The sequence below is a fragment of the Salmo salar genome, chromosome ssa27 (genome assembly GCF_905237065.1).
Source record: "Salmo salar chromosome ssa27, Ssal_v3.1, whole genome shotgun sequence".
NCBI lineage: Eukaryota > Metazoa > Chordata > Actinopteri > Salmoniformes > Salmonidae > Salmo > Salmo salar.
Genome location: NC_059468.1, coordinates 43,522,729 through 43,666,907, shown reverse-complemented (window position 1 = coordinate 43,666,907; position 144,179 = coordinate 43,522,729). Strand labels below are relative to the sequence as shown.

Here is a 144,179-nt window from a genome sequence, read left to right as displayed (position 1 = left end):
TCCAGCAGCCATCTTTAAACACCACTCCAGATATTACAACATTTCTCTAGTCCCTTGTTTGGAGAAATTCTGTAGCTGGAATCCCAATTTGCTCCAATAGAGAATTTAGAAGCAAAGCATCAGCTCAGCAGGTAGATGAACTCTACTATCTCAATCTCTGATGTGTCTAAGGCCCATTCTCTATTCTGTCTGATGTCTCTAGCCAGGTTCACTGTGGAGCTGTGTGTGTGTGTGTGTGTGGGTGCGTGTGTGTGTGTGTGTGTTTACGTATGTGAGTGCGCACGTGCATACGTGTGAACTTGGGTGTGTGTGTGCGTGTGCGTGTGTGTATGCATGCATGCATTTGTGTGTGTTTGGCTGCAGGATGAAAGGATGCAGACCACTCAGGTGACCACATTGGGGGGGGGACGACCTCTATGGAGCTCTACCATTCAGACTGAAAACCTCTGGTTATATATACTCTGGTAGTATGGGGAAGAGAGACAGGGCCGTCGTTCTTATTTCTCTGTTGAAATGACTAAATCCCTCAGAGACAGGACCAATGCCTTTCCTATGAGACCTAAAATGTTTTTCCTTTGAAGACTACCTCATCAGCAGTCAGTTTACAAGCATATATTCTCACATATATGTGACTCGTTTCAGGGAACTAGGCATATTTTATTGATTTATTTATTTTACCTTTATTTAACCAGGTAGGCCAGTTGAGAACAAGTCCTTTATTTAACCAGGTAGGCCAGTTGAGAACAAGTCCTTTATTTAACCAGGTGGGCCAGTTGAGAACAAGTCCTTTATTTAACCAGGTAGGCTAGTTGAGAACAAGTTCTCATTTACAATTGCGACCTGGCCAAGATAAAGCAAACCAGTTCGACACAAACAACAACACAGAGTTACACATGGAGTAAAACAAACATACAGTCAATAATACAATAGGAAAATCTATATACATTGAGTGCAAATGAGGTAGGATAAGAGAGGTAAGGCAATAAATAGGCCATGGTGGCTAAATAATTACAATATAGCAATTAAACACTGGACTGGTAGATGTGCAGAAGATGAATGTGCAAGTAGAGATACTGGGGTGCAAAGGAGCAAGATAAATAAATAAATACAGTATGAGGTAGGTAGGTAGATAGATGGGCTGTTTACAGATGGGCTGTGTACAGGTGCAGTGATCTGTGAGCTGCTCTGACAGCTGGTGCTTAAAGCTAGTGAGGGAGACATGAGTCTCCAGCTTCAGAGACTTTTTGCAGTTCATTCCAGTCATTGGCAGCAGAGAACTGGAAGGAAAGACAACCAAAGGAGGAATTGGCTTTGGGTGTGACCAGAAAGATATACTTGCTGGAGCGCGTGCTACAGGTGGGTGTTGTTATGGTGACCAGTGAGCTGAGATAAGGCGGGACTTTACCTAGCAGGGACTTGTAGATGACCTGGAGCCAGTGGGTTTGGCGACAAGTATGAAGCGAAGGCCAGCCAACGAGAGCGTACAGGTCGCAGTGGTGGGTAGTATATGGGGTTTTGGTGACAAAACGAATGGCACTGTGATAGACTGCATCCAATTTGTTGAGTAGAGTGTTGGAGGCTATTTTGTAAATGACATTGCCGAAGTCGAGGATCGGTAGGATAGTTCGTTTTACGAGGGTATGTTTGGCAGCATGAGTGAAGGATGCTTTGTTGCAAAATAGGAAGCCGATTCTAGATTTAATTTTGGATTGGAGATGTTTAATGTGAGTCTGGAAGGAGAGTTTACAGTCTAACCAGACACCTAGGTATTTGTAGTTGTCCACATATTCTAGGTCAGAACCGTCCAGGGTAGTGATGCTGGACGGGTGGGCAGGTGCGGGCAGCGATCGGTTTAAGAGCATGCATTTAGTTTTACTTGCATTTAAGAGCAGTTGGAGGCCACGGAAGGAGAGTTGTATGGCATTGAAGCTCGTCTGGAGGTTAGTTAACACAGTGTCCAAAGAAGGGCCAGAAGTATACAGAATGGTGTCGTCTGCGTAGAGGTGGATCCAGGAATCACCAGCAGCAAGAGCAACATCATTGATGTATACAGAGAAGAGAGTCGGCCCGAGAATTGTACCCAGTCGCTCCCCCATAGAGACTGCCAGAGGTCCAGACAACAGGCCCTCCAATTTGACACACTGAACTCTATCTGAGAAGTAGTTGGTGAACCAGGCGAGGCAGTCATTTGAGAAACCAAGGCTGTTGAGTCTGCCAATAAGAATGTTGTGATTGACAGAGTCGAAAGCCTTGGCCAGGTCGATGAATACGGCTGCACAGTAATGTCTTTTATCGATGGCGGTTATGATATCGTTTAGGACCTTGAGCGTGGCTGAGGTGCACCCATGACCAGCTCTGAAACCAGATTGCATAGCGGAGAAGGTATGGTGGGATTCGAAATGGTAGATAATCTGTTTGTTAACTTGGCTTTCGAAGACCTTAGAAAGACAGGGTAGGATAGATATAGGTCTGTAGCGGTTTGGGTCAAGAGTGTCCCCTCCTTTGAAGAGGGCGATGACAGCAGCTGCTTTCCAATCTTTAGGAATCTCAGACGATATGAAAGAGAGGTTGAACAGGCTAGTAATAGGGTTTGCAACAATTTCGGCAGATAATTTTAGAAAGAAAGGGTCCAGATTGTCTAGCCCGGCTGATTTGTAGCGGTCCAGATTTTGCAGCTCTTTCAGAACATCAGCTATCTGGATTTGGGTGAAGGAGAAGTGGGGAAGGTTTGGGCGAGTAGCTGTGGGCAAGGCTGTTGACCGGGGTAGGGGTAGCCAGGTGGAAAGCATGGCCAGCCGTAGAAAAATGCTTATTGAAATTCTCAATTATAGTGGATTTATCGGTGGTAACAGTGTTTCCTAGCCTCAGAGCAGTGGGCAGCTGGGAGGAGGTGCTCTTATTGTCCATGGACTTTACAATGTCCCAGAACTTTTTTTAATTTGTGTTGCAGGAAGCAAATTTATGCTTGAAAAAGCTAGCTTTAGCTTTCCTAACTGCCTGCGTATATTTGTTCCTAACTTCCCTGAAAAGTTGCATATCACAGGGGCTATTCGATGTGAATGCAGAACGCCACAGGATGTTTTTGTGTTGGTTAAGGGCAGTCAGGTCTGGAGAGAACCAAGTGCTATATCTGTTCCTGGTAAAAAAAAAATTTAATGGGACATGCTTATTTAAGATGGTGAGGAAGGCATTTTTAAAGAATAACCAGGCATCCTCTACTGATGGGATGAGGTCAATATCCTTCCAGGATACCAGGGCCAGGTCGATTAGAAAGGCCTGCTCGCTGAAGTGTTTTAGGGAGCGTTTGACAGTGATGAGTGGAGGTCGTTTGGTCGCAGATCCATTACGGATGCAGGCAATGAGGCAGTGATCGCTGAGATCCTGGGTGAAGACAGCAGAGGTGTATTTGGAGGGCAAGTTAGTTAGGTTGATATCTATGAGGGTGCCCGTGTTTACGGATTTAGGGTTGTACCTGGTGGGTTCATTGATAATTTGAGGGCATCAAGTTTAGATTGTAGGATGGCCGGGGTGTTAAGCATGTCCCAGTTTAGGTCACCTAGCAGCACAAGCTCTGAGGATAGATGGGGGTCACTACTTCACAGGCGAGCCATTTGACCGTAAATTTAAAAAAAAATATGTAACTGCGTCTTTTTGGCAGAAATGCTTTCTGGAACATGTGAACTTTCATGTGGCTTATTAACAAACTTGTATTCCATCTGGGCTCCCGAGTGGCGCAGCGGTCTAAGGCCCTGCATCTCAGTGCTAGAGGCGTCACTACAGACCCTGGTTCAGCGGTCTAAGGCACTGCATCTCAGTGCTAGAGGCGTCACTACAGACCCTGGTTCAGCGGTCTAAGGCCCTGCATCTCAGTGCTAGAGGCGTCACTACAGACCCTGGTTCAGCGGTCTAAGGCACTGCATCTCAGTGCTAGAGGCGTCACTACAGACCCTGGTTCAGTGGTCTAAGGCCCTGCATCTCAGTGCTAGAGGCGTCACTACAGACCCTGGTTCCATTCCAGGCTGTATCACAGCGGTCTAAGGCACTGCATCTCAGTGCTAGAGGCGTCACTACAGACCCTGGTTCGGTTCCAGGCTGTATCACAGCGGTCTAAGGCACTGCATCTCAGTGCTAGAGGCGTCACTACAGACCCTGGTTCGTTTCCAGGCTGTATGACAGCGGTCTAAGGCACGGCATCTCAGTGCTAGAGGCGATGGAGAAAACACCAGTCTGGATTACATCATCAAACTAGGGCATGGCATGAGACAGGAGATGCTTCCATCGATGAATGATGTATATGGGTAAGATAGTCCAGCTAGCTATTTTCAAATATTACACATTTCTAATTTTGACCGAAAGTGGTTTAATTTCAAGTTAAAGTGTTCTCTTAGCTAGCTAGATAACGTTAGCTGGCTGGCTCGCTAGCTAACGTTACGTGTATGATCTTATTATTCGTATCTCAGAGCCATTTGTTTGGTTAGCTATAACCTAATGTTAGCTAGCTAACATTGAACCTGGTTGGTTAGCTACCTGCAGATTCATGCAGGGTAGTAATGTCATGAGTTGGGATTAAGGTTCATTGTTTAGTTAGCTAGATAGCTACATGTCTTAACAAAAGACTCTACTATGCAAGTAAACATTTCGGGTGTGTTTGTAAATTCTGTCTGGCCATTTACTCCGATTTCAGAGTTTAGTTTTCTCGTCTAATTACATTTTAGGGTATCTGAAGAGTAAATAGAAACGTATTTTGACTTGTTGAAACAAAGTTTAGGGGTAGATTTTCGGATTCCTTTCTCTGCATGTTGAACGAGTGGATTACTCAAATAGACGGCACTAAGTAAACAGACATTTTGGGGAGAAAAAAAAAAAGATAAAGAAGGATTTTATCTAACAAAACAACACTACCTGTGAGAGCTGGGACCCTTTGGATGACAAATCAAAGAAAGATTTTCAAAAAGTAAGTGAATATTTAATCGTTATTTGTGAATGTATGAAAGCTGTGCCTTGTGGAAAAATATTTTGATGTGGGGCGCCGTCCTCAAACAATCTCATGGCACGTTTTCGCTGTAATACCTACTGTAAATCGGACAGCGCAGTCAGATTAACAAGAATGTAAGCTTTCAACCGATATTAAACACTTATATGTACATAAATGTTTAAAATCCATAATATTTATGATTATTTATTTTAATTGCGCGCCCTCCAGTTTCACCGGAAGTTGTTCCCGCTAGTGGGACCTCTAGCCCTAAGAAGTTTTGAAGAGATGGGTGGGGCTAAAGCTTAACAGGGTTTGAACAATGCTAAATGGGGGTAGACAAAGAAGAGCTCTCCAGTAGTAGTATCAAAACAATCAAAGGCCATTTTCCCAAAAGTGAGTTTACAAAAAAAAAAAACATTTCAAATGTTGCTATATAAGACCGATTTGAGCCGATCGGTCACATATTTAAATGCTGTTTAGAATACATACTGTATATCACATGATGATGGCCATAGTTTATGCAGCAGCGTCACACAAACAACCAGAGGGTCAAATCAGTGCATCGTATCGTGCCGAACCTATGACCTATTGTCATCTGAGGATAATTTTAAGTGACGCCAGCCCACGGCTACCTAGACCCTGTGTCACTGGCACTGAGAGATGCAGCTGGCCACCACGGACCTGGATGGGTTCAAATACACTGAACAAGTAACAGAAACGCTACATCTAAAGAGCCCAGAAATGTTCCATACGCACACAAAAAAAGATTATTTCTGTCAAATGTTTGTTTCCATCCCTGTTAGTGAGCATTTCTCCTTTGCCAAGATAATCCATCCACCTGACAGCTGTGGCATATCAAGAAGCTAATTAAACAGCATGATCATTACACAGGTGCACCTTGTGCTGGGGACAATCAAAGGCCACTCTAAAATGAAAAGCTTTGTCAAACAACAGAATACCACAGATGTCTGAAGTTTTGAGGGAGCGTGCAATTGGCATGCTGACTGCAGGAATGTCCACCAGAGCTGTCGCCAGAGAATTGAATCTTCAATTCTCTGCCAGAAGCTGCCTCCAACGTCAGCGGTTTGCTAATGTCAACGTTGTGAACAGAGTGCTCCATGGTGGAGGTGGGGTTATGGTATGGGCCCCATGGTGGAGGTGGGGTTATGGTATGGGCCCCATGGTGGAGGTGGGGTTATGGTATGGGGCCCATGGTGGAGGTGGGGTTATGGTATGGGCCCCATGGTGGAGGTGGGGTTATGGTATGGGCCCCATGGTGGCGCTGGGGTTATGGTATGGGGCCCATGGTGGAGGTGGGGTTATGGTATGGGCCCCATGGTGGAGGTGGGGTTATGGTATGGGCCCCATGGTGGAGGTGGGGTTATGGTATGGGCCCCATGGTGGAGGTGGGGTTATGGTATGGGCCCCATGGTGGAGGTGGGGTTATGGTATGGGCCCCATGGTGGAGGTGGGGTTATGGTATGGGCCCCATGGTGGCGGTGGGGTTATGGTATGGGCCCCATGGTGGAGGTGGGGTTATGGTATGGGCCCCATGGTGGTGGTGGGGTTATGGTATGGGCCCCATGGTGGAGGTGGGGTTATGGTATGGGCCCCATGGTGGAGGTGGGGTTATGGTATGGGCCCCATGGTGGAGGTGGGGTTATGGTATGGGCCCCATGGTGGTGGTGGGGTTATGGTATGGGCCCCATGGTGGAGGTGGGGTTATGGTATGGGCCCCATGGTGGAGGTGGGGTTATGGTATGGGCCCCATGGTGGCGGTGGGGTTATGGTATGGGCCCCATGGTGGAGGTGGGGTTATGGTATGGGCCCCATGGTGGTGGTGGGGTTATGGTTTGGGCAGGCATAAGCTACGGACAACGAAAACAGTTGCTTTTTATCAATGGTAATTGAGAAACCGTGACGAGATCCTGAGGCCCATGACGAGATCGTGCCATTCATCCTCCTCCATCACCTCATGTTTCAGCATGATAATGCACGGCCCCATGTCGCAAGGATCTGTACATAAATCCTGGAAGTTGAAAATGTCCCAGTTCTTCCATGATCTGCATACTTACCAGAAATGTCACCCAACTGAGCCACAGGCCTTCCCTGTGGCTCAGTTGGTAGAGCATGGTATTTGCAACGCCAGCATGGTGTGTGCAACGCCAGGGTTGTGGGTTCAATTCCTACGGGGGGCCAGTACAAAAAAAAAAATTAAAAAAAAAAAAATGCATGAAATGTAATGAAATGTATGCATTCACTACTGTAAGTCGCTCTGGATAAGAGCGTCTGCTAAATGACTAAAATGTAAATGTAAATTACTTAGCGGTGGTAGGCAGCATCATGCTCGTGAGCATTCATTCAAACAGCACTTTCGTGCATTTGCCAGCAGCTCTTCGCTGTGCTTCAAGCGTTACGCTGTTTATGACTTCAAGCCTATCAACTCCCGAGATTAGGCTGGCAATACTAAAGTACCTATTAGAACATCCAATAGTCAAAGGTATGTGAAATACAAATGGTATAGAGCAGGGGTGTCAAACTCATTTTAGCTCAGGGGCCACATGGAGGAAAATCTATTCCCAAGTGGGCCGGACCGGTAAAATCATGGTATATATATATATCACTTAAAAACAACAACTTCAGATTGTTTTCTTTTGTTTTAATACGATCAACATAAAACATAAAGCTGGAGCCTGAGGACAGTGTGTCCACAATAGTACAAGCACAACATCACTATTAATCATAAAACACCTCAAGTTTATTTGAAAATTCTAAAGAACACACAAACACACAATGCCTCAGTGATTCACAGAAGCATATCACAGATCACAGAACTATATCAGGGTGTCTCATGCAGCACTTTAAGTGGGGTCGCATAGTTTATTTGACTCCTGATACCTGGCATCTTTTAGCTTTCACCAGCGCATCAATATCAGGCTCTCACATCCTGAGTGGCAGCCAACTTCAGGATGTGATTCAAGTGCTTGTGCGTGAGCCTTGAGCGCAGCTTTGTTTTATTTATGCTCATTACAGAGAAAACTTGCTCACAAAGATATGTGGTTCCAAACATGCACAACAGTTTTGCAGCGAGGGCTGTCAAGTTGGGGTAACCTGGCAAGAGATTCTGATAAAAATGTGTCCAAGCCAGCTGCGGCAAATTTGCCCTTCATATCCGAGTCACACTGCAAGTCTATTATTTCAAGTTGGATGCTGACGGGTAGATCAGAGGGATTCACGGTGAATGGCGAGCAAAAAAAACGTTGAAGTCTTTCTCCAGTTCACCAAAAATCTGAAAGCGTTGCTCAAACTCCCGTAACAGTCCCGTTAGTTTATCTTTGAACCGCTTCATGTCTGCCACATGTTGGGTCGCGCACACATTTTTCAGACAGGGGAAGTGAGCTGCATCACCACCGACGAGTTGCGTCTCCCACAATGACAGCTTCAACTTGAAAGAACGTATGCTGTCATAATACTGCGTGACGACTTTGTTGCGCCCTTGCAGCTGTTTGTTCAAGTTATTCAGGTGCTCTGTAACATCCACCATAAATGCAAGGTCCTGCATCCATTCTGCGGAATGAAATTCTAACACTGGTTTGCCCTTTTCTTCCATGAACTGTTCGGCTTAACCATCTTACCTCAGTGTGGTATGGCGGGCCATAGATGTGGTCTTTCTCTCTGAGAAGGCTGTCAAACTGACGGTGATTCAGGCTTCTGGATCGGATGAAATTAACAGTTTGGATGACCACCTTCATGACGTTATCCATCTTTAATGACTTGCAACACAAAGCCTCCTGGTGCAAAATACAGTGAAAAGTCCAAAAAATCACGTCCTCCATTTGCAGATTGCACTTTCTCTCTTAACTTTGTCACAACGCCTGCTTTTTTCCCGATCATTGAGGGCGAACCATCTGTAGCCAGGCTGACAGCGCACCATCTGTAGCCAGGCTGACAGCGCACCATCTGTAGCCAGGCTGACAGCGCACCATCTGTAGCCAGGCTGACAGCGCACCATCTGTAGCCAGGCTGACAGCGCACCATCTGTAGCCAGGCTGACAGCGCACCATCTGTAGCCAGGCTGACAGCGCACCATCTGTAGCCAGGCTGACAGCGCGGGACCAGTCCACTCCGACCCTGTCCAGCGCGCCGACGAGTGCGGTGAAAATATCAGCTGCTGTCGTTGTATCTGTCATCGGCACCAACTCCACGAACTCCTCGGTGACGGTCAATGTGTCATCAACTCCGCGGATGAAAATGGCCAGTTGTGTGTAACATCTGTAATGTCCGTGCTTTCATCAATTGCAACTGAAAAAACAATAAATGACTTTACTTTTTGCTTCAACTGGCTGTCCAAATCCACTGAAAGATCGGAAATCCTGTCTGCAACTGTGTTTCTTGTCAGGCTGATATTTGCAAAAGCCTGGCGCTTTTCAGGGCACACAATCTCCGCTGCCTTCATCATGCATGTTTTTACAAATTCACCCTCACTAAATGGTTTTGAAGCCACTGCGATTTCATTAGCAATGAGGTAGCTAGCTTTCACTGCAGCGTCACTGATGTCTCGGCTGTGAGTAAACACAGACTGCTGTTTCTTCAGACCCGCCAACAGTTCATTCACCTTCTCTCTTCTCCGCTGTCCTTGAAAGTTGTCATATTTGTCGGCATGAAGACTCACGTAGTGGCGAAGAAGGTTATACTCTTTCAGCACTGCAACATGCTGTGAACACACCAAACATACAGCTTTCCCATTCAATTCCGTGAATAAATAGGAGGATGACCATTTTTCTTGGAACACTCTGCACTCTGCGTCCACTTTTCTCTTTTTTGACAGAGACATATTGGGGCAATCAGGGTGCCAACGCACATAATGTTAAAAGTAGAAGCCGTAATAAATATCGCGGGCAAAACAAAGTAGCTCATCCGGACTGGCTGCACTTGCTTGACCTACTTGCTCTGCTCCGGTATAAACAGTTTGCTTGCTTAACACAATTGCTATTGCGCCATCCAGTGGACGCAATTGGAACAGCAGTTTCTTTTATTGAAAAATTGCAGCTCATTTCTATACTTTACAAAATCATCTCGCGGGCCGGATTAAACCCCTTTGTCCGATTTCAAAAAGGTTTTACGGCGAAAGCATAAAGTTAGATTATGTTAGGAGAGTACATTGACAATAGCTGTGTGTAATGTTTTGTCAATTCAAAGACAGGCGTCACCAAAACCATAAAACCAGCTAAAATGATGCACTAACCTTTTACAATCTCCATCAGATGACACTCCTAGGACATTATGTTAGACAATGCATGCATTTTTAGTTCTATCAAGTTCATATTTATATCCAAAAACAGCGTTTTACTATGGCATTGATGTTGAGGAAATCGTTTCCCTCCAATAACCGGCAGTCAAGTCAGCACCACAAATTAAATAATTAAAATTAGAAAACATTGGTAAAATATTATATTGTCATTTAAAGAATTATAGATTTACATCTCTTGAACGCAATCAACTTGCCAGATTTAAAAATAACCTTACTGGGAAATCACACTTTGCAATAATCTGAGCACTGCGCCCAGAAAAATATGCTTTGCGATACAGACAAACGGCCATGTTGGAGAGATCTAAAATCGAAAATACTATGTAAATAATCCATTACCTTTGATTCTCTTCATCAGATGTCACTTCCAGGAATCCCAGGTCCATAACGAATGTAGTTTTGTTCAAAAAAGCTCATCATTTATATCCAAAAAGCTCCGTGTTGTTAGAACATGATCTAAGCCAGCCGGACTTCTCGTCATGAACGAGGGGAAAAAATATATTTACGTTCGTTCAAACATGTCAAACGTTGTATAGCATAAATCATTAGTGCCTTTTTAACCAGAACATGAATAATATTCAAGGTGGACGAATGCATTCTCTTTTATAACGTATTGGAACGAGGGTACCCAACATGAACTCGCGCGCCAGAGTCTAATCGGCCATCACCGTTCCATGGCTCTTGTTCGGTCAGATCTCACAGTAAAAGACTCAAAACACTTTGTAAAGGCTGGTGACATCTAGTGGAAGCAATAGGAAGTGCCAAAACATTAATCAACCCCTGTGTGTTTCAATGGCATAGGCTTAAAGGTAATTCAACACATCAGGTATCCACTTCCTGTCAGAAAATGTCTCAGGGTTTTGCCTGCCAAATGAGTTCTGTTATACTCACAGACACCATTCAAACAGTTTTAGAAACTTTAGGGTGTTTTCTATCCATATATAATAAGTATATGCATATTCTAGTTACTGGGTAGGATTAGTAACCAGATTAAATCGGGTACGTTTTTTTATCCAGCCGTGAAAATACTGCCCCCTAGCCCCAACAGGTTAAACGTTTAGCTTTTGACACATATTGCACTTTTACTTTCTTCTCCAACACTTGGTTTTTGCATTATTTAAACCAAATTGAACATTTCATTATTTATTTGAGACTAAGTTGATTTTGATGTATTATATTAAGTAGCTCAGTTGGTAGAGCATGGTGTTGGTAGAGCATGGTGTTTGCAACGCCAGGGTTGTGGGTTCAATTCCCACGGGGGGCCAGCACAGAAAAAAATGTATGAAATGTTATGAAATGTATGCATTCACTACTGTAAGTCGCTCTGGATAAGAGCGTCTGCTAAATGACTACAATGTAAAAATAAGTGTTCATTCAGTATTGTTGTAATTGTCATTATTACAAATATATATATAAAAAAATAGGCCGATTAATCGGTATCATATTTTCTCATGTTCTGAGCAAGGAACTTAAACGTTAGCTTTTTGATTGCTTTGTGGAGTGAATAACTACACTGTTTGTATTCTTCCATATTCTCAGTCTTCTTGCCCTGGTTAAATGTGGTGGTTCGTGCTTTAGGTTTTTCCCGAATGCTCCCATCTATCCACTGTTTCTGGTTAGGGTAGGTTTTAATAGTCACAGTGGGTACAACATCTCCTATACACTTCCTGATTTGACTCATTCACCGTATCGGTATATGTGTCGATATTATTTTCTGAAGCTACCCGGAACATATCCCAGTCCGCGTGATCCAAACATTCTTGAAGCGTGGATTGAGTTTAGTCAGACCAGCATTGAATAGACCTCACCACGGGTGTGTCGTGTCTTTGGCATCATTAAAACTGAAGACATGTTTATCAAATAACTCTCTGTAATAATTAATACATGATTAAACTGATTAATCTGTAATTAACTAGGAGGATCGCGGCACCAAGGAAAATATTCAGATTACAACGTTATAATTTTCCTAATATAACTTTCAGATATTATAATATATGATCTCTGAGTCCTCTGATTAATGATGTGTTAGTTTACCTAACGCCGGTCTCATTCCAAACGTCGTAAATTGTTGGTTATCTGCACGAACCCAGTCTTCACTATGAGTCATCCATGCATCAATTGTCTTTTAAAATCATTTATTTAGTCGCAGTGTATTCCCAGTCATATGAAATCCATAGATTAGTGTCACACCTGCTCCCGCTTCCCCTCTCTGGCGCTCGAGGGCATCAGGCTGCCCTTCATTGCACACACCTGTCACCATCATTACATACATCAGCACTCATTGGACTCCTTCACATTGTTGATTGCCCCTCTATATCTGTCTGCTCCTCAGTTTGTTCCCCATGTCAGCATTGATGTTGGTATGTTTTCCCCTATCCAGACACTGTCCTTGTTTGTTTCTTGTCCGTTTTTCATAAATTTTTATTGAACTCGGGAAGTCAATTAAGAACACATTTTTATTTACAATGACGGCCTACCAGCGAACAGTGGGTTAACTGCGTTGTTCAGGGGCAGAACAACATATTTTTAACTTGTCAGCTCAGGGATTCAATCCAGCAACCTTTCAGTTACTGGCCCAACGCTCTAACCACTAGGCTACCTGCTGCCTAAATGTTCACTACCTGTATTTGCTTCTCATCTCCTTACAGATTAGGGCCTTATTAATTTATTTCAATTGACTGATTTTCTTATATGAACTGTAACTCAGTAAAATCTTTGAAATTGTTGCATGTTGCATTTATATTTTTGTTCAGTATAGTATTAATTTAGTTTTTTTTAAATACATTAAGCTTTTGATTAAGTCTACATTAAGAGTCAGATGGGCAATAATTTTCTAGTGGTTTCATTGTGCCAGGCAAGCTCAACCAAGCGCAGGGGAAAAAAAGTATTGCAAAGAAAACAAATCCAATTTAAACCTGGGTCTGAGAGTGGCCACAGTGGCAGCACTTCTCTCAGAGCATCCATCATGGGATTCTCCACATTCTGCCATGGAGGGAGCCTGGTTCCATCTCATTCTGGCCTCCGCCATGTCTCCAACAAAACAGATGTTCCCGATTTTCAGGGGCAATGAAAAGAGAGCTGTAAGAGAGCATGTGACTCGACTTCCTCTTTTGGACCTTTATGATTGGTTGACCTCCCCCTCAGTTTCTTCTTCTAGTCATGTATGTAGGGGGATCTAGTTTTAAGGTGTTTCTGTTACGTACGTCTACGTTGGTTTATCTCATTCAGACTAATAATTAGATTAGACACACGAATAATGTTTAGAGGTTAGATCGTCATATCTGTTATTTTGACACGCTTCAGAGGCTGCCTGCCAGATGACGATCAATTCATGTTTAACGTCAACATTTAATGGGTGATTTGAAGTGAAGTTGGAAGTTGTTGAGCTTTTACTTTTGGTTTTTGGATCATACATTATACTTGTGGTGTATCGCACCTCACATTCAGACTCTGGAATACGGTATACATTATATACCTCTATGGAAAAGCTAATGCTATTGTTTCTGTAATGCTTTGCTGCTTAAAATTCAACTCCAGAAAATTCAGGCGGATAATTCATGTTCCTCCCGAGCTCTTAGCTTCAAGCCAAATCTGTTCATTAATAACAACTAGTGAGCTTTTTTTCCCTATGGACCCATATAGCCACAGAAATACCAGCTAAGTCATTCACTATTTCCCTCAGGGCTTGGATTTACATTTAATATTACGGTACGCCTAGAGAAAACAGACATGTTCCCTGTTTGGCTAAACACTGATGTATGAAGATTTCATTCGGTGTAGCATGGGTTCCCAGGTTTGGTTTACACTGTGAAAGCCTGTGACAGCAGAGGTATTCAGTAGCTGGTAGAGAATACAGTGCGTTCAGAAAGTATTCAGACCCCTTTGACTTTTTCCCCATTTTGTTACGTTACAGCCTTATTCTAAAATGGATTAAATGGTTTGTTTCCCCTCATCAATAACTCATAATCAAAAAGAAAAAAAAAAAACGTTTTGTTTTGCAAATCTATGTATAAAGAAAAACATGGAAATATCGCATTCACATAAATATTCAAACCATTTACTCAGTACTTTGTTGAAGCACCTTTGGCAGCGATTACAGCCTCAAGTCTTCTTGGGTATGACGCTACAAGTTTGGCACACCTGCATTTGTGGAGATTCTTCCATTCTTCTCTGCAGATCCTCTCAAGGTCTGTCAGGTTGGATGGGGAGTGTCGCTGCACAGCTATTTTCAGGTCTCTCCAGAGATGTTCGAATGGGTTCAAGTCTCGGGCTCTGGCTGGGCCACTCAGAGACTTGTCCCAAAGCCACTCCTTCGTTGTCTGTCTGTACTTTGCTCTGTTCATCTTTCCCTCGATCCTGACTAGTCTCCCAGTCCCTGCCACTGAAAAACATCCCCACAGCATGATGCCGCCACCACCATGCTTCACCGGCAGAGACTAGTTAGAGGATGTTTTTACTGCTGACTGGGTTTAAGGCTAGTTAGAGGATGTTTTTACTGCTGGGCAGAGACTAGTTAGAGGATGTTTTTACAGCTGGGTTTGAGACTAGTTAGAGGATGTTTTTACTGCTGGGCAGAGACTAGTTAGAGGATGTTTTTACTGCTGGGCAGAGACTAGTTAGAGGATGTTTTTACAGCTGGGTTTGAGACTAGTTAGAGGATGTTTTTACTGCTGGGCAGAGACTAGTTAGAGGATGTTTTTACTGCTGGCTGGGTTTGAGGCTAGTTAGATGATGTTTTTACTGCTGGCTGGGCTGAGACTAGTTAGAGGATGTTTTTACTGCTGGGCAGAGACTAGTTAGAGGATGTTTTTACTGCTGGCTGGGTTTGAGGCTAGTTAGAGGATGTTTTTACTGCTGGCTGAGTTTGAGACTAGTTAGAGGATGTTTTTACTGCTGGTTGGGCTGAGACTAGTTAGAGGATGTTTTTACTGCTGGTTGGGCTGAGACTAGTTAGAGGATGTTTTTACTGCTGGTTGGGCTGAGACTAGTTAGAGGATGTTTTTACTGCTGGTTGGGTTTGAGGCTAGTTAGAGGATGTTTTTACTGCTGGCTGGGCTGAGACTAGTTAGAGGATGTTTTTACCGCTGGCTGGGTTTGAGGCTAGTTAGAGGATGTTTTTTCTGCTGGCTGGGCTAAGACTAGTTAGAGGATGTTTTTACTGCTGGTTGGGCTGAGATTAGTAAGAGGATGTTTTTACTGCTGGTTGGGCTGAGACTAGTTAGAGGATGTTTTACTGCTGGTTGGGTTTGAGGCTAGTTAGAGGATGTTTTACTGCTGGTTGGGCTGAGACTAGTTAGAGGATGTTTTACTGCTGGTTGGGCTGAGACTAGTTAGAGGATGTTTTACTGCTGGTTGGGCTGAGACTAGTTAGAGAATGTTTTACTGCTGGTTGGGCTGAGACTAGTTAGAGGATGTTTTACTGCTGGTTGGGCTGAGACTAGTTAGAGGATGTTTTACTGCTGGTTGGGCTGAGACTAGTTAGAGGATGTTTTACTGCTGGTTGGGCTGAGACTAGTTAGAGGATGTTTTACTGCTGGTTGGGCTGAGACTAGTTAGAGGATGTTTTACTGCTGGTTGGGCTGAGACTAGTTAGAGGATGTTTTACTGCTGGTTGGGCTGAGACTAGTTAGAGGATGTTTTACTGCTGGTTGGGCTGAGACTAGTTAGAGGATGTTTTACTGCTGGTTGGGCTGAGACTAGTTAGAGGATGTTTTACTGCTGGTTGGGCTGAGACTAGTTAGAGGATGTTTTACTGCTGGTTGGGCTGAGACTAGTTAGAGGATGTTTTACTGCTGGTTGGGCTGAGACTAGTTAGAGGATGTTTTACTGCTGGTTGGGCTGAGACTAGTTAGAGGATGTTTTACTGCTGGTTGGGCTGAGACTAGTTAGAGGATGTTTTACTGCTGGTTGGGCTGAGACTAGTTAGAGGATGTTTTACTGCTGGTTGGGCTGAGACTAGTTAGAGGATGTTTTTACTGCTGGCTGGGTTTGAGGCTAGTTAGAGGATGTTTTTACAGCTGGGTTTGAGGCTAGTTAGAGGATGTTTTACTGCTGGTTGGGCTGAGACTAGTTAGAGGATGTTTTTACTGCTGGTTGGGCTGAGACTAGTTAGAGGATGTTTTACAGCTGGCTGGGTTTGAGGCTAGTTAGAGGATGTTTTACTGCTGGTTGGGCTGAGACTAGTTAGAGGATGTTTTTACTGCTGGTTGGGTTTGAGGCTAGTTAGTTAGCCAGGTGGCTGAGACCCTATCTGTGTCCCAAATGGCACCCTATTTCCTATAGAGCCCTATGGGAACTGGTCAGAACTATATAGGGAATAGGGTGCCATTTGGGACACAGACCCTGTGCTTTTAGAGACTCACCTCAGAAAATGTAATTGGCCAGGGACGATGCTGTGTGCGGAGAGAGCGTCTGATCACAGTCTTCCGTCGGAGTGACCCTTCCAATCACGGTCTTCCGTCGGAGTGACCCTTCCAATCACGGTCTTCCGTCGGAGTGACCCTGCCAATCACAGTCTGTCTGACGTCAGAGGCGGGTCTCTTATACAGCCAAAGAGCATCATGATGTAACGTTGTGTATTTATGACACTCTATCTCCCTATCCCATCCCTCCCCTCCAAAATGCTATTGTTCCATTTGGCAGTGTTAATCCAGGACTGTTATGCCTTCACCTCCCAGGATGTCGTAGACAGGAGAGGTGTGTGTGTGTGTGTGTGTGTGTGTGTGTGTGTGTGTGTGTGTGTGTGTGTGTGTGTGTGTGTGTGTGTGTGTGTGTGTGTGTGTGTGTGTGTGTGTGTGTGTGTGTGTGCCTGCGTGTGTGCCTGCGTGTGTGTGTGCATATACTGTATATCTGTGGGTGGTACCAGGGAAAGGTTCCTGACCTGCCTCTCCCTGTGTGTGTGTGTGCGTGCGTGCGTGTGTGTGTGTGTGTGTGTGTTCCCCAGACGAGGCCCAGTGAAGCCTGATGTTCTGTCCATCCAGTGGTCAGGGAGAAGATCCAACCGAAGGCTTCAAAGAAATAACAGTCTGTCTCCCAACAACCCGCTACTGAGCCTGGTCAACTCAGGTACACACACACACACACGCACGCACGCACGCACACACACACACACACACACACACACACACACACACACACACACACACACGCACGCACGCACGCACGCACGCGCACGCACGCACGCACGCACGCACACACACACACAGACACGCACAGACACGCACGCACGCACGCACGCACGCACGCACGCACGCACACACACAAGCGTGCACAGACACACGCGCACACGCACACACACAAGCGTGCACAGACACACGCGCACACGCACAGTCTGTGACTCAGTATGACTGGTATACTGTAGGACCAGCTGGTGACTCAGTCTGACTGGTATACTGTAGGACCAGCTGGTGACTCAGTATGACTGGTATACTGTAGGACCAGCTGGTGACTCAGTATGACTGGTATACTGTAGGACCAGCTGGTGACTCAGTATGACTGGTATACTGTAGGTCCAACTGGTTACTCAGTATGACTGGTATACTGTAGGACCAGCTGGTGACTCAGTATGACTGGTATACTGTAGGACCAGCTGGTGACTCAGTCTGACTGGTATACTGTAGTACCAGCTGGTGACTCAGTCGGACTGGTATACTGTAGGACCAGCTGGTGACTCAGTAGGACTGGTATACTGTAGGACCAGCTGGTGACTCAGTAGGACTGGTATACTGTAGGACCAACTGGTGACTCAGTATGACTGGTATACTGTAGGACCAGCTGGTGACTCAGTATGACTGGTATACTGTAGGACCAGCTGGTGACTCAGTATGACTGGTATACTGTAGTACCAGCTGGTGACTCAGTATGACTGGTATACTGTAGGACCAGCTGGTGACTCAGTATGACTGGTATACTGTAGGACCAGCTGGTGACTCAGTAGGACTGGTATACTGTAGGACCAGCTGGTGACTAAGGATGACTGGTATACTGTAGGACCAGCTGGTGACTCAGTATGACTGGTATACTGTAGTACCAGCTGGTGACTCAGTATGGCTGGTATACTGTAGGACCAGCTGGTGACTCAGTATGACTGGTATACTGTAGGACCAGCTGGTGACTCAGTATGACTGGTATACTGTAGGACCAACTGGTGACTCAGTATGACTGGTATACTGTAGGACCAGCTGGTGACTAAGGATGACTGGTATACTGTAGGACAAGCTGGTGACTCAGTATGACTGGTATACTGTAGGACCAGCTGAGACTCAGTATCATTGGTATGCTGTAGGAATAGCTGGTGACTCAGTCTGACAGGTATACTGTAGGACCAGCTGGTGACTCAGTCTGACTGGTATACTGCTGGACCAGCTAGTGACTTAGTATGAGTGGTATACTGTAGGACCAGCTGGTAACTCAGTCTGACTTGTATACTGTAGGACCAACTGGTGACTCAGTATGACTGGTATACTGTAGGACCAACTGGTGACTCAGTATGACTGGTATACTGTAGGACCAGCTGGTGACTAAGGATGACTGGTATACTGTAGGACCAGCTGGTTACTCAGTCTGACTGGTATACTGTAGGACCAGCTGGTGACTCAGTATGACTGGTATACTGTAGGACCAGCTGGTGACTCAGTATGACTGGTATACTGTAGGACCAGCTGAGACTCAGTATCACTGGTATGCTGTAGGAATAGCTGGTGACTCAGTCTGACTGGTATACTGTAGGACCAGCTGGTGACTCAGTCTGACTGGTATACCGCTGGACCAGCTGGTGACTCAATATGACTGGTATACTGTAGGAATAGCTGGTGACTCAGTCTGACTGGTATACTGTAGGACCAGCTGGTGACTCAGTATGACTGGTATACTGTAGGACCGGCTGGTGACTCAGTATGACTGGTATACTGTAGGACCGGCTGGTGACTCAGTATGACTGGTATACTGTAGGACCAGCTGGTGACTCAGTATGACTGGTATACTGTAGGACCAGCTGGTGACTCAGTATGACTGGTATACTGTAGGACCAGCTGGTGACTCAGTATGACTGGTATACTGTAGGACCGGCTGGTGACTCAGTATGACTGGTATACTGTAGGACCGGCTGGTGACTCAGTATGACTCGTATACTATAGGACCGGCTGGTGACTCAGTATGACTGGTATACTGTAGGACCGGCTGGTGACTCAGTATGACTGGTATACTGTAGGACCGGCTGGTGACTCAGTATGACTGGTATACTGTGGGACCAGCTGGTGACTCAGTCTGACTGGTATACTGTAGGACCAGCTGGTGACTCAATATGACTGGTATACTGCAGGACCAGCTGGTGACTCAGTATGACTGGTATACTGCAGGACCGGCTGGTGACTCAGTATGACTGGTATACTGCAGGACCGGCTGGTGACTCAGTATGACTGGTATACTGTAGGACCGGCTGGTGACTCAGTATGACTGGTATACTGCAGGACCGGCTGGTGACTCAGTATGACTGGTATACTGCAGGACCGGCTGGTGACTCAGTATGACTGGTATACTGTAGGACCAGCTGGTGACTCAGTATGACTGGTATACTGTAGGACCAGCTGGTGACTCAGTATGACTGGTATACTGTAGGACCAGCTGGTGACTCAGTATGACTGGTATACTGTAGGACCAGCTGGTGACTCAGTATGACTGGTATACTGTAGGACCAGCTGGTGACTCAGTATGACTGGTATACTGTAGGACCAGCTGGTGACTCAGTATGACTGGTATACTGTAGGACCAGCTGGTGACTCAGTATGACTGGTATACTGTAGGACCAGCTGGTGACTCAGTATGACTGGTATACTGTAGGACCAGCTGGTGACTCAGTATGACTGGTTGTCTTTTTTTTCTTCTGCTTTAATCATGGCCCTATTTTAATCAGATTATATTCTCTATTTAACATGTTTTTCATGTTTTAGAACTAGTTTTTCAAACTGAATTAGAAGCTGTATCTATCTACATCAAGTCATTGGATGTCAACCGCCCAGAGAATTAGAGTACACACACACACACACACACACACACACACACACACACACACACACACACACACACACACACACACACACACACACACACACACACACGCACACACACACACACGCACACGGAAATGTGGACACACACACACGCACACGGACATGTGGACACGTACACACACACACGCGCACACGGACATGTGGACACACACACACACACACGGACATGTGGACACGCACACACACACACACGGACATGTGGACACGCACACACACACACACGGACATGTGGACACGCACACACACACACACACACGGACATGTGGACACACACACACGCGGACACGGACATGTGGACACACACACAGCCTAAACAGCATTATTCTATTCCAACTGAGTCGAGTTACATCCGAATTACCCCAGGTCAGAGGAAATGTGCCAATGCATTGTGGGTGTGTTCTGCTCCCACTCTGCCAGGTCTGTATGAGGAGGACAACCAATGGATGACTCAGGTCAACAGACTCCAGAAGCTTATTGACCGGCTAGAGAAAAAGGTACATGGAAAATATATAGCGCCCTATTCCATCCACTCTCTCTGGTTTTATTCCCTAAATCTCCGTTTCTTTAAAACTCTCTCCGTCTCTTTAAAACTCTCTCCATCTCTTTAAAACTCTCTCCATCTCTTTAAAACTCTCTCCATCTCTTTAAAACTCTCAATCTCTTTAAAACTCTCAATCTCTTTAAAACTACTCCGTCTCTTTAAAACTCTCTCCATCTCTTTAAAACTCTCTCCATCTCTTTAAAACTCTCTCCATCTCTTTAAAACTCTCTCCGTCTCTTTAAAACTCTCTCCGTCTCTTTAAAACTCTCTCCGTCTCTTTAAAACTCTCTCCATCTCTTTAAAACTCTCTCCATCTCTTTAAAACTCTCTCCATCTCTTTAAAACTCTCAATCTCTTTAAAACTCTCTCCATCTCTTTAAAACTCTCTCCATCTCTTTAAAACTCTCTCCGTCTCTTTAAAACTCTCTCCGTCTCTTTAAAACTCTCTCCGTCTCTTTAAAACTCTCTCCATCTCTTTAAAACTCTCTCCATCTCTTTAAAACTCTCTCCGTCTCTTTAAAACTCTCTCCGTCTCTTTAAAACTCTCTCCGTCTCTTTAAAACTCTCTCCGTCTCTTTAAAACTCTCTCCATCTCTTTAAAACTCTCTCCATCTCTTTAGTACTCTCTCCGTCGCCATCTCTTTATAACTGTCACGCCTGCTCTCGCTCTTTCCCCCTGGCGCTCGAGGGCGCTAGTCTGCCCTGCATCAGGCACTCCTGCCATCATCAATTACGCACACCTGCCTTCCCTCGTCACGCGCATCAGCGATATTGGACTCACCTGGACTCACTCATCACCTGTTTATTACCTCCCCTATATCTGTCAGTTCCCCTGCTCCGTTCCCCGCTGCTGTATTGATTGTTCTTTGTCTGTGTTAGCCGTGTGCTGACGCTGTCCCTGTCTCGTTCCATGTCCGCTCCATATTAAATGTTTGACTCCCCCGTACCTGCTTCGCCTCTCCAGCGTCATCACTTAACAATAACTACCTCCATCTCTTTATAACCGTCGCCATCTCTTTATAGCCCTCTCCATCTCTCTATCACTCTCTCCATCTCTTTATCACTCTCTCCATCTCTTTATCACTCTCTCCATCTCTTTATCACTCTCTCCATCTCTTTATAACTCTCTCCATCTCTTTATAACTCTCTCCATCTCTTTATAACCCTCTCCATCTCTTTATAACCCTCTCTCCATCTCTCTATCACTCTCTCACTGGTCACTGACTTGTATGAGTCACACAGTGCAGTAAACATGTAAATTACTGAAGTATTTCTTAGCAAGGCATACTACGCACGCACACACGCACGCACGCACGCACGCACGCACGCACACACACACACACACACACACACACACACACACACACACACACACACACACACACACACACACACACACACACACACTGACTGAATCTCTGGTTTCTTCCAGGAGGTTCGTATGGAGCCAGTTGAAGAGGAGGTGTTGGAAGGAATCACCAAATCAGTAACTTATCTACTATTAGCATTAGCTCTCCCTTCTATCTGTCTGTCGCCCTGTTCGTTCTGTCACTGTGTTCGTTCTGGCACCCTGTTCGTTCTGTCACCCTGTTCGTTCAGTCACCGTGTTCTGTCTGTCGCCCTGTTCGTTCTGGGACCCTGTTCGTTCTGGCACCCTGTTCGTTCTGTCACCCTGTTCGTTCTGTCACCCTGTTCGTTCTGTCACCCTGTTCGTTCTGTCACCCTGTTCGTTCTGTCACCGTGTTCGTTCAGTCACCGTGTTCGGTCTGTCGCCCTGTTCGTTCTGGGACCCTGTTCGTTCTGGCACCCTGTTCGTTCTGTCACCCTGTTCGTTCTGTCACCCTGTTCTGTCTGTCACCCTGTTCTGTCTGTCGCCCTGTTCGTTCAGTCACCGTGTTCTGTCTGTCGCCCTGTTCAGTCTGGTCTGTCCGGTCTGTCTGGTCCGGTCTGGTCTGGTCTGGTCTGGTCTGGTCCGGTCTGGTCCGGTCTGGTCTGGTCTGGTCCGGTCTGGTCTGGTCTGGTCTGGTCTGGTCTGGTCTGGTCTGGTCTGGTCCGGTCTGGTCCGGTCTGGTCTGGTCCGGTCTGGTCTGGTCCGGTCTGGTCTGTCTGGTCTGGTCTGTCTGGTCTGGTCCGGTCTGTCTGGTCCGGTCTGGTCTGTCTGGTCTGGTCTGGTCCGGTCTGTCTGGTCCGGTCTGGTCTGTCTGGTCCGGTCTGGTCCGGTCTGTCTGGTCTGGTCTGTCTGGTCCGGTCTGGTCCGGTCTGGTCCGGTCTGGTCTGGTCTGTCTGGTCTGTCTGGTCTGTCTGGTCTGGTCCGGTCTGGTCCGGTCTGGTCTGGTCTGTCTGGTCTGGTCTGGTCTGTCTGGTCTGGTCCGGTCTGTCTGGTCTGTCTGGTCTGGTCTGTCTGGTCTGTCTGGTCTGGTCTGTCTGGTCCGGTCTGGTCCGGTCCGGTCTGGTCTGGTCCGTCTGGTCTGTTTGTTGTCATGGCAGAAGAGAAGACCTGGAACATTCAGAATCAGCTGCAGATGGTTGTCAAGGAAACAGTGGGGCTGAAACTTGTCTTGTCTTCCAGTAGTTTTTTTCCTCCTCCTCCTCCTCCTCCTCCTCCTCCTCGCGTCTTTCTGAGTCGTTATCTCTCTTTTTGGACTTTTTTGGTGTAGAAAGCAAAGCATGTTTGGGCAACATTGAGCTACTACTGTGTGTGTGTGTGTGTGTGTGTGTGTGTGTGTGTGTGTGTTCCCTGCTTGACTCGGATTTAAAAAAAAAATGTAGTGCACTATAAAGGCAATAGGTCGCCATTTTGGATGGATCCGTGTTATCTCCTCACAACGTCACACATTGATGTGTCATCAGCCTCACCGTCCCCAGATCATACGAGGGAACCAATCACTATAGACACAGCAGATCATATGAGGGAACCAATCACTATAGACACAGCAGCAGATCATACGAGGGAACCAATCACTATAGACACAGCAGATCATATGAGGGAACCAATCACTATAAACACAGCAGATCATATGAGGGAACCAATCACTATAGACACAGCAGCAGATCATACGAGGGAACCAATCACTATAAACACAGCAGATCATACGAGGGAACCAATCACTATAAACACAGCAGATCATATGAGGGAACCAATCACTATAGACACAGCAGATCATATGAGGGAACCAATCACTATAAACACAGCAGATCATATGAGGGAACCAATCACTATAGACACAGCAGATCATATGAGGGAACCAATCACTATAAACACAGCAGATCATATGAGGGAACCAATCACTATAGACACAGCAGATCATATGAGGGAACCAATCACTATAGACACAGCAGCAGATCATACGAGGGAACCAATCACTATAAACACAGCAGATCATATGAGGGAACCAATCACTATAGACACAGCAGATCATATGTGAGAACCAATCATATTGATAGTTGTTAGAGAATAGATGTGTCCACAGGGCTCAGGAGGCGTCCATTTTGGATAGTACTTAACTAGTGCAACAGTTTCACATATAACCTGTGGTAAAATACTGAAATTGTGAATGTATGGTAACCAATTGATCATATTTTACAGTGAAACAGTGAATTTTCGTCACGTATGTAGTTTGTCATTACATAATGCATTGGACTCTGAACCCTTGTGCGAGTCTGTTTGTGAGCTATACGGGCTCCAATTAGCGCAGAGAGAGAGAGAGAGAGAGAGAGAGAGAGAGAGAGAGAGAGAGAGAGAGAGAGAGAGAGAGAGAGAGAGAGAGAGAGAGAGAGAGAGAGAGAGAGAGAGAGAGAGAGAGAGAGAGAGAGAGAGAGAGAGAGAGAGAGAGAGAGAGAGAGAGAGAGAGAGAGAGAGAGAGAGAGAGAGAGAGAGAGAGAGAGAGAGAGAGAGAGAGAGAGAGAGAGAGAGAGAGAGAGAGAGAGAGAGAGAGAGAGAGAGAGAGAGAGAGAGAGAGAGATTTATTAGTACAGAACCAGCTCAGAGTTCACTGGTGACCCAGGGGAGAAAGCTTTCACTTGCTGTACCCATCAGCCCCTTCTGCTACTGTCAACAAACCCTGACTCTCTCAACAACAGACTGGGTATGCACCAAATGGAACGCTATTCCCTATATAGTGCACTACTACCAGGGACCCTGGTAGTACACTACTTTAGACCATGGACCCTGGTAGTACACTACTTTAGACCATGGACCCTGGTTAGTGCACTACTTTAGACCATGGACCCTGGTTAGTACACTACTTTAGACCAGGGACCCTGGTAGTGCACTACTTTAGACCAGGGACCCTGGTAGTGCACTACTTTAGACCAGGGACCCTGGTAGTGCACTAAATAGGAAATAGGATGCCATTTGGGATGAAGCTTTAATTTCCTTCAAATTCAATTGTATTGGTCACATGCTCCGAATACAACAGGTGTAGTAGACCTTACAGTGAAATGCTGAATACAACAGGTGTAGTAGACCTTACAGTGAAATGCTGAATACAACAGGTGTAGTAGACCTTACAGTGAAATGCTGAATACAACAGGTGTAGTAGACCTCAGTGAAATGCTGAATACAACAGGTGTAGTAGAACGTACAGTGAAATGCTGAATACAACAGGTGTAGACCTCACAGTGAAATGCTGAATACAACAGGTGTAGTAGACCTTACAGTAAAATGCTGAATACAACAGGTGTAGACCTCACAGTGAAATGCTGAATACAACAGGTGTAGTAGACCTCACAGTGAAATGCTGAATACAACAGGTGTAGTAGACCTCACAGTGAAATGCTGAATACAACAGGTGTAGTAGACCTCACAGTGAAATGCTGAATACAACAGGTGTAGTAGACCTCACAGTGAAATGCTGAATACAACAGGTGTAGTAGACCTCACAGTGAAATGCTGAATACAACAGGTGTAGTAGACCTCACAGTGAAATGCTGAATACAACAGGTGTAGTAGACCTCACAGTGAAATGCTGAATACAACAGGTGTAGTAGACCTCACAGTGAAATGCTGAATACAACAGGTGTAGTAGACCTTACAGTGAAATGCTGAATACAACAGGTGTAGTAGACCTCACAGTGAAATGCTGAATATAACAGGTGTAGTAGACCTCACAGTGAAATGCTGAATACAACAGGTGTAGTAGACCTCACAGTGAAATGCTGAATACAACAGGTGTAGACCTCACAGTGAAATGCTGAATACAACAGGTGTAGTAGACCTCACAGTGAAATGCTGAATACAACAGGTGTAGTAGACCTCACAGTGAAATGCTGAATACAACAGGTGTAGTAGACCTCACAGTGAAATGCTGAATATAACAGGTGTAGTAGACCTCACAGTGAAATGCTGAATACAACAGGTGTAGTAGACCTCACAGTGAAATGCTGAATATAACAGGTGTAGTAGACCTCACAGTGAAATGCTGAATACAACAGGTGTAGACCTCACAGTTAAATGCTGAATACAACAGGTGTAGTAGACCTCACAGTGAAATGCTGAATATAACAGGTGTAGTAGACCTCACAGTGAAATGCTGAATACAACAGGTGTAGTAGACCTCACAGTGAAATGCTGAATACAACAGGTGTAGTAGACCTCACAGTGAAATGCTGAATACAACAGGTGTAGTAGACCTCACAGTGAAATGCTGAATACAACAGGTGTAGTAGACCTTACAGTGAAATGCTGAATACAACAGGTGTAGTAGACCTCACAGTGAAATGCTGAATACAACAGGTGTAGTAGACCTTACAGTGAAATGCTGAATACAACAGGTGTAGTAGACCTCACAGTGAAATGCTGAATACAACAGGTGTAGTAGACCTCACAGTGAAATGCTGAATACAACAGGTGTAGTAGACCTCACAGTGAAATGCTGAATACAACAGGTGTAGTAGACCTCACAGTGAAATGCTGAATACAACAGGTGTAGTAGACCTCACAGTGAAATGCTGAATACAACAGGTGTAGTAGACCTCACAGTGAAATGCTGAATACAACAGGTGTAGTAGACCTTACAGTGAAATGCTGAATACAACAGGTGTAGACCTCACAGTGAAATGCTGAATACAACAGGTGTAGTAGACCTCACAGTGAAATGCTGAATACAACAGGTGTAGTAGACCTCACAGTGAAATGCTGAATACAACAGGTGTAGTAGACCTCACAGTGAAATGCTGAATACAACAGGTGTAGTAGACCTCACAGTGAAATGCTGAATACAACAGGTGTAGTAGACCTCACAGTGAAATGCTGAATACAACAGGTGTAGTAGACCTCACAGTGAAATGCTGAATACAACAGGTGTAGTAGACCTAACAGTGAAATGCTGAATACAACAGGTGTAGTAGACCTTACAGTGAAATGCTGAATACAACAGGTGTAGTAGACCTTACAGTGAAATGCTGAATACAACAGGTGTAGTAGACCTCACAGTGAAATGCTGAATACAACAGGTGTAGTAGACCTTACAGTGAAATGCTGAATACAACAGGTGTAGTAGACCTCACAGTGAAATGCTGAATACAACAGGTGTAGTAGACCTCACAGTGAAATGCTGAATACAACAGGTGTAGTAGACCTCACAGTGAAATGCTGAATATAACAGGTGTAGTAGACCTCACAGTGAAATGCTGAATACAACAGGTGTAGACCTCACAGTTAAATGCTGAATACAACAGGTGTAGTAGACCTCACAGTGAAATGCTGAATATAACAGGTGTAGTAGACCTCACAGTGAAATGCTGAATACAACAGGTGTAGTAGACCTCACAGTGAAATGCTGAATACAACAGGTGTAGTAGACCTCACAGTGAAATGCTGAATACAACAGGTGTAGTAGACCTCACAGTGAAATGCTGAATACAACAGGTGTAGTAGACCTCACAGTGAAATGCTGAATACAACAGGTGTAGTAGACCTCACAGTGAAATGCTGAATACAACAGGTGTAGTAGACCTTACAGTGAAATGCTGAATACAACAGGTGTAGTAGACCTCACAGTGAAATGCTGAATACAACAGGTGTAGTAGACCTCACAGTGAAATGCTGAATACAACAGGTGTAGTAGACCTCACAGTGAAATGCTGAATACAACAGTAGACCTCACAGTGAAATGCTGAATACAACAGGTGTAGTAGACCTCACAGTGAAATGCTGAATACAACAGGTGTAGTAGACCTCACAGTGAAATGCTGAATACAACAGGTGTAGTAGACCTAACAGTGAAATGCTGAATACAACAGGTGTAGTAGACCTTACAGTGAAATGCTGAATACAACAGGTGTAGTAGACCTTACAGTGAAATGCTGAATACAACAGGTGTAGTAGACCTCACAGTGAAATGCTGAATACAACAGGTGTAGTAGACCTTACAGTGAAATGCTGAATACAACAGGTGTAGTAGACCTCACAGTGAAATGCTGAATACAACAGGTGTAGTAGACCTCACAGTGAAATACTGAATACAACAGGTGTAGTAGACCTCACAGTGAAATACTGAATACAACAGGTGTAGTAGACCTCACAGTGAAATGCTGAATACAACAGGTGTAGTAGACCTCACAGTGAAATGCTGAATACAACAGGTGTAGTAGACCTCACAGTGAAATGCTGAATACAACAGGTGTAGTAGACCTCACAGTGAAATGCTGAATACAACAGGTGTAGTAGACCTCACAGTGAAATGCTGAATACAACAGGTGTAGTAGACCTTACAGTGAAATGCTGAATACAACAGGTGTAGTAGACCTCACAGTGAAATGCTGAATACAACAGGTGTAGTAGACCTCACAGTGAAATGCTGAATACAACAGGTGTAGTAGACCTCACAGTGAAATGCTGAATACAACAGTAGACCTCACAGTGAAATGCTGAATACAACAGGTGTAGTAGACCTCACAGTGAAATGCTGAATACAACAGGTGTAGTAGACCTCACAGTGAAATGCTGAATACAACAGGTGTAGTAGACCTAACAGTGAAATGCTGAATACAACAGGTGTAGTAGACCTTACAGTGAAATGCTGAATACAACAGGTGTAGTAGACCTTACAGTGAAATGCTGAATACAACAGGTGTAGTAGACCTCACAGTGAAATGCTGAATACAACAGGTGTAGTAGACCTTACAGTGAAATGCTGAATACAACAGGTGTAGTAGACCTCACAGTGAAATGCTGAATACAACAGGTGTAGTAGACCTCACAGTGAAATACTGAATACAACAGGTGTAGTAGACCTCACAGTGAAATACTGAATACAACAGGTGTAGTAGACCTCACAGTGAAATGCTGAATACAACAGGTGTAGTAGACCTCACAGTGAAATGCTGAATACAACAGGTGTAGTAGACCTCACAGTGAAATGCTGAATATAACAGGTGTAGTAGACCTCACAGTGAAATGCTGAATACAACAGGTGTAGACCTCACAGTTAAATGCTGAATACAACAGGTGTAGTAGACCTCACAGTGAAATGCTGAATATAACAGGTGTAGTAGACCTCACAGTGAAATGCTGAATACAACAGGTGTAGTAGACCTCACAGTGAAATGCTGAATACAACAGGTGTAGAAGACCTCACAGTGAAACGCTGAATACAACAGGTGTAGTAGACCTCACAGTGAAATGCTGAATACAACAGGTGTAGTAGACCTTACAGTGAAATGCTGAATACAACAGGTGTAGTAGACCTCACAGTGAAATGCTGAATACAACAGGTGTAGTAGAGCTCACAGTGAAATGCTGAATACAACAGGTGTAGTAGACCTCACAGTGAAATGCTGAATACAACAGGTGTAGTAGACCTCACAGTGAAATGCTGAATACAACCGGTGTAGTAGACCTCACAGTGAAATGCTGAATACAACCGGTGTAGTAGACCTCACAGTGAAATGCTGAATACAACAGGTGTAGTAGACCTCACAGTGAAATGCTGAATACAACAGGTGTAGTAGACCTCACAGTGAAATGCTGAATACAACAGGTGTAGTAGACCTCACAGTGAAATGCTGAATACAACAGGTGTAGTAGACCTCACAGTGAAATGCTGAATACAACAGGTGTAGTAGACCTCACAGTGAAATGCTGAATACAACAGGTGTAGTAGACCTCACAGTGAAATGCTGAATACAACAGGTGTAGTAGACCTCACAGTGAAATGCTGAATACAACAGGTGTAGTAGACCTCACAGTGAAATGCTGAATACAACAGGTGTAGTAGACCTCACAGTGGAAATGCTGAATACAACAGGTGTAGTAGACCTCACAGTGAAATGCTGAATACAACAGGTGTAGTAGACCTCACAGTGAAATGCTGAATACAACAGGTGTAGTAGACCTCACAGTGAAATGCTGAATACAACAGGTGTAGTAGACCTTACAGTGAAATGCTGAATACAACAGGTGTAGTAGACCTCACAGTGAAATGCTTACTTACAAGCCCTTAACCAACAATGCAATTTTAAGAAACTCCCCCCCCAAAAAGTAAGAGATAAGAAAAACAAATAATTGAAGAGCAGCAGTAAATAACATTAGAGGGGCTATATACAGGGTATTACGGTACAGAGTCAATGTGGAGGCTATATACAGGGTATTACGGTACAGAGTCAATGTGGAGACTAACGTAAGAGTAATGTGGAGGCTATATACAGGGTATTACGGTACAGAGTCAATTTGGAGGCTATATACAGGGTATTACGGTACAGAGTAAATTTGGAGGCTATATACAGGGTGTTACGGTACAGAGTCAATTTGGAGGCTATATACAGGGGGTACCGGTACAGAGTCAATGTGGAGGCTATATACAGGGTGTTACGGTACAGGGTCAATGTGTGGAGGCACCAGTGTCGAGGTAATTGAGGTAATTGTGTACATGTAGGTAGAGTTATTAAAGTGGCTATGAATAATAACAGAGAGTAGCAGCAGCGTAATAGAGGGGTCTGAGTTGCCATTTGATTAGATGTTCAGGAGTCTTATGGCTTGGGGGTAGAAGCTGTTTAGAAGCCTCTTGGACCTAGACTTGGTGCTCTGGTACCACTTGCCGTGCAGTAGCAGAGAGAACAGTCCATGACTAGGGTGGCTGGAGTCTTTGACAATTTTTAGAGCCTTCCTCTGACACCACCTGGTGTAGAGGTCCTGGACGGCAGGAAGCTTGGCCCCAGTGATGTATTGGGCCGTACGCACTACCCTCTGTAGTGCCTTTGCAGTCGGAGGCCCGAGGAGTTGCCATAACAGGCAGTGATGTGACCCGTCAGGATGCTCTCGATGGTGCAGCTGTAGAACCTTTTGACGATCTCAGGACCCATACCAAATCTTTTCAGTCTCCTGAGGGGGAATAGGTTTTGTCGTGCCCTCTTCACGACTGTCTTGGTGTGTTTGGACCATGTTAGTTTGTTGGTGATGTGGACACCAAGGAACTTGAAGCTCTCAACCCGCTCCACTACAGCCCCGTCGATGAGAATGGGGGCGTGCTCGGTCCTCCTTTTCCTGTAGTCCACAATCATCTCCTTTGTCTTGATCACGTTGAAGGAGAGGATGTTGTCCTGGTCTCTGACCTCCTCCCTATAGACTGTCTCATCGTTGTCGGTGATCAGGCCTAGCACTGTTGTGTCGTCAGCAAACTTAATGATGGTGTTGGAGTCGTGCTTGGCCATGCAGTCGTGGGTGAACAGGGAGTACAGGAGGGGACTGAGCACGCACCCCTGAGGGATAATAATATGAGCTGTTATTATCCCAAGTCTGTTTATGTGTTGTTATGTTGTTGTTTATGTGTTATGTTGTTGTTTATGTGTTGTTATGTTGTTGTTTATGTGTTGTTATGTTGTTGTTTATGTGTTGTTATGTTGCTGTTTATGTGTTGTTATGTTGTTGTTTATGTGTTGTTATGTTGTTGTTTATGTGTTATGTTGTTGTTTATGTGTTGTTATGTTGTTGTTTATGTGTTGTTATGTTGTTGTTTATGTGTTGTTGTTTATATGTAGGCAGCTACTTTCACAACGCCTGATCCTACCAATCTCCAATTACTGTGCTGCAATTTAACTAGTGCATAGAGGGTAAACCACTGAAATAGAATCGCTAGAATGGGTCTCTCCTTTCAAGTCAATAGGTCTGTAATGGGTCTGTAAGGGCTATGGCCATTCTGGTGGTTGTATTTCTATGGGGTAAACCTTTCACAGAGGACATGTCAGGATTACAAGTCCCATGGTCCCACCACCCTCAGCTGAAGGTCTGTGTCCTTAGTGACAGCCGAAGAAGAAGCCTTCTCCCTCCCAGATAGCTTCCCTCACACCCCTGTCTAATATACTCTGTCCTCTGTCCCCTGTCCTGTCTGTCCCCTGTCCTGTCTGTCCCCTGTCCTGTCTGTCCCCTGTCCTGTCTGTCCCCTGTCTGTCCCCTGTCCTGTCTGTCCTGTCTGTCCTCTCCTCTGTCCCCTGTCCTGTCTGTCCCTGTCCCCTGTCCTGTCTGTCCCCTGCCCTGTCTGTCCCCTGCCCTGTCTGTCCTCTGTCCCCTGTCCTGTCCATCCTCTGTCCTGTCTGTCCTCTGCCCTGTCTGTCCTCTGTCCCCTGCCCTGTCTGTCCTCTGTCCCCTGTCCTGTCCATCCTCTGTCCTGTCTGTCCTCTGTCCTGTATGTCCTCTGTCCTCTGTCCTGTCTGTCCTCTGTCCTGTCTGTCCGCTGTCCCCTGCCTTGTCTGTCCTCTGTCCCCTCCCAGCACATCCTGATAGTCCAGAGGCAGCTGAATGTGTTGGAGGAGTACCTGGATGAGTTCCGGCTGGCTCTCAGACAGTACATGGAGTGTGCCTGCGCCCAGACCGGGTGCCTGCAGTAAGAGCTCATACACTACAACTCTGTCTTTCAACAACAACTTCCTGTCGTAAATAGAAACATTTTAGTTTTTCAGGCACATTAAGTCTACTACTGGGGGTTTTAAAAAAAGCCAGTTTAATATCTTGGTGGGTTTTTATATGTGTGCTATTTCACACATGTACATTATAAATGTTTTTATTTTTTTATTTTTTCATATCCCAGCTTCCCCTGAAACACAAATCAACAGATTTATTTAACCTTGTTGACTCTGGGTTTTCAAACTAGCGACCTTTGGGTTACTGGCCCAACACTCTAACCCCTTCATCGGTCTAGTCAGAGAAATACGTGGTGTTTACACAGTAAAAGTGAGCAGAGTACAGCATGCTTACTGCATCTCACTGATTTTGCTGATCAGTCAAATTAGTGGGAGAGTTATGCACAGTACGGATAATCTGGAGGAGGCAGGAGAGGAGAGGAAATACAGATTGTACGTGTAGTTGTGTTGTAGTTGTGTTGTATAGCCACAGAGCCTTTAGAAATACCATGTGGCACAGCAGGGGTATGTGACTCAGTCTCACTGGAAGTCGTCTTTCTCTGTCTTTCTCTCTCTTTCTCCTTACCGAACCTGCCGTCTCAAACTCTGAATACTATGGCTATGAAAAGCCAACTGACATTTACTCCTGAGGTGCTGATCTGTTGCACCTTCTACTACCGCTGTGATTATTATTATTTGATCCTGCTGGTCATCTATGAACATTTGAACATCTTGAAGAATGAGGACTGGCCATCCCTCATAGCCTGGTTCCTCTGGTCTACCCAGTACAGCTAGTAGAGGACTGGTCACCCCTCATAGCCTGGTTCCTCTGGTCTACCCAGTACAGCCAGTAGAGGACTGGTCACCCCTCATAGCCTGGTTCCTCTGGTCTACCCAGTACAGCCAGTAGAGGACTGGCCATCCCTCATAGCCTGGTTCCTCTGGTCTACCCAGCACAGCCAGTAGAGGACTGGTCATTCCTCATAGCCTGGTTCCTCTGGTCTACCCAGTACAGCCAGTAGAGGACTGGCCATCCCTCATAGCCTGGTTCCTCTGGTCTACCCAGTACAGCCAGTAGAGGACTGGTCATCCCTCATAGCCTGGTTCCTCTGGTCTACCCAGTACAGCCAGTAGAGGACTGGTCACCCCTCATAGCCTGGTTCCTCTGGTCTACCCAGCACAGCCAGTAGAGGACTGGTCATCCCTCAGAGCCTGGTTCCTCTGGTCTACCCAGTACAGCCAGTAGAGGACTGGTCATCCCTCATAGCCTGGTTCCTCTGGTCTACCCAGTACAGCCAGTAGAGGACTGGCCATCCCTCATAGCCTGGTTCCTCTGGTCTACCCAGTACAGCCAGTAGAGGACTGGTCACCCCTCATAGCCTGGTTCCTCTGGTCTACCCAGTACAGCCAGTAGAGGACTGGTCATCCCTCATAGCCTGGTTCCTCTGGTCTACCCAGTACAGCCAGTAGAGGACTGGCCATCCCTCATAGCCTGGTTCCTCTGGTCTACCCAGTACAGCCAGTAGAGGACTGGCCATCCCTCATAGCCTGGTTCCTCTGGTCTACCCAGTACAGCCAGTAGAGGACTGGCCATCCCTCATAGCCTGGTTCCTCTGGTCTACCCAGTACAGCCAGTAGAGGACTGGTCACCCCTCAGAGCCTGGTTCCTCTGGTCTACCCAGTACAGCCAGTAGAGGACTGGTCATCCCTCATAGCCTGGTTCCTCTGGTCTACCCAGTACAGCCAGTAGAGGACTGGCCATCCCTCATAGCCTGGTTCCTCTGGTCTACCCAGTACAGCCAGTAGAGGACTGGCCACCCCTCAGAGCCTGGTTCCTCTGGTCTACCCAGTACAGCCAGAAGAGGACTGGCCACCCCTCATAGACTGGTTCCTCTCTACCCAGTACAGCCAGTAGAGTACTGGTCACCCCTCATAGCCTGGTTCCTCTGGTCTACCCAGTACAGCCAGTAGAGGACTGGCCATCCCTCATAGCCTGGTTCCTCTGGTCTACCCAGTACAGCCAGTAGAGGACTGGTCATCCCTCAGAGCCTGGTTCCTCTGGTCTACCCAGTACAGCCAGTAGAGGACTGGTCATCCCTCATAGCCTGGTTCCTCTGGTCTACCCAGTACAGCCAGTAGAGGACTGGCCATCCCTCATAGCCTGGTTCCTCTGGTCTACCCAGTACAGCCAGTAGAGGACTGGTCACCCCTCATAGCCTGGTTCCTCTGGTCTACCCAGTACAGCCAGTAGAGGACTGGTCACCCCTCATAGCCTGGTTCCTCTGGTCTACCCAGTACAGCCAGTAGAGGACTGGTCACCCCTCATAGCCTGGTTCCTCTGGTCTACCCAGTACAGCCAGTAGAGGACTGGCCATCCCTCATAGCCTGGTTCCTCTGGTCTACCCAGTACAGCCAGTAGAGGACTGGCCATCCCTCATAGCCTGGTTCCTCTGGTCTACCCAGTACAGCCAGTAGAGGACTGGCCATCCCTCATAGCCTGGTTCCTCTGGTCTACCCAGTACAGCCAGTAGAGGACTGGCCATCCCTCATAGCCTGGTTCCTCTGGTCTACCCAGTACAGCCAGTAGAGGACTGGTCATCCCTCATAGCCTGGTTCCTCTGGTCTACCCAGTACAGCCAGTAGAGGACTGGCCATCCCTCATAGCCTGGTTCCTCTGGTCTACCCAGTACAGCCAGTAGAGGACTGGCCATCCCTCATAGCCTGGTTCCTCTGGTCTACCCAGTACAGCCAGTAGAGGACTGGTCATCCCTCATAGCCTGGTTCCTCTGGTCTACCCAGTACAGCCAGTAGAGGACTGGCCATTCCTCATAGCCTGGTTCCTCTGGTCTACCCAGTACAGCCAGTAGAGGACTGGCCATCCCTCATAGCCTGGTTCCTCTGGTCTACCCAGTACAGCCAGTAGAGGACTGGTCATCCCTCAGAGCCTGGTTCCTCTGGTCTACCCAGTACAGCCAGTAGAGGACTGGCCATTCCTCATAGCCTGGTTCCTCTGGTCTACCCAGTACAGCCAGTAGAGGACTGGTCACCCCTCATAGCCTGGTTCCTCTGGTCTACCCAGTACAGCCAGTAGAGGACTGGCCATCCCTCATAGCCTGGTTCCTCTGGTCTACCCAGTACAGCCAGTAGAGGACTGGCCATCCCTCATAGCCTGGTTCCTCTGGTCTACCCAGTACAGCCAGTAGAGGACTGGTCATCCCTCATAGCCTGGTTCCTCTGGTCTACCCAGTACAGCCAGTAGAGGACTGGCCATCCCTCATAGCCTGGTTCCTCTGGTCTACCCAGTACAGCCAGTAGAGGACTGGCCATCCCTCATAGCCTGGTTCCTCTGGTCTACCCAGTACAGCCAGTAGAGGACTGGTCATCCCTCAGAGCCTGGTTCCTCTGGTCTACCCAGTACAGCCAGTAGAGGACTGGCCATTCCTCATAGCCTGGTTCCTCTGGTCTACCCAGTACAGCCAGTAGAGGACTGGTCACCCCTCATAGCCTGGTTCCTCTGGTCTACCCAGTACAGCCAGTAGAGGACTGGTCACCCCTCATAGCCTGGTTCCTCTGGTCTACCCAGTACAGCCAGTAGAGGACTGGCCATCCCTCATAGCCTGGTTCCTCTGGTCTACCCAGTACAGCCAGTAGAGGACTGGCCATCCCTCATAGCCTGGTTCCTCTGGTCTACCCAGTACAGCCAGTAGAGGACTGGTCGCCCCTCATAGACTGGTTCCTCTCTACCCAGCACAGCCAGTAGAGGACTGGCCACCCCTCAGAGCCTGGTTCCTCTCTACCCAGTACAGCCAGAAGAGGACTGGTCACCCCTCAGAGCCTGGTTCCTCTCTACCCAGTACAGCCAGTAGAGGACTGGCCACCCCTCAGAGCCTGGTTCCTCTGGTCTACCCAGTACAGTCAGTAGAGGACTGGTCACCCCTCAGAGCCTGGTTCCTCTGGTCTACCCAGTACAGCCAGAAGAGGACTGGTCACCCCTCAGAGCCTGGTTCCTCTGGTCTACCCAGTACAGCCAGTAGAGGACTGGCCACCCCTCAGAGCCTGGTTCCTCTCTACCCAGTACAGCCAGTAGAGGACTGGCCACCCCTCAGAGCCTGGTTCCTCTCTACCCAGTACAGCCAGTAGAGGACTGGTCACCCCTCAGAGCCTGGTTCCTCTGGTCTACCCAGTACAGCCAGAAGAGGACTGGTCACCCCTCAGAGCCTGGTTCCTCTCTACCCAGTACAGTCAGTAGAGGACTGGTCACCCCTCAGAGCCTGGTTCCTCTGGTCTACCCAGTACAGCCAGAAGAGGACTGGCCACCCCTCAGAGCCTGGTTCCTCTGGTCTACCCAGTACAGCCAGTAGAGGACTGGCCACCACTCAGAGCCTGGTTCCTCTGGTCTACCCAGTACAGCCAGTAGAGGACTGGCCACCCCTCAGAGCCTGGTTCCTCTGGTCTACCCAGTACAGCCAGTAGAGGACTGGCCACCCCTCAGAGCCTGGTTCCTCTGGTCTACCCTGTACAGCCAGTAGAGGACTGGTCACCCCTCAGAGCTTGGTTCCTCTCTAGGTTTCTTCCTAGGTTCTGGCCTTTCTAGGGAGTTTTTCCTAGCCACCGTGCTTCTACATCTGCATTGCTTGCTGTTTGGGGTTTTAGGCTGGGTTTCTGTATAAGCACTTTGAGATAGCTGATGTGAAATGGGCTTTATAAATACATGTTATTGATTTTGAGAGAGAGAGAGAGAGAGGGAGAGAAGGAGGGGAGAGAGAGAGAGAGAGGGAAAGAAATGTATGTTTCCCATGCCAATACAGCCCTTGAATTGAATTGAAAGAGAGAGAAAGAGAGAGAGAGAGAGTAGCCTACAGGATGGAATGACATTAAAGAAGTCTTGTCATTAACAATTCCCAAAACAACAAGAATCCTGCCAGTGTTTCAATCGGTAGTTTGAATAAATCCTAATGAATTTCTCTGGGAATAAAACACAAAGCTGTAAGGAGAACATAGTTGACGAACATGTTCGACAAATCTACTTTTAGTGACTGGAAAATAAATCTGAACAAAAATCAGTCTAAGCTGTATAATCGTACATGTTTATGTCACTTACATGCTAATTAGACACTTCCTCTTCCTCTTCTTCTTCTTCTGTGGTTAGTGTGGCAGTTCAGCGACTGGCTAAAGAGTCCCGTTTCATTCTGTACGAGTTCTGGGAACACAACCACGTGTGGAAGAAGTAAGTAGTCTTTCTCTCTAGCTGACAATCATTATCAGTGGAAACTAAATTACAGCACTTGACATGTTTTGACTCTCCAGTTTGTCCCCCACTGTGAGACTTCCTCTGAGGAAGACATCATGTGAAGTCGAAAAACATCCGTTCAACTACTCATGAAATAAAACCTGAGATAAGAAGATATGTCTCTCTGCCTGCTGTTTCGAATTCATCCATTTTTTGGGGGGGGGGGATTCTTCTTGGGGTCCCGTGTGGCGCAGTTAGTAGAGCATGGTGTTTGCAACGCCAGGGTTGTGGGTTCGATTCCCACAGGGGGACCAGTACGGGGGGGAAAAAAATAAATAATAATGTATGAAATGTATGTATTCACTACTGTAAGTCGCTCTGGATAAGAGTGTCTGCTAAATGACTAAAATGTAAAAATGTAAACCTTATGACTTAAAAAGCACTTTGAGCACTTGGAAAACTGAAGTGTTTTTCTGTCCTTTCAGCCATCTCCAGACGAACTACAGTAAGACGTTCCAGAGAGGCAACGTGGACTTCCTGGAGACACCGGAGCTCATGACCACCATGCTGGTGCCTGGTACGTCAATCAATAACACACCTGTCAATCAATAACACACCTGTCAATCAATAACACACCTGGCAATCAATAACACACCTGGCAATCAATAACACACCTGGCAATCAATAACACACCTGGCAATCAATAACACACCTGTCAATCAATAACACACCCGGCAATCAATAACACACCCGGCAATCAATAACACACCCGGCAATCAATAACACACCTGGCAATCAATAACACACCTGTCAATCAATAACACACCTGGCAATCAATAACACACCTGGCAATCAATAACACACCTGGCAATCAATAACACACCTGGGATTCACACTGAATTCTTTCACATGTTCTGAACATTGTCTTAAAGGTCCAATGCAGCAGTTTTTACATCAATATCAAATCAATTTTTTTGGGGGGGGGTGTGACAATTTAGTTCCTTATTAACCAGATATGTATCCAACTATTTCATGCGGATGGTTACCTGACGCGTGAAAAAAAACGTTACGACCGGGGCTGATGGAAACATGAAATACCGGTCCAATTTTATAAAAGCCAAACAATTCTGTTTATTTGACATGGTGGGATCTTTTTGTGTCAGTATAATTAATTAGTTGAGAAATAGCAATGGAAACACCTTTTAACGAGCTAATATTGAAATAATAACCATCAAATCAAAGTAAACTTGGAGTCACTAAGATTTGGGAAAGATTTGGGATGCAGATTGTTAGGTTACAGATGAAATAACTGATGAACTTCACAGGGTGGGTGGTGAAAGTGCACGGTGATGAGCTTGATTCTCCTTTCCAATAAATATTGAGAGTCTTATTCTGGTGACATGATGATGATGATGGATTGTTTGGCTGCCATTTTGACAAATACAAATAATATCGCTCTTATCCATAATAATCTCATACTGTGGAATCCTGAGTGGGAACATTTGTTATATAACTCAAAATGTTTGTGACAAAACCATCTAGTAGAGTTGAAAATGAGATGGAAACACATTTAAATTCTATTTTTAATTTGGTACATGGGAGTTTAACTACTAAAGTTTATTTTATGTCACGGACTCACAGCCTTTTATCTGCAAAAAAAAGTCAGTTTGATGGAAACACATCTCTGGTGGGAAGATTAGCATATTTTTGAATATTCGCATGAGAATCTGTCACATATTGAATGGAAACCTAGCTACTGTAATATTTTTCCCATTTAAACTGGACAAAATATATTTTTTTTAGCAAAATACTATTTCTCAAGTATGAATTTTGCTGGGACTGTGGGGAGTGAAACAAAAAAAAAACTTAAAGTTATCTGTTATTGGCAGAGAGGTTTGGAACTCTCTTTGTTATTGGTCTGTTAACCAATTTAGCGCAGGGTGACGTCACCAGGCAAGCTGGAACTCCCGCCCATAGAAACCTGTTGATTTAGAAGATCCTGTGTAGATTGTGTTTTCAACCAGCATCTATCAGGAAATAAAACACTGATCAAATATTTTCACACTTTTACCAGTGTTAGTTTCATCAGCTGTTGTACAATATGAGCTATTGTCTGATTGGCTGAAGCCATGTCCTGGAGGAAATATCAGCTATTGTCTGATTGGCTGAAGCCATGTCCTGGAGGAAATATCAGCTATTGTCTGATTGGCTGAAGCCATGTCCTGGAGGAAATATCAGCTATTGTCTGATTGGCTGAAGCCATGTTCTGGAGGAAATATCAGCTATTGTCTGATTGGCTGAAGCCATGTTCTGGAGGAAATATCAGCTATTGTCTGATTGGCTGAAGCCATGTCCTGGAGGAAATATCAGCTATTGTCTGATTGGCTGAAGCCATGTCCTGGAGGAAATATCAGCTATTGTCTGATTGGCTGAAGCCATGTCCTGGAGGAAATATCAGCTATTGTCTGATTGGCTGAAGCCATGTCCTGGAGGAAATATCAGCTATTGTCTGATTGGCTGAAGCCATGTCCTGGAGGAAATATCAGCTATTGTCTGATTGGCTGAAGCCATGTCCTGGAGGAAATATCAGCTATTGTCTGATTGGCTGAAGCCATGTCCTGGAGGAAATATCAGCTATTGTCTGATTGGCTGAAGCCATGTTCTCGAAGGAGATATGATCTCTGACGTGAGAAGGATGAGTGAGAGCCAGACAGAGTAGCTCCAGAAAGTAAACGTGCACACAACACAGTGATATAGCGTCCTGTAACGCCCTCGGCAGGGGGATTCTTTAACAATTATAAACCGGGGGGGGTTAGCGCATGCTGAATGCTGATTGGCTGACAGCTGTAGTATATCAGACCGTATACCATGGGTATGACAAAACATGTAATTGTACTGCTCTAATGACTTTGGTAACCAGTTTATAATAGCAATAAGGCACCTCGGGGGTTTGTGGTATATGGCCAATATACCACGGCTAAGAGTTGTATCCAGCTACTCCGCGTTGCGTCGTCCATAATAACAGCCCTTAGCCGTGGTATATTGGCCATGTACCACAACCCATCGGGCCTTATTGCTTAACTATATGCCATTGAGCAGCCGCTTTTCTACAAAGCAAGTTACAGTCCCGGGAATTGAACCCGCTATCCTGGTATTTCAAGCGTCATGTTCTACCAGCTGATCTACAGAGAAGCAGTCTTCCGTTGGTTCCATCTTGCCAGCTCAATCAATATAGTCCTCTGTTCCCTTGAACGCGATCCCCTTCGCACTCCGGCCTCCCGGGGAGTTACATTGATTCTGAGGAGGACAGTTTAGACATGTTGATTTGGAAGCGGTTTATTATGTAATGGATCAGTGTTTGTGAGTAAGTGTGTCTTCTCTCTTCTCTCCCTCACTTCTCTCCTTCTCTTCTCTCCTTCTCTTCTCTCTTCTCTCCCTCTCTCCCTTCCTTCTCTTCTCTCCCTCTCTTCTCTCCTTCTCTCCTTCTCTTCTCTCTTCTCTCCCTCTCTTCTCTTCTCTCCCTCTCTTCTCTCCCTCCTTCTCTTCTCTCCTGCTCTTCTCTCCCTCTCTCCTTCTCTTCTCTCCCGCTCTTCTCTCTCCTCTCTTCTCAGCCTCCTGGTGGGTCCTAAACAACAACTGAATGACATCACGCCAGGACGACTGAGGACCGCTATCGATCAGAAACGTAGTTTGTAGTCTATCGGCTATCATTAGCATTGTCATTGGGAAGAAGCGCGCACACACACACACACACACACACACACACACACACACACACACACACACACACACACACACACACACACACACACACACACACACACACACACACACACACACACACACACACACACACACACACACACACACACACACTACTGTCAACTTGTACTGTGAAGTAATTCTGAATTATTATGTATCAGACCTTCCTATTAGCTGTGTATTGATGTTCTCTAGATGTTTACCTTGTATTGATGGTACAGTTCCATGTTCTCTAGATGTTTACCTTGTATTGATGGTACAGTTCCATGTTCTCTAGATGTTTACCTTGTATTGATGGTACAGTTCCATGTTCTCTAGATGTTTACCTTGTATTGATGGTACAGTTCCATGTTCTCTAGATGTTTACCTTGTATTGATGGTACAGTTCCATGTTCTCTAGATGTTTACCTTGTATTGATGGTACAGTTCCATGTTCTCTAGATGTTTACCTTGTTAGGATGGTACAGTTCCATGTTCTCTAGATGTTTACCTTGTTAGGATGGTACAGTTCCATGTTCTCTAGATGTTTACCTTGTATTGATGGTACAGTTCCATGTTCTCTAGATGTTTACCTTGTATTGATGGTACAGTTCCATGTTCTCTAGATGTTTACCTTGTATTGATGGTACAGTTCCATGTTCTCTAGATGTTTACCTTGTATTGATGGTACAGTTCCATGTTCTCTAGATGTTTACCTTGTATTGATGGTACAGTTCCATGTTCTCTAGATGTTTACCTTGTATTGATGGTACAGTTCCATGTTCTCTAGATGTTTACCTTGTTAGGATGGTACAGTTCCATGTTCTCTAGATGTTTACATCAGCACAGTTTCCAGTTCTGTGTCTCAAATGGCACCCTATTCCCTATATAGTGCACTACTTTAGACCAGAGCCCTGCACTCTACAGGGAATATTGTGTCATTTGGAATGCATCCACCTGCCAGTAGCAGTATGGTTCTCTACACTACAGGTCACAAGTTTTAGAACACAAGGGTTTTTTCTTTATTTTTACTATTTTCTACATTGTAGAATAATAGTGAAGACATCAAAACTATGAAATAACACATATGGAATCATGTAGTAACCAAAAAAGTGTTAAACAAATCAAAATATATTGTATATTTAAGATTCTTTAAAGTAGCCACCCTTTGTCTTGGTGACAGCTTTGCACACTCTTGGCATTCTGTCAACCAGCTTCATGAGGTAGTCACCTGGAAGGTGTGCCTTCTTAAAAGTTAATTTGTGGAATTTCTTTCCTTCTTAATGCATTTGAGCCAATCAGTTGTGTTGTGACAAGGTAGGGGGGGTATACAGAAGATAGCCCTATTTGGTAAAATACCTAGTCCAAATTATGGCAAGAACAGCTCAAATAAGCAAAGAGAAACGACAGTCCATCATTACTTTAACTTCTTTGGGATAGGGGGCAGTATTTTCACGGCCGGATAAAAAACGTACCCGATTTAATCTGGTTACTACTCCTGCCCAGAAACTAGAATATGCATATAATTAGTAGATTTGGATAGAAAACACTCTAAAGTTTCTAAAACTGTTTGAATGGTGTCTGTGAGTATAACAGAACTCATATGGCAGGCCAAAACCTGAGAAGATTCCATACAGGAAGAGCCCTGTCTGACAATTTGTTGTCCTTCTGTTGCATCTCTATCGAAAATACAGCATCTGTGCTGTAACGTGACATTTTCTAAGGCTTCCATGGGCTCTCTAAAGCCGCCAGAAAGTGGAATGGGGTGTCTGCTGGAGAGTTTGTGAGTGGTCAGCCTGGGGACAGTGAGACTGAGATGCGCGTTCACGAGACTACTCAATTTCTTTCTTTCAGCCTTTGAATGAATACAACATTGCCCGGTTGGAATATTATCGCTATTTTATGAGAAAAATAGCATAACAATTGATTTTAAACAGAGTTTGACATGCTTCTAAGTACGGTAATGGAATATTTTGAAATATTTTGTCACGAAATGCGCTCGCGCATCACCCTTCGGATTGTGACCTGAACGCACGAACAAAACAGAGCTATTTGAATATAACTATGGATTATTTGGAACCAAAACAACATTTGTTGTTGAAGTAGAAGTCCTGGGAGTGCATTCTGACGAAGAACAGCAAAGGTAATCCAATTTTTCTAATAGTAAATCAGAGTTTGGTGAGTGCCAAACTTGGTGGGTGTCAAAATAGCTAGCCGTGATGGCCGAGCTATGTACTCAGAATATTGCAAAATGTGCTTTCGCCGAAAAGCTATTTCAAAATCTGACACCGCGATTGCATAAAGGAGTTCTGTATTTATAATTCTTAAAATAATTGTTGTGTATTTTGTGAACGTTTATCATGAGTAATTTAGTAAATTCACCGGAAGTTTTCGGTGGGTATGCTAGTTCTGAACATCACATGCTAATGTAAAAAGCTGGTTTTTGATATAAATATGAACTTGATTGAACAAAACATGCATGTATTGTATAACATAATGTCCTAGGAGTGTCATCTGATGAAGATCATCAAAGGTTAGTGCTGCATTTAGCTGTGGTTTGGGTTTATGTGACATATATGCTTGCTTGGAAAATGGCTGCGTGATTATTTGTGTCTATGTACTCTCCTAACATAATCTAATGTTTTGCTTTCGCTGTAAAGCCTTTTTGAAATCGGACAATGTGGTTAGATTAACGAGAGTCTTATCTTTAAAATTGTGTAAAATAGTTGATTGTTTGAGAAAATTGAATTGTGGTATTTTAGTTGGTTTTGTATTTCGCGCCGTGCGATGCCATTGGCTGTTGAGTAGGGGTTCCGCTAGCGGAATGTCTGTCCTCAACAGGTTAAGACATGAAGGTCAGTCAATACGGAACATTTCAAGAACTTCAAAAGTTTCTTCCGAGTGCAGTCGCAAAAATCATCAAGCACTGATGATGAAACTGGCTCTCATGAGGACCGCCACAGGAAAGGAAGACCCAGAGTTACCTCTGCTACAGAGGATAAGTTTATTAAAGTTACCAGCCTCAGAAATTGCAGCACAAATAAATGATTCACAGTTCAAGTAACAGACCCATCTCAACATCAACTGTTCAGAGGAGACTGTGTGAATCAGGCCTTCATGGTCAAATTGCTGCAAAGAAACCACTACTAAAGGACACCAATAGGAAGAAGAGACTTGCTTGGGCCAAGAAACACAAGCAATGGACATTAGACCGGTGGAAATCTGTCCTTTGGTCTCAAGTCCAAATTTGAGATTTTTGGTTCCAACAGCCGTGTCTTTGTGAGACGCGGTGTGGGTGAACGGATGATCTCCGCATCTGTATTTCCCACCGTGAAGCATGGAGGAGGAGGTGTTATAGTGTGGGGGTGCTTTGCTGGTGACACTGTCTGTGATTTATTTAGAATTGAAGGCACACTTAACCAGCATGGCTACCACAGCATTCAGCAGTGATACGCCATCCCATCTGGTTTGGGCTTAGTGGGACTATCATTTGTTTTTCAACAGGACAATGACCCAACACACCTCCAGGCTGTGTAAGGGCTATTTGACCAAGAAGGAGAGTGATGGAGTGCTGCATCAGATGACCTGGCCTCCACAATCACCAGACCTCAACCCAATTGAGATGGTTTGGGATGAGTCAAAAAAGCAGCCAACAAGTGATCAGAATATGTGGGAACTCCTTCAAGACTGTTGGAAAAGTGTTCCAGCTGAAGCTGGTTGAGAGAATGCCAAGAGTGTGCAAAGCTGTTATCAAGGCTATTTGAATAATAAAAAATAAAAAATGAATTTCAACTTTATTTAAACAGGTAAGCCAGTTGAGAACAAGTTCTCATTTACAACTGCGACCTGGCCCAGATAAACCAAAGCAGTGCGACACAAACAACAACACAGAGTTACACATGGAGTAAAACAAACGTACAGTCAATAACACAATAGAAAAAAAAGAAAGTCTATATACAGTGTGTAGAACATATATTTTGATTTGTTTAACACTTTTTTTTTGGTTACTACATGATTCCATATGTGTTATTTCATAGTGTTGATGTCGTCACTATTATTCTACAATGTAGAAAATAGTAAAAATAAATAAAAGTCCTGGAATGAGCAGGTGTTGTATACCTTTGGACCGGTACTGTACATGGCTGTGCTGTACAGGGAGTGTAGTGTGTGTGTGTGTGTGTGTGTGTGTGTGTGTGTGTGTGTGTGTGTGTGTGTGTGTGTGTGTGTGTGTGTGTGTGTGTGTGTGTGTGTGTGTGTGTGTGTGTGTGTGTGTGTGTGTGTGTGTGTGTGTGTGTGTGTGTGTGTGTGTGTTAGAGGAACAACCCAAGCTAACCAACAGGTACATTTCTGAACAAAATAGATTGTATAGTTATTGGATGTATTTTAATGTGTAAATCATTCAGTGGTAAGAAATAAAGATAATATATTGTTGTCTGTCTCTTATTTCAATCAGGTTGTTCAATACTCATACTGTCACTGAGAGTTACATTATCCCAAAATGACCTGTCACTGAGGGTTACGTTATCCCAAAATGACCTGTCACTGAGGGTTACGTTATCCCAAAATGACATGTCACTGAGAGTTACATTATCCCAAAATGACCTGTCACTGAGGGTTACGTTATCCCAAAATGACCTGTCACTGAGAGCTATGTTATCCCAAAATGACCTGTCACTGAGGGTTACGTTATCCCAAAATGACCTGTCACTGAGGGTTACGTTATCCCAAAATGACCTGTCCCTGAGAGCTACGTTATCCCAAAATGACCTGTCACTGAGAGTTACATTACCCAAAAATGACCTGTCACTGAGAGCTACGTTATCCCAAAATGACCTGTCACTGAGAGTTACATTACCCCAAATCCTATCATTGGTGAATTAGGATACAGAGACGTTGGATTCTGTTGACTGATTCAACACTTATATCCTCAACATGTTAATTCATATGATGTCAAAGTTACGCTCTCTGCGCTTCTAATGATAGGTAAAGTGTTACGTTCCGTTTTGATGATGTCTGGTAATATGTATTTTAGGAAGTATTGTTATGTAAACATCGTCTGTGTGTCGACCCACTGTCGGGCTCACCACTCAGATGTCATTTTGACTCACCAAGCCAAAATGTTTGGCCACCCCCTTCTGTATGCTATAATGTGAGGCTTTAGTAAAAAAGGCTTGGGAATTGTTCTTCCTCCATTTTCTAGGTCTAGCTAGCTACCCCTTTGTCACACCGTAACGTTATGGCCAGCTCGTCTCAAATGTTACATAAGGCCTGTTCAAACATGAGTCATTCAGTCACTGACAGGCAGGTGTCGTTTAAAAAGAGACCACTCACTGCCACCTGGTGGGCACTGGAAATACAACACCCACTAATGGCAAGGACAGACTGCCCAATGTTTATATTCAGTAACAAGTAGTCAGGGGAGCAGTGATATTTAGTGACAGCAAAATACTGCACATTACCGAAAGGTAAATCTATATCGAGATCAACGTTGTTGACTGACTTGACGAGAGACCGTTTTGGCTGGTCATAATGTGACGTTCAGTGAATTCTCTGTCTGATATTTAAATGTATCAAAATGAAAATAATGTTGAAATTAAGAGAATATTTCAGAAGCTAAAATAATGACTTCCAGGAGCATTTCTTTACTCTGTCCTCTCTTCCTCTTTTCCATTAGAATAAACCTTCATGGCTAATGCACTGCCCTTCACTGGTGTCTATTATAGAGAGATAGAGCTGGTATTATAAACCCTTCACTGGTGTCTATTATAGAGAGATAGAGCTGGTATTATAAACCCTATCCCTTCACTGGTGTCTATTATAGAGAGGTAGAGCTGGTATTATAAACCCTATCCCTTCACTGGTGTCTATTATAGAGAGATAGAGCTGGTATTATAAACCCTTCACTGGTGTCTATTATAGAGAGGTAGAGCTGGTATTATAAACCCTATACCTTCACTGGTGTCTATTATAGAGAGGTAGAGCTGGTATTATAAACCCTTCACTGGTGTCTATTATAGAGAGGTAGAGCTGGTATTATAAACCCTTCACTGGTGTCTATTATAGAGAGGTAGAGCTGGTATTATAAACCCTAACCCTTCACTGGTGTCTATTATAGAGAGATAGAGCTGGTATTATAAACCCTTCACTGGTGTCTATTATAGAGAGATAGAGCTGGTATTATAAACCCTAACCCTTCACTGGTGTCTATTATAGAGAGGTAGAGCTGGTATTATAAACCCTTCACTGCTGTCTATTATAGAGAGATAGAGCTGGTATTATAAACCCTTCACTGGTGTCTATTATAGAGAGATAGAGCTGGTATAATAAACCCTTCACTGGTGTCTATTATAGAGAGATAGAGCTGGTATTATAAACCCTTCACTGGTGTCTTATAGAGAGTTAGAGCTGGTATTATAAACCCTAACCCTTCACTGGTGTCTATTATAGAGAGGTAGAGCTGGTATTATAAACCCTTCACTGGTGTCTATTATAGAGAGGTAGAGCTGGTATTATAAACCCTAACCCTTCACTGGTGTCTATTATAGAGAGATAGAGCTGGTATTATAAACCCTTCACTGGTGTCTATTATAGAGAGATAGAGCTGGTATTATAAACCCTAACCCTTCACTGGTGTCTATTATAGAGAGGTAGAGCTGGTATTATAAACCCTTCACTGCTGTCTATTATAGAGAGATAGAGCTGGTATTATAAACCCTTCACTGGTGTCTATTATAGAGAGATAGAGCTGGTATAATAAACCCTTCACTGGTGTCTATTATAGAGAGATAGAGCTGGTATTATAAACCCTTCACTGGTGTCTATTATAGAGAGTTAGAGCTGGTATTATAAACCCTAACCCTTCACTGGTGTCTATTATAGAGGTAGAGCTGGTATTATAAACCCTTCACTGGTGTCTATTATAGAGAGGTAGAGCTGGTATTATAAACCCTTCACTGGTGTCTATTATAGAGAGATAGAGCTGGTATTATAAACCCTTCACTGGTGTCTATTATAGAGAGATAGAGCTGGTATTATAAACCCTTCACTGGTGTCTATTATAGAGAGGTAGAGCTGGTATTATTAACCCTTCACTGGTGTCTATTATAGAGAGGTAGAGCTGGAATTATAAACCCTATCCCTTCACTGGTGTCTATTATAGAGAGGTAGAGCTGGTATTATAAACCCTTTACTGGTGTCTATTATAGAGAGATAGAGCTGGTATTATAAACCCTTCACTGGTGTCTATTATAGAGGTAGAGCTGGTATTATAAACCCTAACCCTTCACTGGTGTCTATTATAGAGAGGTAGAGCTGGTATTATAAACCCTTCACTGGTGTCTATTATAGAGAGGTAGAGATGGTATTATAAACCCTTTACTGGTGTCTATTAGAGAGATAGAGCTGGTATTATAAACCCTTCACTGGTGTCTATTATAGAGAGGTAGAGCTGGTATTATAAACCCTTCACTGGTGTCTATTATAGAGAGGTAGAGCTGGTATTATAAACCCTTCACTGGTGTCTGTTATAGAGAGGTAGAGCTGGTATTATAAACCCTTCACTGGTGTCTATTATAGAGAGATAGAGCTGGTATTATAAACCCTTCACTGGTGTCTATTATAGAGAGATAGAGCTGGTATTATAAACCCTTCACTGGTGTCTATTATAGAGAGATAGAGCTGGTATTATAAACCCTTCACTGGTGTCTATTATAGAGAGGTAGAGCTGGTATTATAAACCCTAACCCTTCACTGGTGTCTATTATAGAGAGGTAGAGCTGGTATTATAAACCCTTCACTGGTGTCTATTATAGAGAGATAGAGCTGGTATTATAAACCCTTCACTGGTGTCTATTATAGAGAGAGAGAGCAGGTATTATAAACCCTTCACTGGTGTCTATTATAGAGAGATAGAGCTGGTATTATAAACCCTAACCCTTCACTGGTGTCTATTATAGAGAGGTAGAGCTGGTATTATAAACCCTAACCCTTCACTGGTGTCTATTATAGAGAGATAGAGCTGGTATAATATACCCTTCACTGGTGTCTATTATAGAGAGGTAGAGCTGGTATTATAAACCCTAACCCTTCACTGGTGTCTATTATAGAGAGGTAGAGCTGGTATTATAAACCCTTCACTGGTGTCTATTATAGAGAGGTAGAGCTGGTATTATAAACCCTTCACTGGTGTCTATTATAGAGAGATAGAGCTGGTATTATAAACCCTTCACTGGTGTCTATTATAGAGAGATAGAGCTGGTATTATAAACCCTAACCCTTCACTGGTGTCTATTATAGAGAGATAGAGCTGGTATTATAAACCCTTCACTGGTGTCTATTATAGAGATAGAGCTGGTATTATAAACCCTTCACTGGTGTCTATTATAGAGAGATAGAGCTGGTATTATAAACCCTTCACTGGTGTCTATTATAGAGAGATAGAGCTGGTATTATAAACCCTAACCCTTCACTGGTGTCTATTATAGAGAGGTAGAGCTGGTATTATAAACCCTAACCATTCACTGGTGTCTATTATAGAGAGGTAGAGCTGGTATTATATACCCTTCACTAGTGTCTATTATAGAGAGATAGAGCTGGTATTATAAACCCTAACCCTTCACTGGTGTCTATTATAGAGAGGTAGAGCTGGTATTATAAACCCTTCACTGGTGTCTATTATAGAGAGGTAGAGCTGGTATTATAAACCCTTCACTGGTGTCTATTATAGAGAGATAGAGCTGGTATTATAAACCCTTCACTGGTGTCTATTATAGAGAGATAGAGCTGGTATTATAAACCCTAACCCTTCACTGGTGTCTATTATAGAGAGATAGAGCTGGTATTATAAACCCTTCACTGGTGTCTATTATAGAGATAGAGCTGGTATTATAAACCCTTCACTGGTGTCTATTATAGAGAGATAGAGCTGGTATTATAAACCCTTCACTGGTGTCTATTATAGAGAGATAGAGCTGGTATTATAAACCCTAACCCTTCACTGGTGTCTATTATAGAGAGGTAGAGCTGGTATTATAAACCCTAACCATTCACTGGTGTCTATTATAGAGAGGTAGAGCTGGTATTATAAACCCTTCACTGGTGTCTATTATAGAGAGGTAGAGCTGGTATTATAAACCCTTCACTGGTGTCTATTATAGAGAGGTAGAGCTGGTATTATTAACCCTTCACTGGTGTCTATTATAGAGAGGTAGAGCTGGTATTATAAACCCTATCCCTTCACTGGTGTCTATTATAGAGAGGTAGAGCTGGTATTATAAACCCTTTACTGGTGTCTATTATAGAGAGATAGAGCTGGTATTATAAACCCTTCACTGGTGTCTATTATAGAGGTAGAGCTGGTATTATAAACCCTAACCCTTCACTGGTGTCTATTATAGAGAGGTAGAGCTGGTATTATAAACCCTTCACTGGTGTCTATTATAGAGAGGTAGAGCTGGTATTATAAACCCTTTACTGGTGTCTATTAGAGAGATAGAGCTGGTATTATAAACCCTTAACTGGTGTCTATTATAGAGAGGTAGAGCTGGTATTATAAACCCTTCACTGGTGTCTATTATAGAGAGGTAGAGCTGGTATTATAAACCCTTCACTGGTGTCTATTATAGAGAGGTAGAGCTGGTATTATGAACCCTAACCCTTCACTGGTGTCTATTATAGAGAGGTAGAGCTGGTATTATAAACCCTTCACTGGTGTCTATTATAGAGAGATAGAGCTGGTATTATAAACCCTTCACTGGTGTCTATTATAGAGAGAGAGAGCAGGTATTATAAACCCTTCACTGGTGTCTATTATAGAGAGATAGAGCTGGTATTATAAACCCTAACCCTTCACTGGTGTCTATTATAGAGAGGTAGAGCTGGTATTATAAACCCTAAACCTTCACTGGTGTCTATTATAGAGAGATAGAGCTGGTATAATAAACCCTTCACTGGTGTCTATTATAGAGAGGTAGAGCTGGTATTATATACCCTTCACTAGTGTCTATTATAGAGAGATAGAGCTGGTATTATAAACCCTAACCCTTCACTGGTGTCTATTATAGAGAGGTAGAGCTGGTATTATAAACCCTTCACTGGTGTCTATTATAGAGAGATAGAGCTGGTATTATAAACCCTTCACTGGTGTCTATTATAGAGAGATAGAGCTGGTATTATAAACCCTTCACTGGTGTCTATTGTAGAGAGGTAGAGCTGGTATTATAAACCCTTCACTGGTGTCTATTATAGAGAGGTAGAGCTGGTATTATAAACCCTTCACTGGTGTCTATTATATAGAGATAGAGCTGGTATTATAAACCCTTCACTGGTGTCTATTATAGAGAGATAGAGCTGGTATTATAAACCCTTCACTGGTGTCTATTATAGAGATAGAGCTGGTATTATAAACCCTTCACTGGTGTCTATTATAGAGAGGTAGAGCTGGTATTATAAACCCTTCACTGGTGTCTATTATAGAGAGGTAGAGCTGGTATTATAAACCCTAACCCTTCACTGGTGTCTATTATAGAGAGATAGAGCTGGTATTATAAACCCTTCACTGGTGTCTATTATAGAGAGGTAGAGCTGGTATTATAAACCCTAACCATTCACTGGTGTCTATTATAGAGAGGTAGAGCTGGTATTATAAACCCTTCACTGGTGTCTATTATAGAGAGGTAGAGCTGGTATTATAAACCCTTCACTGGTGTCTATTATAGAGAGATAGAGCTGGTATTATAAACCCTTCACTGGTGTCTATTATAGAGAGATAGAGCTGGTATTATAAACCCTAACCCTTCACTGGTGTCTATTATAGAGAGATAGAGCTGGTATTATAAACCCTTCACTGGTGTCTATTATAGAGATAGAGCTGGTATTATAAACCCTTCACTGGTGTCTATTATAGAGAGGTAGAGCTGGTATTATAAACCCTTCACTGGTGTCTATTATAGAGAGGTAGAGCTGGTATTATAAACCCTAACCCTTCACTGGTGTCTATTATAGAGAGGTAGAGCTGGTATTATAAACCCTAACCCTTCACTGGTGTCTATTATAGAGAGGTAGAGCTGGTATTATAAACCCTAACCATTCACTGGTGTCTATTATAGAGAGGTAGAGCTGGTATTATAAACCCTTCACTGGTGTCTATTATAGAGAGGTAGAGCTGGTATTATAAACCCTTCACTGGTGTCTATTATAGAGAGGTAGAGCTGGTATTATTAACCCTTCACTGGTGTCTATTATAGAGAGGTAGAGCTGGTATTATAAACCCTAACCCTTCACTGGTGTCTATTATAGAGAGGTAGAGCTGGTATTATAAACCCTTCACTGGTGTCTATTATAGAGAGATAGAGCTGGTATTATAAACCCTAACCCTTCACTGGTGTCTATTATAGAGAGGTAGAGCTGGTATTATAAACCCTTCACTGGTGTCTATTATAGAGAGGTAGAGCTGGTATTATAAACCCTTCACTGGTGTCTATTATAGAGAGATAGAGCTGGTATAATAAACCCTTCACTGGTGTCTATTATAGAGAGATAGAGCTGGTATTATAAACCCTTCACTGGTGTCTATTATAGAGAGGTAGAGCTGGTATTATAAACCCTTCACTGGTGTCTATTATAGAGAGATAGAGCTGGTATTATAAACCCTTCACTGGTGTCTATTATAGAGAGGTAGAGCTGGTATTATAAACCCTTCACTGGTGTCTATTATAGAGAGGTAGAGCTGGTATTATAAACCCTAACCATTCACTGGTGTCTATTATAGAGAGGTAGAGCTGGTATTATAAACCCTTCACTGGTGTCTATTATAGAGAGGTAGAGCTGGTATTATAAACCCTTCACTGGTGTCTATTATAGAGAGGTAGAGCTGGTATTATTAACCCTTCACTGGTGTCTATTATAGAGAGGTAGAGCTGGTATTATAAACCCTAACCCTTCACTGGTGTCTATTATAGAGAGGTAGAGCTGGTATTATAAACCCTTCACTGGTGTCTATTATAGAGAGGTAGAGCTGGTATTATAAACCCTAACCCTTCACTGGTGTCTATTATAGAGAGGTAGAGCTGGTATTATAAACCCTTCACTGCTGTCTATTATAGAGAGGTAGAGCTGGTATTATAAACCCTTCACTGGTGTCTATTATAGAGAGATAGAGCTGGTATAATAAACCCTTCACTGGTGTCTATTATAGAGAGATAGAGCTGGTATTATAAACCCTTCACTGGTGTCTATTATAGAGAGGTAGAGCTGGTATTATAAACCCTTCACTGGTGTCTATTATAGAGAGATAGAGCTGGTATTATAAACCCTTCACTGGTGTCTATTATAGAGAGGTAGAGCTGGTATTATAAACCCTTCACTGGTGTCTATTATAGAGAGGTAGAGCTGGTATTATAAACCCTAACCATTCACTGGTGTCTATTATAGAGAGGTAGAGCTGGTATTATAAACCCTTCACTGGTGTCTATTATAGAGAGGTAGAGCTGGTATTATAAACCCTAACCCTTCACTGGTGTCTATTATAGAGAGATAGAGCTGGTATTATAAACCCTTCACTGGTGTCTATTATAGAGAGATAGAGCTGGTATTATAAACCCTAACCCTTCACTGGTGTCTATTATAGAGAGATAGAGCTGGTATTATAAACCCTTCACTGGTGTCTATTATAGAGAGATAGAGCAGGTATTATAAACCCTTCACTGGTGTCTATTATAGAGATAGAGCTGGTATTATAAACCCTTCACTGGTGTCTATTATAGAGATAGAGCTGGTATTATAAACCCTTCACTGGTGTCTATTATAGAGAGATAGAGCTGGTATTATAAACCCTTCACTGGTGTCTATTATAGAGAGGTAGAGCTGGTATTATAAACCCTTCACTGGTGTCTATTATAGAGAGGTAGAGCTGGTATTATAAACCCTAACCCTTCACTGGTGTCTATTATAGAGAGGTAGAGCTGGTATTATAAACCCTTCACTGGTGTCTATTATAGAGAGGTAGAGCTGGTATTATAAACCCTTCACTGGTGTCTATTATAGAGAGATAGAGCTGGTATAATAAACCCTTCACTGGTGTCTATTATAGAGAGATAGAGCTGGTATTATAAACCCTTCACTGGTGTCTATTATAGAGAGGTAGAGCTGGTATTATAAACCCTTCACTGGTGTCTATTATAGAGAGATAGAGCTGGTATTATAAACCCTTCACTGGTGTCTATTATAGAGAGGTAGAGCTGGTATTATAAACCCTTCACTGGTGTCTATTATAGAGAGGTAGAGCTGGTATTATAAACCCTAACCATTCACTGGTGTCTATTATAGAGAGGTAGAGCTGGTATTATAAACCCTTCACTGGTGTCTATTATAGAGAGGTAGAGCTGGTATTATAAACCCTAACCATTCACTGGTGTCTATTATAGAGAGGTAGAGCTGGTATTATAAACCCTTCACTGGTGTCTATTATAGAGAGGTAGAGCTGGTATTATAAACCCTTCACTGGTGTCTATTATAGAGAGGTAGAGCTGGTATTATTAACCCTTCACTGGTGTCTATTATAGAGAGGTAGAGCTGGTATTATAAACCCTAACCCTTCACTGGTGTCTATTATAGAGAGGTAGAGCTGGTATTATAAACCCTTCACTGGTGTCTATTATAGAGAGATAGAGCTGGTATTATAAACCCTAACCCTTCACTGGTGTCTATTATAGAGAGGTAGAGCTGGTATTATAAACCCTTCACTGCTGTCTATTATAGAGAGGTAGAGCTGGTATTATAAACCCTTCACTGGTGTCTATTATAGAGAGATAGAGCTGGTATAATAAACCCTTCACTGGTGTCTATTATAGAGAGATAGAGCTGGTATTATAAACCCTTCACTGGTGTCTATTATAGAGAGGTAGAGCTGGTATTATAAACCCTTCACTGGTGTCTATTATAGAGAGATAGAGCTGGTATTATAAACCCTTCACTGGTGTCTATTATAGAGAGGTAGAGCTGGTATTATAAACCCTTCACTGGTGTCTATTATAGAGAGGTAGAGCTGGTATTATAAACCCTAACCATTCACTGGTGTCTATTATAGAGAGGTAGAGCTGGTATTATAAACCCTTCACTGGTGTCTATTATAGAGAGGTAGAGCTGGTATTATAAACCCTAACCCTTCACTGGTGTCTATTATAGAGAGATAGAGCTGGTATTATAAACCCTTCACTGGTGTCTATTATAGAGAGATAGAGCTGGTATTATAAACCCTAACCCTTCACTGGTGTCTATTATAGAGAGATAGAGCTGGTATTATAAACCCTTCACTGGTGTCTATTATAGAGAGATAGAGCAGGTATTATAAACCCTTCACTGGTGTCTATTATAGAGATAGAGCTGGTATTATAAACCCTTCACTGGTGTCTATTATAGAGATAGAGCTGGTATTATAAACCCTTCACTGGTGTCTATTATAGAGAGATAGAGCTGGTATTATAAACCCTTCACTGGTGTCTATTATAGAGAGGTAGAGCTGGTATTATAAACCCTTCACTGGTGTCTATTATAGAGAGGTAGAGCTGGTATTATAAACCCTAACCCTTCACTGGTGTCTATTATAGAGAGGTAGAGCTGGTATTATAAACCCTTCACTGGTGTCTATTATAGAGAGGTAGAGCTGGTATTATAAACCCTTCACTGGTGTCTATTATAGAGAGATAGAGCTGGTATAATAAACCCTTCACTGGTGTCTATTATAGAGAGATAGAGCTGGTATTATAAACCCTTCACTGGTGTCTATTATAGAGAGGTAGAGCTGGTATTATAAACCCTTCACTGGTGTCTATTATAGAGAGATAGAGCTGGTATTATAAACCCTTCACTGGTGTCTATTATAGAGAGGTAGAGCTGGTATTATAAACCCTTCGCTGGTGTCTATTATAGAGAGGTAGAGCTGGTATTATAAACCCTAACCATTCACTGGTGTCTATTATAGAGAGGTAGAGCTGGTATTATAAACCCTTCACTGGTGTCTATTATAGAGAGGTACAGCTGGTATTATAAACCCTTCACTGGTGTCTATTATAGAGAGGTAGAGCTGGTATTATTAACCCTTCACTGGTGTCTATTATAGAGAGGTAGAGCTGGTATTATAAACCCTAACCCTTCACTGGTGTCTATTATAGAGAGGTAGAGCTGGTATTATAAACCCTTCACTGGTGTCTATTATAGAGAGATAGAGCTGGTATTATAAACCCTAACCCTTCACTGGTGTCTATTATAGAGAGGTAGAGCTAGTATTATAAACCCTTCACTGCTGTCTATTATAGAGAGGTAGAGCTGGTATTATAAACCCTTCACTGGTGTCTATTATAGAGAGATAGAGCTGGTATAATAAACCCTTCACTGGTGTCTATTATAGAGAGATAGAGCTGGTATTATAAACCCTTCACTGGTGTCTATTATAGAGAGGTAGAGCTGGTATTATAAACCCTTCACTGGTGTCTATTATAGAGAGATAGAGCTGGTATTATAAACCCTTCACTGGTGTCTATTATAGAGAGGTAGAGCTGGTATTATAAACCCTTCACTGGTGTCTATTATAGAGAGGTAGAGCTGGTATTATAAACCCTAACCATTCACTGGTGTCTATTATAGAGAGGTAGAGCTGGTATTATAAACCCTTCACTGGTGTCTATTATAGAGAGGTAGAGCTGGTATTATAAACCCTAACCCTTCACTGGTGTCTATTATAGAGAGATAGAGCTGGTATTATAAACCCTTCACTGGTGTCTATTATAGAGAGATAGAGCTGGTATTATAAACCCTAACCCTTCACTGGTGTCTATTATAGAGAGATAGAGCTGGTATTATAAACCCTTCACTGGTGTCTATTATAGAGAGATAGAGCTGGTATTATAAACCCTTCACTGGTGTCTATTATAGAGATAGAGCTGGTATTATAAACCCTTCACTGGTGTCTATTATAGAGATAGAGCTGGTATTATACAACCCTTCACTGGTGTCTATTATAGAGAGGTAGAGCTGGTATTATAAACCCTTCACTGGTGTCTATTATAGAGAGGTAGAGCTGGTATTATAAACCCTTCACTGGTGTCTATTATAGAGAGGTAGAGCTGGTATTATAAACCCTAACCCTTCACTGGTGTCTATTATAGAGAGGTAGAGCTGGTATTATAAACCCATTCACTGGTGTCTATTATAGAGAGGTAGAGCTGGTATTATAAACCCTAACCCTTCACTGGTGTCTATTATAGAGAGATAGAGCTGGTATAATAAACCCTTCACTGGTGTCTATTATAGAGAGATAGAGCTGGTATTATAAACCCTTCACTGGTGTCTATTATAGAGAGATAGAGCTGGTATAATAAACCCTTCACTGGTGTCTATTATAGAGAGGTAGAGCTGGTATTATAAACCCTTCACTGGTGTCTATTATAGAGAGGTAGAGCTGGTATTATAAACCCTAACCCTTCACTGGTGTCTATTATAGAGAGGTAGAGCTGGTATTATAAACCCTTCACTGGTGTCTATTATAGAGAGATAGAGCTGGTATAATAAACCCTTCACTGGTGTCTATTATAGAGAGGTAGAGCTGGTATTATAAACCCTTCACTGGTGTCTATTATAGAGAGATAGAGCTGGTATAATAAACCCTTCACTGGTGTCTATTATAGAGAGGTAGAGCTGGTATAATAAACCCTTCACTGGTGTCTATTATAGAGAGATAGAGCTGGTATAATAAACCATTCACTGGTGTCGATTATAGAGAGGTAGAGCTGGTATTATAAACCCTTCACTGGTGTCTATTATAGAGAGGTAGAGCTGGTATTTTAGTTTGTGCCAAAAACAAATGAGCCATCATAAACAGAAACAGAGAGCGAGTCACATTTGTTCATTTTATTGATAAATTCTTTTTTTTATTTTTTATTATTCCAAGCTACAGTTTCAATGCGCTGAATTAAACTATGTACAAGAAAAGAGAGAGAGAGAGAGTTTCTGTATTCATCATCACATTCAGAACAAGATTAGTTAAGAGATTGTGCCTATTGTGTCTAGACAGGATTGCATATCGACCACAATGCTAGCTAGGTTTCACTGGCTTCAGGAAACAATCAGGCAATAAGCAGGAAGTCAGCTACATTCTAGTAGCGGCGGTGGGAGAGCTGGAGAGTTAAGGATCGGATAATGGGGCCCGGTTTACCTGGTTCTAACCCGTGAACTAAGCCTTAGGGGGGGGGTTTGGGCCCCAGAACATTACCTTTCCTTTTTGAATCAGAAACCTAATATAACAGTTGGTGTAAAACAAGAACATGTATAGTGTGTTTCCCACCAATGATGAGAAGGCTATTGACATGTGTTGAAGAAGTAGTTAGGTATGATAACAGGCATGATAACAGTATGGTGGAGGTAAACACTAGGACATGATAACAGTATGGTGGAGGTAAACACTAGGACATGATAACAGCATGGTGGAGGTAAACACTAGGGCATGATAACAGTATAGTGGAGGTAAACACTAGGACATGATAACAGCATGGTGGAGGTAAACACTAGGACATGATAACAGCATGGTGGAGGTAAACACTAGGGCATGATAACAGTATGGTGGAGGTAAACACTAGGACATGATAACAGCATGGTGGAGGTAAACACTAGGACATGATAACAGTATGGTGGAGGTAAACACTAGGACATGATAACAGTATGGTGGAGGTAAACACTAGGACATGATAACAGTATGGTGGAGGTAAACACTAGGACATGATAACAGTATAGTGGAGGTAAACACTAGGACATGATAACAGTATGGTGGAGGTAAACACTAGGACATGATAACAGTATAGTGGAGGTAAACACTAGGACATGATAACAGTATAGTGGAGGTAAACACTAGGACATGATAACAGTATGGTGGAGGTAAACACTAGGACATGATAACAGTATGGTGGAGGTAAACACTAGGGCATGATAACAGCATGGTGGAGGTAAACACTAGGACATGATAACAGCATGGTGGAGGTAAACACTAGGACATGATAACAGTATAGTGGAGGTAAACACTAGGACATGATAACAGTATAGTGGAGGTAAAGCAACGTTGGCACAGGGGTTTAAGGAGGAAGGTGTTAAAGGGGGATAATTTCAGAGTATTAAAAATCAGGAACAGTACTATGTATTAAACCGGCAGGGTGTTGCTAGGGTTACATACAGTATAGATAGATAGATAGAGAGAGAGAGAGAGACAGCTTTTGGAGCTGGGGTAACTAGCAGCAACTGAACAGAATAATTGAATATAATTGTAGTGCAATTGGCAAAATTGTTGTTAATTTAATTTGGTCTGGTTAAAAACACCACGTCTGTCAGTCAGTCAGTTAATACCTTTACCTGGTCCAGGTGTCCGGCTTCCTATTAAAATCATCATATTTATCAATGTCGAGATTCAACATTAATTACATCAATCACACTACTTGATTTACCGAACCAATTAAACAATTATAAAGATCTCAATTACTGATCCGCATTACAAAATAAATACAAATAAAGGATTTCAGAGGTAATTGCAAAACCAGGGCTGGATTTTTGTTTTCTCTTGGATCAGGAGTGACCGGACTGGACTTCATCTGAATAATAACAACATAAACGACTAAAAGGGAGAAACACAGTACAACGGTCTGTCTGTCTGTCTGTCTGTCTGTCTGTCTGTCTGTCTGTCTGTCTGTCTGTCACTCTGTCTAGGAAAAGCTGTTCTCTGGATAGCTGACTATGATGGTCTGTCTGTCTGTCTGTCTGTCTGTCTGTCTGTCTGTCTGTCTGTCTGTCTGTCTGTCTGTCTGTCTGTCTAGGAAAAGCTGTTCTCTGGATAGCTGACTATGATGGTCTGTCTGTCTGTCTGTCTGTCTGTCTGTCTGTCTGTCTGTCTGTCTGTCTGTCTAGGAAAAGCTGTTCTCTGGATAGCTGACTATGATGGTCTGTCTGTCTGTCTGTCTGTCTAGGAAAAGCTGTTCTCTGGATAGCTGACTATGATGGTCTGTCTGTCTGTCTGTCTGTCTGTCTAGGAAAAGCTGTTCTCTGGATAGCTGACTATGATGGTCTGTCTGTCTGTCTGTCTGTCTGTCTGTCTGTCTGTCTGTCTGTCTGTCTGTCTGTCTGTCTGTCTGTCTGTCTGTCTGTCTGTCTGTCTAGGAAAAGCTGTTCTCTGGATAGCTGACTTTGATGGTCTGTCTGTCTGTCTGTCTGTCTGTCTGTCTGTCTGTCTGTCTGTCTGTCTGTCTGTCTGTCTAGGAAAAGCTGTTCTCTGGATAGCTGACTATGATGGTCTGTCTGTCTGTCTGTCTGTCTGTCTGTCTGTCTAGGAAAAGCTGTTCTCTGGATAGCTGACTTTGATGGTCTGTCTGTCTGTCTGTCTGTCTGTCTGTCTGTCTGTCTAGGAAAAGCTGTTCTCTGGATAGCTGACTATGATGGTCTGTCTGTCTGTCTGTCTGTCTGTCTGTCTGTCTGTCTGTCTGTCTGTCTGTCTGTCTGTCTGTCTGTCTGTCTGTCTAGGAAAAGCTGTTCTCTGGATAGCTGACTTTGATGGTCTGTCTGTCTGTCTGTCTGTCTGTCTGTCTGTCTGTCTGTCTGTCTGTCTGTCTGTCTGTCTGTCTGTCTAGGAAAAGCTGTTCTCTGGATAGCTGACTATGATGGTCTGTCTGTCTGTCTGTCTGTCTGTCTGTCTGTCTGTCTGTCTGTCTGTCTGTGTCTGGCTGTCTGTCTAGGAAAAGCTGTTCTCTGGATAGCTGACTATGATGGTCTGTCTGTCTGTCTGTCTGTCTGTCTGTCTGTCTGTCTGTCTGTCTGTCTGTCTGTCTAGGAAAAGCTGTTCTCTGGATAGCTGACTATGATGGTCTGTCTGTCTGTCTGTCTGTCTGTCTGTCTGTCTGTCTAGGAAAAGCTGTTCTCTGGATAGCTGACTATGATGGTCTGTCTGTCTGTCTGTCTGTCTGTCTGTCTAGGAAAAGCTGTTCTCTGGATAGCTGACTATGATGGTCTGTCTGTCTGTCTGTCTGTCTGTCTGTCTGTCTGTCTAGGAAAAGCTGTTCTCTGGATAGCTGACTATGATGGTCTGTCTGTCTGTCTGTCTGTCTGTCTGTCTGTCTGTCTGTCTGTCTAGGAAAAGCTGTTCTCTGGATAGCTGACTATGATGGTCTGTCTGTCTGTCTGTCTGTCTGTCTGTCTGTCTGTCTGTCTGTCTGTCTGTCTGTCTGTCTGTCTGTCTGTCTGTCTAGGAAAAGCTGTTCTCTGGATAGCTGACTATGATGGTCTGTCTGTCTGTCTGTCTGTCTGTCTGTCTAGGAAAAGCTGTTCTCTGGATAGCTGACTATGATGGTCTGTCTGTCTGTCTGTCTGTCTGTCTGTCTAGGAAAAGCTGTTCTCTGGATAGCTGACTATGATGGTCTGTCTGTCTGTCTGTCTGTCTGTCTGTCTGTCTGTCTGTCTGTCTAGGAAAAGCTGTTCTCTGGATAGCTGACTATGATGGTCTGTCTGTCTGTCTGTCTGTCTGTCTGTCTGTCTGTCTGTCTGTCTGTCTGTCTGTCTGTCTGTCTAGGAAAAGCTGTTCTCTGGATAGCTGACTTTGATGGTCTGTCTGTCTGTCTGTCTGTCTGTCTGTCTGTCTGTCTGTCTGTCTGTCTGTCTGTCTGTCTGTCTGTCTAGGAAAAGCTGTTCTCTGGATAGCTGACTATGATGGTCTGTCTGTCTGTCTGTCTGTCTGTCTGTCTGTCTGTCTGTCTGTCTGTCTGTCTGTCTGTCTGTCTGTCTGTCTGTGTCTGGCTGTCTGTCTAGGAAAAGCTGTTCTCTGGATAGCTGACTATGATGGTCTGTCTGTCTGTCTGTCTGTCTGTCTGTCTGTCTGTCTGTCTGTCTGTCTGTCTGTCTGTCTGTCTAGGAAAAGCTGTTCTCTGGATAGCTGACTATGATGGTCTGTCTGTCTGTCTGTCTGTCTGTCTGTCTGTCTGTCTGTCTGTCTAGGAAAAGCTGTTCTCTGGATAGCTGACTTTGATGGCGCCCCAGTAACAGGCTCGTATCAGACAGATCAGCCCCAGGAGGTAGGAGAATGCCCAGGACACATAGGTGGCATGGTAACGACTGGCAAAGTCCTGAGTCCCCACCTGGAGAGGCAGAGAGAGGCAGAGAGAGGCAGAGAGAGGCAGAGAGAGAGAGAGAGAGAGAGAGAGAGAGAGAGAGAGAGAGAGAGAGAGAGAGAGAGAGAGAGAGAGAGAGAGAGAGAGAGAGAGAGAGAGAGAGAGAGGGACAGAGTAAGGGATTGACAGCGAAAGGGAGGGAGAAATAGAGAGGGAGGAAGAGAGAGAGAGGATGTTCATCACAGCTCTGACAGAACAGAATGATCTATTCCTGTATTAACACTGTTCCTGGTGATATTCCTATTCCTGTATTAACTGGTGATATTCCTATTCCTGTATTAAATGGTGATATTCCTATTCCTGTATTAACTGGTGATATTCCTATTCCTGTATTAAATTGTGATATTCCTATTCCTGTATTAACACTGTTCCTGGTGATATTCCTATTCCTGTATTAAATGGTGATATTCCTATTCCTGTATTAAATGGTGATATTCCTATTCCTGTATTAAATGGTGATATTCCTATTCCTGTATTAAATGGTGATATTCCAATTCCTGTATTAAATGGTGATATTCCTATTCCTGTATTAACTGGTGATATTCCTATTCCTGTATTAAATGGTGATATTCCTATTCCTGTATTAACTGGTGATATTCCTATTCCTGTATTAAATGGTGATATTCCTATTCCTGTATTAACTGGTGATATTCCTATTCCTGTATTAACTGGTGATATTCCTATTCCTGTATTAACTTGTGATATTCCTATTCCTGTATTGACACTGTTCCTGGTGATATTCCTATTCCTGTATTAAAAATAGTGATATTCCTATTCCTGTATTAAAAATAGTGATATTCCCATTCCTGTATTAAATGGTGATATTCCTATTCCTGTATTAACTGGTGATATTCCTATTCCTGTATTAACTGGTGATATTCCTATTCCTGTATTAAATGGTGATATTCCTATTCCTGTATTAAATGGTGATATTCCTATTCCTGTATTAACACTGTTCCTGGTGATATTCCTATTCCTGTATTAAACGTGATATTCCTATTCCTGTATTAAATGGTGATATTCCTATTCCTGTATTAAATGGTGATATTCCTATTCCTGTATTAAACGTGATATTCCTATTCCTGTATTAACTAGTGATATTCCTATTCCTGTATTAACTGGTGATATTCCTATTCCTGTATTAACTGGTGATATTCCTATTCCTGTATTAAATGGTGATATTCCTATTCCTGTATTAACACTGTTCCTGGGGATATTTAAATGTAGATTGAGGTGATGTTGTCACGGTAACTCTGACACCACAGTGGGTCCTTTACATTATTATCATCTCAGTATAATATGATGTGATATGGGTTAGTCAGCATCAGACATGTCCTAGTCTGGTAAATATGGGTTAGTCAGCATCAGACATGTCCTAGTCTGGTAAATATGGGTTAGTCAGCATCACACATGTCCTAGTCTGGTAAATATGGGTTAGTCAGCATCACACATGTCGTAGTCTGGTAAATATGGGTTAGTCAGCATCACACATGTCCTAGTCTGGTAAATATGGGTTAGTCAGCATCACACATGTCCTAGTCTGGTAAATATGGGTTAGTCAGCATCACACATGTCCTAGTCTGGTAAATATGGGTTAGTCAGCATCACACATGTCCTAGTCTGGTAAATATGGTTTAGTCAGCATCACACATGTCCTAGTCTGGTAAATATGGGTTAGTCAGCATCACACATGTCCTAGTCTGGTAAATATGGGTTAGTCAGCATCACACATGTCCTAGTCTGGTAAATATGGGTTAGTCAGCATCACACATGTCCTAGTCTGGTAAATATGGGTTAGTCAGCATCACACATGTCCTAGTCTGGTAAATATGGGTTAGTCAGCATCACACATGTCCTAGTCTGGTAAATATGGGTTAGTCAGCATCACACATGTCCTAGTCTGGTAAATATGGGTTAGTCAGCATCACACATGTCCTAGTCTGGTAAATATGGGTTAGTCAGCATCAGACATGTCCTAGTCTGGTAAATATGGGTTAGTCAGCATCACACATGTCCTAGTCTGGTAAATATGGGTTAGTCAGCATCACACATGTCCTAGTCTGGTAAATATGGGTTAGTCAGCATCACACATGTCCTAGTCTGGTAAATATGGGTTAGTCAGCATCACACATGTCCTAGTCTGGTAAATATGGGTCAGTCAGCATCACACATGTCCTAGTCTGGTAAATATGGGTTAGTCAGCATCACACATGTCCTAGTCTGGTAAATATGGGTTAGTCAGCATCACACATGTCCTAGTCTGGTAAATATGGGTTAGTCAGCATCACACATGTCCTAGTCTGGTAAATATGGGTTAGTCAGCATCAGACATGTCCTAGTCTGGTAAATATGGGTTAGTCAGCATCACACATGTCCTAGTCTGGTAAATATGGGTTAGTCAGCATCACACATGTCCTAGTCTGGTAAATATGGGTTAGTCAGCATCACACATGTCGTAGTCTGGTAAATATGGTTTAGTCAGCATCACACATGTCCTAGTCTGGTAAATATGGGTTAGTCAGCATCACACATGTCCTAGTCTGGTAAATATGGGTTAGTCAGCATCAGACATGTCCTAGTCTGGTAAATATGGGTTAGTCAGCATCACACATGTCCTAGTCTGGTAAATATGGGTTAGTCAGCATCACACATGTCCTAGTCTGGTAAATATGGGTTAGTCAGCATCACACATGTCCTAGTCTGGTAAATATGGGTTAGTCAGCATCAGACATGTCCTAGTCTGGTAAATATGGGTTAGTCAGCATCACACATGGCACCCCATGTCCCTTATAGTGCACTACTTTTGATAAGAGCCCTATGGGCCCTGGGACCCTATTCCCTATGGGCCCTATTCCCTATGGGTCCTGGCACCCTATTCCCTATGGGCCCTGGAACCCTATTCCCTATGGGCCCTATTCCCTATGGGTCCTGGCACCCTATTCCCTATGGGCCCTGGAACCCTATTCCCTATGGGCCCTGTTCCCTATGAGCCCTGGCACCCTATTCCCTATGGGCCCTGTTCCCTATGGGCCCTGGTCAAAAGTACTGCACTATAAAGGGTATAGCGTGTGATTCGGGACACAGACATTATTTCAGCCGGGGGACATTTTGTATATTTATTAATGTAACCTTTATTTAACCTTTATTTAACTAGGGCAAGTCAGTTAAGAACAAATTCTTATTTACAATGACGGCTTACCCCGACCAAACCCTCCCCTAACCCGGACGACGCTGGCCAAACTCTAGCACTGAGATGCAGGGCCTTAGACCGCTGAACCAGGGTCTGTAGTGACGCCTCTAGCACTGAGATGCAGGGCCTTAGACCGCTGTGATACAGCCTGGAACCGAACCAGGGTCTGTAGTGACGCCTCTAGCACTGAGATGTAGTGCCTTAGACCGCTGAACCAGGGTCTGTAGTGACGCCTCTAGCACTGAGATGTAGTGCCTTAGACCGCTGAACCAGGGTCTGTAGTGACGCCTCTAGCACTGAGATGCAGTGCCTTAGACCGCTGAACCAGGGTCTGTTGTGGCGCCTCTATCACTGAGATGTAGTGCCTTAGACCGCTGAACCAGGGTCTGTTGTGGCGCCTCTATCACTGAGATGCAGTGCCTTAGACCGCTGAACCAGGGTCTGTTGTGACGCCTCTATCACTGAGATGCAGGGCCTTAGATCGCTGTGCCACTCAAGGAATTCTAATTCGGCAGTACTCACTGTTAATCCCACTCCGATAAAGATGCAGATCATTCCCACAGTGATGTAGGCACAACAACGCCTCCTTGGAAGAGCACTACCCACAGACGATCTGTGAGGACACAAAGACATTGGTCACGTTATCACTGAGTGGTCAAAGAAGGGCACTACCAAGGTAACTACCGACAGATGATCTGTAGGGTGGAGGGAGAGAGAGAGAGAGGAGAGAGAGAGAGAGGAGAAAGAGAGGAGAAAGAGAGAGAGAGAGAGCGACAGAGAGAGAGGGACACAAAGACAACAACAATTGTTAGGTTATGACCGTATTCAAAGATGTTAGAGTCTCTCTCTCTCCTGGGTTTCTGTATGTCTTTATACCCTCCCCTCTCTCTCTCTCTCTCTCCTGGGTTTCTGTATGTCTTTATACCCTCCCTCTCTCTCTCTCTCTCTCCTGGGTTTCTGTATGTCTTTATACCCTCCCCTCTCTCTCTCTCTCTCTCTCTCCTGGGTTTCTGTATGTCTTTATACCCTCCCCTCTCTCTCTCTCTCTCTCCTGGGTTTCTGTATGTCTTTATACCCTACCCTCTTCTCTCTCTCTCTCCTGGGTTTCTGTATGTCTTTATACCCTCCCCTCTCTCTCTCTCTCTCTCTCTCTCCTGGGTTTCTGTATGTCTTTATACCCTCCCCTCTCTCTCTTTTTCCTCTCTCTCTCTCTCTCTCTCTCTCTCTCCTGGGTTTCTGTATGTCTTTATACCCTCCCCTCTCTCTCTCTCTCTCTCTCTCTCTCTCTCCTGGGTTTCTGTATGTCTTTATACCCTCCTCTCTCTCTCTCTCTCTCTCTCTCTCCTGGGTTTCTGTATGTCTTTATACCCTCCCCTCTCTCTCTCTCTCTCTCTCTCCTGGGTTTCTGTATGTCTTTATACCCTCCCCTCTCTCTCTCTCTCTCTCCTGGGTTTCTGTATGTCTTTATACCCTCCCCTCTCTCTCTCTCTCTCTCCTGGGTTTCTGTATGTCTTTATACCCTCCCTCTCTCTCTCTCTCTCCTGGGTTTCTGTATGTCTTTATACCCTCCCCTCTCTCTCTCTCTCTCTCCTGGGTTTCTGTATGTCTTTATACCCTCCCCTCTCTCTCTCTCTCTCTCTCTCTCTCTCCTGGGTTTCTGTATGTCTTTATACCCTCCCCTCTCTCTCTCTCTCTCTCTCTCCTGGGTTTCTGTATGTCTTTATACCCTCCTCTCTCTCTCTCTCCTTAACTAAGGACTAGAGTCTGCAAACCCTGGGTAAACTCAAATCACCAAGAAACCAAACAGAGGACGTTAAATGATCCGGGACATAACCTGGTCCACCATATTTGAACGATTTGAAGTTTGAGGAATTTACATTTTTTTGCAGTGAGGGCATTTTGCTAGCGTGTTAAATCGGAGCTCCATCCACTGCAGAGGAAAAGACAAGAACAGTTTGGGTTAGATAGTATACAGTTTACAGACCTCTCTCTCTCTCTAACACACACCTCAAACACACACACACACACACACACACACACACACACACACACACACACACACACACACACACACACACACACACACACACACACACACACACACACATAAAACACATGAATACAGACAAAACACATTGTCAAACTCACACACTGAATTCTACTCTACAGTCAACTAACGACGACTGAAAGGCCTTGTCACTGATTTCAAACACTTTCAATCTCCATAAACGTAATCCACCATCTTTCTTGTTGTCGTCTGTGATACTGGCGTAGAGGGTCACTAATTAGGGACCTGACGTACCCTTTACATGTTGAAACGTTAGTATGAGGCTCATTCATTTCATGTTGCTCATCAATTTGACTTGAGCGATTAGGGGTTAGACAAAAGGTTGTTATTAGCTGAATTAGAGGCCCCGTTATTATTGTATATTAATATAGTATTGTTTATTTAACGCTTTATTGGAGCCCCAAGGTCGCCGTGGAAACCCCCAGCTCATAGAGACCTGGTCTGTAGAGGTGTTGTTGTCATGGAGAGCCAGATCAGAAGGTGGCGCGGCAGAGTCCTCGTTACCCTAGACACCAAGACGCATAACGGGGCAACAATCTTTAACAACACTCCAGGGTACTGCTACTGTAGGTAGGCTACGTCCCAAATGGCACCCTATGGGTTCTGGTCAAGGTAGTGCACTATACAGGGGGTAGGGTGCCTGGTCAAGGGTAGCCTAGTGGGGCGGGGCGGGGCGGCAGGGTAGCCTAGTGGCTAGAGCGTTGGACTAGTAACCGAAAGGTTGCAAGTCCAATTCCCAGAGCTGACAAGGGTACAAATCTGTCGTTCTGTCCCCTGAACAAGGCAATTAACCCACTGTTCCTAGGCTGTGATTGTAAATAAGAATTTGTTCTTAACTGACCCGCCTAGTTAAATAAAGGTAATAAAATAAAAAGGTAGTGCACTATATAGGGAATAGGGTGCCATGTGGGATGCATAACCCACTGCACGTATCACTATGACCTGCTACAAAGTACCAACTACCCTACTGCAAAAGGTTAAACAGGTAGCGCTTATATTAGTCCAAGTTTCACACGCACACCAACCAGAACCACACAGATGATTTGAGAGGCAAGTCAGACTGACTAGCCTGTTCCCAGATCTGCTTGTTCTGTCTTCCCAAACTTCACAGTCATTAAGAGTCTCAGTCTTCCTGATTTAAGATCAGTTTTAGCCTTTTCAATTATAAGGAATGGACAAAGGAGACCTGATCCTAGACCAGAACTACCACTCTGAGACACCTGAATACAGACTAGTCTCTGATAGGCCAGAAGGTGCTGACTGCTGCTCATTGATTGGCCACATACGAGGAAGGTGTTTCCACAGTGGCCACAGACCACTCTCGTGCCCTCAGGCTGGACTGGCAGGGCTGGCTGGGCCGGCTGCTCCTCTGGAATCACCATCACAGGGCTCAGGTTGATGATGCGTCTGCTGTGGGGGCGGGGCACACAGAGGGGGTGGGGTTACCATACAGTAGTGATGGATCATATTGTTTACCCATGTTTCCCAGGTAAGTTGGTTACTGATGGTCAGTTTGTTATTGGATTCATGGTCTTGAACATCCCTGTATGTAAAAACACATATCCGGTTTTTAACGTTTCCTCTTTCTAAGAACATTTCTGAAAACATCCTCCCCATGTGCAATCAAAAATGTACCTACTGTACTCTGGACCAGCAGGGATTTACCTACTGGACTCCGGACCAGCAGGGATTTACCTACTGGACTCCGGACCAGCAAGGATTTACCTACTGGACTCTAGACCAGCAAGGATTTACCTACTGGACTCTAGACCAGCAGGGATTTACCTACTGGACTCTAGACCAGCAGGGATTTACCTACTGGACTCTAGACCAGCAAGGATTTACCTACTGGACTCTAGACCAGCAGGGATTTACCTACTGGACTCTGGACCAGCAGGGATTTACCTACTGGACTCCGGACCAGCAGGGATTTACCTACTGGACTCCGGACCAGCAGGGATTTACCTACTGGACTCCGGACCAGCAAGGATTTACCTACTGGACTCTAGACCAGCAAGGATTTACCTACTGGACTCTGGACCAGCAAGGATTTACCTACTGGACTCCGGACCAGCAGGGATTTACCTACTGGACTCCAGACCAGCAAGGATTTACCTACTGGACTCCAGACCAGCAGGGATTTACCTACTGGACTTCAGACCAGCAGGGATTTACCTACTGGACTCCGGACCAGCAGGGATTTACCTACTGGACTCCGGACCAGCAAGGATTTACCTACTGGACCCCGGACCAGCAAGGATTTACCTACTGGACTCTAGACCAGCAAGGATTTACCTACTGGACTCTGGACCAGCGGGGATTTACCTACTGGACTCCGGACCAGCGGGGATTTACCTACTGGACTCCGGACCAGCGGGGATTTACCTACTGGACTCCGGACCAGCAAGGATTTACCTACTGGACTCCGGACCAGCAAGGATTTACCTACTGGACTCCGGACCAGCAGGGATTTACCTACTGGACTCTGGACCAGCAAGGATTTACCTACTGGACTCCGGACCAGCAGGGATTTACCTACTGGACTCTGGACCAGCAAGGATTTACCTACTGGACTCTGGGACATCCTATCACCTACCAGTTGGGTCTGGGACATCCTATCATCCTATCACCTATCACCTACCAGTTGGGTCTGGGACATCCTATCACCTACCAGTTGGGTCTGGGACATCCTATCACCTACCAGTTGGGTCTGGGACATCCTATCACCTACCAGTTGGGTCTGGGACATCCTATCACCTACCAGTTGGGTCTGGGACATCCTACCACCTACCAGTTGGGTCTGGGGCATCCTATCACCTACCAGTTGGGTCTGGGGCATCCTATCACCTACCAGTTGGGTCTGGGACATCCTATCCTCCTAGATGAGTCTTTGCAGATGAGGAGACAGTTACAGGGACACCGAACATACTTCTTCCCAGTCGGTGGGTTTTTGATGGGCTGAAAGAAAGAGAACAACCTTAAGGATGATTGAAATAAACGTTTATGTAAACTTCAACAATACCTTTGGTTTGCATCAAAGCAAAATTTTTTACAAATGGAGTATTTCACACCAAATGGAGACCTTCACACCAAATGGAGACCTTCACACCAAATGGAGACCTTCACACCAGATGGAGACCTTCACACCAAATGGAGACCTTCACATCAAATGGACACCTTCCTTCACACCAAATGGAGACTTTCACACCAAATGGAGACCTTCCTTCACACCAAATGGTGACCTTCACACCAAATGGTGACCTTCACACCAAATGGAGATCTTCCATCACACCAGATGGAGACCTTCACACCAAATGGAGACCTTCACACCACATGGAGACCTTCACACCACATGGAGACCTTCACACCACATGGAGACCTTTACACCAAATGGTGACCTTTACACCAAATGGTGATCTTCACACCACATGGAGACCTTCACACCAAATGGAGACCTTCACACCACATGGAGACCTTCACACCACATGGAGACCTTTACACCAAATGGAGACCTTCCATCACACCACATGGAGACCTTCACACCACATGGAGACCTTCACACCACATGGAGACCTTTACACCAAATGGAGACCTTCCATCACACCACATGGAGACCTGCACACCAAATGGAGACCTTCAATCACACCACATGGAGACCTTCACACCAGATGGAGACCTTCACACCAAATGGAGACCTGCAATCACACCAAATGGAGACCTTCACACCAAATGGAGACCTTCACACCACATGGAGACCTTCACACCACATGGAGACCTTCACACCAGATGGAGACCTTCACACCAGATGGAGACCTTCACACCAGATGGAGACCTTCACACCAAATGGAGACCTTCACACCAAATGGTGACCTTCACACCACATGGAGACCTTCGCACCACATGGAGACCTTCACACTAAATGGAGACCTTCACACCAGATGGAGACCTTCACACCAGATGGAGATCTTCACACCAGATGGAGATCTTCACACCAAATGGAGACCTTCACATCAAATGGAGAGCTTCACACCAGATGGAGACCTTCACACCAGATGGAGATCTTCACACCAATGGAGACCTTCACACCAGATGGAGATCTTCACACCAGATTCACACCAGATGGAGAACTTCACATCAGATGTCATTGAATAGACACAGCTGCTGTAGCTCCAGTGGCTCCAGAAAGTTTTCACAGTCCTTCACTTTTTCCACATTTTGTTGTGTTAAAGCCTGAATTTAAAATGTATTAAATTGATATTTTTGTTGTCACTTGGCCTGTACCCAATACCCCATAATGTCAAATTGGAATTCTGTTTTTTTAATTTGACAAATTAATTTAAAAAATATAAAAGCTGAAATGCCTTGTTATGGCAAGCCTAAATAAGTTCAGAGTTAAAAAATGTACTTAACAAGTCATATAATAAGTAACATGGACTCACTCTGTGTACAATAATAGTGTTTAACAGGATTTTGGAATGACTACCTCATCTCTATACCCATACAATTATCTGTAATCCCTCAGTTGAGCAGTGAATTTCAAACATATATTCATCCACAAAGACCAGGGAGGTTTTCCAATGTCTCGGAAAGAAAGGCACCTATTGGTAGATGGGTAAAAAAACAAAAAAAACATTGAATATCCCTCTGAGCATGATGAAAATATTAACTACACTTTGGATGGTGTATCAATACTGCCACACCTTGATCTGTTTCACCTGTCCTTGTCTCCACCCCGTCCAGGTGTCACCCATCTTCCCCATTATCCCCTGGGTATTTATACCTGTGTTCTCTGTTTGTCTGTTGTCAAGTCAAACGGCATGTTACATTTACATTTTAGTCATTTAGCAGACGCTCTTATCCAGAGCGACTTACAGTAGTGAATGCATACATTTCATAATTTTTTTTAACCCGGACTGGTCCCCCGTGGGAATCTAACCAACAACCCTGGCGTTGCAAACACCATGCTCTACCAACTGAGCCACACGGGTGTTTCTCCCTGCTCTTTTCCTTTTCTCTGTTTTTTTGCGAGTCCTCACAAAGTCCTCCTTTGACCCTTGCCTGCCTTGACTCTGAACCCACCTGCCTGCCCTGATCTCTTGCCTGCCTGCCACTCTGAACCCACCTGCCTGCCCTGATCACTTGCCTGCCTGCCACTCTGAACCCACCTGCCTGCCCTGATCTCTTGCCTGCCTGCCACTCTGTACCTCCTGGACTCTGACCTTGTTTATGATGTTTTGCCTGTCCACGACCATTCTCTTGCCTGCCTCTTGGATACTAATAAATATCAGAGACTCGGACCATCTGCCTCCCGTCTCTGCATCTGGGTCTCACCCTGTGCCCTTATAAATACACCCAGTCACTACAAAGATACAGGTGTCCTTCCAAACTCAGTTGCCGGAGAGGAAGGAAACCGCTCAGCGATTTAACCATGAGGCCAATGGTGACTTTAAAACAGTTACAGAGTTTAATGGCTGTGATAGGAGACAACTGAGGATGGATCAACAACATTGTAGTTACTCCACAATACTAACCTAAATGACAGAGTGAAAACAAGGAAGCCTAAACAGAAAAATATATATTCCAAAACATGCATTCTGTTTGCAACTAGGCACTGAATTAATACTGCAAAATATTTGTCAAAGCAATTCACTTTTTGTCCTGAATACAAAGTGTTATGTTTGGGGCAACACATTATTGAGTACCACTCTCCATATTTTCAAGCATAGTGGTGGCTGCATCATGTTATGGGTATGCTTGTAATCATTAAGGACTGGAGAGTTGTTCAGGATAAAAAAAAGAGACGGAGTGGAGCTAAACACAGACAAAATCCTACAGGAAAGCCTGGTTCAGTCCGCTTTCCACCTGACACTGGGAGATGAATCCACCTTTCAGCAGGACAATAACCTACAACACACAAGGCCACATCTACACTGGAGATGCTCACCAAGAAGACAGTGAATGTTCCTCAGTGGCCATGTTTACAGTTCTGACTACTTGAAAATCTACTTGAAAATCTATGACAAGGCCTGAAAATGGCTGTCTAGCAATGATCAATAATCAACTTGACAAAGCTTAAATAATTTTGGAAATAATAAATGGCCAAATGTTGCACAATCCAGGTGTGGAAAGCTCTTACAGACTGACCCAGAAAGACTCACAGCTCTTACAGACTGACCCAGAAAGACTCACAGCTCTTAAAGACTAACCCAGAAAGACTCACAGCTCATAGAGACTGACCCAGAAAGACTCACAGCTCTTAGAGACTGACCCAGAAAGACTCACAGCTCTTAGAGACTGACCCAGAAAGACTCCCAGCTCTTAGAGACTGACCCAGAAAGACTCACAGCTGTAATCACTGACAAAGGTGATTCTACAGTACAAAGTATTGACTCAGGGGTGTGAATAGGGGTGTGACTCAGGGGTGTGACTCAGGGGTGTCAATAGGGGTGTGACTCAGGGGTGTGAATAGGGGTGTGACTCAGGGGTGTGAATAGGGGTGTGAATAGGGGTGTGACTCGGGGTGTGACTCAGGGGTGTGACTCAGGGGTGTGAATAGGCGTGTGAATAGGGGTGTGACTCAGGGGTGTGACTCAGGGGTGTGACTCAGGGGTGTGACTCAGGGGTGTGAATAGGGGTGTGACTCAGGGGTGTGACTCAGGGGTGTGAATAGGGGTGTGAATAGGGGTGTGACTCAGGGGTGTGAATAGGGGTGTGACTCAGGGGTGTGAATAGTTACGTACAGTGAGATATTTCTGCAAATCTTTTTCAATATATTTGAAAAATATCTACAGACATGATTGTCATTATGGGGTATTGTGTGTAAATGGGTGAGAAATATTAAAATATTTAATCATTTTCTAAATTCAAGCTGTAACACAACAAAAATGTTGAATAAGTGAAGGGGTACGAATACTTTCTGAAGGCCACTGTACATCCCATAATACATAACACATTCAAAAACAGTGACATACCATGCTATTATTGAGGGGGGAAAACACATTCTGATTAGTCCACATTCTGCCCAGTCATGGCTATGGATTGAAGTGTATTAGCCCCAGCCCTTTTTGGTTGAGTCCAGACGGAGCAGAACACGGCAGTCCAAAGAACTGCTACTAATAGCCTCTTAGCGAGGTCAGCCCCGGGCCGCATGGATCGACTGACACACTATTTGATCCTTCTCAGCTGAGACGACTGAGGAAACGGATTTTAGACATAGGGCACTGTAGTACTGTAGGGTCTGAGGTAGAGGTCGACCGATTATGATTTTTCAACGCCGATACCGATACCGGTTATTGGAGGACCAAAAAAGCCGATGCCGATTAATCGGCCGATTATTGTTATGATTTTTTTATATGTATATATATATACACACACACACACACAGCTCTGAAGTGACAACGATACTGAAGAGTCTGCTTAGGAGACAAATACTCTCAACTGTTTGAATAATAAAAATAGAGTTTAAGTTACCTGTGATGAATGCTGAAAACAAAAACTTTCTATATGCAGGAAATCCTATTTTAATAACGGGCATGGTAAGAATTGACTACCAAAGTGCGAGTCATAATTCCCATGACACCTTCTAGCAAAATCTGAAAAGCGGTTCCTTCATTTATTCCATAGGATATTTTTAGATTAACTTAAAATAGGGTCTGTGTTTGGTTTAGGCTTACACCACCTTGCCAATTTTATAACTGTGCAGATATCCATAGGATATAACTCTGATCAATATAAGCGAAGATAAAAAAAAAATGTGTAGAGTGGATTTCTGAAAATATGTTGACAAACGTTACCTTAGTGAGATTTACACGGGTATCAAAACGCCGAGACGGTTTAAGCACAAAACACAGACCTTATTTGAAGTAGATCAAGACATTCTCTATGGAAGACATGAACGGTAAAATAACGAAGGAACGCCTTTCAAGTTCAGCCGCAAGTTATTACAGGAATTATGACGCGTCGACTATTTCTCTCTAAACCACATACCTTTGACTATTACGAGCCTGCTGCTGCCTACCACCGCTCAGTCAGACTGCTCTATCAAATATCAAATCATAGACTTAACTATAATATAATAAACCTTAGGTCATTAATATGGTCAAATCCGGAAACTATCATCTCGAAAACATTTATTCTTTCAGTGACATACGGAACCGTTCCGTATTTTATCTAACGGAGTGGCATCCATAAGTCTAAATATTCCTGTTACATCGCACAACCTACAATGTTATTTCATAGTTCCGTAAAATTCTGGCAAATTAGTTCGCAACGAGCCAGATTCTGTATACCCTGATTCTACGTGCAACGAACGCAAGAGAACTGACACAATTTCACCTGGTTAATATTGCCTGCTAACCTGGATTTCTTTTAGCTAAATATGCAGGTTTAAAAATATATACTTCTGTGTATTGATTTTAAGAAAGGCATTGATGTTTATGGTTAGGTACAGTCGTGCAACGATTGTGCTTTTTTTCGCAAATGAGCTTTTGTTAAATCATCCCCCGTTTTGCTAAGTCGGCTGTCTTTGTTAGGAAGAAATAGTCTTCACAGTTCGCAACGAGCCAGGCGGCCCAAACTGCTGCATATACCCTGACTCTGTTTGCAAGAGAAGTGACACATTTCCCCTAGTTAAAAGAAATTCATGTTAGCAGGCAATATTAACTAAATATGCAGGTTTAAAAATATATACTTGTGTATTGATTTTAAGAAAGACATTGATGTTTATGGTTAGGTACACGTCGGAGCAAAGACAGTCCTTTTTCGCGAATGCGCACCACATCGATTATATGCAAAGCAGGACAGGCTAAACTAGTAATATCATCAACCATGTGTAGTTAACTAGTGTTTATGATTAGTTGATTGTTTTTTATAAGATAAGTTTAATGCTAGCTAGCAACTTACCTTGGCAACGTAAAGCAGGTGGTTAGAGCGTTGGGCTAGTTAACGTAAGGTTGCATCCCCAAGCTGACAAGGTAAAAATTTGTAATTCTGCCTCCTGAACAAGGCAGTTAACCCACCGTTCCTAGGCCGTCATTGAAAATAAGAATGTGTTCTTAACTGACTTGCCTAGTTAACTAAAGGTTTAAAAAAAATATATATCGGCAAATCGGTGGCCAAAAATACCGATTACCGATTGTTATGAAAACTTGAAATCGGCCCTAATTAATCGGCCATTCCGATTAATCGGTCAACCTCTAGTCTGTAGTAATGTAGGGTCTGTAGGGTCTGTAGTACTGTAGTACTGTAGGGTCTGTAGGGTCTGTAGTACTGTAGGGTCTGTAGTACTGTAGGGTTCTGTAGGGTCTGTAGTACTGTAGGGTCTGTAGGGTCTGTAGTACTGTAGTGTCTGTAGTACTGTAGGGTCTGTAGGGTCTGTAGTACTGTAAGGTCTGTAGTACTGTAGGGTCTGTAGTACTGTAGGGTCTGTAGTACTGTAGGGTCTGTAGGGTCTGTAGTACTGTAGGGTCTGGTGTGTGGTATAGAACCCAACCCTGGCCTTAAGGTAGGATGACAGTGTTCAGGAGACTACATTACTTGTATACAGTATGAATAGTCTAGTCTATTCATGTCCAGTCTAGTATATTCCTGTCCTGTCTAGTCAGTCTAGTCTATTCCTGTCTAGTCTAGTTTATTCCTGTCTAGTCTAGTTTATTCCTGTCTAGTCCGTCTAGTATATTCCTGTCCTGTCTAGTCAGTCTAGTCTATTTCTGTCTAGTCTATTCCTGTCTAGTCCATCTAGTATATTCCTGTCCTGTCTAGTCAGTCTAGTCTATTCCTGTCTAGTCAGTCTAGTATATTCCTGTCCTGTCTAATCAGTCTAGTCTATTCCTGTCTAGTCTAGTTTATTCCTGTCTAGTCTATTCCCGTCTAGCCAGTCTAGTCTATCCCTGTCCTGTCTAATCAGTCTAGTCTATTCCTGTCTAGTCTAGTCTATTCCTGTCCAGTCAGTCTAGTATATCCCTGTCCTGTCTAGTCAGTCTAGTATATTCCTGTTTAGGCAGTCTAGTATCCCTGTCCTGTCTAGTCAGTCTAGTCTATTCCTGTCTAGCCTAGTCTATTCCTGTATAGTCAGTCTAGTATATTCCCGTCCTGTCTACTCAGTCTAGTATATTCCAGTCTAGTCTATTCCTGTCTAGTCAGTCTAGTCTATTCCTGTCTAGTCAGTCTAGTCTATTCCTGTCTAGTCAGTCTAGTATAGTCCTGTCTAGTCAGTCTAGTCTATTCCTGTCTAGTCAGTATAGTATAGTCCTGTCTAGTCAGTATAGTATAGTCCTGTCTAGTCAGTATAGTATAGTCCTGTCTAGTCAGTCTAGTCTATTCCTGTCTAGTCAGTCTAGTCTATTCCTGTCTAGTCAGTATAGTATAGTCCTGTCTAGTCAGTATAGTATAGTCCTGTCTAGTCAGTCTAGTCTATTCCTGTCTAGTCAGTATAGTATAGTCCTGTCTAGTCAGTCTAGTCTATTCCTGTCTAGTCAGTATAGTATAGTCCTGTCTAGTCAGTCTAGTATAGTCCTGTCTAGTCAGTCTAGTCTATTCCTGTCTAGTCAGTATAGTATAGTCCTGTCTAGTCAGTATAGTATAGTCCTGTCTAGTCAGTCTAGTCTATTCCTGTCTAGTCAGTATAGTATAGTCCTGTCTAGTCAGTCTAGTCTAGTCCTGTCTAGTCAGTCTAGTCTATTCCTGTCTAGTCAGTCTAGTCTATTCCTGTCTAGTCAGTATAGTATAGTCCTGTCTAGTCAGTCTACACCTACATTTAAGTCCAAATTCAAGTATCCAATTTAAAGCACTTCAAACCCAAGAGCTGAGCCCAGAAAAACAGAAAATACAAAGCTGTAAACTAGTCTAGGACTGATCAGGAAAAACTCTGGGCCGTATTGTGTCTAAGCAACAACTAGGGACCCAGCAGTGTTTTTCCTACCCACGTGACCAGGAAAAACTCCTGTCCATAATACACACCACTCTGGTTTCCGATATGGAGATAGATGTGTTCATGCTCTAGTATGACAAACAGACAAACAACAAAAATCTCCGTAGACAAACAATGGCAGTAGAATGGACTTACTGAAGAGCTCAGTGACTTTCAACGTGGCACCGTCGTAGGATGCCACCTTTCCAAACAAGTCAGTTCGTCAAATTTCTGCCCCGGTCAACTGTAAGTTCTCTCTTGACAGCGGAGAGAGAAAATGTTAATTTCCTGCAATTCAAATTTTGCCATGTGGTGTTGAGAAAACGTGCAGTTTTAAAGCAAGTTTTTTGCAAATCTACACATTTTCCCTTGTGGAAGATTTAGCAGTTTTTGAATATGATACACAATATATACAAAAGTATGGGGACACCTCTTTTAGTGGGTTTGGCTATTTCTGCTACACCCGTTGCTGACAGGTGTATAAAATCAAGTACACAGCCATGCAATCTCCATAGACAAACATGTGGCGAGTGGCAGTAGAATGGCCAGAACTGAAGAACTCAGTGACTTTCAACGTGGCGCCGTCATAGGATGCCACCTTTCCAACAAGTCAGTTCGTCAAATTTCTGCTCCAGTCAGCTGTAAGTGTTGTTATTGTGAAGTGGAAACGTCTAGGAGCAACAACGGCTCAACCGCGAAGTGGTAGGCCACACAGGCTCACAGAACGGGACCGCCGAGTGCTGAAGTGCGTAAAAATGGTCTTTCCTCAGTTACAACACTCACTAGCGAGTTCCAACCTGCCTCTGGAAGCAACATCAGCACAATAACTGTTGGTCGGGAGCTTCATGAAATGGGTTTCCATGGCCGAGCAGATGTACACAAGCCTAAGATCACCATGCGCCGTGCCAAGCGTCGGCTGGAGTGGTGTAAAGCTCGCCGCCATTGGAAACAAGTTCTCTGGAATTATAAATCACGCTTCATCATCTGGTAGTCCGACTGACGAATCTGGGTTTGGCGGATGCCAGGAGAACGCTACCTGCCCCAATGCATAGTGACAACTGTAAAGTTTGGTGGAGGAGGAATAATGGTCTGGGGCTGTTTTTCATGGTTCGGGCCCCTTAGTTCCAGTGAAGGGAAATCTTAACGCTACAGCATACAATGACATTCTAGATGATTCTGTGCTTCCAACTTTGTGGCAACAGTTTGGGGAAGGCTCTTTCCTCTTTCAGCATGACAATGCCCCCGTGTACAAAGCGAGGTCCATATAGAAATGGATTATCGAGATCGCCCAACATCAGTGCCCGACCTCACTAATGCTCTCGTGGCCGAATGGAAACAAGTCCCCGCAGCAATGTTCCAACATCTAGTGGAAAACCTTCCCAGAAGAGTGGAGGCTGTTATAGAAGCAATGTTCCAACATCTAGTGGAAAGCCTTTCCCAGAAGAGTGGAGGCTGTTATAGCAGCAAAAGAGGGGACCAACTCCATATTAATGCCCATGATTTTGGAATGAGATGTTCGACGAGCAGGTGTCCACATCCTTTAGGTCATGTAGTGCATCTGATTGAAAGTGAATAAGAAAATCAATGAAGGCCTCCACCCGGTCGGTAACTCAAACACAATAACATGTTCAGATAGCTAGCAGCTACACTCATTTACCAATCTAAAACATTTTAGCTGACATGGTTAATCAAAATACGGATTAAAATTGCTGATACACAACTACATGTCTAAGTTGAGACCCCGAGTGAGTTCCCCAAAATAAAACGGATCCGTCGGCCTACAAAGATCTGCCAGTCCCTGCAGTAGGTGCACACACACACACACACACACACACACACTAACACACACACACACACACACACACACACACACACACACACACACACACACACACACACACACAGAGACACACACACAGACACACACACACAGGTGCAGGTGAGTCTTACCGTGGCCTCGTTGCACACGGTGCATTTCACCACGTGCTGCTGCAGCTTGCCATCCAGGTTAATGAGAGACTGGCACACCCGGCAGTTGATGACTGGTACCCCCCCTGGGTCGGGACTGGCGATGGCTGTGTAAGGGGGGGGGAGTTCAGCTGGAGGGGAGAGACACAGCAGCTGGTTCATCATGTATGTTCAGCCCTACAGGGCACATTAGATACACACACACTGGGCAAACTTCCATAACTCTATAATTCAAAGACACAAAGAGGTAGACTCTGGGCCACACAAGACTCTGGGCCACACTAGACTCTGGGCCACACTAGACTCTGGGCCCCACTAGACTCTGGCCCACACTAGACTCTGGCCCACACTAGACCACACTAGACACTGGGCCACACTAGACTCTGGGCCACACTAAACTCTGGGCCACACTAGACTCTGGGCCACACTAGACTCTGGGCCACACTAGACTCTGGGCCACACTAGACCACACTAGACTCTGGGCCACACTAGACTCTGGGCCACACTAGACCACAATAGACTCTGGGCCACACTAGACTCTGGCCCACACTAGACCACACTAGACTCTGGGCCACACTAGACTCTGGGCCACACTAGACCACACTAGACACTGGGCCACACTAGACTCTGGGCCACACTAAACTCTGGGCCACACTAGACTCTGGGCCACACTAGACTCTGGGCCACACTGGGCCACACTAGACTCTGGGCCACAATAGACTCTGGGCCACACTAGACCACACTAGACTCTGGGCCACACTAGACACTGGGCCACACTAGACCCCACTAGACTCTGGGCCACACTAGACTCTGGGCCACACTAGACTCTGGACCACACTAGACTCTGGGCCACACTAGACTCTGGGCCACACTAGACCACACTAGACTCTGGGCCACACTAGACTCTGGGCCACACTAGACCACACTAGACTCTGGGCCACACTAGATTCTGGGCCACAATAGACTCTGGGCCACAATAGACTCTGGGCCACACTAGACCACACTAGACTCTGGGCCACACTAGACTCTGGGCCACAGAAGACTCTTGGCCACACAAGACTCTGGGCCACACTAGACTCTGGGCCAGGCTAGACTCTGGGCCACACAAGACTCTGGGCCAGGCTAGACTCTGGACCGCACAAGACTCTGGGCCACACAAGACTCTGGACCACACAAGACTCTGGGCCACACTAGACTCTGGGCCACACTAGACTCTGGGCCACACTAGACTCTGGGCCACACTAGACTCTGGGCCACACTAGACTCTGGGCCACACTAAACTCTGGACCACACTAGACCCCACTAGACTCTGGGCCACACTAGGCTCTGGGCCACACTAGACTCTGGGCCACACTAGACTCTGGGCCACAATAGACTCTGGGCCACACTAGACCACACTAGACTCTGGGCCACAGAAGACTCTTGGCCACACAAGACTCTGGGCCACACTAGACTCTGGGCCACACTAGACTCTGGGCCACACTAGACTCTGGGCCAGGCTAGACTCTGGGCCACACTAGACTCTGGACCACACAAGACTCTGGACCACACAAGACTCTGGGCCACACTAGACTCTGGGCCACACTAGACTCTGGGCCACACTAGACTCTGGACCACACAAGACTCTGGGCCACACTAAACTCTGGACCACACTAGACCCCACTAGACTCTGGGCCACACTAGACTCGGACACAATAGGCTCTGGGCCACACTAGGCTCTGGGCCACACTAGGCTCTGGGCCACACTAGACTCTGGGCCACAGTCGACTCTGGGCCACAGTAGACTCTTTGCCACACTAGACTCTGGGCCACACTTGACTCTGGGCCACACTAGACTCTGGGTCACACTAGACTCTGGGCCACACTAGACTCTGGGCCGCACTAGACCACACTAGACTCTGGGCCACACTGGACTCTGGGCCACACTGGACTCTGGACCACACTAGACCACACTAGACTCTGGGCCACACTAGGCTCTGGGCCACACTAGACCACACAAGGCTCTGGGCCACACAAGACCACACTAGACTCTGGGCCACACTAGACCACACTAGACACTGGGCCACACTAGACTCTGGACCACACTAGACACCACTAGACTCTGGGCCACACAAGACTCTGGACCACACTAGACTCTAGGCCACACTAGACTCTGGGCCACACTAGACCCCACTAGACTCTGGGCCACACTAGACTCTGGGCCACACTAGACCACACTAGACTCTGGGCCACACTAGACTCTGGGCCACACTAGACAACACTATACTCTGGGCCACACTAGACAACACTAGACTCTGGGCCACACTAGACTCTGGGCCACACTAGACTCTGGGCCATACTAGACCCTGGGCCACTCTAGACTCTTGCCACACTAGACTCTGGGCCACACTAGACTCTGGGCCACACTAGACTCTGGGACACACTAGACTTTGGGCCAAACTAGACTCTGGGCCACACTAGACCACACTAGACTCTGGGCCACACTAGACTCTGGGCCGCACTAGACTCTGGGCCGCACTAGACTCTGGGCCGCAGTAGACCACACTAGACTCTGGGCCACACTAGACTCTGGGCCACAGAAGACTCTTGGCCACACAAGACTCTGGGCCAGGCTAGACTCTGGACCACACTAGACTCTGGGCCACACTAGACTCTGGGCCACACTAGACTCTGGACCACACAAGACTCTGGACCACACTAGACTCTGGGCCACACTACCCTCTGGACCACACAAGACTCTGGGCCACACTAAACTCTGGGCCACACTAGACTCTGGACCACACAAGACTCTGGACCACACAAGACTCTGGGCCACACTAAACTCTGGACCACACTAGACCCCACTAGACTCTGGGCCACACTAGACTCTGGGCCACAGTAGGCTCTGGGCCACACTAGGCTCTGGGCAACACTAGGCTCTGGGCAACACTAGACTCTGGCCCACACTAGACCCCAATAGACTCTGGGCCACACTAGACTCTGGGCAACAGTAGGCTCTGGGGCACACTAGGCTCTGGGCAACACTAGACTCTGGGCAACACTAGACTCTGGGCCACAGTAGGCTCTGGGCCACACTAGACTCTGGGCCACACTAGACTCTGGGCCACACTAGACCACACTAGACTCTGGGCCACACTGGACTCTGGGCCACACTGGACTCTGGACCACACTAGACCCCACTAGACTCTGGGCCACACTAGGCTCTGGGCCACAATAGACCACACAAGACTCTGGGCCACACTAGACCACACTAGACTCTGGGCCACACTAGACCACACTAGACTCTGGGCCACACTAGACTCTGGGCCACACTAGACTCTAGGCCACACTAGACTCTGGGCCACACTAGACTCTGGGCCACACTAGACCACACTAGACTCTGGGCCACTCTAGACTCTGGGCCACTCTAGACTCTTGCCACACTAGACTCTGGGCCACACTAGACTCTGGGCCACACTAGACTCTGGGCCACACAAGACTTTGGGCCAAACTAGACCACACTAGACTCTGGGCCACACTAGACCACACTAGACTCTGGGCCACACTAGACCACACTAGACTCTGGGCCACACAAGACTCTGGGCCACACTAGACCACACTAGACTCTGGGCCACACTAGACCACACTAGACTCTGGGCCACACTTGACCACACTAGACTCAGGGCCACACTAGACCACACTAGACTCTGGGCCACACTAGGCTCTGGGCCACACTAGACCCCACTAGACTCTGGGCCACACTAGACTCTGGGCCACACTAGACCACACTAGACTCTGGGCCACACTAGACCACACTAGACTCTGGGCCACACTTGACCACACTAGACTCTGGGCCACACTAGACCACACTAGACTCTGGGCCACACTAGGCTCTGGGCCACACTAGACCCCACTAGACTCTGGGCCCCATTAGACTCTGGGCCCCATTAGACTCTGGGCCACACTAGACTCTGGGCCACACTAGACTCTGGGCCACACTAGACCACACTAGACTCTGGGCCACACTAGACTCTGGGCCACAGTAGGCTCTGGGCCACACTAGGCTCTGGGCAACACTAGACTCTGGGCCACAGTAGGCTCTGGGCCACACTAGACTCTGGGCCACACTAGACTCTGGGCCACACTAGACCACACTAGACTCTGGGCCACACTGGACTCTGGGCCACACTGGACTCTGGACCACACTAGACCCCACTAGACTCTGGGCCACACTAGGCTCTGGGCCACAATAGACCACACAAGACTCTGGGCCACACTAGACCACACTAGACTCTGGGCCACACTAGACCACACTAGACTCTGGGCCACACTAGACTCTGGGCCACACTAGACTCTGGGCCACACTAGACTCTGGGCCACACTAGACTCTGGGCCACACTAGACCACACTAGACTCTGGGCCACTCTAGACTCTGGGCCACTCTAGACTCTTGCCACACTAGACTCTGGGCCACACTAGACTCTGGGCCACACTAGCTCTGAGCCACACAAGACTTTGGGCCAAACTAGACCACACTAGACTCTGGGCCACACTAGACCACACTAGACTCTGGGCCACACTAGACCACACTAGACTCTGGGCCACACAAGACTCTGGGCCACACTAGAGGCCACACTAGACTCTGGGCCACACTAGACCACACTAGACTCTGGGCCACACTTGGGACCACACTAGACTCAGGGCCACACTAGACCACACTAGACTCTGGGCCACACTAGGCTCTGGGCCACACTAGACCCCACTAGACTCTGGGCCACACTAGACTCTGGGCCACACTAGACCACACTAGACTCTGGGCCACACTAGACCACACTAGACTCTGGGCCACACTTGACCACACTAGACTCTGGGCCACACTAGACCACACTAGACTCTGGGCCACACTAGGCTCTGGGCCACACTAGACCCCACTAGACTCTGGGCCCCATTAGACTCTGGGCCCCATTAGACTCTGGGCCACACTAGACTCTGGGCCACACTAGACTCTGGGCCACACTAGACCCACACTAGACTCTGGGCCACACTAGACTCTGGGCCACAGTAGGCTCTGGGCCACACTAGGCTCTGGGCAACACTAGACTCTGGGCCACAGTAGGCTCTGGGCCACACTAGACTCTGGGCCGCACTAGACTCTGGGCCACACTAGACCACACTAGACTCTGGGCCACACTGGACTCTGGGCCACACTGGACTCTGGACCACACTAGACCCCACTAGACTCTGGGCCACACTAGGCTCTGGGCCACAATAGACCACACAAGACTCTGGGCCACACTAGACCACACTAGACTCTGGGCCACACTAGACCACACTAGACTCTGGGCCACACTAGACTCTGGGCCACACTAGACTCTGGGCCACACTAGGCTCTGGGCCACACTAGACCTGGGCCACACAAGACTCTGGGCCACACTAGACCACACTAGACTCTGGGCCACACTAGATCTGGGCCACACTAGACTCTGTGCCACACTAGACTCGGGGCCACACTAGACTCTGGGCCACACTAGACTCTGGGCCACACTAGACTCTGGGCCAAACTAGACCACACTAGACTCTGGGCCACACTAGACCACACTAGACTCTGGGCCACACTAGACCTTGCCACACTAGACTCTGGGCCACACTAGACTCTGGGCCACACTAGACCTGGCCACACTAGACTCTGGGCCACACTAGACCACACTAGACTCTGGGCCACACTAGACCACACTAGACTCTGGGCCACACTAGACCACACTAGACTCTGGGCCACACTAGACTCTGGGCCACACTAGACCCCACTAGACTCTAGGCCACACTAGACTCTGGGCCCCATTAGACTCTGGGCCACACTAGACTCTGGGCCACACTAGACTCTGGGCCACACTAGACCACACTAGACTCTGGGCCACAATAGACTCGGGGCCACTCTAGACTCTGGGCCACTCTAGACTCTGGGCCACTCTAGACTCTGGGCCACACTAGACCACACTAGACTCTGGGCCACACTAGACTCTGGGCCCCATTAGACTCTGGGCCACACTAGACTCTGGGCCACACTAGACTCTGGGCCACACTAGACTCTGGGCCACACTAGACCACACTAGACTCTGGGCCACACTAGACTCTGGGCCCCATTAGACTCTGGGCCACACTAGACTCTGGGCCACACTAGACTCTGGGCAACTCTAGACTCTGGGCCACACTAGACCACACTAGACTCTGGGCCACACTAGACTCTGGGCCACGCTAGACTCTGGGCCCACTAGACTCTGTGCCACACTAGACTCTGGGCCACACGAGACCACACTAGACTCTGGGCCACACTGGACTATGGGCCACACTAGACTCTGGGCCACACTAGACTCTGGGCCACTCTAGACTCTGGGCCACACTAGACCACACTAAACTCTGGGCCACACTAGACCACACTAGACTCTGGGCCACAATAGACTCTGGGCCGCACTAGACTCTGGGCCGCACTAGACTCTGGGCCGCACTAGACTCTGGGCCACACTAGACTCTGGGCCACACTAGACTCTGGGCCACACTAGACCACACTAAACTCTGGGCCACACTAGACCACACTAGACTCTGGGCCACACTAGACTCTGGGCCACAATAGACTCTGGGCCACACTAGACTCTGGGCCACACTAGACTCTTGACCACACAAGACTCTGGACCACACTAGACTCTGGGCCACACTAGACTCTGGGCCACACTAGACTCTGGGCCACACTAGACTCTGGACCACACAAGACTCTGGGCCACACTAGACTCTGGACCACACAAGACTCTGGGCCACACTAAACTCTGGGCCACACTAGACTCTGGCCCACACTAGACCCCACTAGACTCTGGGGAACACTAGACTCTGGGCCACAGTAGGCTCTGGGCCACACTAGGCTCTGGGCCACACTAGGCTCTGGGCCACACTAGACTCTGGGCCACACTAGACCACATTAGACTCTGGGCCGCACTAGACTCTGGGCCACACTAGACTCTGGGCCACACTAGACCACACTAGACTCTGGGCCACACTAGACAACACTAGACTCTGGGCCACACTAGACAACACTAGACTCTGGGCCACACTAGACCACACTAGACTCTGGGCCACTCTAGACAACACTAGACTCTGGGCCACTCTAGACTCTGGGCCACACTAGACTCTGGGCCACAGTAGATTTTGGGCACTAGACCACACTAGACTCTGGGCCGCACTAGACTCTGGGCCACACTAGACCACACTAGACTCTGGGCCACACTAGACCACACTAGACTCTGGGCCACACTAGACCCCACTAGACTCTGGGCCACACTAGACTCTGGGCCACACTAGACCACACTAGATTCTGGGCCGCACTAGACTCTGGGCCACACTAGACTCTGGGCCACACTAGACCACACTAGACTCTGGGCCACACTAGACTCTGGGCCACACTAGACTCTGGGCCACACTAGACAACACTATACTCTGGGCCACACTAGACAACACTAGACTCTGGGCCACACTAGACTCTGGGCCACACTAGACTCTGGGCCACACTAGACTATGGGCCACACTACACCACACTAGACTCTGGACCACACTAGACCCTGGGCCACACTAGACTCTGGGCTGTTCTTCTCCTGACTGGATAACATCTAGACTCAGTAACTGTTCTTCTCCTGACTGGATAACATCTAGACTCAGTAACTGTTCTTCTCCTGATGTGATAACATCTAGACTCAGTAACTGTTCTTCTCCCGATGTGATAACATCTAGACTCAGTAACTGTTCTTCTCCTGATGTAATAACATCTAGACTCAGTAACTGTTCTTCTCCTGATGTAATAACATCTAGACTCAGTAACTGTTCTTCTCCTGACTGGATAACATCTAGACTCAGTAACTGTTCTTCTCCTGATGTGATAACATCTAGACTCAGTAACTGTTCTTCTCCTGATGTGATAACATCTAGACTCAGTAACTGTTCTTCTCCTGACTGGATAACATCTAGACTCAGTAACTGTTCTTCTCCTGACTGGATAACATCTAGACTCAGTAACTGTTCTTCTCCTGATGTAATAACATCTAGACTCAGTAACGGTTCTTCTCCTGACTGGATAACATCTAGACTCACTAACTGTTCTTCTCCTGATGTGATAACATCTAGACTCAGTAACTGTTCTTCTCCTAACTGGATAACATCTAGACTCAGTAACTGTTCTTCTCCTGATGTAATAACATCTAGACTCAGTAACTGTTCTTCTCCTGACTGGATAACATCTAGACTCAGTAACTGTTCTTCTCCTGATGTAATAACATCTAGACTCAGTAACTGTTCTTCTCCTGATGTGATAACATCTAGACTCAGTAACTGTTCTTCTCCTGATGTGATAACATCTAGACTCAGTAACTGTTCTTCTCCTGATGTGATAACATCTAGACTCAGTAACTGTTCTTCTCCTGACTGGATAACATCTAGACTCAGTAACTGTTCTTCTCCTGATGTGATAACATCTAGACTCAGTAACTGTTCTTCTCCTGATGTGAGAACATCTAGACTCAGTAACTGTTCTTCTCCTGACTGGATAACATCTAGACTCAGTAACTGTTCTTCTCCTGATGTGATAACATCTAGACTCAGTAACTGTTCTTCTCCTGATGTGATAACATCTAGACTCAGTAACTGTTCTTCTCCTGATGTGATAACATCTAGACTCAGTAACTGTTCTTCTCCTGATGTAATAACATCTAGACTCAGTAACTGTTCTTCTCCTGACTGGATAACATCTAGACTCAGTAACTGTTCTTCTCCTGATGTAATAACATCTAGACTCAGTAACTGTTCTTCTCCTGATGTAATAACATCTAGACTCAGTAACTGTTCTTCTCCTGATGTGATAACATCTAGACTCAGTAACTGTTCTTCTCCTGACTGGATAACATCTAGACTCAGTAACTGTTCTTCTCCTGATGTGAGAACATCTAGACTCAGTAACTGTTCTTCTCCTGACTGGATAACATCTAGACTCAGTAACTGTTCTTCTCCTGATGTAATAACATCTAGACTCAGTAACTGTTCTTCTCCTGATGTGGTAACATCTAGACTCAGTAACTGTTCTTCTCCTGACTGGATAACATCTAGACTCAGTAACTGTTCTTCTCCTGATGTAATAACATCTAGACTCAGTAACTGTTCTTCTCCTGATGTGATAACATCTAGACTCAGTAACTGTTCTTCTCCTGATGTGATAACATCTAGACTCAGTAACTGTTCTTCTCCTGACTGGATAACATCTAGACTCAGTAACTGTTCTTCTCCTGATGTAATAACATCTAGACTCAGTAACTGTTCTTCTCCTGATGTAATAACATCTAGACTCAGTAACTGTTCTTCTCCTGATGTAATAACATCTAGACTCAGTAACTGTTCTTCTCCTGATGTAATAACATCTAGACTCAGTAACTGTTCTTCTCCTGACTGGATAACATCTAGACTCAGTAACTGTTCTTCTCCTGATGTAATAACATCTAGACTCAGTAACTGTTCTTCTCCTGATGTAATAACATCTAGACTCAGTAACTGTTCTTCTCCTGACTGGATAACATCTAGACTCAGTAACTGTTCTTCTCCTGATGTAATAACATCTAGACTCAGTAACTGTTCTTCTCCTGATGTAATAACATCTAGACTCAGTAACTGTTCTTCTCCTGACTGGATAACATCTAGACTCAGTAACTGTTCTTCTCCTGATGTGATAACATCTAGACTCAGTAACTGTTCTTCTCCTGACTGGATAACATCTAGACTCAGTAACTGTTCTTCTCCTGATGTGATAACATCTAGACTCAGTAACTGTTCTTCTCCTGATGTAATAACATCTAGACTCGGTAACTGTTCTTCTCCTGACTGGATAACATCTAGACTCAGTAACTGTTCTTCTCCTGACTGGATAACATCTAGACTCAGTAACTGTTCTTCTCCTGACTGGATAACATCTAGACTCAGTAACTGTTCTTCTCCTGATGGATAACATCTAGACTCAGTAACTGTTCTTCTCCTGATGTAATAACATCTAGACTCAGTAACTGTTCTTCTCCTGATGTGATAACATCTAGACTCAGTAACTGTTCTTCTCCTGATGTAATAACATCTAGACTCAGTAACTGTTCTTCTCCTGATGTAATAACATCTAGACTCAGTAACTGTTCTTCTCCTGACTGTGATAACATCTAGACTCAGTAACTGTTCTTCTCCTGATGTGATAACATCTAGACTCAGTAACTGTTCTTCTCCTGACTGGATAACATCTAGACTCACTAACTGTTCTTCTCCTGACTGGATAACATCTAGACTCAGTAACTGTTCTTCTCCTGATGTGATAACATCTAGACTCAGTAACTGTTCTTCTCCTGATGTAATAACATCTAGACTCAGTAACTGTTCTTCTCCTGATGTGATAACATCTAGACTCAGTAACTGTTCTTCTCCTGATGTGATAACATCTAGACTCAGTAACTGTTCTTCTCCTGACTGGATAACATCTAGACCCAGTAACTGTTCTTCTCCTGATGTGATAACATCTAGACTCAGTAACTGTTCTTCTCCTGATGGATAACATCTAGACTCAGTAACACGTTAAAAATCAATCAAATGTATTTATAAAGCCCTGATCAGCTTACATCAGCTGATGATAAGCTGTCTCAAAGTGCTGTACAGAAACCCAGCCTAAAACCCTAAACAGCAAGCAATGCAGATGTAGAAGCACGGTGGCTAGGAAAAACTCCATAGAAAGGCCAGAACCTAGGAAGAAACCTAGAGAGGAACCAAGCTCTGAGGGGTGACCAGTCCTCTTCTGGCTGTACTGGGTAGACCAGAGGAACCAGGCTCTGAGGGGTGACCAGTCCTCTACTGACTGTACTCTAAAACCCTAAACAGCAAGCAATGCAGGTGTAGAAGCACGGTGGCTAGGAAAACTGTTTTTGCTACCTTTTTTCAACCTGTGTAATGCTGTCCTCCTCCTGCTGCTTCTTATTCTGAGGTTCAGACTCCATGCAGTGGTAAATGTGCTGCTCACAATTGACAGCAGCACCATGCGTTGATATAGGGTGTTGGTATAGCTGTGTTTAGACATGAATACATGGACCTGTGTTGATATAGCTGTGTTGATATAGCTGTGTTGATATAGCTGTGTTTAGACATAACTACATGGACCTGTGTTGATATAGCTGTGTTGATATAGCTGTGTTGATATAGCTGTGTTGAGACATAACTACATGGACCTGTGTTGATATAGCTGTGTTGATATAGCTGTGTTGATATACCTGTGTTGATAGACCTGTGTTGATATAGCTGTGTTTAGACATAACTACATGGACCTGTGTTGATATAGGATGTTGATATAGCTGTGTTGATATAGCTGTGTTTAGACATGAATACATTTTACATGCTGTGTTATTTGTGCTGGTCTAATTCCTCAAATGGAAAAGCAGAAGAATCTGTGCTCTCTCCGATGGTAATACTAGGTAATGTCCCAGGATAGTAATCACAGTTCATATGGTAATCTTCAATGTCCAAGGTTTGTGACAATAATGAATAAATCATATCTTTACTTCAAAGTCAGATGTTTATATGTTATATATAAATGGCATACTGCGTGTATGTATTGTTTACTATTTTGATTTCTTTAAAACAATGTGATTGTTGGAGTTCAGGTGTTTGACGTGATTGATGGGTGACTAGGTACATTCTTGACAACAACAAAAAATATGCTTATTCATTCATGCTTATGGATACATTCTGCAATGAGTTAATCTGGCATTGAACCTGCAACAGAACATGTCAACAAGTTCGTTCTGAATTGCTTTAATACAGCAGTGCATTCTGACACATAAATTAAAATACATTTCACCTCGTTCATATAGTTGGCAGAAATGTCAAGGCATTAAATATAGACCTCCACCGGCTGAAGGAGAAGAGGATCTGGTAAAATAAGGATATTTTGCTAATAATTATCTAGCTAGCTAGCTTCTTTGCAACAATAAAAAAAAACGAGTCTTGTTTTCATGTTACATTGTAAATATCTGACTGCTACTAGGACACTATTATTATTATTATTATTATTATTATTATGTACAAGACACAACACCAAATGCATAATTAAGACAACAAATATTAGATAAATAAAATATAGAACAATACATTAAAATGTTTTATATATATATATATATATATATATTTCATTTTGGATCAAGGTAGCTATTAGCTAGCTAGCTAACAGCAAAAGTGTCAGCTAGAGATGACCTGCAGGAGTTTGCAGGGATTTGTATTCTTGCATTATGTTTAGTTTGATGCTAATTAGCATTTTTCGAATCCGAGACTAAATAGAACCAAATATATTGATAAAAGTCACCTTGTCCGGAAGAGATTTACACGGTTATCAAAACGTCACGCAATGAAAACAGACCTTATTTGAAGTGGTTTTAAAATCCCATCGGGGAAAAAAAATGTATGGTGGAAAAACATTTGGAACTATTTCCGTATTTGGCCGCAAAGTTATGGCTGTTATGACGAGTCCACGTGAATCAGGCCTTCATGGTCAAACTGCTGCAAAGAAACCACTACTAAAGGAAGTCAATAAGAAGAGACTTGCTTGGGCCAAGAAACACGAGCAATGGACATTAGACCGGTGGAAATCTGCCCTTTAGTCTGATGAGTCAAAATTTGAGATTTTTGGTTCCAACCGCTGTGTCTTTGTGAGATGCAGGATAGGTGAACGGATGATCTCCACATGTGTGGTTCCCACCGTGAAGCATGGAGGAGGTGTGATGGTGTGGGGGTGCTTTGCTGGTGACACTGTCAGTGATTTATTTAGAATTCAAGGCAAACTAAACCAGAATGGCTACCACAGCATTCTGCAGCGGTACGCCATCCCATCTGGTTTGCGCTTAGTGGGACTATCATTTGTTTTTCAACAGGACAATAACCCAAAACACACCTCCAGGCTGTGAAAAGACTATTTGACCAAGAAGGAGAGTGATGGTGCTGCATCAGATGACCTGGCCTCCACAATCACCTGACCTCAACCCAATTGAGATGGATTGGGATGAGTTGAACCGCAAAGTGAAGGAAAAGCAGCCAACAAGTGCTTAGCATATGTGGGAACTCATTTATTTAGAATTGATGCATTCCAGGTGAATCTGGTTGAGAGAATCCCAAGAGTGTTCAAAGCTGTCATCAAGGCAAAGGGTGGCTACTTTGAAGAATCTAAAATATATTTTGATTTGTTTAATACTTTTTGGGTTACTACATGATTCCATGTGTGTTACTTCATAATTTTGATGTCTTCACTATTATTCTACAATGTAGCCACTTTTTTTTATAAAGAAAAACCCTTGAATGAGTAGGTGTATCCAAACTTTTGACTGGTACTGTAGTTCTCCACCATGGCAACTCATAGCTAGCTACATAGTTCTCCCACATGGCAACTCATAGCTAGCTACATAGTTCTCCCACATGGCGACTCATAGCTAGCTACATAGTTCTCCCACATGGCAACTCATAGCTAGCTACATAGTTCTCCCACATGGAAACTCATAGCTAGCTACATAGTTCTCCCACATGGCGACTCATAGCTAGCTACATAGTTCTCCCGCTTGGAAACTCACAGCTAGCTACATAGTTCTCCCACATGGCGACTCATAGCTAGCTACATAGTTCTCCCACATGGAAACTCATAGCTAGCTACATAGTTCTCCCACATGGCGACTCATAGCTAGCTACATAGTTCTCCCACATGGCAACTCATAGCTAGCTACATAGTTCTCCCACATGGCGACTCATAGCTAGCTACATAGTTCTCCCACATGGCAACTCATAGCTAGCTACATAGTTCTCCCATATGGAAACTCATAGCTAGCTACATAGTTCTCACACTTGGCAACACATAGCTAGCTACATAGTTCTCCCACATGGCGAATCATAGCTAGCTACATAGTTCTCCCACATGGAAACTCATAGCTAGCTACATAGTTCTCCCACTTGGCAACACATAGCTAGCTAAATAGTTCTCCCACATGGCAACTCATAGCTAGCTACATAGTTCTCCCACATGGAAACTCATAGCTAGCTACATAGTTCTCCCACATGGAAACTCATAGCTAGCTACATAGTTCTCCCACATGGCAACTCATAGCTAGCTACATAGTTCTCCCACATGGCAACTCATAGCTAGCTACATAGTTCTCCCACATGGAAACTCATAGCTAGCTACATAGTTCTCCCACATGGCGACTCATAGCTAGCTACATAGTTCTCCCACATGGCAACTCACAGCTAGCTACATAGTTCTCCCACATGGAAACTCATAGCTAGCTACATAGTTCTCCCACATGGCGACTCATTGCTAGCTACATAGTTCTCCTACATGGCAACTCATTGATAGCTACATAGTTCTCCCACATGGTCAGCTAGCTAAATATACTCATATAGTCAGAGCAAATGTAGCTAGCTAATACACCCTGGTACCAGTGCTGTGCAGGCCTAGATCAGCATGTTGTTTGTGCAACGTTATCTTCTAAATCTGAGAGGTATAGGCGAAGCATGAATACATTAGCTAGCGCTTGCTAAGTAAGAGAAAACAAGTAATGTAACATCTAAATAGGGTCCTCTGAAAACACTGACTAACACTTTGGTTCCTACCGTGTCACAATCATTCCTCCCTGGCTTTTTCCATGTGTTGTCATGTCAAACAACAATGTATTCAAAGTGCTGCCCACTATATTCCAACAATAGAATTAGCATAATCATTACATTTTCATGATTCCAACAGTTCACCAATTCATTTTTCCCATATTATGCAGCACTAAGTGGCACCGTTTTGGAAATGATGACAAATGAGTCCTGGCTGAATTGCTTTAATGGAGGGCAGCTAGCCGGCTGGGAGTCTCAAGGAGGGCAGCTAGCCAGCTGGGAGTCTCAGTCTAATGGAGGGCAGCTAGCCAGCTGGGAGTCTCAGTCTAATGGAGGGCAGCTAGCCAGCTGGGAGTCTCAGTCTAATGGAGGGCAGCTAGCCAGCTGGGAGTCTCAGTCTAATGGAGGGCAGCTAGCCAGCTGGGAGTCTCAGTCTAATGGAGGGCAGCTAGCCAGCTGGGAGTCTCAGTCTAATGGAGGGCAGCTAGCCAGCTGGGAGTCTCAGTCTAATGGAGGGCAGCTAGCCAGCTGGGAGTCTCAGTCTAATGGAGGGCAGCTAGCCGGCTGGGAGTCTCAAGGAGGGCAGCTAGCCAGCTGGGAGTCTCAGTCTAATGGAGGGCAGCTAGCCAGCTGGGAGTCTCAGTCTAATGGAGGGCAGCTAGCCAGCTGGGAGTCTCAGTCTAATGGAGGGCAGCTAGCCAGCTGGGAGTCTCAGTCTAATGGAGGGCAGCTAGCCAGCTGGGAGTCTCAGTCTAATGGAGGGCAGCTAGCCAGCTGGGAGTCTCAGTCTAATGGAGGGCAGCTAGCCGGCTGGGAGTCTCAGTCTAATGGAGGGCAGCTAGCCAGCTGGGAGTCTCAGTCTAATGGAGGGCAGCTAGCCAGCTGGGAGTCTCAGTCTAATGGAGGGCAGCTAGCCAGCTGGGAGTCTCAGTCTAATGGAGGGCAGCTAGCCAGCTGGGAGTCTCAGTCTAATGGAGGGCAGCTAGCCGGCTGGGAGTCTCAGTCTAAGGAGGGCAGCTAGCCAGCTGGGAGTCTCAGTCTAATGGAGGGCAGCTAGCCAGCTGGGAGTCTCAGTCTAATGGAGGGCAGCTAGCCAGCTGGGAGTCTCAGTCTAATGGAGGGCAGCTAGCCGGCTGGGAGTCTCAAGGAGGGCAGCTAGCCAGCTGGAAGTCTCAGTCTAATGGAGGGCAGCTAGCCAGCTGGGAGTCTCAGTCTAATGGAGGGCAGCTAGCCAGCTGGGAGTCTCAGTCTAATGGAGGGCAGCTAGCCAGCTGGGAGTCTCAGTCTAATGGAGGGCAGCTAGCCGGCTGGGAGTCTCAGTCTAATGGAGGGCAGCTAGCCAGCTGGGAGTCTCAGTCTAATGGAGGGCAGCTAGCCAGCTGGGAGTCTCAGTCTAATGGAGGGCAGCTAGCCGGCTGGGAGTCTCAGTCTAATGGAGGGCAGCTGGCCAGCTGGGAGTCTCAGTCTAATGGAGGGCATCTAGCCGGCTGGGAGTCTCAGTCTAATGGAGGGCAGCTAGCCGGCTGGGAGTCTCATGGAGGACAGCTAGCCAGCTGGGAGTCTCAGTCTAATGGAGGGCAGCTAGCCAGCTGGGAGTCTCAGTCTAATGGAGGGCAGCTAGCCAGCTGGGAGTCTCAGTCTAATGGAGGGCAGCTAGCCGGCTGGGAGTCTCATGGAGGGCAGCTAGCCAGCTGGGAGTCTCAGTCTAATGGAGGGCAGCTAGCCAGCTGGGAATCTCAGTCTAATGGAGAGCAGCTAGCCAGCTGGGAGTCTCAGTCTAATGGAGGGCAGCTAGCCAGCTGGGAGTCTCAGTCTAATGGAGGGCAGCTAGCCGGCTGGGAGTCTCAAGGAGGGCAGCTAGCCAGCTGGGAGTCTCAGTCTAATGGAGGGCAGCTAGCCAGCTGGGAGTCTCAGTCTAATGGAGGGCAGCTAGCCAGCTGGGAGTCTCAGTCTAATGGAGGGCAGCTAGCCGGCTGGGAGTCTCAAGGAGGGCAGCTAGCCAGCTGGGAGTCTCAGTCTAATGGAGGGCAGCTAGCCGGCTGGGAGTCTCATGGAGGGCAACTAGCCAGCTGGGAGTCTCAGTCTAATGGAGGGCAGCTAGCCAGCTGGGAGTCTCAGTCTAATGGAGAGCAGCTAGCCAGCTGGGAGTCTCAGTCTAATGGAGGGCAGCTAGCCAGCTGGGAGTCTCAGTCTAATGGAGGGCAGCTAGCCGGCTGGGAGTCTCAAGGAGGGCAGCTAGCCAGCTGGGAGTCTCAGTCTAATGGAGGACAGCTAGCCAGCTGGGAGTCTCAGTCTAATGGAGGGCAGCTAGCCAGCTGGGAGTCTCAGTCTAATGGAGGGCAGCTAGCCGGCTGGGAGTCTCAAGGAGGGCAGCTAGCCAGCTGGGAGTCTCAGTCTAATGGAGGGCAGCTAGCCAGCTGGGAGTCTCAGTCTAATGGAGGGCAGCTAGCCGGCTGGGAGTCTCAGTCTAATGGAGGGCAGCTAGCCAGCTGGGAGTCTCAGTCTAATGGAGGGCAGCTAGCCGGCTGGGAGTCTCAGTCTAATAGAGGGCAGCTAGCCAGCTGGGAGTCTCAGTCTAATGGAGGGCAGCTAGCCGGCTGGGAGTCTCAGTCTAATGGAGGGCAGCTAGCCAGCTGGGAGTCTCAGTCTAATGGAGGGCAGCTAGCCAGCTGGGAGTCTCAGTCTAATGGAGGGCAGCTAGCCGGCTGGGAGTCTCATGGAGGGCAGCTAGCCAGCTGGGAGTCTCAGTCTAATGGAGGGCAGCTAGCCAGCTGGGAGTCTCAGTCTAATGGAGGGCAGCTAGCCAGCTGGGAGTCTCAGTCTAATGGAGGGCAGCTAGCCGGCTGGGAGTCTCAGTCTAATGGAGGGCAGCTAGCCAGCTGGGAGTCTCAGTCTAATGGAGGGCAGCTAGCCAGCTGGGAGTCTCAGTCTAATGGAGGGCAGCTAGCCAGCTGGGAGTCTCAGTCTAATGGAGGGCAGCTAGCCGGCTGGGAGTCTCAGTCTAATGGAGGGCAGCTAGCCGGCTGGGAGTCTCAGTCTAATGGAGGGCAGCTAGCCGGCTGGGAGTCTCAGTCTAATGGAGGGCAGCTAGCCGGCTGGGAGTCTCAGTCTAATGGAGGGCAGCTAGCCGGCTGGGAGTCTCAGTCTCATGGAGGGCAGCTAGCCAGCTGGGAGTCTCAGTCTCATGGAGGGCAGCTAGCCAGCTGGGAGTCTCAGTCTAATGGAGGGCAGCTAGCCAGCTGGGAGTCTCAGTCTAATGGAGGGCAGCTAGCCGGCTGGGAGTCTCAGTCTAATGGAGGGCAACTAGCCAGCTGGGAGTCTCAGTCTAATGGAGGGCAGCTAGCCGGCTGGGAGTCTCAGTCTAATGGAGGGCAGCTAGCCAGCTGGGAGTCTCAGTCTCATGGAGGGCAGCTAGCCGGCTGGGAGTCTCAGTCTAATGGAGGGCAGCTAGCCAGCTGGGAGTCTCAGTCTAATGGAGGGCAGCTAGCCAGCTGGGAGTCTCAGTCTAATGGAGGGCAGCTAGCCGGCTGGGAGTCTCAGTCTAATGGAGGGCAGCTAGCCAGCTGGGAGTCTCAGTCTAATGGAGGGCAGCTAGCCGGCTGGGAGTCTCAGTCTAATGGAGGACAGCTAGCCGGCTGGGAGTCTCAGTCTAATGGAGGGCAGCTAGCCGGCTGGGAGTCTCAGTCTCATGGAGGGCAGCTAGCCAGCTGGGAGTCTCAGTCTAATGGAGGGCAGCTAGCCGGCTGGGAGTCTCAGTCTCATGGAGGGCAGCTAGCCAGCTGGGAGTCTCAGTCTAATGGAGGGCAGCTAGCCAGCTGGGAGTCTCAGTCTAATGGAGGGCAGCTAGCCAGCTGGGAGTCTCAGTCTAATGGAGGGCAGCTAGCCAGCTGGGAGTCTCAGTCTAATGGAGGGCAGCTAGCCGGCTGGGAGTCTCAGTCTAATGGAGGGCAGCTAGCCAGCTGGGAGTCTCAGTCTAATGGAGGGCAGCTAGCCGCCTGGGAGTCTCAGTCTAATGGAGGGCAGCTAGCCAGCTGGGAGTCTCAGTCTCATGGAGGGCAGCTAGCCAGCTGGGAGTATCAGTCTAATGGAGGGCAGCTAGCTGGCTGGGAGTCTCAGTCAATAGGTATTCTATTCTGTTCTATTCTACAAGGTATTCTGTTCTACAGGGTATTCTATTCTGTTCTATTCTACCGCTATTCTACCCTATTCTACAGGGTATTCTATATTCTATTCTGTTCTATTCTACCAGGTATTCTATTCTGTTCTATTCTCCCAGGTATTCTATTCTGTTCTAGCAGGTATTCTATTCTGTTGTATTCTACCAGGTATTCTATTCTGTTCTATTCTACAAGGTATTCTATTCTGTTCTATTCTAGCAGGTATTCTATTCTGATTTATTCTACAAGGTATTCTATTCTATTCTAGCAGGTATTCTATTCTGTTCTATTCTAGCAGGTATTCTATTCTGTTCTATTCTACAAGGTATTCTATTCTATTCTAGCAGGTATTCTATTCTGTTCTATTCTACCAGGTATTCTATTCTGTTCTATTCAACCAGGTATTCTATTATGTTCTATTCAACCGGGTATTCTATTCTAGCAGGTATTCTATTCTGTTCTATTCTAGCAGGTATTCTATTCTGTTCTATTCTCCCGGGTATTCTATTCTAGCAGGTATTCTATTCTGTTCCATTCTCCCAGGTATTCTATTCTATTCTAGCAGGTATTCTATTCTGTTCAATGCTACAGGGTATTCAATTCTGTTGTATTCTACCAGGAATCCTATTCTACTGGGATTTCTATGCTACCGGGTAATCTATTTTACAGGGTATTCTTTCTAAAAGGTACTATATTCTGTTCTATTCTAATGGGTATTCTATTCTAGCAGGTATTCTATTCTGATCTATTCTACAAGGTATTCTATTCTATTCTAGCAGGTATTCTATTCTATTCTAGCAGGTATTCTATTCTGTTCTATTCTCCCGGGTATTCTATTCTAGCAGGTATTCTATTCTGTTCTATTCTACCAGGTATTCTATTCTGTTCTATTCTCCCAGGTATTCTATTCTATTCTAGCAGGTATCCTATTCTGTTCTATTCTAGCAGGTATTCTATTCTGTTCTATTCTAGCAGGTATTCTATTCTGTTCTATTCTCCCAGGTATTCTATTCTATTCTAGCAGGTATTCTATTCTGTTCTATTCTACAAGGTATTCTATTCTATTCTACCAGGTATTCTATTCTGTTCTATTCTACAAGGTATTCTATTCTATTCTAGCAGGTATTCTATTCTGTTCTATTCTCCCGGGTATTCTATTCTAGCAGGTATCCTATTCTGTTCTATTCTAGCAGGTATTCTATTCTGTTCTATTCTAGCAGGTATTCTATTCTGTTCTATTCTCCCAGGTATTCTATTCTATTCTAGCAGGTATTCTATTCTGTTCTATTCTAGCAGGTATTCTATTCTGTTCTATTCTCCCAGGTATTCTATTCTATTCTAGCAGGTATTCTATTCTGATCTATTCTACAAGGTATTCTATTCTATTCTAGCAGGTATTCTATTCTATTCTAGCAGGTATTCTATTCTGTTCTATTCTCCCGGGTATTCTATACTTATTCCCTCTATACAGCACTACTATAGACCAGAGTCCTATCAGCCTTATTTCCTCTATACAGCACTACTATAGACCAGAGTCCTATCAGCCTTATTTCCTCTATAAAGCACTACTATAGACCAGAGTCCTATCAGCCTTATTTCCTCTTTAAAGAACTACTATAGACCAGAGTCCTATCAGCCTTATTTCCTCTTTAAAGCACTACTATAGACCAGAGTCCTATCAGCCTTATTTCCTCTTTAAAGAACTACTATAGACCAGAGTCCTATCAGCCGTATTCCCTCTTTAAAGAACTACTATAGGCCAGAGTCCTATCAGCCTTATTCCCTCTATACAGCACTACTATAGGCCAGAGTCCTATCAGCCTTATTCCCTCTTTAAAGCACTACTACAGGCCAGAGTCCTATCAGCCGTATTCCCTCTTTAAAGCACTACTACAGGCCAGAGTCCTATCAGCCGTATTCCCTCTTTAAAGCACTACTATAGGCCAGAGTCCTATCAGCCGTATTCCCTCTTTAAAGCACTACTATAGGCCAGAGTCCTATCAGCCTTATTCCCTCTATACAGCACAACTATAGGCCAGAGTCCTATCAGCCGTATTCCCTCTATACAGCACTACTATAGGCCAGAGTCCTATCAGCCTTATTCCCTCTATAAAGCACTACTATAGGCCAGAGTCCTATCAGCCTTATTCCCTCTATACAGCACAACTATAGGCCAGAGTCCTATCAGCCGTATTCCCTCTATACAGCACTACTATAGGCCAGAGTCCTATCAGCCTTATTCCCTCTATACAGCACTACTATAGGCCAGAGTCCTATCAGCCGTATTCCCTCTTTAAAGCACTACTACAGACCAGAGTACTATCAGCCTTATTCCCTCTGTAATGCACTACTATAGACCAGAGTCCTATCAGCCTTATTCCCTCTGTAAAGCACTACTATAGACCAGAGACCTATCAGCCTTATTCCCTCTGTAAAGCACTACTATAGACCAGAGACCTATCAGCCTTATTCCCTCTGTAAAGCACTACTACAGACCAGAGTACTACTGGGACCATGCTCTGGTCAAAAGTAGTGCACCATAGGAAAAGGGTTCGATTTGGCACGTAGCCTCTGTGTTCTGTCTGAGAGGAACGTAGCCTCTGTGTTCTAACTGAGAGGAACGTAGCCTCTGTGTTCTGTCTGAGGGGAACGTAGCCTCTGTGTTCTAACTGAGAGGAACGTAGCCTCTGTGTTCTAACTGAGAGGAACGTAGCCTCTGTGTTCTAACAGAGAGGAATGTAGCCTCTGTGTTCTAACTGAGAGGAACGTAGCCTCTGTGTTCTAACTGAGAGGAACGTAGCCTCTGTGTTCTAACTGAGAGGAACGTAGCCTCTGTGTTCTAACTGAGAGGAACGTAGCCTCTGTGTTCTAACTGAGAGAAACGTAGCCTCTGTGTTCTAACTGAGAGGAACGTAGCCTCTGTGTTCTAACTGAGAGGAACGTAGCCTCTGTGTTCTAACTGAGGGGAACGTAGCCTCTGTGTTCTAACTGAGGGGAACGTAGCCTCTGTGTTCTAACTGAGAGGAACGTAGCCTCTGTGTTCTAACTGAGAGGAACGTAGCCTCTGTGTTCTAACTGAGGGGAACGTAGCCTCTGTGTTCTAACTGAGGGGAACGTAGCCTCTGTGTTCTAACTGAGAGGGAACGTAGCCTCTGTGTTCTAACTGAGAGGAACGTAGCCTCTGTGTTCTAACTGAGAGGAACGTAGCCTCTGTGTTCTAACTGAGAGGAACGTAGCCTCTGTGTTCTAACTGAGAGGAACGTAGCCTCTGTGTTCTAACTGAGAGGAACGTAGCCTCTGTGTTCTAACTGAGGGGAACGTAGCCTCTGTGTTCTAACTGAGAGGAACGTAGCCTCTGTGTTCTAACTGAGAGGAACGTAGCCTCTGTGTTCTAACTGAGAGGAACGTAGCCTCTGTGTTCTAACTGAGAGGAACGTAGCCTCTGTGTTCTAACTGAGAGGAACGTAGCCTCTGTGTTCTAACTGAGAGGAACGTAGCCTCTGTGTTCTAACTGAGAGGAACGTAGCCTCTGTGTTCTAACTGAGAGGAACGTAGCCTCTGTGTTCTAACTGAGAGGAACGTAGCCTCTGTGTTCTAACTGAGAGGAACGTAGCCTCTGTGTTCTAACTGAGAGGAACGTAGCCTCTGTGTTCTAACTGAGAGGAACGTAGCCTCTGTGTTCTAACAGAGAGGAACGTAGCCTCTGTGTTCTAACTGAGAGGAACGTAGCCTCTGTGTTCTAACTGAGAGGAACGTAGCCTCTGTGTTCTAACTGAGAGGAACGTAGCCTCTGTGTTCTAACTGAGAGGAACGTAGCCTCTGTGTTCTAACTGAGAGGAACGTAGCCTCTGTGTTCTAACTGAGAGGAACGTAGCCTCTGTGTTCTAACTGAGGGGAACGTAGCCTCTGTGTTCTAACTGAGAGGAACGTAGCCTCTGTGTTCTAACTGAGAGGAACGTAGCCTCTGTGTTCTAACTGAGAGGAACGTAGCCTCTGTGTTCTAACTGAGAGGAACGTAGCCTCTGTGTTCTAACTGAGAGGAACGTAGCCTCTGTGTTCTAACTGAGAGGAACATAGCCTCTGTGTTCTGTCTGAGATTTGATCAGGCCAGCTCAGTAGAAAATCTTTCTTAACAAAGATGTGTGGTTAACTGTAGGTCAGTAGACTGTCCAGTCATTCCAATGGGGAGCTGTAACAATAGGGATGTGTATAGTACTGTATAGCTGTAACAATAGGGATGTGTATAGTACTGTATAGCTGTAACAATAGGGATGTGTATAGTACTGTATAGCTGTAACAATAGGGATGTGTATAGTACTGTATAGCTGTAACAATAGGGATGTGTATAGTACTGTATAGCTGTAACAATAGGGATGTGTATAGTACTGTATAGCTGTAACAATAGGGATGTGTATAGTACTGTATAGCTGTAACAATAGGGATGTGTATAGTACTGTATAGCTGTAACAATAGGGATGTGTATAGTACTGTATAGCTGTAACAATAGGGATGTGTATAGTACTGTATAGCTGTAACAATAGGGATGTGTATAGTACTGTATAGCTGTAACAATAGGGATGTGTATAGTACTGTATAGCTGTAACAATAGGGATGTGTATAGTACTGTATAGCTGTAACAATAGGGATGTGTATAGTACTGTATAGCTGTAACAATAGGGATGTGTATAGTACTGTATAGCTGTAACAATAGGGATGTGTATAGTACTGTATAGCTGTAACAATAGGGATGTGTATAGTACTGTATAGCTGTAACAATAGGGATGTGTATAGTACTGTATAGCTGTAACAATAGGGATGTGTATAGTACTGTATAGCTGTAACAATAGGGATGTGTATAGTACTGTATAGCTGTAACAATAGGGATGTGTATAGTACTGTATAGCTGTAACAATAGGGATGTGTATAGTACTGTATAGCTGTAACAATAGGGATGTGTATAGTACTGTATAGCTGTAACAATAGGGATGTGTATAGTACTGTATAGCTGTAACAATAGGGATGTGTATAGTACTGTATAGCTGTAACAATAGGGATGTGTATAGTACTGTATAGCTGTAACAATAGGGATGTGTATAGTACTGTATAGCTGTAACAATAGGGATGTGTATAGTACTGTATTACGGCTATAAGGGTAACAGGCTCTTCATCTGAAAAGCACTGTGATAAACAGGGTGAATAATGGGACCTAAGCATTCACATCCCCCACATGTGAAATACATGTGAATATTACAACACTATATGCTGGTATTATGTTTCCAGAAAGCACAGGGTGAAATTATCTTCAACAACATGCACGTCTGGGCCTATATGTCATGCATGGACTGAAGGGATAGGAATACAAGCCTTAACAAATCTATTTAATAGATGTTTATGATCCAGTGAAATAAAATGAATGGAAAGCAGTGAAATGATACATGGGTTATAAAACAGACTAATTTATAACCTGCAATGTTATTAAATGTTAAATAAGCCTAGTGTCTCACAATCACAACAAACACAATTTTCAGAGGGGTTTGCGAACCATAATTATATATTCTGATTGATAATATCCTTCTTGCTCATCTCAAGTAATGGCTAGGTTGTTTATGTTCTGACAACATCACTTATACCCTCGTAGATATCTGTAGAAAGAGGACTGGTTGGGTGGGTGGGTGGGGGGTAAACAGTATTACCCAGCAACAACAACAGATCGTGATCCGAGGCATCACTACAGAATACACAACTAGAAGAGGTATTGTAGTGGATTTATTCGACTAGGCCTTCTCCTGCTCTGTTCTTCTAAACACTGCAAACTCCACCTTCTGATTTCACATTTCTGCCGGTCGGGTTGTGTGTGTTTTTTTACACTGATGCCGTTGTCTTGCCCGTTACAATTTAACGCACTATGTAAAAAACATTGCTCAACACGATACGCCCAAAAACGTATCAGCATACATGGGGGAGGGGGGGAGTCTTAGCCTAACGTTGGTTTACCTCTTGGACTCGTGTCCTGCAGGTATGACGGCGGTTCCGACGGTGTGACATTCCCGGAGTTCGGTGCTGATAGCAGCGGGGACCGTTCATCCATGCCTTGGTCGGCCATGGCGGCAGCAGTACAACCAAACCAGACGAATAAACAACGATCTGAACGGCGACAGAGCCTCTCTTCTGGCCAGTGTTTCCTTGGGAGGGGGGTAGCCCGGTGGTAGCCTGCTGCTCTGGAGAGGCCAGTTCCTCGGAGGTGGAGCTACACGGACCTAAACCGGACCCGGGGTGGGAGGGATATGAGTAACGGAATGCAGAGAGAGCGAAATCCCCCCCACCCCCCTCCAAAACCAACCCGTTCCCCTCATGACATTTAGTAGGCCTGCAAAGTAGATCCAATAATAATTCTCATTCATACAGTTTGCATCCTCCAAAAGATCGATTGTAGGCTTAATAAACTACTGTTGATAGCCTTTATTCTATTCTATGTTTTAAAGATTAAACAAAACTATCCAAGAATCTACAATATTAAATTATATTCTGATCTTGGTGATAGATGAGGTGAGTTCCCTTGTAAAAATGCGGTAGGTGGTGTCTAGAAAACAAATCGCTAGATAAGTCCAATCAATTCATGAGCCATTCTATATTATTCTATTCTCGTCTGATATATGTTTTATGTTTAACAGATGAAAAAACACTGAGTTGTATGCTGTCTGAATGATATAGCTGTGTTTTCTAAAACAAAGAGAATATATTCTTGAAGATCTTCTACTTTTCTCATTTTCACTAGTGTTACGAATCATAAGTATATTACATCGATCAGTGGTGGGGAAAAGTACGAATTTGTCATACTTGAGTAAAAGAAAAGATACCTTAATAGAAAATTACTTAAGTAAAAGTGAAAGTCCCCCAGTAAAATACTACTTGAGTAAAAGTCTAAAAGTATTTGCTTTTAAATATACTGAAGTATCAAAAGTAAAATTAAAGTATAAATAATTTCAAATTCCTTACATAAAGCAAACCAGACTACACCATTATCTTGTTTGTTTTTTTAGCCAGAGGCAGTAAGGATGACCAGGAATGTTCTCTGTTTAGTGAGTCCTCCAGATCAGAGGCAGTAGGGATGACCAGGGATGTTCTCTGTTTAGTGAGTCCTCCAGATCAGAGGCAGTAGGGATGACCAGGGATGTTCTCTGTTTAGTGAGTCCTCCAGATCAGAGGCAGTAGGGATGACCAGGGATGTTCTCTGTTTAGTGAGTCCTAGATAGAGGCAGTAGGGATGACCAGGGATGTTCTCTGTTTAGTGAGTCCTCCAGATCAGAGGCAGTAGGGATGACCAGGGATGTTCTCTGTTTAGTGAGTCCTCCAGGTCAGAGGCAGTAGGGAGGACCAGGGATGTTCTCTGTTTAGTGAGTCATCCAGATCAGAGGCAGTAGGGATGACCAGGTCAGAGGCAGTAGGGAGGACCAGGGATGTTCTCTGTTTAGTGAGTCATCCAGATCAGAGGCAGTAGGGATGACCAGGGATGTTCTCTGTTTAGTGAGTCCTCCAGATCAGAAGCAGTAGAGATGACCAGGGATGTTCTCTGTTTAGTGAGTCCTCCAGATCAGAGGCAGTAGGGATGACCAGGGATGTTCTCTGTTTAGTGAGTCCTCCAGATCAGAGGCAGTAGGGATGACCAGGGATGTTCTCTGTTTAGTGAGTCCTCCAGGTCAGAGGCAGTAGGGAGGACAAGGGATGTTCTCTGTTTAGTGAGTCATCCAGATCAGAGGCAGTAGGGATGACCAGGGATGTTCTCTTGATAAGTGCATGAATTGGACCATTTACTGTCCTGCTAAGAATTTAAAATGTAACGAGTACTTTTGAGTGTCAGGAAAAATGACAATAAGTACATTATTTATTTAGGAATGTAGTGGAGTAAAAGTTGTCAAAGATATAAATAGTAACACAGATGTCTGAAGTTTTGAGGGAGCGTGCAATTGGCATGCTGACTGCAGGAATGTTCATCAGAGAATGTTACCAGAGAATTTAATGTTAATTACTCTACCATAAGCCACCTCCAACATCGTGTTAGAGAATCGTCTGAGACCAGCCACCCGGACAGCTGATGAAACTGAGGAGTTTATCGGCCTGTAATTAAAACCCCTTTGTGGGGAAAAACTCATTCTGATTGGCTGGGCCTGGCTCCCCAGTGGGTAGGCCTATGCCGTCCCAGGTCCACCCATGGCTGCGTCCAAGGCCGAGCCAATCAGAATGATTCTGCCACAAGAAGCGCAAAACTAGAATAGTCACAGTAAGCAAAATGACTTTGAAAAGACGTCTAAAATACATATTTTCCAAATGTTGAAGTTAGGTTAAATGTAGGTTCTGAATGAAAGGTGAAAAGCTATTTTCCATTTGTTTAAAATATGTACTTTCCATGATGTTGAAAAAATATATATTTTCCAGACATTGAAAAATGTGTATTTTCCAGACATTCAAATTAGGTTAATTTTTAGTTCTGACTGAAAGTTAAAAATTCTTACTTTCCTGATGCTGAAAATACGTATTTTACAGACGTTGAAATATGTATTTTCCGGATGTTGAAATCAGGTTCATTTTTGGTTCTGAATTAAAGTTTGAAAAAAGTAATTTATATTAGTCTATGTTTGGGCCAAATCAAGGCTGGTCCAGACCGGACAAAATCTGAATCAAACATGGACATCTATGATTGGCTCAGATTTGGTCCGGACCAAAAACCAATGTTTGTGGATTTTGGAAATCAAGGGCGGTCCAGAACAGCACCAAAATAAAAATACTTCTAAAAGGCGTAGGCATCAGTCCGTGCTTACTGAGATGTAGCTTTCAGTGTTGCCTGACATTTTATTCTATGAATGAGCCTACCGTTTGTAAAACATCAAAAAACGATGTCTGGAGAGGACCAAAAAAAGACGTCCAAAAGACGTCGGCTAGTGCTTACTGGGGTGTAGCCAACCATGTCGCTCTCAATGGAATTTTATGAATGCCCATCCATGTGGTAGGCCATTGCAATGGCTTTATTTGTCCTGATTCCTGTGACTAATGAATTTATCTATTTAAACTCTGAATATCAGCTACCCAACTTTATCAGGAGTTAACGCCTATTTGCAATACTCAGCGGGAAATGCACAAGTACTTTATTTTTCGTTATGATCAGCTTGTCAAAAATGGAGGGATTCAAACTTGAAACCACTGATCATGACAATGGGGTGAAACTCCTGGACAACAGTTGTGATTGTCCATTCCATATTGTCCATTTTACTTTGAACTGTACCGTTTTTAGGATGTGTTGTTTGTTAACATGACAGCTCATGTTTTATTTGATCGAGTGCCATTTAGGTTTCGGCTATTTGATCGGAGAAACCTGCATGATGTAAAAATGTGTCCATCTCATTACATTATCATACATTTTATCTCCAGCCTTTAGGCTACAGAAAATAACCAAATACTCGTTCTACCATATCCTATGTGGAGGAACTGTAGCGCAGCAGAGAGGCATCTCTCCAACAGCACCGCAGAGAGATGCGTTGAGAAATATTTAACTTTGACAAAGTGGACACTGCTTATCAAAGGACGGCATCAGCGCTCACCTAAAAAGCCCTTATGCCACTGGCTCAGAGAAATTGTCATTGTTTTTTGGGGCAGAATTATGTGAGTTTTTATGTGTTGTTGTTCTTGGTGCGTCTTGGTGCGTCTCGCCCATCTGCCCAGTCATGTGAAATACATAGATTAGAGCCTCATTTATTTATTTTAATTGACTGATTTCCTTATATGATCTGTAACTCCGTTAAATTATTGAAATTGTTGCATGTTGCGTTTATATCATTGTTCAGTATATTTTTACTTAAGTATTTTACACACATGATATCGATCATATATCTATCTACCAGCCATGAAGAATTATACATTACAATCAATCATTCTGTCTTCGAAACGGTGAAAACATTTCTGGGCAATGCAGTTTTTGGACATATTTGTTATTTAGTTAAGCTTCACTAGCGTTTTGTTCGTTGCCAATCCCATATAATCGGTTTTTGAGAATCCAACGTTTTAAAAGAGTCCTGAAAAGAATAATATGAAGTTGAAATTGAAAATGAATTTGGACTGAAAGTCAAGTTAAAACGACCTCCGTCGACTACAATCTAAGACCTGACCAATCAACTAAGGAAACTGACGTGATGACCAATGAAAATCGCGATATTTCAATAACCGGAAGTATGCAGCGCAAAACGTTTAATTTGATCTGATTCTACATTACAGCAAAAAATCATAACGTTTTAACATGGATATGTTACAGTGTTTATAAACGAAACAAATACAGTCGTGGAAAAGGTAGACGAGGATCTGTTAGTAGGAAGAAGGATCTGCAATTAGATGTCGGTTTAAGATTTATAATCATATCGTTGCTGTAGTAGTAGTTTGCGTTGAACTTGTAGTCCCGTTGTAACACCCTGAGTGGGGTAGATATGACATGCCTATCTGTTATTCTAGCTAGCTACTCATTTTATTTGTATTTTTAATTTTTTTATAACAAGTCTAACTTTTTGAAAATCAAAACAGCAGTTTAGTTTAGTCAAATATACTTTTATCTGTGTTAAGGTTAACTAGTTAGCTAATTATTATTATTGCAGTATGACTACCGTAGGATATTCTTATGGCTGTATGACCTAGATAGTTTGTGTGTATGTATTGATATGTCGGCTACGTCTGCCATTAAAAAATATATGTAGTTCTGTCCTTGAGCTTCACAATAAAAATATTTAGCATCTTCATAGTGGTAGGCATGTTGTGTAAATCAAATGATACAAACCCCCCCCCCCCAAAAAAATATATATTTTAATTCCAGCTTGTACGGCAAGAAAATAGAAAAAAATGCAAAAGGGGGTGAATACTTTCGCAAGCCATTGTACCTCCAGACACTCCCAAAGACATGGGACAGCTGGGACAGGTTGTTACTCTCCATGTCTGCTAGGGTGGCTTGGTTAGATATGAGGGTGGGGGGATACTTTTGGAATAAACTGATTTCTCATCAGGTTTGTCTTCTGATTGAAGTGCAGCAGTTAGAGTGTCATTGTTTCAATATGTATATAGAGGAAACATGCAGCTTCTAGAGTCATTACAGTGGCGTTGTTGTTAAGTGTTAATGGTCCATTATCAGGGCTCCTGTTCATCAAATACTCAGATCTGTGGGCCATTAGTGAATCCTCTGTTGCTGACATGACCAAAGTGCCTACATGAAGCACCAAGCAGCAGCTCTGTATAGAAGAGCAGGCCAAAGATTGGATTCTTGTCTCCAATTACATGCTGACCAGACTGCCTGCGTGCATGTTGATGTTTGTCCACCCACACCAGACGCGATCATGACACGTAGGTTGTAAATATCAAAACGAACTCTGAACCAACTATATTAATTTGGGGACAGGTCGAAAAGCATGAAACATTTATGTCAGTTTAGCTAGCTAGCTAGCTTGCTGTTGCTAGCTAATATGTCCTGGGATATAAACATTGGGTTGTTATTTTACCTGAAATGCACAAGGTCCTCAACTCCATCAATTAATCCACAGATAAAAGTTTCTAGTAATCTCTCCTCCTTCAGGCTTCTTCTTCTTCGGACTTTATATGGCGGTTGGGAACCAACTTTAAGGTGCATTACCACCGCCAACTGGACTGGAGTGTGGACCTCAGTTCATCTTTCAATCACCCACGTGGGTATATGCTCCTAAAAACCAATGAAGAGATGGGAGAGGTGGGATGGTAGACGGGGGACAAGCGTCACAAATAGAGCCAAGTTCTATTTTAGCGCATGGCTACGCAGGACGCTCACGAGCAGTGTGGGTGCAATGATTGAATAACGTGACGCGAGCGTGTTTTCTTCTCGTTGTCCCTCAGTCCTACCCTTCTTACTTCTTGTTCGATGATCAACATGACTTGGTAGACTAGCTAGCTTTCAGAGCAGGTTAATCAATATCTCAAAATCAAAGGATATTTTTAAAGGATAATCATCTCCAGATGTGGCGAACACTGCATTAAAACAACCAAACTGTTCACAAAAACGGAATAATTTAACCAAAATAAATCACGTTTTAGGAGGAGCTCTCCCTTACTGATGCTGCTCAGTTAGACAGTGATGTCACAATCTGTATAAAATGGGCCATAACCTTAAAACTATCAGAAATCCCACTCTGTAACTTTGATATGCCTGTAGAAAATCCCCAAAATCATGGTGTTTTTGTTCTTCTAATTTGGTGAGTAATCACCTGTATGTGGTTATGAGACGTCTCAAGCCCACTATTTCTAATATTCTGTAGTTTTACCCTTTTTTTTTTTTTCTCCATTATTTCAAAAGGAAATTCAGTATCACTTGTGGTCCACTCTGCAGTGTCACTCCACGATGTGTATAAAATATCACCAGTGTGTGTTTTCAGATGAGTTTGAGAAGTATTGCAGTGACGTAGCAGACACAGCCGCCTGGGGTGGACAACTGGAGGAACCTTAATCAGTTGTTTTATCAAAGGACCCAACAGAGCACCTGGTGTTATAATGATTTTATAAATCAAATTTGTCACATTTTTATTTAACTAGGCCTCTACCGGCCAAACCCGGACAACACTGGGCCAATTGTGCACCGCCCTATGGGACTCCCAATCAGCACCAGTTGTGATACAGCCTGGATTTGAACCAGGGTGTCTGTAGTGACACCTCTAGCATTGAGATGCAGTGCCTTAGACCGCTGCGCCACTCTGGAACAATTGTATAAGGAAATCAGTCAATTGAAATGAATTCATTAGGCCCTAATCTATGGATTTCACATGACTGGGAATACAGATATGCATTGTTGGTCACAGATACCTTTTAAAAAAATATATTAAAATTTTTTAAAATATTTAAAAATAAATATTTAAAAAAATAAGTAGGGGTGACCACCGTGCCACTCGGGAGCCCATTCATGTATGACGGGCTCCCGTGTGGCTCAGTTGGTAGAGCATGGTGTATGCAATGCCGGGGTTGTGGGTTTGATTCCCACGGGGGACCAGTTCGGAGAGAAAGACATTTTTTTTTAATGAAATGTATGCATTCACTACTGTAAGTCGCTCTGGATAGGAGCGTCTGCTAAATGACAAAAAATTTAAATGATTCTTTGTTTTCTAACAGCTGAGACCTCCGACACAGGTCCTTCAACTGCCAATAGAAGTGCTCCAAGCTGATTCTCCAATCCATAATCATTTGGAGAGGAATTTGACAAGTCTCCCAATATGTTAGTACCATGTCACCTCCAAACTACCCCAGCTTCGTCTACCAATTAATTTGAGTGATTACAATTCTCCAAACCTCATTCTTCAGCCTTGTAGATAAACAAGTGACGACGGCTGCCATTTTGTTGAAAAACAAATGAAGCCAAATTATAAATTGTGCCTTTTTAATTGTTAATATTGTTTTTCAGTTACATGCATCATGCGTATGGACTGGGAGAACATTACAACTCAGTGGAACGTCTGAAGGAACTTCGAGAAGAAAGCCGAGACGCATTGAGTTAAATTATAACGAACAATAAAGTCAAGCATGGGTGGAAGTTGAAAAAAAATGTTGGAACCCACCAATGTAAAACATATGGATTCACAAAGTCAAATGACAAAATGATTTCACTCCCAGAGACCCCTTGCATACACACAGACTTGCCGTCCAAGGAATGCGAGGGGAGGAGAGAAAGGCAGAGAGAAAATAATAGTCTTCCCTGTAGCTCAGTTGGTAGAGCATGGTGTTCCCTGTAGCTCAGTTGGTAGAGCACGGTGTTCCCTGTAGCTCAGTTGGTAGAGCACGGTGTTCCCTGTAGCTCAGTTGGTAGAGCACGGTGTTCCCTGTAGCTCAGTTGGTAGAGCACGGTGTCCCCTGTAGCTCAGTTGGTAGAGCACGGTGTTCCCTGTAGCTCAGTTGGTAGAGCACGGTGTTCCCTGTAGCTCAGTTGGTAGAGCACGGTGTTCCCTGTAGCTCAGTTGATAGAGCATGGTGTGTGCAATGCCAGGGTTGTGGGTTTGATTCCCACGGGGGGCCAGTACAAAAAATTGAAAGTAAGTTTGAAAAAATGCATGAAATGTATGCATTCACTACTGTAAGTTGCTCTGGATAAGAGTGTCTGCTAAATTACTAAAATGTAATACCACCACCTAACTATGTGGGGACTGAGAGAATAGTTACCATCTCAGTGAGCTGAGGAAGAATTGGAAGTAACTTTGTACATCCTTCATCAGTGCTTGTGAATACTTCTAAAATCACCATGGAAATGTTATCTATTAAAAACCTTTTTTGGTGGTGTTATTTCTAATGACTGCAATATATCAAAGGCCGATGGTGTTTTCTGTATGTATTGTAATGAAACAGGCAGGGGGCAGGTCTTGAACCCTCGACCTTCATCACTATCGACTGTGCCCCCCCAAAAACATCCTCAAACAGCAGAGTCGCTATCCACACATATAAACCCAGGCTAGTTAAACTCAGAGATAAACAATAGTATCTCATACAATAAAAATGTTTTTCAATTCCACTTTCATTTCCGCTGGAAAGACATTCATGCAACATTACTAGCATATTATCCTGTTGAATTTTTATTTCAACTTTATTTAAACGTGCGATGAGGTTAGGGATATGCTTTTATAATAGCTACAAATGGTCCTGAAGTTTAAAAACGATACATTTATGTTTTTAATAAAAAGAGGGATGTCCAGAAGGAAATAGGAGAAGTTTTCATCCTGAATTGAAGAGAGAGAGAGAGAGAGAGAGAGAGAGAGAGAGAGACAGATCTGGTTTCCATGGGAACCGGCCTCGCCTCGTTGCGTTTGTTTTGATTCCCGTTTAATTAACAAATCATGGCTAACAACCTGGTTATTAGAGCTTTGAAAGCTAACTCAAAGTCGTTCGATTTAAGCTCGAAGAAAATGACCCAAGTTCCCAAATCGGTTGCTAGATTGACACATGTTTTGATCCTTTATTTGAACAATAATTACCTTACAACTCTGCCCGTGGAACTGCAGACGTTACAATCCGTGAGTAACGTTTAGCCTGCTAGCTACACTGCTATGCTAACACCTTGTTAGCTTGTTAGCTATAGTACAGTTATGTCTTAGCTTATTTCACTTGCCTGCTAGCTATTTAACCGATGTATTTATCTTGCTTATGTTGGGGGGGGGGTTTGTATTCTTTTTTTTTTGTTGCATACTGCAAAAGTTGACAGAACTTAATTTGGGGAATAATTCTCTGGAGGAGATCCCATCTGTTCTGAGGTACCTGAACTCCTTGAAAAAACTGTATTTGTTTGGAAACCACATTACAAGATTGTCACCTGAGGTGTTAGGTAAGCTATGTTGCTGTCGATATGGATGACGATTTAAATAGGTACTGTACAGAATCACTCGTCATCATCACACACACTCAGATTCATCACTGTATATTTTTATCTTGCAGAAGGACTTCATCACCTCACTCTCCTCAATCTGAACCACAATCGGATCACAGTCCTTCCACCAGAGATTAAAAGGTACCGTTGACTAATAGCCTAATTGTGATTCATACAGTAAGCCTGTACATGACAGAGGAATAGACAACATAGGTTGTGTTTACACAGGCAGCTCAATTTAAACAACAACAAAAAATTATAGTATATATATATATCCCACGAACCTAATTGTTCTTTTGACCAATCACATCAGCTCTTTTTCAGAGTTTATCTGGCTACCCAGACTCCTTGCTCTGGCCAAACACCACGCCACACCCACAGACGTCAGTCTGGACCTGAGTACCCCCCCCCCACCCAGACCCTTCACTGAACGCAAGCACATTCAGGCCATCTGATTGGTCCAGAAACCGATGGGTTGAACACGTGGGTAATGCGGCGGTTAGAAAATTCCGTCATTGATAGTCTGATTGATTATAGAGACGATTCCAATTGCTGATGACTTTGTTTTGTACGTGCTCCTAGTCACCACAAAACGACTTCAATGATGTCAGTCTCAGACTGGAGTATGTAGCGAACCACAGAGCAGCGGAATCATTTAGAGTGAGTCGTCAGGCTATTGCAGAGCTGATCTGATTGGTAAAAAAAAAATAAAGTCCAATTAGTGAAATCTCGATTAATCCAGAACTAAAATCTGGAGTAATTTGGTCAGATGCTCAATATGTTTACACTAATTGGTCTTTTGACCAATCACATCAGATCTTTTCGCACCAGTGTAAAAAATGTTTTAATCAGAATTGGGTTGCCTATGTAAACATATTGGGCATCTGACCAAATTACTTAAGATTTTAGTTCCCGGGTTAACCGAGATTAGGCTAAATATAGAATTATCTCGTAATTCTCACATTTTTCTCTTTTCTCAGTCTTTCTAACATAGAAACCCTCAGTTTACTGGACAACCAATTGGAGGAACTTCCTGTAGAAATAGGTTTTCTCAAGAAAATGGTTGAGATTAATTTAACCAACAACAAGCTGGCTAGACTGCCCAAACAGATATATAGTTTGTCACAACTGGACAGATTATATCTGGCAAGAAACAACCTCTCAGAACTACCAGAGGTAGGTGTTGTTCTGACTCTACTTAAATGTCTGATGTTTTATCTTTCTTAGGTTTCGTTCTTCATATTGTCCCTGTGTCATTTTTCACTGGCCTTGCTTCAATTGAGGTTACCGATCTTACACTTTCTTAGGTTTCATTGTTAAGTCAGTTTTTGCTGAATGATACTGTTTCATGACCTGATGGTTTACTGTCTTTTAAAACCTGTCCTTTTTTTCCATTCAGGGTGTTATTGGGTTGATGAAGCTCAGAGTGCTGGATGTGGCTGGAAACCGTTTATCCATGTTTCCTGTCGATGTATGTACCGTTTGTCTTCAACACTATTATTTACAGTACAACAACAAGATATAGCAGAATATGAAGATGTTATTGCTAGAGGAGGTAGGACTGACGGTGTTGCCGTCTACAGTTGGTAGAGGAGGTAGGACTGACGGTGTTGCCCAGTTGGTAGAGGAGGTAGGACTGACGGTGTTGCCGTCTACAGTTGGTAGAGGAGGTAGGACTGACGGTGTTGCCCAGTTGGTAGAGGAGGTAGGACTGACGGTGTTGCCGTCTACAGTTGGTAGAGGAGGTAGGACTGACGGTGTTGCCGTCTACAGTTGGTAGAGGAGGTAGGACTGACGGTGTTGCCCAGTTGGTAGAGGAGGTAGGACTGACGGTGTTGCCGTCTACAGTTGCTAGAGGAGGTAGGACTGACGGTGTAGCCGTCTACAGTTGGTAGAGGAGGTAGGACTGACGGTGTTGCCCAGTTGGTAGAGGAGGTAGGACTGACGGTGTTGCCGTCTACAGTTGGTAGAGGAGGTAGGACTGACGGTGTTGCCCAGTTGGTAGAGGAGGTAGGACTGACGGTGTAGCCGTCTACAGTTGGTAGAGGAGGTAGGACTGACGGTGTTGCCCAGTTGGTAGAGGAGGTAGGACTGACGGTGTTGCCCAGTTGGTAGAGGAGGTAGGACTGACGGTGTTGCCGTCTACAGTTGGTAGAGGAGGTAGGACTGACGGTGTTGCCGTCTACAGTTGGTAGAGGAGGTAGGACTGACGGTGTTGCCCAGTTGGTAGAGGAGGTAGGACTGATGGTGTTGCCCAGTTGGTAGAGGAGGTAGGACTGACGGTGTTGCCGTCTACAGTTGCTAGAGGAGGTAGGACTGACGGTGTTGCCGTCTACAGTTGGTAGAGGAGGTAGGACTGACGGTGTTGCCCAGTTGGTAGAGGAGGTAGGACTGACGGTGTTGCCGTCTACAGTCGGTAGAGGAGGTAGGACTGACGGTGTTGCCGTCTACAGTTGGTAGAGGAGGTAGGACTGACGGTGTTGCCGTCTACAGTTGGTAGAGGAGGTAGGACTGACGGTGTAGCCGTCTACAGTTGGTAGAGGAGGTAGGACTGACGGTGTTGCCCAGTTGGTAGAGGAGGTAGGACTGACGGTGTTGCCGTCTACAGTTGGTAGAGGAGGTAGGACTGACGGTGTAGCCGTCTACAGTTGGTAGAGGAGGTAGGACTGACGGTGTTGCCGTCTACAGTTGCTAGAGGAGGGAGGACTGACGGTGTTGCCGTCTACAGTTGGTAGAGGAGGTAGGACTGATGGTGTTGCCCAGTTGGTAGAGGAGGGAGGACTGACGGTGTTGCCGTCTACAGTTGGTAGAGGAGGGAGGACTGACGGTGTTGCCGTCTACAGTTCGTAGAGGAGGGAGGACTGACGGTGTTGCCCAGTTGGTAGAGGAGGTAGGACTGACGGTGTTGCCGTCTACAGTTGGTAGAAGAGGTAGGACTGACGGTGTTGCCCAGTTGGTAGAGGAGGTAGGACTGACGGTGTTGCCGTCTACAGTTGGTAGAGGAGGTAGGACTGACGGTGTTGCCCAGTTGGTAGAGGAGGTAGGACTGACGGTGTTGCCGTCTACAGTTTCTAGAGGAGGTAGGACTGACGGTGTTGCCGTCTACAGTTGGTAGAGGAGGGAGGACTGACGGTGTTGCCCAGTTGGTAGAGGAGGTAGGACTGACGGTGTTGCCGTCTACAGTTGGTAGAGGAGGGAGGACTGACGGTGTTGCCCAGTTGGTAGAGGAGGTAGGACTGACGGTGTTGCCGTCTACAGTCGGTAGAGGAGGTAGGACTGACGGTGTTGCCCAGTTGGTAGAGGAGGTAGGACTGACGGTGTAGCCGTCTACAGTTGGTAGAGGAGGTAGGACTGACGGTGTTGCCGTCTACAGTTGCTAGAGGAGGTAGGACTGACGGTGTTGCCGTCTACAGTTGGTAGAGGAGGTAGGACTGACGGTGTTGCCGTCTACAGTTGGTAGAGGAGGGAGGACTGACGGTGTTGCCGTCTACAGTTGGTAGAGGAGGTAGGACTGATGGTGTTGCCGTCTACAGTTGGTAGAGGAGGGAGGACTGACGGTGTTGCCCAGTTGGTAGAGGAGGTAGGACTGACGGTGTAGCCGTCTACAGTTCGTAGAGGAGGGAGGACTGACGGTGTTGCCCAGTTGGTAGAGGAGGTAGGACTGACGGTGTTGCCGTCTACAGTTGGTAGAGGAGGTAGGACTGACGGTGTTGCCCAGTTGGTAGAGGAGGTAGGACTGACGGTGTTGCCCAGTTGGTAGAGGAGGTAGGACTGACGGTGTTGCCGTCTACAGTTGCTAGAGGAGGTAGGACTGACGGTGTTGCCGTCTACAGTTGGTAGAGGAGGGAGGACTGACGGTGTTGCCGTCTACAGTCGGTAGAGGAGGTAGGACTGACGGTGTTGCCGTCTACAGTTGCTAGAGGAGGTAGGACTGACGGTGTTGCCGTCTACAGTTGGTAGAGGAGGGAGGACTGACGGTGTTGCCGTCTACAGTTGGTAGAGGAGGTAGGACTGACGGTGTTGCCGTCTACAGTTGCTAGAGGAGGTAGGACTGACGGTGTTGCCGTCTACAGTTGGTAGAGGAGGTAGGACTGACGGTGTTGCCCAGTTGGTAGAGGAGGTAGGACTGACGGTGTTGCCGTCTACAGTTGGTAGAGGAGGTAGGACTGACGGTGTTGCCCAGTTGGTAGAGGAGGTAGGACTGACGGTGTTGCCGTCTACAGTTGGTAGAGGAGGTAGGACTGACGGTGTTGCCGTCTACAGTTGGTAGAGGAGGTAGGACTGACGGTGTTGCCGTCTACAGTCGGTAGAGGAGGTAGGACTGACGGTGTTGCCCAGTTGGTAGAGGAGGTAGGACTGACGGTGTTGCCGTCTACAGTTGCTAGAGGAGGTAGGACTGACGGTGTTGCCGTCTACAGTCGGTAGAGGAGGTAGGACTGACGGTGTTGCCCAGTTGGTAGAGGAGGTAGGACTGACGGTGTTGCCGTCTACAGTTGGTAGAGGAGGTAGGACTGACGGTGTTGCCCAGTTGGTAGAGGAGGGAGGACTGACGGTGTTGCCGTCTACAGTTGGTAGAGGAGGTAGGACTGACGGTGTTGCCCAGTTGGTAGAGGAGGTAGGACTGACGGTGTTGCCCAGTTGGTAGAGGAGGTAGGACTGACGGTGTTGCCGTCTACAGTTGCTAGAGGAGGTAGGACTGACGGTGTTGCCGTCTACAGTCGGTAGAGGAGGTAGGACTGACGGTGTTGCCGTCTACAGTCGGTAGAGGAGGTAGGACTGACGGTGTTGCCGTCTACAGTCGGTAGAGGAGGTAGGACTGACGGTGTTGCCCAGTTGGTAGAGGAGGTAGGACTGACGGTGTTGCCGTCTACAGTTGGTAGAGGAGGTAGGACTGACGGTGTAGCCGTCTACAGTTGCTAGAGGAGGTAGGACTGACGGTGTTGCCGTCTACAGTTCGTAGAGGAGGGAGGACTGATGGTGTTGCCGTCTACAGTTGGTAGAGGAGGTAGGACTGACGGTGTTGCCCAGTTGCTAGAGGAGGGAGGACTGACGGTGTTGCCCAGTTGGTAGAGGAGGTAGGACTGACGGTGTTGCCGTCTACAGTTGCTAGAGGAGGTAGGACTGACGGTGCTGCCGTCTACAGTTCCAGTTTCTGACCCTGAAGGAGCTGCTCTGTGAAGGAAACCCATTTGTGAAGAGCGAGCTGATGGAGTCTGTTCAAGCTGTGGAGGTGCTGTCATTGAAGGTACTTCTTTAAGCTCTCGTCATTAGTGATATAGACTACATAAGGGGTCTGCCAGTCCTGCAGGGGTACAGGGTTACATATAGACTACATCAGGGGTCTGCCAGTCCTGCAGGGGTACAGGGTTACATATAGACTACATAAGGGGTCTGTCAGTCCTGCAGGGGTACAGGGTGATATATAGACTACATCAGGGGTCTGCCAGTCCTGCAGGGGTACAGGGTGATATATAGACTACATCAGGGGTCTGCCAGTCCTGCAGGGGTACAGGGTTACATATAGACTACATCAGGGGTCTGCCAGTCCTGCAGGGGTACAGGGTGATATATAGACTACATCAGGGGTCTGCCAGTCCTGCAGGGGTACAGGGTGATATATAGACTACATACGGGGTCTGCCAGTCCTGCAGGGGTACAGGGTTACATATAGACTACATCAGGGGTGTCCAGTCCTGCAGGGGTACAGGGTTACATATAGACTACATAAGGGGTCTGTCAGTCCTGCAGGGGTACAGGGTGATATATAGACTACATCAGGGGTGTCCAGTCCTGCAGGGGTACAGGGTTACATATAGACTACATAAGGGGTCTGTCAGTCCTGCAGGGGTACAGGGTGATATATAGACTATATCAGGGGTCTGTCAGTCCTGCAGGGGTACAGGGTGATATATAGACTACATCAGGGGTGTCCAGTCCTGCAGGGGTACAGGGTGATATATAGACTACATCAGGGGTGTCCAGTCCTGCAGGGGTACAGGGTTACATATAGACTACATCAGGGGTCTGTCAGTCCTGCAGGGGTACAGGGTGATATATAGACTATATCAGGGGTCTGTCAGTCCTGCAGGGGTACAGGGTGATATATAGACTACATCAGGGGTGTCCAGTCCTGCAGGGGTACAGGGTGATATATAGACTACATCAGGGGTGTCCAGTCCTGCAGGGGTACAGGGTTACATATAGACTACATCAGGGGTCTGTCAGTCCTGCAGGGGTACAGGGTGATATATAGACTACATCAGGGGTCTGTCAGTCCTGCAGGGGTACAGGGTGATATATAGACTACATCAGGGGTGTCCAGTCCTGCAGGGGTACAGGGTTACATATAGACTACATCAGGGGTCTGTCAGTCCTGCAGGGGTACAGGGTGATATATAGACTACATCAGGGGTGTCCAGTCCTGCAGGGGTACAGGGTGATATATAGACTACATCAGGGGTGTCCAGTCCTGCAGGGGTACAGGGTTACATATAGACTACATAAGGGGTCTGTCAGTCCTGCAGGGGTACAGGGTTACATATAGACTATATCAGGGGTCTGTCAGTCCTGCAGGGGTACAGGGTGATATATAGACTACATCAGGGGTGTCCAGTCCTGCAGGGGTACAGGGTTACATATAGACTACATCAGGGGTCTGTCAGTCCTGCAGGGGTACAGGGTGATATATAGACTACATCAGGGGTGTCCAGTCCTGCAGGGGTACAGGGTGATATATAGACTACATCAGGGGTGTCCAGTCCTGCAGGGGTACAGGGTTACATATAGACTATATCAGGGGTCTGTCAGTCCTGCAGGGGTACAGGGTGATATATAGACTACATCAGGGGTGTCCAGTCCTGCAGGGGTACAGGGTGATATATAGACTACATCAGGGGTCTGCCAGTCCTGCAGGGGTACAGGGAGTGCAGGCTTTCATTCCAGCCCTTCAGTAAATGCTAAATTTGTGTTATATTCGATTCAGTTGGTTTTGTTTCTACTTCCTATTTGTTATTGCTATGGCATTATGGAGAGGGAACCTGCAGTCAGCATTTCATTGGACTGGGTGCACCATGGGTATCCTGTGCATGTGACAAATAAACTGGAACAAACTGGAACAACACACCACCTGATTCAACTGATCATTGCCCAACACCACAACACCACAATACCACAACACCACAATACCACAACAACACAACAACACCACAACACCACAACACCACAAAAACACCACAACACCACAAAAACACAATAACACAACAACACCACAAAAACACAATAACACAACAACACAACACACCACAACAACACCACAACACACCACAACAACACACCATCAGTAGCACTGAGCCGTTGCCATCCCTGTATCTCTGTCTCCAGGAGCTGTCTGCTCGTCGGATCCTGGCGGAGGACAAGAGTAGGTTCGGTGTGGTCCACAAGGCTCTGTCGTACCACCCTGGTCTGAGCCTGCTGCTGGCTGACTGGGGCAGCTGTTCCCTCTGCCTCCAACCCTTCCTCACCACCTGGCTGGAGTGTGTGCGCTTCGTCAACCTCAGGAAGGTACAGTTACAGAGAGTATACGTCCCAAATGGCACCCTATTCCCTACATAGTGCACTACCTTGACCAGGCACCCTATTCCCTACATAGTGCACTACCTTGACCAGGCACCCTATTCCCTACATAGTGCACTACCTTGACCAGGCACCCTATTCCCTACATAGTGCACTACCTTGACCAGGCACCCTATTCCCTACATAGTGCACTACCTTGACCAGGCACCCTATTTCCTACATAGTGCACCACCTTGACCAGGCACCCTATTCCCTACATAGTGCACTACCTTGACCAGGCACCCTATTCCCTACATAGTGCACTACCTTGACCAGGCACCCTATTCCCTACATAGTGCACTACCTTGACCAGGCACCCTATTTCCTACATAGTGCACCACCTTGACCAGGCACCCTATTCCCTACATAGTGCACTACAAATCAAATCAAGATTTTCAGATGTTATCGTAGGTGCAGCGAAATGCTTGTGTTTCCAGCTTCAACAGTGCAGTAATACCTAGCAATTAAATCAACAAAACACTATACACACATAATCCCCCAAAAAATAGACATTACCTTCGCTTCCCTGGGTACAGGAACAATGGTAGACATCAAGTAAGTGGGGACAACAGACTGAGATAGGGAGAGATTGAATATGTCCGTAAACATTCCAGCCAGCTGGTCTGCACGTGCTCTGAGGCCGCGGCTTGGGATGCCGTCTGGGCCGGTGTTTAACACGTTTAAATGACTTAGACACGTCGGCCACGGAGAAAGAGAGCACACAGTCCTTGTGAACGTCGGGGGCCCTGTCGGCGGCTCAGTATTGTTTTCCTCTGAGCGAGTGTGTTTAGCTCGTCCAGGAGTGAGGTGTCGGTGTCCGCAACATGGCTGGCTTTCCCTTTATAATCTTTGATTATCTGGAGTCCCTGCAACATACGTCTCGTGTCTGAGTCGTTATTAAATTGCCTCTTTTTGATTGCCTTACAGATGTCATAGCTGGTCTGTTTGTACACATCCCATGTTCCCAGTCACCTTGGTTAAATGGCGCTTTCAGTTTTGCGGGAATGCTGTCGTTTATCCAAGTTTTTTTTATTTGGACACAGTGGGAACAACATCCTCTATGCAATCAGTCGCAGAGTCAGTTTATACGTCGATACTATTTTCTCAAAAGCGACCCAGAACATTTTCTATTCCGTGTGATCTAAACAATGTTGAAGGATAGATTCCGATTGGTCAGACCAACGTTGAACAGTCCTTACCACGGGTACTTCCTGTTTAAGTGTCTGCCTATAGGTGGGGTGGAGCACAATGGAGATCGTGATCTGATTTACCGGAGGGAGGGGAGGGCCTTGTAGCCGTCCCGGGAGGAGAGTAGCAATGATCCAGGGTCCGTGTTAACCGTCCCACCTACTCAACAGCCAGTGTAATCCCGTGGCGCGTTATTCAAATACCTAAAAAAATGCAAAAACTTCAATTTTTCAAACATATGACTATTTTACACCATTTTAAAGACAAGACTCTCGTTAATCTAACCACACTGTCCGATTTCAAAAAGGCTTTACAACGAAAGCAAAACATTAGATTATGTCAGCAGAGTACCCAGCCAGAAATAATCAGACACCCATTTTTCAAGCCAGCATATAATGTCACATAAACCCAAACCACAGCTAAATGCAGCACTAACCTTTGATGATCTTCATCAGATGACACACCTAGGACATTATGTTATACAATACATGCATGTTTTGTTCAATCAAGTTCATATTTATATCAAAAACCAGCTTTTTACATTAGCATGTGACTAGCATTCCCACCGAACACTGCCGGTGAATTTACTAAATTACTCACGATAAACGTTCACAAAAAACATAACAATTATTTTAACCTCTTGGGGCTAGGTGGGACGCTAGCGTGCCACCCGTGGTGCACTCCATCAACAGCAGGTGCATTTCAAGAGCGGCAAATTTGAATCCAAATAAATGTCAAAATTCTAATTTTTCAAAAATACAACTATGTTACACCATTTGAAAGATAAACATCTCCTTAATCTAACCACGTTTTACGATTTCAAAAAGGTTTTACGGCGAAAGCATAAATTTAGAGTATGTTAGGACAGTACATTTACAAGAGTTGTGTGTAATGTTTTGTCAAGTCAAAGACAGGGTCACCAAAACCATAAAACCAGCTAAAATGATGCACTAACCTTTTACAATCTCCATCAGATGACACTCCTAGGACATTTATGTTAGACAATGCATGCATTTTTAGTTCTATCAAGTTCATATTTATATCCAAAAACAGCGTTTTACTATGGCATTGATGTTGAGGAAATCGTTTCCCTCCAATAACCGGCAGTCAAGTCAGCGTCAGAAATTAAATAATTAAAATTAGAAAACATTGGTAAAATATTATATTGTCATTTAAAGAATTATAGATTTACATCTCTTGAACGCAATCAACTTGCCAGATTTAAAAATAACCTTACTGGGAAATCACACTTTGCAATAATCTGAGCACTGCGCCCAGAAAAATACGCGTTGCGATACAGACTAGACGTCATGTTGGGGAGATCTAAAATCGAAAATACTATGTAAATAATCCATTACCTTTGATTCTCTTCATCAGATGTCACTTCCAGGTATCACAGGTCCATAACGAATGTAGTTTTGTTCAAAAAAGCTCATCATTTATGTCCAAAAATCTCCGTCTCGTTAGCACATGATGTAAGCCAGCCGGACTTCTCGTCATGAACGAGGGGAAAAAATATATTTCCGTTCGTTCAAACATGTCAAACGTTGTATAGCATAAATCATTAGGGCCTTTTTTAACCAGAACATGAATAATATTCAAGGTGAACGAATGCATACTCTTTTATAACGTATTGGAACGAGGGTACCCAACATGAACTAGCGCGCCAGGTGTCTAATGGGACATCACCGTTCCATGGCTCTTGTTCGGTCAGATCTCCCTCCAGAAGACTCAAAACACTTTGTAAAGGCTGGTGACATCTAGTGGAAGCAATAGGAAGTGCCAAAATATTCCTAAACCCCTGTGTTTTTCAATGGGATAGGTTTAAAGTCAATACAACACATCAGGTATCCACTTCCTGTCAGAAAATGTCTCAGGGTTTTGCCTGCCAAATGAGTTCTGTTATACTCACAGACACCATTCAAACAGTTTTGGAAACTTTAGAGTGTTTTCTATCCGTATATAATAAGTATATGCATATTCTAGTTACTGGGTAGGATTAGTAACCAGATTAAATCGGGTACATTTTTTTTATCCAGACGTGCAAATGCTGCCCCCTAGACCCAACAGGTTAAGAATTATAGATACAGAACTCCTCTATGCACTCGATATGTCCGATTTTCGGTGAAAGCACATTTTGCAATATTCTCAGTAGATAGCCCGGCATCACAGGGCTAGCTATTTAGACACCCAGCAAGTTTAGCACTCACCAAAGTCAGATTTACTGTAAGAAAAATGTTATTACCTTTGCTGTTGTTCGTCAGAATGCACTCCCAGGACTTCTACTTCAATAACAAATGTTGGTTTGGTCCCAAATAATCCATTGTTATATCCAAATAGCGGCGTTTTGTTCGTGCGTTCAAGACACTATCCGAAAGGGTAAATAAGGGTGACAAGCATGGCGCATTTCGTGACAAAAAAATTCTAAATATTCCATTACCGTACTTCGAAGCATGTCAACCGCTGTTTAAAATCAATTTTTATGCCATTTTTCTCGTAAAAAAGCGATAATATTCCGACCGGGAATCTGCGTTTAGGTAAACAGACGAAAGAAAATAAAGCATGGGGTCGACTCGGGCACGCGCCTAAGCCCATAGTACTCTGATCGGCCACTTGCCAAACGCGATAATGTGTTTCAGCCAGAGGCTGGCTCGATATCATTCCGCTTTTTCCCGGGCTCTGAGAGCCTATGGGAGCTGTAGGAAGTGTCACGTTACAGCAAAGATCCTCAGTCTTCAATAAAAAGAGCCAAGATGAACAACAACTTGTCAGACAGGGCACTTCCTGCATGGAATCTTCTCAGGTTTTGACCTGCCATATGAGTTCTGTTATACTCACAGACACCATTCAAACAGTTTTAGAAACTTTAGAGTGTTTTCTATCCAAAGCCAATATATTATATTTTCACTTAGGGGTGTACTCACTTTTGTTGCCAGCGGTTTAGACATTAATGGCTGTGTGTTGTGTTATTTTGAGGGGACAGCAAATTTACACTGTTATACAAGCTGTACACTCACTACTTTACATTGTAGCAAAGTGTCATTTCTTCAGTGTTGTCACATGAAAAGATATACTCAAATATTTACAAAAATGTGAGGGGTGTACTCACTTTTGTGAGATACTGTATATATCTCAGGAAGGCACGGTAACTGAGATTATCTGCGTCCCCTACCTAGTACACTACTTAGACAGAAATACAGAACATGGTACAAGACAGAGACTAAGTTCATAGGGGATACCAGTAGCCAGCTGCCCCAGTCCCTATGTAGCCTACACTATTGCTCATTTACACATCAAATAATTTATACTTCATTCTGATACATATACGGACTCAAAACATTATATTTCAAGTTATCAGTCATCTCCAAAATGAACTTACTTTGTGCTTATGGTTCCAATCGTTGGTGTAGTGAAAGGTAAACACATATTTTTTCTTCCTACTACATCACCGGTTTCAATGGTATACAATCTATAGACACACAGCACCACGTATAAGCCAAGCATGAGCCAAGCAACTGTCTTACTGATCTCTCCTTCAGGACATGAAGATGAGGAGTTCTCAGACCATCCCTGTACGTGTTCAACTCTGTTCCTACAAGTGCTTCAATAAGAGCGGACATTCATACTATGGTGTTGCATCTGTATGAAGAGGTACTTCTATTAAAACATGTATTTGATATAAAGTAAGTATGTCGTTGCTGTTCTTTCAATCCAATATGTATTATCTGAATATCCACCAGGTGGCAGCAGAGGACCATAGTAAGAGGCCAGACTCATGACACAATACCATAAGGCCAAAACAATGAGCTAGGTTGGATAGAGAGCTAGTTTGGATAGAGAGCTAGGTTGGCCAGAGAGCTAGGTTGGCCAGAGAGCTAGGTTGGATAGAGAGCTAGGTTGGCCAGAGAGCTAGGTTGGATAGAGAGCTAGGTTGGATAGAGAGCTAGTTTGGCCAGAGAGCTAGGTTGGCCAGAGAGCTAGGTTGGACAGAGAGCTAGGTTGGACAGAGAGCTAGGTTGGACAGAGAGCTAGGTTGGCCAGAGAGCTAGGTTGGCCAGAGAGCTAGGTTGGATAGAGAGCTAGGTTGGATAGAGAGCTAGGTTGGATAGAGAGCTAGGTTGGATAGAGAGCTAGGTTGGCCAGAGAGCTAGGTTGGATAGAGAGCTAGGTTGGATAGAGAGCTAGGTTGGATAGAGAGCTAGGTTGGATAGAGAGCTAGGTTGGATAGAGAGCTAGGTTGGACAGAGAGCTAGGTTGGATAGAGAGCTAGGTTGGCCAGAGAGCTAGGTTGGATAGAGAGCTAGGTTGGATAGAGAGCTAGGTTGGATAGAGAGCTAGGTTGGATAGAGAGCTAGGTTGGATAGAGAGCTAGGTTGGATAGAGAGCTAGGTTGGATAAAGGGTATAGAGAGTTCAACGTTGTTCACTATAAACAGTATATGAAGACACTATAAGTATATTAACCACATGTATGACATGTTATATACAAAGGATGGTCCATTGATCTGTCTTTTCAGTTATAAACATGTTATTACCAGGATGGTGCATTGATCTGTCTTTTCAGTTATAAACATGTTATATACCATATTATAAATACAGACTTGAGAAATGTACTTCTAGGCTATTGCATTAATAATTTGGATTAAAATATGTTCCACAATTAAATATCTAAATATATTTGAATACTTTATACATGTTTTCTAGATTTGTACATTTTTCATTTGTTCACTGAGTGTTTCTATCCTCTCCTATTGTTGTCATTCTCGGCGTACGGTGATCTATCTATCTCCATTCTCTCTCTCAGGCCGATGGCATCTGTTCATTCCAACCTGAGAGAGAGAGAACTTAATTCCTCTGAATTAATTTATCCTCGTTCCCTCCAGAGTACAGGGACCTCAGCTTGTTGCGGTGTCTACAGACAGACAGACAGACAGACAGAGTTGGGTCTGGCTCATAAATGATGCATAAGGTTTAATTGCAAACCCAGAAATGAATGACTTTGGACTGATGTAGAGCAGGGGAACCATACATCTCTGCAAAAATAAATAAATAAAGACAACTAATTGATGAATAATTAAGGCCGTGCGCAGAAGGACGGCTCGGAGCTACAGGCCATATTTGTGACATTTTGTTTCAATCAATTCCAAAGCGCAAGTCGGGTTAGGAGGGAAAGTGCACTTAGGAGAGAGACGGCCTTGACAGAGGAACAGAGAGGATGTCCTGAGAGAGACGGCCTTGACAGAGGAACAGAGAGGATGTCCTGAGAGACAGCCTTGACAGAGGACCAGAGAGGATGTCCTGAGAGACAGCCTTGACAGAGGAACAGAGAGGATGTCCTGAGAGACGGCCTTGACAGAGGAACAGAGAGGATGTCCTGAGAGACAGCCTTGACAGAGGACCAGAGAGGATGTCCTGAGAGACGGCCTGGACAGAGGAACAGAGAGGATGTCCTGAGAGACAGCCTTGACAGAGGAACAGAGAGGATGTCCTGAGAGACGGCCTTGACAGAGGAACAGAGAGGATGTCCTGAGAGAGACGGCCTTGACAGAGGAACAGAGAGGATGTCCTGAGAGACGGCCTTGACAGAGGAACAGAGAGGATGTCCTGAGAGAGACGGCCTTGACAGAGGAACAGAGAGGAGAGACGGCCTTGACAGAGGAACAGAGAGGATGTCCTGAGAGACGGCCTTGACAGAGGAACAGAGAGGATGTCCTGAGAGAGACGGCCTTGACAGAGGAACAGAGAGGAGAGACAGCCTTGACAGAGGAACAGAGAGAATGTCCTGAGAGACGGCCTTGACAGAGGAACAGAGAGGATGTCCTGAGAGAGACGGCCTTGACAGAGGAACAGAGAGGAGAGACGGCCTTGACAGAGGAACAGAGAGGATGTCCTGAGAGACGGCCTTGACAGAGGAACAGAGAGGAGAGACGGCCTTGACAGAGGACCAGAGAGGATGTCCTGAGAGAGACGGCCTTGACAGAGGAACAGAGAGGAGAGACAGCCTTGACAGAGGAACAGAGAGGATGTCCTGAGAGACGGCCTTGACAGAGGAACAGAGAGGAGAGACGGCCTTGACAGAGGAACAGAGAGGATGTCCTGAGAGAGACGGCCTTGACAGAGGAACAGAGAGGATGTCCTGATAGAGACGGCCTTGACAGAGGAACAGAGAGGATGTCCTGAGAGACGGCCTTGACAGAGGAACAGAGAGGATGTCCTGAGAGACGGCCTTGACAGAGGAACAGAGAGGATCAGAGATGATGCCCTGTTGGAATAAAAGACATCAGATTCGTTGTCACGTAGCGTTGTAGTCATGTAGGGTCGTATTTATGTAGACTCGTAGGATCATAGTCACGTAGGGTCGTAGTCACGTAGGGTCATATTCACGTAGGGTCGTAGTCACGTAGGGTCGTAGTCACGTAGGGTCGTAGTCACGTAGGATCATAGTCACGTAGAGTCACAGTCACATAGGGTCATATTCACGTAGGGTCGTAGTCACGTAGGGTCGTAGTCACGTAGGGTCGTAGTCACGTAGGGTCGTAGTCACGTAGGATCATAGTCACGTAGAGTCACAGTCACATAGGGTCATATTCACGTAGGGTCGTAGTCACGTAGGGTCGTAGTCACGTAGGGTCGTTGTCACGTAGGGTCGTATTCACGTAGGGTCTTAGTTGTGTAGAGTCATATTCACGTAGAGTCGTAGTTATGTAGAGTCATAGTCACGTAGGGTCGTAGTCACGTAGAGTCGTAGTTATGTAGAGTCGTAGTTATGTAGAGTCGTAGTTATGTAGGGTCGTAGTTATGTAGGGTCGTAGTTATGTAGGGTCGTAGTTATGTAGGGTCGTAGTCACGTAGGGTTGTAGTTATGTAGAGTCGTAGTCACGTAGGGTCTTAGTTATGTAGAGTCGTAGTCACGTAGAGTCGTAGTTATGTAGGGTCGTAGTTATGTAGAGTCGTAGTTATGTAGAGTCGTAGTTATGTAGAGTCGTAGTCACGTAGGGTCGTAGTCATGTAGAGTCGTAGTCACGTAGGGTCTTAGTTATGTAGAGTCGTAGTTATGTAGAGTCGTAGTTATGTAGGGTCGTAGTTATGTAGAGTCGTAGTTACGTAGAGTCGTAGTTACGTAGAGTCGTAGTTACGTAGAGTCGTAGTTACGTAGGGTCGTAGTTACGTAGGGTCGTAGTTACGTAGGGTCGTAGTTATGTAGGGTCGTAGTTATGTAGGGTCGTAGTTATGTAGAGTCGTAGTTATGTAGAGTCGTAGTTATGTAGGGTCGTAGTTATGTAGAGTCGTAGTTATGTAGAGTCGTAGTTATGTAGAGTCGTAGTTATGTAGGGTCTTAGTTATGTAGAGTCGTAGTTATGTAGGCTTGTTGTCATACAGGGTCACAGTCATATAGGTTCATAGTCATATTTAATGGGTTTTACTGAGGCCTCGAACGGACAGGCAGACATTACTGGACCCTGCACTCACTGTCCTGTGTGTATCAAATGTAACTTTCCAGCCAACCAGTAGCTTCCTTAATGTTCAGCAGTTTCTGAAAAGCAGTTGTCAAGTGAGTGTCCGTAATATACCAACAACACTGGCATTGTGGAGACCACACCTGAGTGTCCATAATATACCAACAACACTGGCATTGTGGAGACCACACCTGAGTGTCCATAATATACCAACAACACTGGCATTGTGGAGACCACACCTGAGTGTCCATAATATACCAACAACACTGGCATTGTGGAGACCACACCTGAGTGTCCATAATATACCAACAACACTGGCATTGTGGAGACCACACCTGAGTGTCCGTAATATACCAACAACACTGGCATTGTGGAGACCACACCTGAGTGTCCGTAATATACCAACAACACTGGCATTGTGGAGACCACACCTGACTGTCCGTAATATCCCAACAACACTGGCATTGTGGAGACCACACCTGACTGTCCGTAATATCCCAACAACACTGGCATTGTGGAGACCACACCTGACTGTCCGTAATATCCCAACAACACTGGCTTTGTGGAGACCACACCTGACTGTCTGTAATATCCCAACAACACTGGCTTTGTGGAGACCACACCTGACTGTCTGTAATATCCCAACAACACTGGCTTTGTGGAGACCACACCTGACTGTCTGTAATATCCCAACAACACTGGCTTTGTGGAGACCACACCTGACTGTCCGTAATATCCCAACAACACTGGCTTTGTGGAGACCACACCTGACTGTCTGTAATATCCCAACAACACTGGCTTTGTGGAGACCACACCTGACTGTCTGTAATATCCCAACAACACTGGCTTTGTGGAGACCACACCTGACTGTCTGTAATATCCCAACAACACTGGCTTTGTGGAGACCACACCTGACTGTCTGTAATATCCCAACAACACTGGCATTGTGGAGACCACACCTGACTGTCCGTAATATCCCAACAACACTGGCATTGTGGAGACCACACCTGACTGTCTGTAATATCCCAACAACACTGGCATTGTGGAGACCACACCTGACTGTCTGTAACATCCCAACAACATTGGCTTTGTGGAGACCACACCTGACTGTCCGTAATATCCCAACAACACTGGCTTTGTGGAGACCACACCTGACTGTCCGTAATATCCCAACAACACTGGCTTTGTGGAGACCACACCTGACTGTCTGTAATATCCCAACAACACTGGCTTTGTGGAGACCACACCTGACTGTCTGTAATATCCCAACAACACTGGCATTGTGGAGACCACACCTGACTGTCTGTAACATCCCAACAACATTGGCTTTGTGGAGACCACATCTGTTTTAATGTGTGTTTCTCTTTCTACCCCCAAGTCACAACCAGTGTGTGTGTGTGTGTGTGTGTGTGTGTGTGTGTGTGTGTGTGTGTGTGTGTGTGTGTGTAGTGTAGTGTACCATCTGATGTGTTGCCTGGGAGAGTTAGAGGCAGGTCACTGCTCTGGCATGGCCCAGTCCTCAGGAGAAAGGACATGAGAGATTATTGTGTGTGTGTGTGTGCTTGCGTGTGTATTTGTGTAGAAAGGGCATGAGAGATGAACATTTTGCATTATCCCAGACCAGGCAGCAGATGTTGGGTCCTGCAGCAGCACAGAGAGGCCTGAGGCGGTGTCTGGTGTCAGACCACTGTTCGTCTGCCTCTTTCATAGCACCCTATGCCCTATATAGTACACTACTTTTGACCGGGGCCCATAAGACTCTATAGGGACTCAGTCTTCCACCACCTCTTCACAATAGGATCACTGTTCAGATAGATACACAGCCATGCTAGTGTGTGTGAGAGAGAGATACATGCTGTTCATATGTTTATCAGACAGTCTGTTCTAGTCTACCGGGAGGGAATATAGTGAGAATATTTGTTGTTTTGTTAGGCTGCCTCGTGTTGTTAGGATGCCTCGTGTTGTTAGGCTGCCTCGTGGTGTTAGGATGCCTCGTGTTGTTAGGATGCCTCGTGGTGTTAGGATGCCTCGTGTTGTTAGGATGCCTCGTGTTGTTAGGATGCCTCGTGTTGTTAGGATGCCTCGCGGTGTTAGGATGCCTCGCGGTGTTAGGATGCCTCGTGTTGTTAGGATGCCTCGTGGTGTTAGGATGCCTCGTGGTGTTAGGCTGCCTCGCGGTGTTAGGCTGCCTCGTGGTGTTAGGATGCCTCGCGGTGTTAGGATGCCTCGCGGTGTTAGGATGCCTCGTGTTGTTAGGATGCCTCGTGGTGTTAGGATGCTTCGCGGTGTTAGGATGCCTCGTGTTGTTTAGCTGCCTCGTGTTGTTCATACATTATAATGTACTGGTGCTGTGATAGAATACACATCGGCTACGGAGAGCGTGATCACACAGTCGTCCTGAACAGCTGGTGCTCTCATGCATGCTTCAGTTTTGCTTGCCTCGAAGCGAGCATAAAACCGATTAGCCCGTCTGGTAGGCTCGCGTCACTGGACAGCTCGCAGCTGGGTTTCCCTTTTGTAGTCCGTAATAGTTTTCAAGCCCTGCCACATCCGACGAGCGTCAGAGCCGGTGTAGTAGGATTCAATCTTAGTCCAGTATTGATGCTTTGCCTGTTTGATGGTTCGTCTGAGGGCATAGCGGGATTGTGTTCTTAAGGACCTTCAATGCTGCAGAAATGTTTTGGTACCCTTCCCCAAATCTGTGCCTCGAAACAATCCTGTCTCGGAGCACTACGGACAATTCCTTCAACCTCATGTCTTGGTTTTTGCTCTGTCAACTTATATAGTGAAGTGTGTGCCGGGCTGGGTTTAGGCTGGGTTTCTGCTGGGTTTAGGCTGGGTTTCTGCTGGGTTTAGGCTGGGTTTCGACTGGGTTTAGGCTGGGTTTAGGCTGGGTTTAGACTAGGTTTAGGCTGGGTTTCTGCTGGGTTTAGACTAGGTTTAGGCTGGGTTTAGACTGGGTTTAGACTGGGTTTAGGCTGGGTTTCTTCTGGGTTTCTGCTGGGTTTAGGCTGGGTTTAGGCTGGGTTTCTGCTGGGTTTAGGCTGGGTTTAGGCTGGGTTTAGGCTGGGTTTCTGCTGGGTTTAGGCTGGGTTTCTGCTGGGTTTAGACTAGGTTTAGGATGGGTTTAGACTGGGTTTAGACTGGGTTTAGGCTGGGTTTCTTCTGGGTTTAGGCTGGGTTTAGGCTGGGTTTCTGCTGGGTTTAGGCTGGGTTTAGGCTGGGTTTCTGCTGGGTTTAGGCTGGGTTTAGGCTGGGTTTCTGCTGGGTTTAGACTAGGTTTAGGATGGGTTTAGACTGGGTTTAGGCTGGGTTTCTTCTGGGTTTCTGCTAGGTTTAGGCTGGGTTTAGGCTGGGTTTCTGCTGGGTTTAGCCTGGGTTTAGCCTGGGTTTCTGCTGGGTTTAGGCTGGGTTTCTGCTGGGTTTAGACTAGGTTTAGGCTGGGTTTAGACTGGGTTTAGGCTGGGTTTCTTCTGGGTTTCTGCTGGGTTTAGGCTGGGTTTAGGCTGGGTTTCTGCTGGGTTTAGGCTGGGTTTAGCCTGGGTTTCTGCTGGGTTTAGGCTGGGTTTCTGCTGGGTTTAGGCTAGGTTTAGGCTGGGTTTAGACTGGGTTTAGGCTGGGTTTCTTCTTGGTTTCTGCTGGGTTTAGGCTGGGTTTAGGCTGGGTTTCTGCTGGGTTTAGGCTGGGTTTCTGCTGGGTTTAGGCTGGGTTTCTGCTGGGTTTAGGCTGGGTTTACGCTGGGTTTCTGCTGGGTTTAGGCTGGGTTTCTGCTGGGTTTAGGCTGGGTTTAGGCTGGGTTTAGGCTGGGTTTAGGCTGGGTTTCTGCTGGGTTTAGGCTGGGTTTCTGCTGGGTTTAGGCTGGGTTTCTGCTGGGTTTAGGCTGGGTTTAGGCTGGGTTTCTGCTGGGTTTCGGCTGGGTTTCTGCTGGGTTTCTGCTGGGTTTAGGCTGGGTTTCTGCTGGGTTTAGGCTGGGTTTCTGCTGGGTTTAGGCTGGGTTTCTGCTGGGTTTAGGCTGGGTTTCTGCTGGGTTTCTGCTGATGTTTAGGCTGGGTTTCTGCTGATGTTTTAGATGCAGGCTGTTCTGTAGGTCTTGCTGTTGAGCCTGTGCACATCATTCTTTTTTTTATTGTTTATTTTTTATAGCAGACAACAAGAACACAATTCACATTTTTCGATTAAATAACAATATTTTGTGGTATATTTCACTGAAATGAGTCACTGAAAGTTTACCCAGTTTAACGTCTCACATTCAGAGTCCTGTGAAAAAACCAAATTTTTCTATCACCTCTGAACACGACTTGAGTTGACTCGAGTTCACCAAGTCACTTGAAATGTTCAGTTCTCTACTTGTCAAACAAAGGAGAGCTATTAAAATGAGTATCATTGATTTGGTGCTCTCTGTATCAGAGTCTTGTGCCCTGAGCGAGGGAGAACAACAGAGTTACTGACTGCCTGTCTCCCTGTCTGCCAGACTTCCAGCACAATGCGCACACACACAGTCCAATCACTGGAATCTATTTATGGGTCCCAAATGGCACCCTAATTCATATATAGCGCACTTGTCTTTGGTCAAAAGTAGTGCACTATGTAGGGAACAGGTAGCCGTTTGGAACACACATGAAATCTATTGCATCACACTGTATGACAGCTTCCGTTTCCAGCTGTTGGCAAAGTATCAAGGCATTGTCTGTCAGTGTCACAGCTGCGCTATCAATCCTGTTTTTTTTTTATTACATCGCTTTACCTGGTGGTGGACAGTAGAGGGCAGTATATTTCTCCGAGGGAGACGCTCGCAACTCGACTCGCTTCCTTCCACAGCACAGGAGTTCAGATGTTTGGAGATATATATAGTGATTTAAATATGCCAAGTGAGAATGCTAGTAGGCCACACGAGGCGAATCTAGACATCGTCATTCCTGAAATCTAAATAGCAGATCGGGATCAACAGACGACTACGCTAGTTAATAAGTGCGACCGATATGAGAAAGATTAAAGATTGTTGTCCACCATTGATGCCTTTCAGAGAATACATACAATAGAGACATCTGGACGATCAGTCACTCCATCTAGCAGACACCTGGACCATCAGTCACTGATATAGCAGACATCTGGACGATCAGTCACTCCATCTAGCAGACATCTGGACCATCAGTCACTGATATAGCAGACATCTGGACCATCAGTCACTCCATCTAGCAGACATCTGGACCATCAGTCACTCCAACTAGCAGACATCTGGACCATCAGTCACTCCAACTAGCAGACATCTGGACCATCAGTCACTCCATCTAGCAGACATCTGGACCATCAGTCACTCCATCTAGCAGACATCTGGACCATCAGTCACTCCAACTAGCAGACATCTGGACCATCAGTCACTCCATCTAGCAGACATCTGGACCATCAGTCACTCCATCTAGCAGACATCTGGACCATCAGTCACTCCATCTAGCAGACATCTGGACCATCAGCCAGATATCATCTCAATATCACAATGAGTACGTTTACATGCACACTAATAATCCAATATTAAACTGATTATAGCTGAAGGCAGAGTATTGCATTAGTCATGTAAACACTTTACTCTGCGTATCTTAATCGGCGTAAGGTGAAAATCGAAGTAAGCATACGCCGATTAAAACACCTGGTTTTCTGATCCATCTTTCAGGTCATTAATAATCGACGTTCAAGGTGTGTATTTGATCTGCGCAAGTGCTAGCACCAGCCGAGAGCCTCCCTCTTTACAAGCCAGTGAAGTGAGTTCGGAAACAACTGAATGTAGCGTGGCAGAAGTCGTTTTTAAATACAAACTTTACATGTCCGAACTCAGAATCAATATGCTTCTCAAAAAGAACGTTTGCTGTGGTAGAACGTTTTATTTGTATTTTTTCTGCATTTATCAGAGCGCCATCAGGTAGCCTGATCTCAGATCTGTCCAGGTAAACTGGGTGATTTCAGATCTCTCCAGGTGAACAGGGTGATTTTAGATCTGTCCAGGTGAACAGGATGATTTCAGATCTGTCCAGGTAAACTGGGTGATTTCAGATCTCTCTAGGTGAACAGGGTGATTTCAGATCTGTCCAGGTGAACAGGATGATTTCAGAGCTGTCCAGGTAAACAGGATGATTTCAGAGCTGTCCAGGTAAACAGGGTGATTCAGATCTGTCCAGGTGAACAGGATGATTTCAGAGCTGTCCAGGTAAACAGGATGGTTTCAGAGCTGTCCAGGTAAACAGGATTATTAACAGGATTATTCATCGAACTACACTGAACAAAAATATAAACGCAACATGTAAAGTGTTGGTCCCATGTTTCATGAGCTGAAATAAAAGATCCCAGAAATGTTCCATGCGCACAAAAAAGCTTTTTTCTCTCAAATGTTTGTCTCTCAAATGTTTGACGTCCATGTCCATGTTTGTCGTCCATGTCAGTGAGCACTTCTCCTTTGCCAAGATAATCCATCTAACTGACAGGTGTGACAGGTGTGGCATATCAATAAAATGATTAAACAGCATGATTATTACACAGGTGAACCTTGTGCCGGGGACAATAAAAGTCCCCTCTACAATGTGCAGTTTTGTCACACAACACAATGGAACAGATGTCTCAAGTTTTGAGGGAGCGTGAAATTGGCATGCTGACTGCAGGAATGTCCACCAGAGCTTTTGCCAGATAATTAAATGATAATTTCTCTACCATAAGCCGCCTCTAAAGTAGTTTAGAGAATTTGGCGTTACGTCCAACAGGCCTCACAACTGCAGATCACGTGCATGGCGTTGTGTGGGTGAGCGGTTTGATGATGTCATCGTTGTGAACAGAGTGCCGCATGTTGGCGGTGGGGTTATGGTATGGGGCAGTGGTGTAAAGTACTTCAGTAAAAATACTTTCAATTACTACTTAATTCGTTTTTTGGGGTATCTGTACTTTACTATTTATATGTTTGACTACTTTTACTTCACTACATTCCTAAATAAAATAATGTACTTTTTACTCCATGCATTTTCCCTGACACCCAAAAGTACTCGTTACATTTTAAATGCTTAGCAGGACAGGAAATGGTCCAATTCACGCAATAATCAAGAGAACATCCCTGGTCGTCCCTACTGTCTCTGATCTGGAGGACTCACTAAACAGAGAACATCCCTGGTAATCTCTACTGCCTCTGATCTGGAGGACTCACTAAACAGAGAACATCCCTGGTCATCCCACCTGTCTCTGATCTGGAGGACTCACTAAACAGAGAACATCCCTGGTCATCCCTACTGCCTCTGATCTGGAGGACTCACTAAACAGAGAACATCCCTGGTCATCCCTACTGCCTCTGATCTGGATGACTCACTAAACAGAGAACATCCCTGGTCCTCCCTACTGCCTCTGACCTGGAGGACTCACTAAACAGAGAACATCCCTGGTCATCCCTACTGCCTCTGATCTGGAGGACTCACTAAACAGAGAACATCCCTGGTCATCCCACCTGCCTCTGATCTGGAGGACTCACTAAACAGAGAACATCCCTGGTCCTCCCTACTGCCTCTGATCTGGAGGACTCACTAAACAGAGAACATCCCTGGTCATCCCTACTGCCTCTGATCTGGAGGACTCACTAAACAGAGAACATCCCTGGTCATCCCTACTGCCTCTGATCTGGAGGACTCACTAAACAGAGAACATCCCTGGTCATCCCACCTGCCTCTGATCTGGAGGACTCACTAAACAGAGAACATCCCTGGTCATCCCAACTGCCTCTGATCTGGAGGACTCACTAAACAGAGAACATTTTGACAATTTGAATGCACAGAGATACCATGATGGCATCTGAGGCCCGTTGTCGTGCCATTCATCCACCGCCATCACCTCATGTTTCAGCATGATAATACACGGCCCCAAGTCGCAAGGATCTGTACACAATTCCTGGAAGCTGAAAATGTCCTAGTTCTTCCATGGCCTGCATACTCACCAGACATGTCACCCGTTGAGCATGTTTGGGATGCTCTGGATCGCCGTGTCCGACAGAGTGTTCCAGTTCCTGCCAATATCCAGCTACTTTGTACAGTGGGACAACATTCCACAGGCCACAATCAACATCCTGATCAACTCTATGTGAAGGAGATGTGTCGCGGTGCATGAGGCAAATAGTGGTCACACCAGATACTGACTGGTTTTCTGATCCACACCCCTACCTTTTATTTTTTTTAAAGGTATCTGTGATTAGGGCCTAATGGGAGCTCCCGAGTGGCGCAGCGGTCTAAGACACTGCATCTCAGTGCTAGAGACGTTACTACAGACACCCTGGTTCGAATCCAGGCTGTATCACACCCGGCCGTGATTGGGAGTACCATAGGGTGGAGCACAACTGGCCGAGCATCGTCCGGGTTTGGACGGTGTAGGCCTTCATTGTAAATAAGATTTGACTTGCTTAGTTAAATGAAGGATACATTTAAAAAAAAAAAATGTTTTAAATATGAACTGTAACTCAGTAAAAATATTTAAAAATTGTTGCATTTAAATTGTTGTTCATTATATTACACTCTAACTAAAATGTGGAACAACAACAGTAAACACAGAGGCCTTGTTATTGGGAAGCAGCCCACTTCTAAATGGCCAGCTCCGCCCTATGGGACTCCCAATCACGGCCCCGTTCCCCTATATAATGACCTGAACATAGTCCTCATTATCTCTGGTTGAACAGAGTCCAGTGGCACAGCGAGGTCTGGGTCTCTGTGGGAGAGAGATGCCAGTCTTGGGTCATCCTCTCCAGCGGGAAAACACCCATGTCGTTTATAGGAAGAACAAAACAGAGCTGAAGAGGAAATCTTCAAAGGAAAAATAAGCTTTAATCTTTGAGTCTTCTTGGAAAAGTATCTGTGTTTTTTTTTCTCCTGTAATGACTGGAGAGAGAGAGAGAGAGAGAGTGGGTGTGGTGTGTGTGTGTGTGTGTGTGTGTGTGTGTGTGTGTGTCAAATCAAATCAAATTTATTTTTATATAGCCCTTCATACATCAGCTGATATTCTCAAAGTGCTGTACAGAAACCCAGCCTAAAACCCCAAACAGCAAGCAAAGCATGTGAAAGAAGCACGGTGGCTAGGAAAAACTCCCTAGGAAAAACTCCCTAGAAAGGCCAAAAACCTAGGAAGAAACCTAGAGAGGAACCAGGCTATGAGGGGTGGCCAGTCCTCTTCTGGCTGTGCAGGGTGGAGATTATAACAGAACATGGTCAAGATGTTAAAATGTTAAAATGTTCATAAATGACCAGCATGGTCAAATAATAATAATCATAGTAGTTGTCGAGGGTGCAACAAGCACGTCCGGTGAACAGGTCAGGGTTCCATAGCCGCAGGCAGAACAGTTGAAACTGGAGCAGCAGCACGGCCAGGTGGACTGGGGACAGCAAGGAGTCATCATACCAGGTAGTCCTGAGGCATGGTCCTAGGGCTCAGGTCCTCCGAGAGAAAGACAGAAAGAGAGAAAGAGAGAATTAGAGAGAGCATATTTAAATACACACAGGACACCGGATAAGACAAGAGAAATACTCCAGATGTAACAGACTGACCCTAGCCCCCGACACATAAACTACTGCAGCATAAATACTGGAGGCTGAGACAGGAGGGATCAGAAGACACTGTGGCCCCATCCGATGATACCCCGGACAGGGCCAAACAGGCAGGATATAACCCCACCCACTTTGCCAAAGCACAGCCCCACACCACTAGAGGGATGTCTCCAACCACCAACTTACCGTCCTAAGACAAGGCCGAGTATAGCCCACAACGATCTCCGCCATGGCACAACCCAAGGGGGGGGCGCCAACCCAGACAGGAAGACCACGTCAGTGACTCAACCCACTCAAGTGACGCACCCCTCCCATGGACGGCATGGAAGAACACCAGTAGGCCAGTGACTCAGCCCCTGTAAAAGGGTTAGAGGCAGAGAATCCCAGTGGAAAGAGGGGAACCGGCAAGGCAGAGACAGCAAGGGCGGTTCGTTGCTCCAGCCTTTCCGTTCACCTTCACACTCCTGGGCCAGACTATACTTAATCATAGGACCTACTGAAGAGATAAGTCTTCAGTAAAGACTTAAAGGTTGAGACTGAGTCTGCGTCTCTCACATTGGTAGGCAGACCATTCCATAAAAATGGAGCTCTATAGGAGAAAGCCCTACCTCCAGCCGTTTGCTTAGAAATTCTAGGGACAATTAGGAGGCCTGCGTCTTGTGACCGTAGCGTACGTGTAGGTATGTACGGCAGGACCAAATCAGAAAGATAGGTAGGAGCAAGCCCATGTAATGCTTTGTAGGTTAGCAGTAAAACCTTGAAATCAGCCCTTGCCTTAACAGGAAGCCAGTGTAGGGAGGCTAGCACTGGAGTAATATGATCAAATTTTTTGGTTCTAGTCAGGATTCTAGCAGCCGTATTTAGCACTAACTGAAGTGTGTGTGTGTGTGTGTGTGTGTGTGTGTGTGTGTGTGTGTGTGTGTGTGTGGACCTCCTGGTGGGGAATGGTGAACCTGCACCTTTTCTGTTCACGAATAAACGTCTTATTTCTGAGGGAATAAGTTGGAGGGAAAGAGCATGGACAACCTTTAGAAAAATTATCCAATAGAATTTTCGTCTGGTGTTTTTTCAGTATTCCCTCGTGTGTTGGGGTTAGGTACTGTGGTGTTGGGGTTAGGTACTGTGGTGTTGGGGTTAGGTACTGTGGTGTTGGGGTTAGGTACTGTGGTGTTGGGGTTAGGTACTGTGGTGTTGGGGTTAGGTACTGTGGTGTTGGGGTTAGGTACTGTGGTGTTGGGGTTAGGTACTGTACTGTGGTGTTGGGGTTAGGTACTGTGGTGTTGGGGTTAGGTACTGTGGTGTTGGGGTTAGGTACTGTGGTGTTGGAGTTAGGTACTGTGGTGTTGGGGTTAGGTACTGTGGTGTTGGGTTAGGTACTGTGGTGTTGGGGTTAGGTACTGTACTGTTGTGTTGGGGTTAGGTACTGTGGTGTTGGGGTTAGGTACTGTACTGTGGTGTTGGGGTTAGGTACTGTGGTGTTGGGGTTAGGTACTGTACTGTGGTGTTGGGGTTAGGTACTGTACTGTGGTGTTGGGGTTAGGTACTGTGGTGTTGTGGTTAGGTACTGTGGTGTTGGGGTTAGGTACTGTGGTGTTGGAGTTAGGTTCTGTGGTGTTGGGGTTAGGTACTGTACTGTGGTGTTGGAGTTAGGTACTGTACTGTGGTGTTGGGGTTAGGTACTGTGGTGTTGGGGTTAGGTACTGTGGTGTTGGAGTTAGGTACTGTGGTGTTGGGGTTAGGTACTGTGGTGTTTGGGTTAGGTACTGTGGTGTTGGGGTTAGGTACTGTGGTGTTGGGTTAGGTACTGTGGTGTTGGGGTTAGGTACTGTACTGTGGTGTTGGAGTTAGGTACTGTGGTGTTGGGGTTAGGTACTGTACTGTGGTGTTGGGGTTAGGTACTGTACTGTGGTGTTGGGGTTAGGTACTATGGTGTTGGGGTTAGGTACTGTGGTGTTGGGGTTAGGTACTGTACTGTGGTGTTGGGGTTAGGTACTGTGGTGTTGGGGTTAGGATGTACTGTGGTGTTTGGGGTTAGGTACTGTGGTGTTGGGGTTAGGTAGTACTGTGGTGTTGGGGTTAGGTACTGTGGTGTTGGAGTTAGGTACTGTGGTGTTGGGGTTAGGTACTGTACTGTGGTGTTGGGGTTAGGTACTGTGGTGTTGGGGTTAGGTACTGTGGTGTTTGGGGTTAGGTACTGTGGTGTTGGGGTTAGGTACTGTGGTGTTGGGGTTAGGTACTGTGGTGTTGGAGTTAGGTTCTGTGGTGTTGGGGTTAGGTACTGTACTGTGGTGTTGGGGTTAGGTACTGTACTGTGGTGTTGGGGTTAGGTACTGTGGTGTTGGGGTTAGGTACTGTACTGTGGTGTTGGGTTTAGGTACTGTGGTGTTGGGGTTAGGTACTGTGGTGTTGGGGTTAGGTACTGTGGTGTTGGGGTTAGGTACTGTGGTGTTGGGGTTAGGTACTGTGGTGTTGGGGTTAGGTACTGTACTGTGGTGTTGGGGTTAGGTACTGTGGTGTTGGGGTTAGGTACTGTACTGTGGTGTTGGGGTTAGGTACTGTGGTGTTGGGGTTAGGTACTGTGGTGTTGGGGTTAGGTACTGTGGTGTTGGGGTTAGGTCGTACTGTGGTGTTGGGGTTAGGTACTGTGGTGTTGGGGTTAGGTACTGTACTGTGGTGTTGGGGTTAGGTACTGTGGTGTTGGGGTTAGGTACTGTGGTGTTGGGGTTAGGTACTGTGGTGTTGGGGTTAGGTACTGTGGTGTTGGGGTTAGGTACTGTGGTGTTGGGGTTAGGTACTGTACTGTGGTGTTGGGGTTAGGTACTGTACTGTGGTGTTGGGGTTAGGTACTGTGGTGTTGGGGTTAGGTACTGTGGTGTTGGAGTTAGGTACTGTGGTGTTGGGGTTAGGTACTGTGGTGTTGGGGTTAGGTACTGTGGTGTTGGGGTTAGGGTACTGTGGTGTTGGGGTTAGGTACTGTTGTGGTGGGGTTCGGTACTGTGGTGTTGGGGTTAGGTACTGTACTGTGGTGTTGGGGTTAGGTACTGTGGTGTTGGGGTTAGGTACTGTACTGTGGTGTTGGGGTTAGGTACTGTACTGTGGTGTTGGGGTTAGGTACTGTGGTGTTGGGGTTAGGTACTGTGGTGTTGG

General features: G+C 45.1%; 3 protein-coding genes and 1 long non-coding RNA gene across 6 annotated transcripts in view; 3 read left to right on the top strand and 1 right to left on the bottom strand.

Annotated features, from left to right (window-relative positions):
• Positions 1 to 41,733, top strand: part of necab1 (N-terminal EF-hand calcium binding protein 1) — an 82,994-nt gene extending 41,261 nt beyond the window's left edge. The window contains exons 7-13 of the mRNA XM_045709760.1: positions 17,227 to 17,348; positions 20,768 to 20,844; positions 22,324 to 22,377; positions 32,598 to 32,710; positions 37,876 to 37,953; positions 38,442 to 38,533; positions 41,568 to 41,733. Coding sequence (XP_045565716.1) covers positions 17,227 to 17,348; positions 20,768 to 20,844; positions 22,324 to 22,377; positions 32,598 to 32,710; positions 37,876 to 37,953; positions 38,442 to 38,533; positions 41,568 to 41,596 — 565 coding nt within the window. The 3' untranslated portion in view covers positions 41,597 to 41,733. The remainder of the gene's footprint in view (positions 1 to 17,226; positions 17,349 to 20,767; positions 20,845 to 22,323; positions 22,378 to 32,597; positions 32,711 to 37,875; positions 37,954 to 38,441; positions 38,534 to 41,567) is intronic.
• A 16,707-nt stretch (positions 41,734 to 58,440) lies between these two features.
• On the top strand, positions 58,441 to 59,280 carry LOC123730913 (uncharacterized). Its single transcript, XR_006762362.1, has 2 exons — positions 58,441 to 59,109; positions 59,178 to 59,280. It is a non-coding gene; the product is annotated as an uncharacterized lncRNA (long non-coding RNA).
• Positions 59,281 to 62,556: 3,276 nt separating this feature from the next.
• Positions 62,557 to 106,101, bottom strand: pip4p2 (phosphatidylinositol-4,5-bisphosphate 4-phosphatase 2). Of its 2 annotated transcripts, XM_045709511.1 has the most exons (8): positions 105,830 to 106,101; positions 80,997 to 81,145; positions 70,992 to 71,098; positions 69,427 to 69,550; positions 68,577 to 68,645; positions 67,950 to 68,002; positions 66,595 to 66,685; positions 62,557 to 62,849 (listed from the first exon to the last, which is right to left on the bottom strand). In XM_045709511.1, exons 1-8 carry the CDS (start codon positions 105,936 to 105,938, stop codon positions 62,706 to 62,708), a joined length of 846 nt encoding a protein of 281 aa, XP_045565467.1. In that variant the 5' UTR covers positions 105,939 to 106,101; the 3' UTR covers positions 62,557 to 62,705. The 2 variants fall into 2 exon arrangements, with proteins under 2 accessions (XP_045565467.1, XP_014034320.2); XM_014178845.2 differs by lacking the exon at positions 68,577 to 68,645.
• Positions 106,102 to 114,636: 8,535 nt separating this feature from the next.
• lrrc69 (leucine rich repeat containing 69) lies at positions 114,637 to 127,712 on the top strand. 2 transcript variants are annotated; one of them, XM_014178855.2, is made up of 8 exons: positions 114,637 to 114,876; positions 115,058 to 115,184; positions 115,295 to 115,367; positions 116,207 to 116,402; positions 116,626 to 116,697; positions 120,370 to 120,471; positions 122,607 to 122,786; positions 127,565 to 127,712. In XM_014178855.2, exons 1-8 carry the CDS (start codon positions 114,700 to 114,702, stop codon positions 127,670 to 127,672), a joined length of 1,035 nt encoding a protein of 344 aa, XP_014034330.1. In that variant the 5' UTR covers positions 114,637 to 114,699; the 3' UTR covers positions 127,673 to 127,712. The 2 variants fall into 2 exon arrangements, with proteins under 2 accessions (XP_014034330.1, XP_045565764.1); XM_045709808.1 differs by lacking the exon at positions 115,058 to 115,184.
• The last annotated feature ends 16,467 nt before the right edge of the window (positions 127,713 to 144,179 follow it).

Bases quoted from the DNA above. Each gene is read 5' to 3' on its own strand.
- pip4p2 (XM_045709511.1), bottom strand. From the start codon at position 105,938: ATGGCCGACCAAGGCATGGATGAACGGTCCCCGCTGCTATCAGCACCG. The intron at 81,146-105,829 runs GTAAACCAACGT...TCTCCCCTCCAG, and splicing joins GCAGGACACGAGTCCAAGAG to CTGAACTCCCCCCCCCTTAC. The intron at 69,551-70,991 runs GTAGGTGATAGG...CCGCCCCCACAG, and splicing joins GGATGTCCCAGACCCAACTG to CAGACGCATCATCAACCTGA.
- lrrc69 (XM_014178855.2), top strand. From the start codon at position 114,700: ATGGCTAACAACCTGGTTATTAGAGCTTTGAAAGCTAACTCAAAGTCG. The intron at 115,368-116,206 runs GTACCGTTGACT...CTCTTTTCTCAG, and splicing joins CTTCCACCAGAGATTAAAAG to TCTTTCTAACATAGAAACCC. The intron at 116,403-116,625 runs GTAGGTGTTGTT...TTTTCCATTCAG, and splicing joins ACCTCTCAGAACTACCAGAG to GGTGTTATTGGGTTGATGAA.